General features: G+C 47.3%; 3 protein-coding genes and 1 pseudogene across 9 annotated transcripts; 1 reads left to right on the top strand and 3 right to left on the bottom strand.

Moving 5' to 3' along the window:
• Positions 1 to 2,628: 2,628 nt before the first annotated feature.
• Positions 2,629 to 18,271, bottom strand: HS1BP3 (HCLS1 binding protein 3). The gene is made up of 7 exons (XM_059660463.1): positions 18,138 to 18,271; positions 16,327 to 16,492; positions 14,832 to 15,039; positions 14,362 to 14,566; positions 7,533 to 7,693; positions 6,210 to 6,345; positions 2,629 to 4,649 (listed from the first exon to the last, which is right to left on the bottom strand). The coding sequence occupies exons 1-7, from the start codon at positions 18,167 to 18,169 to the stop codon at positions 4,391 to 4,393; spliced, it is 1,167 nt and encodes a 388-aa protein (XP_059516446.1). The 5' UTR covers positions 18,170 to 18,271; the 3' UTR covers positions 2,629 to 4,390.
• Positions 18,272 to 25,196: 6,925 nt separating this feature from the next.
• Positions 25,197 to 30,269, top strand: GDF7 (growth differentiation factor 7). Its single transcript, XM_059660462.1, has 2 exons — positions 25,197 to 25,665; positions 28,336 to 30,269. The coding sequence occupies exons 1-2, from the start codon at positions 25,275 to 25,277 to the stop codon at positions 29,307 to 29,309; spliced, it is 1,365 nt and encodes a 454-aa protein (XP_059516445.1). The 5' UTR covers positions 25,197 to 25,274; the 3' UTR covers positions 29,310 to 30,269.
• Positions 30,270 to 41,049: 10,780 nt separating this feature from the next.
• Positions 41,050 to 128,899, bottom strand: LDAH (lipid droplet associated hydrolase). 7 transcript variants are annotated; one of them, XM_059660456.1, is made up of 7 exons: positions 128,828 to 128,899; positions 120,532 to 120,687; positions 109,461 to 109,604; positions 103,932 to 104,101; positions 64,924 to 65,158; positions 53,758 to 53,840; positions 41,050 to 44,640 (listed from the first exon to the last, which is right to left on the bottom strand). In XM_059660456.1, the coding sequence occupies exons 2-7, from the start codon at positions 120,683 to 120,685 to the stop codon at positions 44,437 to 44,439; spliced, it is 990 nt and encodes a 329-aa protein (XP_059516439.1). In that variant the 5' UTR covers positions 120,686 to 120,687; positions 128,828 to 128,899; the 3' UTR covers positions 41,050 to 44,436. The 7 variants fall into 7 exon arrangements, with proteins under 7 accessions (XP_059516439.1, XP_059516438.1, XP_059516441.1 ...); XM_059660455.1 differs by lacking the exon at positions 128,828 to 128,899 and adding an exon at positions 123,863 to 123,936; XM_059660458.1 differs by lacking the exons at positions 53,758 to 53,840; positions 128,828 to 128,899 and adding an exon at positions 123,863 to 123,943 and having other exon boundaries at positions 44,437 to 44,640.
• An 11,660-nt stretch (positions 128,900 to 140,559) lies between these two features.
• LOC132213727 (phosphatidylinositol 3-kinase regulatory subunit beta-like) lies at positions 140,560 to 141,951 on the bottom strand (annotated as a pseudogene).
• Between the last annotated feature and the right edge of the window lie 1,849 nt (positions 141,952 to 143,800).

Below are 143,800 nucleotides of genomic sequence, written 5' to 3'. Positions count from 1 at the left end.
CAGATGCGGCCAAGAAAGACAAGCCCCGGCTCATGTCATTCCCAGGAAACACGCACACACACACACACACACACACACACACACACACACACACACGGGCTCCTCAAACCTGGGAGGCCGCCCTCCCAGCAGCCTCTCACCTGCATTTCAACATCAGCTGTAGAAATGGGCTGCCCCCCTCCCTTCACTCACCTCCGGCCTTCCATCCCTCCCCTGCCCCCATTTCCCACCTCCCCCTGCTCCTCATCATCTAGTGACTCTGGGACCCCTTGGCCTGGCAGGGAAGGCCACCTTCCTTGCTGGGCTTGTCCCCATCATGCCCTCTGAACCCCCGGGGAGGGCCCTATCCACGGGTTTGTGACGGCATTCCCTGTGTCTCAGTCATGTGGTCCCCCCTAGGCAGGCGGCCTCTCTCCCCGCTGGCCCTCTCCCTCAGTCCTGAGCATAAGGGGCCGGGACAAACCTCAGACATGCTGAGGTCTTGAAAAGCAACTGGTTTTCAGGAGCCTGTGAGGTCAGGCTCGCCGAGAAGAGCTGTCTGAGCTGTGTGGCCACGAGAAAACCAAATCGCGGTTCTTGCTGGCCTGACGGGCAGGAGCCCAGAGAGACCGACGGCCGTCCAAGACACAGGTGGTGCAGGGCCCCTGCTCCCTGGCGGGTGAGCCTGCTGGCTGGGCACGGAGACCCCTATCCGTGGGCAGGATATTTTTGCCTCCTTCCCTCTTGGCAGGAGGGGGATCCTGTAAGTGCCCACCTTGATGCCCAAGCCTGGGAGGCCATGCACGTCTATGAGGACAGTGACTCGAGCCACAAAAAAGTGGGCTTGGAGCAGAAATCCAGCGACAGGAGCCAGACGAGCCCAGGACTGCGAGCGAATGTGAGGTCGCGCCCTCCTGGGGACCCACGGCACCTCTCTGAGACCAAGCCAGAGACCAGCGGGGACCTGCATCCAGGACCGACACCAGCTGACCGCCGGGAGAACAGCCAACCTTCACCACAGAGGGAGACCTACAGCCTCCCCCGGGGACTCCGAGAAACGTAACCATTTAACAATGACAGATATCCCACCGCCATAATGTGCGTGTAAAAAGATCAGTTAAGCATCTGTAATCTCCGTGGAGAAAGATTTTTACGTGACAGGGAGCAGAAGTCACAGTTCCCATCCTCAGACCCTACGACTAGAAAGAAATGACAAAGGACAACAAGAATAGCAGTGATGAAACCTGGGTAACAGAAGCACAAACACACCAACACTCCTAGGATGCAAAACAGCTGTAAACAGGAAGTCAACGCGACAAATTCAGACCTCGTAAAGATGGACGAAAACGAGGTCAGTGCGTGATAAAATCGGCGGGAGGCGGCCAAAACGGCGAGAGGAAATTCTGGAGCCTTTAATGCTTTGATTAAAATCAACCACAGAGAGGAAAATAAATAAATAATTGGTGTCATTCGACAGGGAAAAAACAAAACACCTTAAAAAAGGAGACATGGATACGAAAATAAAAATAGAAATGAATTCATTGGGGGGGGGGGGAGTGAACTAGAGCTCTAAAACCAAAAACGGGGTCTCTGGAAAGATGAATACATTTCTGACAAATATAACCAATAAAAAACCCAGACAAAACCCCTGAGAGAGGAAGATGAGACTATAATCACAACTACGACGATGATTTACAAAATGGTAAGAGAATATGGATATAATGCCCAGGGTGTAGGTAAGAGGAAACGAGGCACCTTGTGCAAATCTCCTAGCATGCAGTCCTGTAGAGCGTGTCCACTCGCATGTGGCCAAGGGACAAAGCTAAACCTGGCCTCTCTCTGTCGAAAGCCTGCGGCAGGATGAGACTGTCCTGGGACACAGGGGGCCCCACCAGGACCCTGCCCTGCCCTCCAGCGGGGCCTGGGAGCAGTCTGGCTCTGGCCCTTGAAAAGAGCACGTCCTGGAGCCCAGCCAGCTAAGTTCTGTGCACTTTCCAACGCACAGGGAGGGCTTGTGGGAACCTCCAGGGGGTCCAGGGGACCACGACGCACCTCCCAGGATGCTGTTTCTTGAGGCCCATGGTAGCCCAGGCCCCTGGAGCCCGAGGAGGGCTTTGGGCCCACCTGGGTGGATTTTCCTGCCCCCGGGTCCCCTCCTCGTCCTCAGGAGCCAAAACCACAGTTGGAGCTCAGCTGCAAACCCAGAGCCCAGTGGACCTGGCACGGCCTCCCTGGCTCCCGGAAGGGCGGCTCGCCTCGGGGTGCTGGGCATAACGCAGCAGCTCAGAATCCGGGCTCTGGCAGGAGTGTGGCGGCCAGGACAGGGGTGTGCACAGGTGGACAGGCTGTCTGGTGTCCCAGGGCCGCCCAGACTAGTCCCTGCTCTGAGACGCTGGGAGGTGAGGTCTGGAGAAGGAAGAGTCTTGCCCAGCAGGTCCTGGCTGAGCAGTTACTGCCCCGCGGACTCCCACTGGGCCCGGGCCCCCGGGGCTCAGTGTACACAGCGAGATGCTCCCTCTGCCTTCACTCCAAGCAACTGGAGGCCCGGGTCCTGCACGGGCAGCTCCTCTTGTTGAGCTCACTGCCACAGAGACACCCCGCACTGCCCCCCATCGTCCCCGGCGCAGAAAAGAACACCCCGACAAGTGCTGGAAGGAGTCACGACAGGCTTTATTGTAGAACTGGCGTCACTGGCTCACCCGCAGGTCAACAGAGATGCCGGGCGAGCACCAGGGCGCCGAGGAGGCCGGGTTGCAGCCGAGGAACTCACCCCTGAGCGGCAGGTTCTGTCTGTGACCCCCAGAGGGCCAGCCCCGCACGGGTCAGTGGGAGGGGTGTGTGTGGGGGGGGGGCAGACAGGGAGGGGCAGGGCGCTGGTATGGGGTTCAGAGTTGAGAACTGGGCAGGTAGGAGCCCAGGCAGAACTGCCCCCCTCCCCCCCCCCATCACGCCATTCCCCCTGCCTTCAGCAAGGGAGTGGGCAGGGCTGGGCAGGGTGGGAAGGCCTGGCAGTGAACGGGAGTGGCACACAGGCCTGAGGCTGCCCCAAAGCCGCTCAGGGCCAGGAGACGGGGCCCTGGGAGCTGGGTAAGGCAAAGAGGAGGGGGAATCCAGCTCCCAGCCCCCAGCCCTGCCCATTTCCTCTCCCTCTGGCGCAGGTGGAGGGTAGGGACAGCCTGTCCAGGACTGGACAGCTGATGGGCGAGTGCGACGCACAACAGGTCAGACGGAGAGCTCCCACGGCCCTGGGTCCCGGTGCAGGGGCAGGGGACTGGAGGCTCTGATGGCAGCCAGCCCCCGGCTCGGACAGGGGTCCTCCCTCAGGGTTGTCTGCTGGCCCCAAACAGGAAAGGTCTGGGGTCCTGGTCTCACCCCCTCTTCCAAAGCCTCCGCCAGGCCGGACGAGCCAAGGGACAAGAGTGGTTGCATTTCACAAAACACCTGTTTCATGAAAACTGGGTCCGAACGTGAAGACTCGATCACGAAAAGGTATTCTTTGCTCATTAAACATTCATTCACGGGGGGTTCCTGAGCCGCCGTGCGGGGCGAGGGGTCCGGGAGGAGTCTAAGGCACTGGCCCTGCCCTGCACAAGGCTCCTCCCCCCGGGAGGGCAGGGCGGCCGGGCAGCACCTGCCGAAGCCCACTCGGCACAGGAGGCGCACGCCAGGCCCAGGCCGGCCGAGCCCTGCAGGCGCGGGGATCGCAGCTCAGAGCTGCGGGCTGGCCCCGGCTCTATGGCCAGAGGCCCTGGGGGCCAGGGTCTGTCTGGCCAGGTCTCCCCTGGGAAAGGAAGAGAGGAAGACCTGGGCTTGCTGGGCACCCACACCCCAGGAGGGCTGGCCTGATCTCTCTAAACTGGACACAGGAAAGCACCCTGATCAGTACCTGGGAACCAGAGGCGACTCAGGGACGCCCCAGCCAGCCAGGCTTCCCCAGGCACCCCTCAACATCCCTCTCCTGGGGGACCCTCCCGGAGCCACCGGCCCAGGAGCCATGCTGCCCCCAGCCCCACCCAGGGTGGCTGGCCCTCCATCCTGTGCTGAGGAGGCAGAGCCGGTGGGCACAAGGGGACACAGTCTCCTGCCCTGCATGAGCCGCCCTGGGCTCCCCGTCCCAGTCCATCCTGGGGCCAGGCTCCCGTTAGCCAGGATCCCCACCAGCTCCCCCTCCACATGCTGGGGCTGAGGCAACTGGGCTCAATTCCTCTGGGGATCCCTGCTCTGTACCCCGCAGGGGCCCGTGACCCCACCGGCCAGAGAAAAAGGCACAGATAGGACAGGGGTCCTGTGACCCCGGCTTCCACCCTCCCCACCCCCCGGCACTTCTAAGAGGTCCAGGCCTGCAAGGCACCGTCCCCACCTCCGCACAGGGGAGGGGCTGCCGGCCTGGGCCAGCACAGGGCAGGGAGGGTCAGAAGAGGCTGGGGGCGGCCTGGCCGGGCGCGTCCTGGTCCCGGATGTACTGCAGGATGTCCATCTCGTCCATGGCCTGGATCTGTGGCGGCAGCGGTGGCGGCCTGGCCGCGGCCTCGGACGGGCCCGCTCTGGGGGGAGCAGCGGGCTTTCTGGGTGGCGCTGGCTTAGCTGCCACAGGTGGTTTGGGCTTAGGCGGGGGCTGGGGTTTGGTCTCCGCCCCCAGGTTCAGAATCTGGTCCAAGTCCTCTTCAACTCTAGGGAACCAGAGGGAGACGCCCTGAGCACAGCCTCCTGGGGCAGGGGCCAACTGGGGGTGGGGCGCACCCCACCCACGACAGTGAGGCCCCCGCTCCCCGCCTCCTCCAGCTGAACCTGGTCCGGAGGAGAGCTCAGCCCCTGAAGTGAGCGGACCCAGGTGGCCGCTCGGGCCCCCTTTCCGAGCGCCCCACTGCCAGCTGGGCTCTGTGTCCCGGGTGATGGGTCCCACGGACGCGGTGAAATGTTTCCCCCCTCAAGCCATTCGCGTGCTCAGAGGCCTGCTCACCGGGTGCCACCCTGGCCGTCCGGCCACGGGGCCCCTTTGAAGGTAACACCTTTGGAAGGCAGCTATGCTCACCACTATACCACCAACGCCACACTGAAGGTAACACCTTTGGACACCCCCCGAGGCTGTGGTGTAGACCCCAGGCCTGTGAGTGCCGCGTCGCGGATTCAGAATCAACTCCGCCAGGAGCTGAGTTCCAGGCGGCAGAGGCTCCCTGGGTGGGACATACCCCACCGGGCCCTGCTGCCACGGGAGCTGACCCCGTCCTCCGCTTCCCCGAGCCTCAGTTTCTCCCCTAAACACATAACAACAACCCCGGCTCCTCCGCCTGCCAGAACGCAGGGGCGAGGGCACAGAAGCATGAGCAGATGCGGGGCGCGGGGAGATGCAAACGCGAGCAGCATCCCCCCTCTGGTGTGGCTTGGGCGGCGGGGACTGCAATGCCCGCGGCTGCTAACACGGGTGCCAAGAGCCTCCCGGGCCAGCGCCTCCACCTCACGGTGGTTCCTGCAGAGACACAGCTCAGCGTCCCGTGAACCGCCAGGCCCGGCTGCATCCCGGGGCCGGATGATGCGAGGCAGAGACGCCCGGGGCTGAGCACTCTGAGCCCCAGGAAGCTGCCGCCCAGCCTCTCCTCGTCCAGGCGCTGGCGGGTCCTCGAAGGTGTGGGAGGACGGGACACGGGCAGGGGCACCTGGGAGCCAGTGCACTCGGACCTCCCCCCTCCATTTCCTATAAAGCGGCGGTAACGGCCCCCAGCGGAGCAATGGGGGGGGCGGAGGTCAAGGCCATGAGCAGTGCTCTCCATGCGCACACCGTCTGCCCATCCTCCTCCTCAGCAGACTTGCCTCGCTCTCCCCGGTAGCCCTACTGCTGGGCCCTGCTGGCACGGCCGCTGTCTCGGTGAGCTGCAGCTGCCAAGGGTCGGCTTTATGTGCTCCCAGGCCCTTTTATGCCAGTTGTACTTGCCCTTGCACTTAAAACACTGTTATTCTTTACATAAACCATGAAAGTATGAGTGTGGAAGGGAAAGAGAATGACTCAGGCGTCAAGCTACCTTCCGGGAACCCGCCGAGCTGCTGGACCCGCCGGCCCTCACTGGGTCCCATCGCTGCCCCGGGGGCCAGCTGCCACCCACCGGCACCTGCCTTCCCAGGCCAGGACCCTCCCGCAGAGGCCAAGGCTGGCGACACGCTCCCACGGTGGGCCAGGTCTGTGGCTCGGCCCAGGCCCCTCGCAGAGCTGGGAAGCACGCCGGGGACGGGGGTACCTGAACAGCTCCTCGGCGGCCTCTCCGTAGCCCAGGCGAGGCGCGGGCCCTCCACTCGCAGGTGCTGCCGGCAGCAGTAAGGGGTCACCCAGGGAGACGGCCCCACCGAGGTCAGGATCGTCAAACAACTTCAGGGCTGCAGAGAACATAGCAGCAGCGTGATCAGAGGGAGTCCTGCCCATCCTCAGTGGCCGGGGTGGGGGGGAGGGGTGCCCAGCCAGGGACGGGGCAGAGCACAGAACCAGAGGAGTGGGGCCAGGGTACAAGGGCCAGGTGCTCATCGGGACCAGCACACTCCCACCCCCAGTCAGCTGATAGCACCACTCGGTTCAAGTCCAGGTGGACTTCCTGGAGGAAAGAGCCTCCTGCCCCAGCTGGACCTCTTGGCTCAGCCCCCATGGCTGCACCCCAGTTTCCCAAGTGCGTCCTGAGCACCAACCACTGGCTAAGGGCTGCCGCCTGCGGGGATGCAGGGTTGAGCTGACACCATTCTCCCCACAGCCCCTGCCTTCTAGGAGCCGGGGTGCACCCCCTGTCTCTGCTGCTCTCAGGCAGGGACCACAGCCGCTCCACCTGGAAGAGCCCTCCTTCGTCAGCAGGCCGGGAAAATGGCGCTGACCTTTCGGGATCCAGCCTCCTACAGGGGGCCTTCCCTGATGTCGCCACTCAGACCTGTCACAGACTGAGGCTCTCCTCTGACTGTCGGGAGATGACCTGTCTCCTATGGGAGGCCCTGAGAGGCTGGAGTGTGTCGTCCTCAGCATTATGTCCTCGGGCCCAGCCCAGAGCCTGGCCTTCGGGGGGTGGTCACCAAGTGTTGGCTGAATAAATGGGTGACATCGATTTCTGGCCCTGGGAGAGGACCCGGGCAGGGTGAGGAAAGGTCAGGCCCAGGGGCAGGTGTAGAAGTCCTGAGGACGCCCAGCTTCCCTTTTCCGTCTCTGCCCAGAACCCTCCAGTGGGGTCGACATGGGTGACAGAACCTCTTGTCACAATTCCAATCCTGGAACTGCAGAAGGAAGGCCCGGGGCAGTCACATCCACGGTCCACCGTGCCCGTGTCCACCAATCCCAAACCACACTTCTCAGCAACAGAGCAGAGTCCCCTCCCTGCCAAGCGATGAGCAGAGTAAACACACACAAGCCCAGAATGTTCCAGGTTGTGAGAAACGAGGCATGAGCAAGATTTCTCCAGCAGAAAATGAGCCGAGTCTGTGTCAAGTCAAAACCTGTTCACACGGGGCAGGTCCCGAGCCGCTCACAGAGGCGGGTCTGGTCACCCAGGGGCACCAAAGTGACAGGAACACACCGGGGCTCTACTTACGGTCCCTGGGGCGTGCGTCCTCCGCGGAGCCCCCGGCGGAGAGCTTCCTGCTTGGGCTGAAGAGCCCTGCATCGGGGTCCACCTCCTCGTCAAAGAGGGTGAGCCGTGGCGAGGGTCTGGGCTTCGCAGCTACTTTGGGGCATTTTTTTGGCTTCTTGGAGCTAGAGAATCACAGGTAAGAGTCAAGGTTAGGGCATCTGAGGACAGCCCCGCCGGTCGGCCCAGGGGGCCATGTCAGATCCACACAGGTACTGGGTGGGTTTGAACTTGTGTCCTGAAGGACCTTTCCGAGGACCTGACTTTGGAGGTGGGAAGGCCCTGATACCAGAAGGGGCCACGCCCAGTGCCCGGGGAAACACTGTCCGGGTGCACAGGAGGAGAGGGGGGGTGTCTGGGCTACATGGCCGGTGGCCAGAGGACCCGTAGCAGGAACGACCACTCAGGCCTCAGGCTCAACTGCATAGTCACAGGCTGTGGGGGTGGCTGACCTCAGCGCTCCCTGGGGTGACACTCAGTCACTCCACGCCGCTTGGGAACAAAGCCCGAGGCCACAAACCTCAGAACCCAGCCCCAGGAGAGAGAATCAAGAAGCCCTCATAAATGTTCCATTTCCCATTCACATCCTCCCAGCCCTTGAGTGGCGTAACCTCAATCTAGGGTGCTGTACTCAGAGTGTCCACAAGAGGGCATTATTGCAACGCCTTCATTATTGGGTGCTGTTCTCAGAATGCCCACAACAGGCACTATTTCTCCTAGTCCCTTACCAGGGTGCTGTTCTCAGAATGCCAACAAGAGAGCACCATTCACTTCCATCCCACTGAGCAATGCCCACCTTCTTCAGGAAGCCCTTCTGCTACTTAGAGCCCCACTAGGCTCTGTCACCCCTAAGGGGTCCTGCTCTGGGCCAGAAGCTGCTGCGGGAATCCAGGAGGGGGCAGCAGGGAGCTCTGGGCGGTGGGGGTGCTCTCTCCTGGCCGGTGGGGGTGGGGGGTGGGGGGTGGGGGGGCGGTGGTTGCGTTCATAGTGCACATGCACATTCTCGTGGACTGACTGAGCGAATAGTTCTGCTCACATCACTGTAGGTTACGCTGCCGGTGCACAAATAAAGAAACTTGTGTTTAGTTTAACAAGATGATCTAATCCCTACCCCTGATGCCTAAATGAGCCACTTTAAGGTTCCTGAAAACGAGAATAAGCTTTTTACTGGAAACAGGATTTCTGGTTCGACTGCCTGCCCGGAGGGCAGCTCCCCTGGACAGAGGTCACCGTCTGAGCTCCTGTTGGCAACACTACATGGCGAAACTGCCCGTGCAGGCTGGCTCTGCCCCAAACAACGGTAAGACGAACCAGCAGCAGTTAACAGTGGCGGAAGGCAGTGCAGGGGGCGAGGTGCTGGAGGCCACCATTCCCACGGTCTGCATTCTGCGGCCTGGGAGGGTTTCAGGCTCCCAGCTGGGATGGGGAGAGCTACAAAAGCCAGGAGCACCTGTTGGAAGGTCACAGGGCGGAGCGCACCTCCGCACTCAGGGCTGAAGCCCTGAACAGAGGGTCTCTGTCAGGCTCACTGGGCAGATGAAGAAACAGTGGCTCAGAGATGCAAGGGGTCATCTCAAGGCCACACAACAGGCAGGGACACCGACGAGAACGGAGGGTGGCCACGGTCAGTCCTCTCCTCCTGCCCCTCAGAGTGCCCCGGGAGCAAGAATGAGACACAGGACAGGGTGGGACACAGGCTCAATCCTGCTGCTTGGGGAGACAGCGGCCCATTTTGAAGGTAGAGAGGGAGCAGAGACGGGGTGTGGGCTGTGCCAGGAAGCCCAGGCACCCAGTTCCCTGTTCTCTCTCTGTTCTGGGCACAAGCCAGATGGGCTCAGGTCACAGGCCACCAGGACCACGTCTCTGCCTTGGCTCCAGCCCCAGGCCCTACCTGGCTACCGGGAGAGCCGAGAGCCGCCCAGGCCCCTCCTCACAGCCAGGGCTTTCCCGAACCTTCAGCGCCGCCCCGCACACACCTGGGAGGGTCAGGGTGGCTGCTGACTGCGGTGCTTCCCCCTTTTGCCTCACGGATCAGGCAGTTAGTCCATGACCCTCGGCAGTGGGAGCCAAGGACAGGCCGTGCTCTCAGGGCAGGCCAGCTGAGAGGGCCCCTGCCGGCCGAGACCTCCTGAGCCAGAGCCCCGGGGCGAGTCGGGAAGTTGTGTGAGTCCCCGTGGAATCGATGATCAGGCAGGCGTGGCAGCCACCAGACCAGCCTGGGGCCTGCGGGCTCTGCCCACCGCTGTCCCTGCTCCCGGGACAGCGGGAACCGCAGCAGGGAGGGCCCAGGGAGAGCTGGGCCACGGCCCACCGCCAACAGCGGTTCTCAACCTGTGGGTTGCGACCCCTGAAAACACATCCTGCATATCAGATATTTACATTACGATTCATAACCATAGCAAAATTACAGTTATGAAGTAGCAACGAAAATAATTTTATGGTTGGGGGTCACCACAACATGAGGAACTGTATAAAAGGGTCGCGGCATTAGGAAGGTTGAGAACCACTGGCTAGAATCTAGCTCCTGGAGAAACAAGCTCGCGTGCCACCCAGCAAAGGCCCTGCAGCAGCGGCCAAGGCTGCCCGGGCCAGACCTGAGAGGCAGCGTGAGGAAGGAGCCGCTGGAGAACAAAGGGACCAAGAGCGAAATGTGATTATCTCCCGTGAAGCCACAAGGAGGTCCCGCCATCTCCCTTCTCCCACCGCCTTCGGGAGCGAGAGCACAAACGAGGCCTGACTCCCCTCTGCGGAGTTCTGCTCTCAAACCGAACTCCAGGAGTTCCTCCCTGCAGAGGTTTCCATCTTCCGTTATCGGGTTCAGTGAAGTGAACCCCGGCCCATGGGCTGCAGTCGGGCACCCCATGCCACCCCTGCCGCCTGGGCCACGCTCTGCTCTGACTGAGCAGGAAGTAGGGGCCTTGGCTGGCCGAAAGCCCGGGGCCCTGTCACGGTGGGTCCCCAACCTTCAGTCTCTGGGGCTCAGTAGCGTGCCTGGTCCAGAGCAGACACTTGATAAATATTAAAGGAAAAAAAGAGGATGGATGGATGGACAGACAGACAGGTGAATGGATGGCAGAAGAAGGAAGGGGGAAAGGAAGGACAGACAGATAAACAGAGATGGACAGAGAGGTGACAGTACATCCTTCGTCCAGGCTGATTTCTTCCTGCTCCCCCAGGGAGAGGGGAGGGAGTAAAGAGAGGGCTCCCGGCATCGCTCGGAGACACGGACACGCGGCTAGCAAGCCCCTGGCTCCCTGTGCCTCCTCCAAGCCTTGCTCAGTCCCTCCAGCTGGTCTCTCCATGGCCCTCGGCCGTCCTGGGAGCAGTCACCCTGCGCGCAGACCCAGGACTCCCAAGGCACCTTCCCCAGGCGAGAACCTGTGCCGGGCGATGACGGCAGAGATGGGTGAGAACCTGCCCCCGGGCCTCCCAGCTGAGCAGCCAGACACGCACAGCACACCGACGATTACACGTAGGGCAGCGATTCCAGAAGAGGTGACAGAGACGCACCAGCAGCCCGGGGGGCTACGGGGGTAGGGAGGCACAGGAGCCGAGACCCTCATTCCGAGAGGGTCTGGGGGGAGTGACTTGGCATGGCCGGAACCTGTTCCCGTGGAAGCTATGCTCATGGTCCCTGGAGAAATGCTCAGGGCCTGGGGAGCTCGGGGGCCGGGGGGGGGGGGGAGCAGCCACTGTGTGTGTGGGTGGGGGGAGAGGGGAGGGGGGACAAGACCAGAAGGCAAAGTGGTTAAGTCTGGGCTGCTGAGTGGTCAGCGGGCGGGAGAGGCGTGCCCAGGACGATGCCAGGTTTCTGACTTGGGCAAAGGGTCAGGGCTGCAGGTGTGAGGTGAGCCACTCCCTCCCAGCCCAGCTGCTTCCTCACTCCATCATGTGCACATGGATGCCGGCTGCACCCACGGGCGAGAGCCTGGGTCCCACTGTCCCCCCCCACACCCCGTCCCCCGACCCTTCCCCATCACCGTCCACCCAGCTGTCTGCAAGAAGCACCGCCCAGCTCTGCATTCCCAAGACGCATGCCACGAGTGCGGGGAGGCCAGGCCTCTAGGACGGCGTGCGGTGGGAACCAGCCTGTCCCTAGGGCAGGCGAGAGTCCTCAGGGACCTGGGCCTGGGGGGGTCCCCGAGCTGGGGGAGGCGGAGGGGGCCCTGCAGGCAGGGTTCGAAAAGGCAGAGGCTTTCCTGACAGAGTGTGAAGTCCATGCAGAGCCCTCGCTACTGGGAGGGGCACGGACGGCCAAGGCCCTGGCAGGAGCGGGGGCAGGGTCTGGGGGAGAGCTCAAGAGCAAAACTACTCTGTCCGTGAACAAAATCCCTCTCCGCCTGTGACAGCAAAACCTACGGAAAACAGGGCGCGAACAGGAGCCTGGCAGCCCGCTGGCGCGCTGACCTACGGACCAGCGCAGAGAGAATGCAGGAGCCGCTGATCCACCTGCAAAACCGAGCCTAGGAGCTGAAAAGGCAAAGCGAAGTATGGGATGGCGCTGGGACAGATCCCATTTGGCAATCAAACAGGAAGACCCCAAAGCAGACACCTTCCCGGCGAAAGGGCTTCCACCTGCGTGTTCCATTTCGGTATGCTCATCGCATGTCTCCAAGTCCTAATGGAACCTGTTTCTGGCGGCATCGTTCCGGCACAAGGCAGGGCTGTTCCGGCAGAACTCCATCCTTCTCAGAACCGTGAAGCCTCCGAAATAGGAAGTTAAATACAAAAACCACGTACGACATGGAAAGCGACCGTGTGAGGCCACCAAGTGAAAAAACCGCACAGAAAGGCACGCGTGCTAACGCCCGCAGCTGCGTGGATCGCGTGGGTCGCGCTGGGCCAGGGACGCACAAAAACCCCACAGCCAGGGGCGCAGTGTCGGGATGGGCCGGGTGAGGGCCTTTTCTATCTTGAAGCGCTTTCTAATGGCTGCGAACTCGTCTTTTCCCTGATCCAAACCAGGTCTGAAAGACAAAGAAAAGCCAGGCCGGTCCCTGCTCCCGGCTTTGTGCAGGCGGCTCCCAGCCTTCCAGCAGCGGAGCAACAGCGCCCTCCTGTGGCCGCGGCGGCGAACACCGGGCGGGAGCGGTCCGGAAGCGCGCTTGGGGGTGTGGGGGTGTGGGGGCGTGGGGCGGGGCGCAGCACAGCTGGGAAGGCGGGGCTGCAGCTGCCGAGGAACCGAGGGCACAGGGTGGAGAAATACTCATGCAAAGTGTAAGTCACCTGCAAAGAACACCACGTGCCCCACCAAAGGACAGGGTGGCTGCACCGTGCAAGCAAGCCAGCAGGCCACCTCGGTGTCCCGGGAGAGGCCAGGGGACATCGACTTCAAGGTGCTACTGCCACACAAAAGACCCTGGGCAAGTCCCCACTCAACTCTGTCCTCAATTTCCCCCTCTGTGCAAAGGGGATGATGCTAGGGCCCGGCCCAGCTCTGGGACCGCGGAGAGAGTGGAATCGAGGGGCAGTGCAGGGAGGTGGCCCGGAGTCCCTACTCGGCTGCTTGTGGCTGAACCTGGACGCCCAGCTTCAGCGTCCCCAGACACAAACTGAGGCCACGTTGGTAGCGGCCTCCATCCCCCAAACCAGACCCACTGAGGACCTGACAGCTATTGGTGCATCTTAGAAAAATAAGAGAAGAAATAGGATAGGAAACACTTATTCCCGTCAATTCTGATCAGTTCCCAGCATTTCATCATCTCTCAAAAAACGTTAGCTGTTGTCATTCCTGAGGTGTCAGCACTGACTGTTGTCACAGTAGACGAAAGGCCGGCAGGCGGTCTGAAGCCTCGGGGACCCCTTTTGGTGCTAAGCTCGCCTAGGATGCAGAAGCGAGGCCCCGGAGTGCGGAGCTAGGGATGGGGCTGGGGCACACGTGGTCCCGGGACGGTGGACGCATGGCCCGACAACCTGCTACTGATGCCAAGAGGAAAGCCAGGTGGCCATGCCAACCCCAAAGAGCATTTTCCTACATGTCCTTCTGCCAAAGGCTGGCACAAACTACCAAGTCTTTCTCAGCTTGGCACTGTGTGTGGCAACTCAGAGCAGCGGAGAGCGCGAGTTCAAGCAAAGCCCTGGTCCTGTTTTACTGAAATAAAGCCCCAGAGGGCGTGCGGGTCATGTAAGGCTGATAGGAATGTTATGGCAAATTTCTCCAGTCACTCTCACTGCTGCTCTCAGCCAGTGTGTGTGTGTGTGTGTGTGTGTGTGTGTGTGTGTGCACCTGCACATGCTTGCTTGTGTGTACATGTGTGTGCACATACGTATAAAGGGGACACACTCCACTGGCCAGGGCCCCTGGCTCACTGTAACCCCTTGAATCACACACCGTTGGCACCTTACGGATCACCAATTCCCTCCGCACATGTGATTCACGGGGAGCCTTACACCCACCCTGTGGGGAGGCGGGGCCAAGGGAAACAGCCCTGCTACAGCCGTGACAGCCCAGGGCGCTCCAGTCACCTGCCCAAGTCACCGGCTGCCAGGGCTGAGCTGGACAGAGAAGCCAGGCCTCTGGGCTTCAGAGCTGCTGGGGGGCTGGGGGCCGCTCTGCCAGGCCTCTGTGCAGAGCCAAGGAGCAGCGGTGGGGGCCACCTGTGACCAGGGAGGGGCAGGTGACACCTGAGCTCAGCCCCAAAGACACGGGTGATGTGAGGGTGAGCAGCCAGCCCATTCCCCCAGTGCACCAGGCCATCCAGGGTGGTGGCCCAGGGAGATGCAGGGGAGGAGCCATCCCCCAGAGAGCCTGGAACCAGCCAGAAGAGGACGCTCCCCAGATCAGGAGACCTACCGCATGATGCCCAGAGGGTCCAGTGCCTCCTCCTCTTCCGAGGACTTCCCTGCGTCCTCTTCCTGGTGGGGGGTGGGCGGCCGCTCCGCGCCTTCCTGCTGCTGGAAGAAGTCGAAAGCCTCCCCATCGTCCCCGGCCTGGCCGCCTGTGTCCAGGACAGAGACACCTCTGCTGCTGGGGTCTGCCACCCCCGGGGAGCTGGTGCCTGTGGGGGAGCAGAAAGAGGCGTCTGACCCCGACTGCAGGGGACCAGTGCCTCCCCACACCCTAGTGGCAGGACCCGAGGGTGGACGGGGGCAGCCAAGCCTCTGAGGGTTGGCGGCCCTGGCGAAGCCTGGAGTGGAGCGGGTACAGGGGAGCCTGGGAAACCCGGTGCAGGCAGGGGCTCCTGGACCACTGCGGCCCAGGCCCGTCCAGGCCTCGCTCTGGGCCAGGGGAGCCCGCAGGGACCTGGGACAGAACCTCGGTACCTAAGAATTCCAGCAGCTCTGGGCTGGCGGCCAGCTCCGCGTTCTGGGAGACACAGCGCAGGATCTCGTGGAACACGGCTCTCCTTTCCCGGATGTCGGACTCCCCGACGAACAGGACCTTCCTGGGGAGCGGGGGCAGGCTGGCCGCTGGGTAACGGCCGCTCAGCTTCTGGTAGAACTCCTCGATCTCGCTGTACTTCTTGGAGACCTGGAGTGAGAGAAGCACGTGGGTTCCCGAGTGCAGACAGGAGAGAGCTCCTCCCCTGACCCAACCCGAGGCCCTAAGGGGGGCGGGCTGTTCAGAGTCCACCCAGGGGCAGCCGTCCCAGGAAGTGCGCCTTGGCTGTGCCTCCTTCCTGACGCCCCGCCCAGCTGCCTGTCTCAGGCTCCAGGCCTTATCCCTCCTGATCACTCCAGGCTCAGCCATGAAGGTCTTAGGGCCCCAGGAAAGGGCAGTCATGGCGGACCCGGGCCCTGACTGTCACAGGCCCAGGCAGAGACGGTGGATAGGGGGAGCCCAGCTTGCAGGCCACCGCTTCCCTTCTCAGCCGTCAATGCCTGTGTGATGACCTCAGGTCTGGCTGGCTGTCAGGTCATCTTCATGCGACAACACGAGTCCCTTTTCTCATCACGGGTCTCTGATCACTCTCCTGGGAGTTCGCTGCAGCCTTCCAGCAGCTAAGAGCCAGATGCTGCAAAGTCAGTTTCTCTGCCATCAGCCAGGACCCGTCTGCACCCCGGTACCTCGAGGAAGCAGCCAGGGCTCCTGCTGGCCATCGGAAGGCGTCCTGCCCGTTGGAGTCACCCGGGGGCAGCGCGCAGCTTCCCGCAGAGCCGGGGTCTGATGGCGGCCTCCTCTCAGCCTCTCCTCAGAATCCATCCCGCAGCTAGATCTCGCTCTGGCTGCCTGCTTCCTCCCAGCGTGTCTCCGCCCCAAGAGGCTCTGGTCTCACGAGGGGGAGCTGCCACCATCGTGGTCTGTAGGACCCAACTCGGTGCTCAAAGGAGAGTCACCGACTCTGCACCCGACCCCACCCCACCAGCGGCCTCCCCCCCACCTCCCGTCCTGTCCCCACCTTCTCTGTGGGAGCATCGAGTAAGAAGACGCAAAAATTCTCACTTCCACTCCCAGGCCAGGGCTGCACCTGCAGCACCCGCTGAAATGCTGGCATAGCTGGTGGGCTGCAGGCCCCTGGTGCAGAGATCCCGTAACCATGTGTGGGAGCCCACAGCCCTTTCCCGGACCCTCTCCCCAGGGTAGGCTAGGTTCCCCTCTTCTATACTCCCCCAGCCGCCGTGTGCTCCTGTCACCGTCTGCATCTGTCTCTTTACCAGCTCATGCAGTGCCGCACGCTCTGGCCCTCTCAGGCCCTAGGTGACGGCTGGCTACAGAAGTGCCCGCTCCCCGATGCTACCCATGCCCTGGCGGCGGGTGTGCCTGCCCACCTGGACCCCGGGCCCCCTCGGGAACACCCTGGCAGAACCCCCAGCTCACCAAGAACTGGACCACATCCTCGGGCCTGTGCTTGGCCGACTTGAAGGCAGCCAGCCGGGTGACCACCAGGATCTGGTACTCCACGTGGCCGGACATCATCTTGCCCCGCACCTCCTGGTGCTGCGGCACGGCCAGGTCCAGGCCCGTGTGGACATTCTGCACTCGCCTGCCGGAGGGGAAGAAGGCAGAGGAAGCTCAGCCTCAAGTGCGCAGGCTTCCTGAGCGAGACAGGCAGGGCCCGGCGTGACGCAGCGGGCCTGGGTGCCAGGCTGCTACCCTGGCCTGGCTCTGTGGTCACAGCGCCAGGCCCTCAGAAAACCTGGCTTTCCAGGCCGGAGCCCCCGCCTTCGGGTCGTTCAGGGACAAAGGCTGTTCCCAGCAGGAAAACAGGTGAGAGCAGAGAAAGTGGGCTCCTGGAAAATCAGGGACAGCTGAGCGTCCTGCACAGGCACAGAGCGGGCCTCGGCGAAGCTCTGCTGGACGGAGGAAGGTGTGAGTGCTCCTGGTGATGGTGGGGGGAGGCGGGGCCTTCCTGGGCACATCCCCTGCAGGTGGCCCCTCGGGTTTGCTGGTGCCTGCCACCAAGAAGCCAGGGCACCGAGGACCTGACCTTCACCTCCAGCCCCCGGGTCCTCGCAGGGGGCGCTGTGTGGACCCAGCATCAAAGCCACACCCCCACGGGTCTGCCAGCGGCTGAGAAGGGTGCCTGCTGCTGCCCTGAGCCTCCCTGCCAACCTCAAACCCTGTTCTTACAGAAAAGGAAACTGAGGCTCAGCGAGGCGGTGACTTATGTGGCACCGGGGAGAGCTCTCCTGCCAGTGAAGCCGTGACCTGCACCCTCGCTGTATTTTGCAGAGGAGACCAAGCAGGCTCTCCCGTCCGGAATTACCTAAAGGATCCTGTTTTCCAGACCTGGAGTCCCAGGGAAGTTCAGTTACAGCTGGGAAAATAACATTCATTTGTGCAATAAAACTGGCGTCTTTGCCCACGGTTTCATGGAGGGGGAACAAGGGTGGAGTACGTGAAAATACGTGAAGTGAGTCACTTTACAGATGTTGAAAGGCAGGAAGGAGCAGCAGCAGAGTAAAAGCCTGTCCTGGCGGCCTTTCCGGGTCCATCCTGCCCGGGGTCCTCCAGGCCTGGGCCAGGGGGTGGGGGTGCTGGCGGGGGAGGGGGGTGGGGGGTGGCCCAGGCTGCATCCTCCCCTCCGCTGCTGTAACTTGCGCTTCTCCGGAGCTACCTCCTTGAGCAGCTGCCCCTTCTTCCCACCCCTTCCCTGGGTAACGTCCCCCCTTCCTGCAGGGCTGGCCTCCTTCACCCCCTCCCAGAAGCTGGGTTCACCCCTGCCCTGCGTTCCCACGGCAACCTGGACTTCCTCCCCCTCCCAGCACCTGTCCCTGCGGTTCTGCGTGCATCTCCCTGGGTCCCCCTGTCCCCAGTGCGGAGCAGCTGAGCACCCACGGGATGCAGGACGAGATTTTTGCGCCAAACTGAAATGAACGGGGGGGGGGGGGGGGGGCGGGGACGGGGGGGGGGCGTCTTGGGTGAGCGCGCTACCCTCCGGGGCCTTCAGTTTCCCCATCTGTAAAACGGGGACACTGGGTGCCGCCCACTCTTTGCAGGGCGGTGCAGGGGCCGAGCCCAGAGAAGTGGCCAGAGCGCTGGCGAGGCCGGACGGACGGCGGCGGGTCACCCCCGGGGGCCGCCGTCCCCGCCGGCTGCTCCGTCCGGGCGCACGGGGCCGCGGCTCGCGCGTCCCCGGCCTCCACGACGTGCGGGACGCGGCCTCGGGGCGCCCGAGCCTGGCTCACCTGGAAGTGACGAGCACCGGGGGGCGCTGCATGCCGGCGGCTGGGGCGGGGCGCTGTCACGGGACCTGCCGGCGCCGGCGTCGCCGCGCCCCGCCCCGCGCGCACGGCCGACTCCTGCTCTCGCCCGCCCCCTGGTGGCCATCGCGCGGGACCAGAGGCGACGTTCAATTACGGCCCTTTCTGATAATCCGGCCCTGCACCCCCAATGTTTATACAAACAATGGAGCAACAAATCAGTGTTTCTCTCTCCCTCTAAAATCATTTTTTTTAAAGTTATCTTGAGCTCGTCAGAGGCTGGGACCTTGCAGTCCTTAGTCAGATCCAGGCTACTGTCCTCTGCTGTCTCGGGGTTGTTGATTATCCAGGGGAAAGCCTAGGTCCCTGAAGGAGATATATATATGAATGAGAGAGAGAGCGTGCTATGATTTCCAGAGCTGGGATTTAAACTTAAATTTAATCAAGGTCACAAGGACCCTTGGTTTGCTGGTGTCACTTCATAGGAGTTCCCAGAATGTCCTGGTTCAAAGAGAAATTATCTGGTCTCCCTGCCTTGGGGAGAGTGTTGGGGGAACAATGCCACCTGTGCTCATGGCCCTAGAGATGCTCAGAGAGACGCTAGGAGGGTCAAATGGGGGAACATATAACGCAGCAAACAAGATAAACTAGACTCGTGTGTGTGTGTGTGTGTGTGTGTGTGTGTGTGTGTGTGTGTTGAGGGGGGGGGGGCGTGAGGGGTGGGGGGCGGCAGCTAAAGAAACAACAGCCTGACTCCAGAGGCCTTCCAGTGGCTCTTCTGAAAGAGGCTAACAGGGAGTTCCCAACAAAAACTGAAAATAAACAACTGTCTTTCTTCTGCTAAAAAAAAAAAAAAGTTATTTTTCCACGTGTTAAAAAGGTGAGGCAGACTTTATTCAAGACTATTGCAATAGGAGAGAGCTGAGGCTCAACTCTGAACCCCGCAGGGACATGTGGGGGGATTTACAGCCACGGAGCAGGGTGAGGACCAGGGGAGGAAAATTCCTGGAGGGGACAGTGGGGGAGGGGGAGTCTTGCTAAAGGAGCCTGGCAGGCATCTGCTGAAGGCAGGCCAAGGACTCAGATGTCGAGGAACCTGGTCCGAGATCCAGGCTGATCAGATATCCAGGCTGGGGGATTCTTTCTAAAGTTGACTCAGCATCATATTTGCAGAGTGGCCCAGGCAGGACAAAGTGTGTGGGGGGTGGGGGGGTGGGGGTGGAGAGAAGGCGGGAGGTCAAGGTCTAGTGGAGAAGGTGCTCAGAGGAGTCTACACTTTGCCAAGGAGTCCGTCACCCACAGCTTCCCTCTCACAGAGCCGCTCACACTCTCGCCCTCTCTGTGTGCAGTCCCCTCTCCGGGTACCCTCCTGCTCGGGTCCTCCCTTCCTAAGGACACCCCCTCCCAGAGCGGCTCCCCACACTCTGGAAGAGTAGGTAGGGCTTCTGCTTGACTGTATTTCCCCAAAGAACCAGCCTCCCTTCCCCACCCCACCGCCCTGGAACTCAGATCCACAAACTTCCCACTTCTTTGCAACCACCTGTAAAATACTCAGCCCAGGGCCTGGCACAAAGAGACATTTAGTCAGTGTGTTTGTGTTGTTCTAATGTTTAGCAACTAAGGAGACAAGACTCTGCTCTGTTTCTTCTCCTAGTTGGACTCCATCACAAAGCTACTCTTCTCTCTCTCCTCTCTCTCCTCTCTCTCTCTCTCTCTCTCTCTCTCTCTCTCTCTCTCTCTCTCTCTTGGCTTTCTTGGTAGGCTGCCTCTTGCATGCCCCCACTGGGGATGGAGCCCACAACCCAGGCATGTGCCCTTGACTGGAATCAAACCTGGGACCCTTTAGTCCACAGGCGGACGCTCTATCCACTGAGCCAAACCAGCCAGGGCTCTCTCATGGCTCACTCATTCATTCACTCACACATTCAATAATACCTGCCAAGCTAGGCCTCTCTCCAGGCCCCGTGGAGGCTCTGGGCGTCTCAGTGAGAGGACCCTCCTGCCCTGTGCTCTCAGTGTGTCGGTGGACCTGCTGCCTCCAGGTCCCTGTCCTGCTCCTTCTGCCTCCTTCCCTCCGTGGGCTCACTCGCTGTGCCTGGCATGCCTCTGATGGCTGCCTTTGGGGCCACAGCTGGACCAGGGCAAGGGGGTTTAGAGGTAGAGGATGCAGGGTATGACAGACCCTCTCATATGGACTCACCTCACCATGGGATGAGAAGCCGAGACCCTGACTCCTGCCAAAGTGGCTCAGGAATGGAAAAGCTGAGTCTGTAAACCTGGCCGGGGCAACACGCAGACCCTCTGCCCTTCCGGTCTTCCCTCCATGGAAAGCCCCAGAGACGCACAACAGAAGCTGGGGTGTCGTGGTAGCACACATTACCGGTGACCAGCAGATGGCAGTGTCCGCCAGCCCTCTGCATTTGTCCCAAACAGAGGGCTCAGAGAGGTCCCCTGTGGAACTTCTGGGAAAGAACCCACCCTGCTCCCTTCTCTGTCCCCTCCCCTCCCCCATGCAAAGGCCCAGAGCCCAATGGCAGGTCAAGCCAGTGGCAGGTCAAGCCAGTGGCCAGGAGCCTGGCTGCAGCCCACTGGGTGTAGATGCCAGAGCTGTTGCTGGGGGTAACCTGGAGCACGGCAGCCCTGGGAAATTCCTCAGAGCCCAAGGAAACCCAGCTCCAGCACCAGACAGGAAGTCCAGCCAGAGCACTGCTGGAATCTTCCCGCACCTGTGGCCCAGGCAGCCCATCCAGGCCTTTCTGGGGGAGACATTTGCAGCACCTCTTGGCTGAGTGGAGATCAGTACCACCAGGTGTAGTGAGGGCCAGCAGGCAGCTGCCTCTGCAGGTGACATCACCACCTTCCCTCTCCTGCCCTCCCAGCGATACCTTCCTCAGGGCAGAGCTCCAGCCTAACCCTCTCTCCAGCTCTGAGTCACAAAGGCCAGGGGCCATGGTAGGTCCAGACCGAGGGCAGGCTCCTGGCCGGGTGCCTGGCAGCGGCCCCATGCCCACATGCCCTCCACCTCTCACAGGTGAACCCTCGGTGGACATTTGGTTGTCAGCCTCACTGTGCATTTGAGGATCTAAAGCTAGGAAGGGCTGAGGGACTTGCAGCTTGAGGTTAGAGGTAGGATTTGAATTCTGGTCTCTTTAAAAATATCTATTTGTATTGATGTCAGAGAGAAAGGGAGAGGGACAGAGAGATGGAAACATCAATAATGAGAGAGAATCATTGATTGGCTGCCTCCTGCACCCCCCACACTGGGGATCGAGACGGCAACCCAGCCAAATGCCCTGACAGGGAATTGAACCGTGACTTCCTGGTTCATAGGTCAACGCTCAGCCACTGAGTCATGCCAGCTGGGCGAATTCGGGTCTCTTGACTCTCAGGAGCATGAACCAGTCATGGCCAGGGAGCACCTGTTCTGTCTTCTGAAATAATGCTTTTTTGCAGGGACCCCGCACACCTCAAAAGTGGACAAGGCAGAGGCTGAGTCCTCATTACGCCTTGTCTACAGGGTGCCCAGGGCAGAGCTGTGGTGAGACCTTCTGTGCTGCCTGGAGAACAAAGGAACAGGAGCGCAGAGGGGACCCGCCATCCCAGGAGGCTGTGATGCCCAGTAACAGCGTCTGATCACTTGCCCACCTTGGGGACCTGGCTTCCTTATAACCTTGCATGCATCTGTCTCTAAGGGACGTCCTTGTGCTCAGGGCATCAGACATGAGGGACTGGGGTTGGGATGTGGCTTGAAGCTGAGTAGACTGTCCCTGCAGCTGACCCAAGTTCTGGTGCCTGAAGGTCACCACAAGGTGACTAGCCGGCAGAATCCAAGACTAACTTCCTAAGGGGCTTGAACTCATGTTCCAGACTCGTGTTCCCAGGTGGCATGTAAATTCCCGCTGCGAAGTTGCCTGGGAGATGCTGTGGCTCTCCTGGGTCTGCTAAGACAAAACATGGTCACGTTCAGAGCTATTAGAAGGCTGCCTGGGGTTGGGGCACCCTGTCCCCGCAAGCACTGCCTGGGTAGCAGTTTGTTACAATTCAGGCATGGCATGGAGGTTGGCCTAGACCCGTGGTCAGCAAACTCCTTAGTCAACAGAGCCAAATATCAACAGCACAATGATTGAAATTTCTTTTGAGAGCCAAATTTTTTAAACTTAAACTATATAGGTAGGTACATTGTTATTAACCTAATTAGGGTCCTCCTAAGGCTTAGGAAGAGCCACACTCAAGGGGCCAAAGAGCCGCATGTGGCTCTCGAGCCGCAGTTTGCCGACCACGGGGCTAGGCCCTTATCTTCTTGCCTCAACTTGAATATGACTTACAGAGAGGCATTTTCTTGAAAAATTCTAATAAATTACCACTTCCCTCCTCTACCTGTTCTCTGCTGTTCCAATTATAACCCCTGTTACAATTCAGAAACGGAGACATGGTCTGACAAATTCATCATTAGGTGATTTCGTCTTTGTGCAAGGGTCATAGAGTGTACTTACACAAACCTAGATGGTATAACCTGCTGTATACCTAGGCTCATGGTCGGCCAACAGCGGCTCGTGAGCCACATGCGGCTCTCTGGCCCCTTCAGTGCGGCTCTTCCGCAAAATACCACGTGCAGGCGCGCACGTATAGTGCGATTGAAACTTCGTGGCCCATGCGCAGAAGTTGGTATTTTGTGGAAGAGCCACACTCAAGGGGCCAAAGAGCCGCATGTGGCTCGCGAGCCGCAGTTTGCCGACCACTGCAAACTGTGCATTTTGTCTAGGCCCTAGACAACCCCAAAGTTTCTTCCAGATCCTGGGATTCTGTGTCCTGAATCAAAGACCAAATCCTCAGAGAAAGCAAACAGCTTCTGCAGGGGAGGGATGAGCAGCAAAAGTGTTCTCCGAGGTAAGGACCTGGGGTGAGAATGTGGGGACCAGCCCTCCCCACCTCAGTCAAGAAACACCCCCAACCCCACTCCCTATCCCTGTGGCTTTCCTCCTCTTCCCCTGTTGGAGCCAAACTCACCTCCTCTCTCTGAGACAGCAGGAGTCTGGGATTCTGGAGGTTGGGGGTGGTCATTAGAGGGATGCAGGATGAAGTTAGAACTCCGGTGCCAGTTTGCTCCCAGCCTTCTCGAAACTTCTTGAACCTGCCTCTGGGCTCCTCAACAGCTGCCCAGTGACTGCTGGGGCAACACAGAGGCCAGAAGAATTTCCCTTCAAAATGCGCTTAGCAGCAGGTAGAGCACAACGTGCAGGTCTCCCTCCTGCCTGTCCCCCTCCCCCACCACCAAAGGCCCCTGCAGCCCCCAAGAGGAAGCCCCATGCTGAGCCTTGATGAGCCCGACCAGTGGTGTTGACTCTAGCAGGGACACCTGTGGCGATGCTCTCTGACCAGTCTTGGCTATCCCAGTTCCACGCCACCCTAGCTGCCCAGACCTTCCCAACCGCATCTCACGCCTTTCTTCTCCGCCCACCTGATGGGCCTGGGGTCTGCGAGGAGTGACCCTCACCAGGCCTCTCCTGCCCGTCCTGTGCCCATTTCCCAGTGGCCTTGTCTCCACAGTGGCCGGGATGGGCCAGGAGTTCACTTGGGAGGGAGCGGCTGATGCCAGGGAACTGTGTCAGAGTGCAACGCGTCGCTGAGAGTGGCACCTGCACCTCCCGTGGCTTTGGGTCCTGAGACACCGCGTTGACGCTCATCACCCACTCCAAGTGACCGTGATGCCCCGCCCCCGCCTAGATTTCCTGTTCGGGAGCAAATGCAATTTTCAAGGAAAAGGACGCACCTGCCCCGCTTCGGGCGTCCGCTGGGCTCAGCCCCTCGGTCTGCCTAACAGCAGCCCCTCATTCCGCCGGAGGCTCCCGCACTCAGGGGAGTTCCGGCTGCCGGTGGAGCTGAGCCACACCCGCCTACGACCACCCTCCCCTGCTCCTGCCCCTGAGTCTTGGCCTCAGGAACTGCCCCTGCCGGCTACGGACACAAATGCCCTGCGCCCGTGAGAGTGCGCTCCTGGGAGCCACCGCCGCTGGGCGCCCCCTCCAGCAACCCGGCTCCCAGCGAGCGACAACCGTGGGGAGAGGAGAAGTACAGAGGCACCCTCCCCCTGGGGGTCTTCGCGCCCACTGGCTTCTGGCTGCACCCCAATATACCCGGTGGCCCTTTCCCGTTAGCCAGACCCCTAGAGGGCTGGCAGGAGGTCATCACTGTCGACGCACAGAGAACTTGGGGCGCCACTCCCGCGCGGGAGTCTCCTGTCACCCCGACGCTGCCTTCGTCATTCCTGTGCTCTTTGGAGATCTGAGCTCCAGCTTAAGCGCACGTCCCGCGCCCAAACCTTTGCTCGCCGAGCGTCAGTCCGCATCCTTCTGTCTTTCCCGCCTGCCTGTCCAGCTGCTCGCTCTTCCTTACGGGTCCCCTTCCCTGCTCCGGCCGCCTGCTCCGGTCTTCGGGGGCTGTGGCAGGCGCGGGGCACAGCCGAACTGGTTATCAAAAAACGCGCCTTCGCGGTCGCCCCGCGCGACCCCGTGGCCTCTCGGTGCGCCTTGGCCACGGGCTCTTGGCACCGACGGGCGGGGCCGGGCCGTTCGGCCGCCCCAGCCTCTGGCGCCCTGGCGCTCGAGGAATCGAGCCGGGAGGGCGGGCGGCTCTCCGCAGGGGAGTGGGAGGAAGCCAGGCGGGGGTCGGGGGGCGGGTGCCGAGGTTCCCGGAATCCCCAAACCCGGGGGGCGCGTTTGGCTCGGGTGCGGCGCGGGCGGGGGCTGGGGGGGGGGGAGCGGGGTCCCCAGGCCGCGGGGCAGGGAGGCGGGGCCTGGTTTCGTGCGGGAGGCCCTGGCCGGCGTCCCCTGCGGGTCCAGAGTCGGGGCGCCGCGATCCCGTGCGGGGTGGGGACGCGGTGGAGGCTCCTGCCCCGGACTCCGCGTCAGGCGGGAGTGGGGGGCGCGGCGCGGCCACGAGAGCGTTCAGCAGGGGGCGCTGCTCCGGGCGTCGGCGGGGGTGGGGTGGGGTGGGGTGGGGTGGGAGGGGGCGCTGCTCGCCGCGCACACGTCCCCCATTATTAAACACTATGTTCAAAAGGCGCCGGGGGACTTCCCGGAGCCACGGAGCTCGCGCCGCCCGCCCGCCCGGCCCACGGAGCCCATGGACCTGAGCGCGGCCGCCGCGCTGTGCCTCTGGCTGCTGAGCGCCTGCCGCCCCCGCGACGGGCTCGAAGCCGCCGCGGTGCTGCGAGTGGCGGGGGCAGGGCCGGCCGAGAGCCCGGGGGGCGGCGGCGGCGGCGGGCGCACCCTCGTCGCGGCTGCGGGCGCCTCTGCTGCCCCGGCCGCCGCGGCTCCCGGGGCCCGCGCCTCGCGCCGCGCCGCCGGCTCCGGCTTCAGGAACGGCTCGGTGGTGCCGCACCAGTTCATGATGTCGCTTTACCGGAGCCTGGCCGGGAGGGCTCCGGCCGGGGCCGCCGCCGCCTCCTCCGCGGGCTCTGGCCGCCACGGCCGCGCGGACACCATCACCGGCTTCGCGGACCAGGCGACCCAAGGTACTCGCGCCTCTGCTACGCCCGTCCATCCCGTCCCGTCCCGTCTCGCTGGAGACGGCCGCCGGCGCCGTGCCCCTGCGCCATTCCATCCCGGGGCGGCCTGGCCCAGCCTCAGGTGTTAGAAACTTCGCCAGGGCCCATGCTCCCAACCTGCGGAGCCGGGATCGTGGCGAGAGACGCGGCAGGTCCCGGGCCGGCCGCGGAGGGCTGGGTCCATCCCTCTGGGTTGCCCTGGCCCGGTGGCCGGCGGCAGGCTGAGCGGGAGACCCGGAGAACCCGGAGGAGGGGTCTGGCTGAGAGAGACTGCGTAGAGGTAGCGGCGGTGGCCGCTTCTTCGTTAGCAGCAACCTAGGAGCAGCTCCCAGTCTCTGGGGGCTGTACGAATTGGGGGTAACTCAGGGGCATGCGAGAGAGAGGCAGGCATCAGACCAAAGCAAATGGCCCTAGAGAGGCAGGCGGCATCACCAGGTACACAGAGGCCCTTCTCTGCCGCGTCTGGGCGCAAGTGTGTGGCTGTGGGTTCCCGTGCTGGGCCCCTGGGCCCGCTGGTGGTCCCGGACTCCGAAGGGCCCAGCGGTGGGGCAGGAATGCAGGCCTCTCTAGGACCAAGCACCCCACCTCCCTCCCTCCCTCCCAGGCTCTCCAAAGGTAGGACCGGGTGAGGCCGTGGTGATTGCTGTGTCATCTGGATTTTATTAATCTCTATTGATGTCATTAAAGCAGATAGATAGGGGAGATTTAAGTAATTTCAGCCTTAATTCTAAACAGCCAGAGACCCAGCATAAAAGGCAGGAGGGAAGGGAAGGCAAATGGGGCTGGAAAGCAAGTATGGGCCCTGGCTGGGAGCAGTGACCAAGTCACCCACCCTGCCCAACACACACACACACACACACACACACACACACACACACACACACACACACACAGACTGCTTTACTTTGGGTGCAGGGACAGCCTGGGCCCAATTGGCCCTGTAGTCTGGGGAGAACTTTCAAGCATCCTCTCAGGGCCTGGCGGGCCCCCAGGACTGGAGGCTCCGGTCCTCATCGGAAGGCTGGGTCCTGGCGTACAGACCCAGGGAAGCCCCAGCCCCAAGGCTGCTGTGTGGGCTCCCCGTTAGGGGAGAGCTGGGGCGTGCAGGGCCCTAGGCTGGCAGAATCACCAGACCCTCTTTCTTTGGTTGTTGGGCGTGCCCAGCCTCAGCCTCATCCAAATCCTTTCCTGGGCCGCCAGCTTGGCTGTTAAGGCAGGTAAGGCGGCCTGTCCTTCCTCCCTCTGGAGGGAAGGGCTGCAGTGGCAGCACCTTGAAGCAGGGAGAGGCTGTAGGGCAAGGTCAGAGAAAGTGCTCCAGAGCCAGCCCTGGGGAGAAAGCATGCGGGTGTGTGTGTGTGTGGGGGGGGGGGGGTGAGGGGGGTGGGGGGGAGTATTTGCTCATTGACTCTCCTGCCTCCCTCTCCATCCTGAGCTCCAACGTAGAGCTGGGCTTCTTGAGGCCTCTCAGGAGCCACTGGCAGCGCCCACACCTCGGACCTCAAGAGCCCAGGGCCTGGCCACGGTGGTTGGTGAGCAAACATCTCCACTGGTGGGGAGTCTGCACCGGCTCTGTGTTTGGGGCAAAACGAAACCAGACGACCCCCTTCAAAGGGAGCTCCTTATCTGCTGCTTGGTGGAATGTCAACTTTTTTTTTTTTCCTGAGCCCCCAAAGACAAGAGTGAATACGACAAGAAATAAAATTCGGAAGCCCAAGATAAGTCATAGCGGAGAGAAAGAGTAAGCCAGCGAAGGGACGGGGTCCTGGAGGCAGAGAGACCTCATGTAGCCCGCTGCCCTCACTGCAAGGCAGTGGTCCCGCTGCCCACACCCTTCTGATAAGGCCCCTGGTGCCCCTTTGCGGCCTTCCCGCCTCCGTCGGAGGTGGAGGGGACACTGGGAGAAGCTGAGCATGGAAGCTCCGCAACGCGACCCGCAGCGTTGGGGCCGGATCCGGGTCTGTTTTCCGTGGGCGAAGCGAGGAGGCTGGGCGCACTAGAGGGTCTCTGGAGCCCTGCTGACGCGTCCCCTCCGGACGGATCTGCCTGGGAGCCGGCTGGACCGTTCAGACCGGGCTGAGGGAGTGAAGGGGCAGTTTTCTGGGGACAGGAATTATCTGTTTCGTGCAGCCGGGACACCGCGGCTCCTGTAGGTGCTCGGCAGAGCAAAAAGGAGCGGTCCCGTGCCGCTCGGGCTCCCGGGCAGACCGTCTCTGGGCCTTGGGAGGGGCGCACGACTTCAGATGCTTCCACCAGGCCTATGTCCGCCACCAGCAGAGAAAATCTGGCCTCCGACTTAGTCCCCGCGAGCCCGTGGCTCTGGGGCAGGCGGCGGTCCTGCAGTCTTGGTCTAGGCTGGGGGGGTGGGGGTGCGCTCCTGGCCGCGCCGCTCAGCAGTAAGTGGATGCGGGCGGGTTGTCGCGGTGGAGGGCCTTTTGGCTCCATGAAAGTCGGACTTCCTTTCCCCTGGACCCGGCTGGCAGCTGCGGGCTGGGGCCGAGACGTGGGGGCGGGCGCCGGCTCCCGGGGGCCTCACTCCCGTCTCTGGGTCCGGCCCTTTGCAGTTAGGCGGCCCCGCGGCCAGGAGTGCGAACTCCGTTCACAGGCGGCTCTTTCTCTGTCTCTGCCCGTCCCCTGCAGACGAATCGGCAGCCGAGACCGGCCAGAGGTTCCTGTTCGACCTGTCCAGCCTGGCCGACGCGGATGAGGTGGTGGGCGCGGAGCTGCGGGTGCTGCGCCGCGAGCCCCCGGAGCACGGCCGCGGCCCGCCGGTGCCCCCGCCGCTGCTGCAGCTGTCCACGTGCCCCGACGCCGCGCGCGCGCCGAGCCTGCTGCGCTCTCGGGCCGCCGAGCCCCTGAGCGGGGAGCGCTGGGAGGTGTTCGACGTGGCGGACGCTGTCCGGAGCCACCGCCGGGAGCCGCGCGCCCCCCGCACGTTCTGCCTGTGGTTGCGCGCGGCGGCGGGTCCGGCGCGGGGGCCGCTGGCGCTGGGACGGCTGGGCTTCGGCGCTCGCGGCGGCGGCGGCGCGGCGGCGGAGGAGCGCGCGCTGCTGGTGGTCTCCTCCCGCACGCAGAGAAAGGAGAGCCTGTTCCGAGAGATCCGCGCCCAGGCCCGCACGCTCGGGGCCGCGCCGGCCGCCGAACAGCCGCCCGACCCGGGACCCGGCACCGGGGCGCTGACTGCTGTCCTTGGCGGTCGCAGGAGGCGGCGGACCGCGCTGGCTGGGGCCCGGGCTGCGCCGGGCGGCGGCGGCGGCGGCGGCGGGGGCGCGGGCCGCGGCCACGGGCGCCGGGGCCGGACCCGCTGTAGCCGCAAGCCGCTGCACGTGGACTTTAAGGAGCTGGGCTGGGATGACTGGATCATCGCGCCGCTGGACTACCAAGCGTACCACTGCGAGGGCGTCTGCGACTTCCCGCTGCGCTCGCACCTCGAGCCCACCAACCACGCCATCATCCAGACGCTGCTCAACTCCATGGCGCCCGACGCGGCGCCGGCCTCCTGCTGCGTGCCCGCGCGCCTCAGCCCCATCAGCATCCTCTACATCGACGCCGCCAACAACGTGGTCTACAAGCAATACGAGGACATGGTGGTGGAGGCGTGCGGCTGCAGGTAGCTGGCGGGCCGGGCCGGGCGGGGAGGGGGCAGCCGCGCCGCCGAGGACCCCCTGCTGAAGAGCAGCTGAGGGCTGGGCCTGGCGCCGAGGGCGGGTGCCGGTCGGTCGGACTCTGGCCCCGCGCCCGCACGGAGGAGAGAATGCGCAGGTCCACACTCACACCCACAGCTCGTTTACTCACGCACCCATTTACCGTGACTGCACCGGAAAGCCCGGGGTGGAGATGACCGCGCTAGGGATGGCACAGCCACGCGCACTCGGCAAACAGGTTACCGATGCACCCGCTGCCTCCTCTGGGGAGAGGCTGGCGTTTGTGTTAATGTTAAATAACAGACACGAAATCAGGTAGGAACAGGCTAGGGAATTGCCGGCTCCAGAATGGGTGAACTAAAGGGGTACCTGCTTCAGTTTTATCTCACCCCTTTATGTTTCTGGCTGGGTGGCTGGTTCTGGGGGTGTGGGACCCGGAGTCCGCAGGGTCCTTTCTGAAGGGCTGGCGCACGCCGAGGCCAGCCATTCTGGGGAGGAGCAGCTGCAAAGGCCTTGTCTCTCTTCTTTGACTTTTAAGATGGAAGGTGTCCCCTCCGTTTTGACCAGGAGCGTTTGTCAGAGCACATGGTGGACCCTCCTAGATCTCTGCCAAGGCCGGCGCCCTCTCTCTCTTTAAAAACCAGTTCCTGTTGGGAATGATCTAGAAAGCAGAAAAGATATTCTTCTTTGGGAGGGGGAGTGAAATAGGGGAGAGGTTTTAAACGGCAAGTCTGATCTGATCTGAAAGGGGTGAGGTGCATCTGCAGCTCCTGAGCTGGGCAGCCAGGGGTAGTGGCCGTGCCTTGGGGGGCTCCCGGGGGGCGGCTAGTGCAGTGTCTGGGAATGGGGGTGGGAGGAAGCCATGGCTTTTCCTAGAAACCCGCCAGGAGGTTTTCCTAGGGATCTGCGAGGAGGCGCTTAGGACTGAAAGAGGCAGGGCCGCCCTGGGCGGGCTCCTGCAGAGGATTCTGGGGGCAGGCGCAGCCCCTCCACCACGCTTACTCAGAGTGGGGACATGTGCTTGTGCTTAGCTATCGTGCCTGTGCCGGCTTTTACACGCTGTCACTGTGTTGTTGCTGTAGGTTTTGGCAGTGTGATAGTAACGGGAAGTGAAGCCACACAAAGGTGCTTTTGTGAGGATCCAACTCCCCGAAACCCGGTGGTTCAGAGCAGGAGGAAGGTCCCTGCCTTCCTGGCTCTGTCCTGGGGCATTTGCAGGGGGGCTGCTGTGGCCCCTTGGGGAGGTTCGGGCCTTGGCGTGGGGAGCAGAGGCGGACGTCTATCCCCCAGGCCCTGATTTTGCCACAAAGCGTCTTGCAGATGGTAGAAGGCCTGTCCACATAAAAGGGGAGCTCACACCGACAGCCTTCATAGCTTCAGCCCTGCCTGGGAGGCCTCCGTGGCTGTGTAAATGGTGGGCGGAGGGGAGAGAAATAAGTTGGGGTCCATCTGTCTAGGGCTGGGAGGGCTGCTTTGAAACTCCCCACAGCTCCTGAGTGCGCCTGTTTAAGGCCCTGCTGGGTGTTCGTCTTTAGGGTCCCTGAGAGGATTCATTCTGCCCTTCCTGTCTTGGGTGCTGAGGTCCAGGAACAAATGTACACATTTTCATTCTCAGTGATTACATTTTTACGGGGGGGGGGGGGAGAGAGAGAGAGAGAGAGAGAGAGAGAGAGAGAGAGAGAGAGAGAGAGAGATGAAAGATTTAGATACAGCTGATTTATTTAAGGGCCCCACCCGAGTCTTTTTTATCCTGTAAAATTCCCCCAAGGAAAAGAAACACATTTATAATGTGAATTTCTATGCTGTGGCTATGTGGGTAGTTATAAATAACCAGAAAATGCAACAGTTTCTTCAGGTTAAAATCCCCAAACCCCCCAAGTGGCTGCTACACTTCATGTCCCTCCCGTTGCAGTGGCTGGGCCTAGCTGGCCCTGGTACGTGTATGGATTTTTGCCAGAGAAGCCCCACTCCTTTGCAAACTCTGATTTTAATAACGATTGCTCCGATACCTGTCATGTGAAGACTAAGAGCTGTAATGTTAGAGGTTTTAGAAAGGGAGCTAATGAAAAACTATAGCTAAATATTATCCTGAAGCAATTCTAGGGGACTTACTATCTTTGGACAAAAGCAAACATTTGGATATTTCTTCAGGGACTAGAAAAAATGTGGGAGAAGAAATTAGGATTTAGCCTGAGCTTTCTGTGGCAGGAAAAACTCCTCCATTTTCTCTGTTTCCTTCTGACGATTTCCTACCACGACCTACGTGATACAGGGGGAGTGGTCTTCGTGCATCTGGAGTCCAGGTTGCACCTGGGGAGGGGGTGGAGGGTGCTGTCCTTGGCCAGTGACAGTTCCTTCGTGGCCCCGATGCCTTCAGTGTGCTCTTTGCTCACCACACAAAAGGAACGCCTCCTGGGTTTCCCCTGGAGCCGCCTGGGACCACAGGGACCACCCGTGTCCCGCGGCAGCTCTGCTCAGCCCGGTGTCTCTTAGTTAAACGTAGGTGAGCGGAGAGGATGTGCTTCGCTATAGAAATGACAGCAGAAGGACCGCAATGTGTGGAAGCAGCCAGTTGTGGCTGCTGAGATCTGATTAGACCAGCTTTGACAAGGTGTGGAGAAGGGGTTCTGCCAGGACAGGTGGTAGTGCCCTGGACTGCCTGCCCACCTGCCCGCCTGTCTTCTAGGCAGGGGGGAGCGCCACCGGTGGGTGAGCTGGCTGCTGGCAAGCAGGGTAGTGTGTCAGGACTGTGAGTAAAGGCAGCCCCCCTCCCAGTCACCACAGTATTCCTCCTGCAAGTAAATGGAGTTTTCCATGTTGTTGGGGAGAACTGTGCGCTCCTGTTGCGATCATCTGAACCACTCTTCCTGCTAGAGAGGAAGGCTGGGCAGCCCAGCTTGGCCTGAGGGGCTGGTGCATCTGCCAGACACCGATGCGGTCTGGTCACTGCTGCTGGAAACCAGGCTCCAGGAGGAAGGGAGACCCCTACACTGGCAGGCAGCCATGCCCACCGATGCCCAACGCTTCCCTGGCTGAATGCTGGCTTTCCAAGCACTGGGGCTGGGTCCTGTGAGAGCGTGGCGGGCTGTGTCCCCTTGGCTTGGGGACGCCTTCAGCGTGCACACGCCGTCCTTCACCTCACCGTCCTGGCATTTTCTGGCTCATGTGGCATGGGCAAGAGAGCAGGGGTGATTGTGTGACAGTGGAGCCACGCCCACCAAACCCAGGGCAGTGACTTCTCGCACCACAGTCTCGAGGTGTCGGCAGGAATGGGAACCTCGCTCAGTGCCGGAGAGAGTACTGACCACCCTGTGGGTGTAGTCGGAGGAGGATTCAGATCCTACAAATCATGGGTCCTGTTCGCAGTTCCATTCACTCAGGGCATAAAAGAGCTGGGGATTGCAGCCTGACTTTCTCCTTAGAGCAGGGAGAAAAACGGACGCTTGCCCAGAGCAGCTTGTGCCCAGAAAAAGGCAGACTCTTCCCCTGCTTGAATCTGGTCTCCAGGAAATCCCGTGAGGGGGACAGCACCACAGCCGCATCTGGCCACCAAAGTCATGGGGGGCAGGAGGAGCCTTGCTGATTCTCGGGAGCAGCTGTCAGCGGGGATGCAGACCTTCCCCAGGTGGGAAGCAGGGCCCTCTCAGTGGGCTGCGGGCCAGGGGCCTCAAGTGGCTGCCAGGGGGCCTGGCGGATGGACGGAGCTCTGGAAAGCAGTGGTGGGTCCCGGGAGGGCAGGGCCTGCAGTGTCCTCTCAGAAAGCGTCAGGGTTGGGAAGGAAGGAGTCAGCAGACACGTGAACCTAGCAGTTAGAAAAGGTGGGGAGTGAGCGAGAAGTGATGGATCCCTCCGAGGGTGTCTGAGTGGCGCCACAGTCCAGCCTGCTGTGGGCTTCGTGTGCCCCGGGGTGGAATGCTCCCACAGCCACCTGCCCGTTGAGGGCTGCACAAGGCACTTCCTGAGAGGTCTAGACAAGCCGTGGGCAGTCTCCTCCCTGCACTGAGCGTCAGCTCAGTGCCATGGCTCTCGGGAAAAGTCCCCTCCTGACCCCAGCCCTCTCACAGCATCACAGCTCTTGCTGTGTTGACTTCCATCCGGAGGCAAGGCCGGCGCCGGGAGGCCAGGACCTCGGGGGTGGGGCTCAGCTCACCAAAGCCAGGACCTTTCCTGTGTCCCTGCTGAGGGGCACTGCCAACCCAGCCCAAGTTTCCCTGTGCTCACGGAGCAATGGGCAGAGCCACCCTCGGGCTGGGATTGTCCTGGGACCACGTGCTGGGAAGGCTCCACCTGCTGCTGGTGCCTCCCTGGGCAGCAGAGGAAAGAATGGGCTGTGCCTTGTTGGCAGCCCAGACAGGAACCTGGTCTGTCCCAGAGCCCTGGGCCAGGCAAGCCAGCCCGTCGAAGGGTGGACTGCTCCACCAGGTCCCCAGCGGGTCCCCAGCCCATGGCCATGTCTGGGCCAGCTTGCCAGGGAGTGAACCACGGGCAGGTATCAGAGGGCTCCTCCTCCTCTCCTGCCGGATGGCCTGGAAATAGGGGCGGAGTTTAACATGAAGAAACCCTAGGAGGGGGAAGCGAAAAGATGCTGTTTCTAAGTTCTCAGGCAGCTGGGCCTTCTGGCCGGTCAGGCTGGAGCAGGCTCCTCCATTTGTGCCGGACTCTCATCCGTGCCCAGAGCGTGGGGCTGCACAAGCAGGTAACCCCAGGGAGGCTCCAGGTGAGAGAAGCCTGTTCCTCCCAGTGGCCTCCTGGGAGGATGGGGCTGCAGGGAGAGGGTCGGAGGTTGGCCTCCATCATCTGTGGGGGTGATTGAAGGCTTGGCGTCTGCCCTGTGGGCTTCATTCATTCAGGGATGTTTTCCACTCATGTTCGCACAACCAGCTTCACCATAATCACTGGTGCTGGGGCGACAGCGGGCCTGGGACGCAGCCGTAGACTCTCCTGGCCAGGAAAAGTTCCGGTTGGTGCTTCATGGCAGCAGCAGGAATTACAGCAGAGCCACCTGGGACAGTGCAATTGCAGGGCGTGAGGTCATCGAGAATTAGTTTGCATTTCAGGTCAGGTTTATACTTAAAAGTGCATGGTCCGTGGGCGATGGTTGGCTTCCTCCTGCCGTGCACACCTCCCAGAGCAGTCCTTCTGGCCCTCCCTGCATCTGTGCTGGCAGAAGAAAGGGCTGCCTTTTCCCACATGCACCCCGTCCAACGGCAAGAGGGCCACGGAGTTCAGGCCTCTCCTCGCCAGGTGCTGCTGCAGGCGGGTGAGTGTTGGCAAAATGGCCCGGCGGGCTGGTGTCTGAAGCACAGTTTGCACTCTTTGTTTTGTTTTTTTTTGCCTGACAAATTTCCTTCTGCGGAAACTTTTTATCCTTTTTTCCTAACGGGACATGAAGTAAGTTGTCTAGAAAAGCAAGGAAAAGCTTCTGACAGTGGAATCCCAGCGCTGTTAGGCCTGCCGGTGCGGACCTTCCAGGAGGTGGCCAGCTGCTCGCTTTGGCATTTCTGTGCTCATCCACCTTTTGGGCGCTGGCACACAGGCGTGTGGCGAGGCAGGGGCTGGAGCTTTGGCCAGGCTGGCGGTGGGCCAGGGGCTCTTTTCTTCGCAGGATGATCTGCACTGTTCTACTGACCTGCGGTGGCAACCACCACACCCAGGCAGTTGCTCCATCGTGAAACGGTGAGGTGCCTGTTCTGGGCCGAGACCCTACTCAGACATCTGTCGGCCAGCATCTAGGGCCCCTGCAGAACCTTCCAGGGCTGAGGTGTGCTCGTGGCTGACAAACACCAGGCTCCCTGTGAGGCTTATTTATAGGAGTCCTGCTGATTAGAGGTAAACACGCCGATCCAAGTGTGCGGGCTGCACATCCCTCGAGGACGCTCCCAGGGCTACTGGCTGGGAAGGGCAGCACCCAGGCCAGCGAGGTGGTGGTTTGGGGAAATTGCACACAATTTGTACCTGTTGTACATACTGTCCTACCATCGAGCCTGGCTTTGCTCAGACCTCACACATGTGGGCAGTCCTCACCTGCATTTGTCAGCGGGTCAGTGAGTCTGAAAAGCAGGGACAAGGTGTTTTGAAGGGCTTTTCCTTGTCTGCATGCTTGTCTCTGAGTGACAGAAGGCTGCCAAGGGCAGAGAAAGATACCCGTGTCCGTGTCTGAGTTTCTCCCGTGGCTCGGGCAGCAGCTTGGCTTGAGGTGAGCAGGCGGCTTGAGGAAGGGGTGCGCCCACGAGCAGGGCTTATTTCTTGGCAACTTATATTTCTGGGTCAGGACCTGTCAGAGTCAGAGCAAAGGCAGCCACTCAGCATTCTGTTTAGAAAATGATGATCCAGGCAGCAAGCAAGCTGGGGAGAAAGCGTGTCTGGCCGGGCAGTACTCCAGGGTCCCGGGCCAGGCGCAGAGACGCTGGACAGGGCACTTCTCTGGCATTCTCCACCTCAAACACGTCAGAGAGCGAACACCAGCACCCTTAGTCTTCTTCCTCTGCACTTTATACTGTGGTGCAAACAGCTCTTACATTTTCTGTGACAAAGAATCATATTTGCATCGCTTTAGGTCTTTTAGCTCGAAGTATTTCACCTCAAATGAAAAGTTAGTGCATTTTTTACAAGGATTAAGTTGCTGGCCCTGGGGCCAGTGTTGCTCAGTTGGTTGGGCACCATCCTATGCACCGAAAGGTTGCCGGTTCCATTCCCGGTCAGGGCACATGCCTGGGTTGCAGGCTCCATCCCTGGTAGGGGGCCTGCAGGAGGCAGCTGATTGATGGTTCGCTCTTACATCGATGTTTTTCTCTCTCCCTTTCCCTTCCTCTCTCTCTAAAAATCAATTATATATATATATACATACCTACACATACACACACACATATTGACTGCAACTTGCCCTTTAGCAGATGACAACAGGGGATTCTGAAGCTTTTTTTTCTAAAATATATATATAATGAAGCAGCTGTTTTTTCCATAATGGTTTCTGCAGAGCTCCTGCACCAGTGTACCAGGTGGTACGGTGTCCACGGGTCCTGGGTGGGCAGCAGCACCTGACACAATGGGCACCCCCCCCCTTACTGAGCACATGCACATCAGTGACTGACGCCAACACTGTGATTTTAAGGAAATGGGCAAAACGCGAAGGGACAGCAGCGCCATCACAGCTCAGTAACATGCCATTCCCTCAGCCGCTATAGACAGAATTAATCATTTGGGGGTGGTTAGAAATCCCTTGTATTTGGCATTGACACTCGCTGTTTCCCTGCTTGGTTCTGGAGTAAGAAGGGGAATGGGTGTGGTTTTTAAACCCTCATTGAACTCCAGCCGAAATCACCTTTGTGGGCAATCTTCCAGAACTGGTTTGGCCAGAGCAGGACTCCAAGGCTGGAGATGGGTTGTCTCCTGGCCCCCCAGCCTGGCCCTTGGGGCGGCAGGAGCTGACGTTGTGAATGCCGCCCGTGCCCAGGCCAGCCAGCAGGGCAATCTTCAAGGGCAGGCACAAACCCACTGTGTATATGTATTCTCGAGTTTAAATAGATTGTACATATCGGAATGTAAATGAACTGTAAAACAGCAATCTCTATTTTTCTTGACAATGACATAGCAGTATATATTTGTTACACACGCTTGTATACTCTTCAGTAGCCATTTTGATATTTTGTACAGATAAGTTGATTAAATATTTTATGGATAAAACTGCTCCTGACTGGTCTTTGGAGAACGACCTTTTTGGGGCTTGTTATTCTGTGTCAGATGCTCGGCCCGGAGGACAGTGTCAACCACACAGGCGCCGGACGACTGCATGAAAGCCGGGCCACCGGGAGCTCTGGGTCCACCTGTCCTCACACTGGTCACTCCCCCTCCAAGCAGCTCAGGCTGCGGCTGCTGCTCCCTGGGTCCTGTGACTTGTGTGATGCCAGATAGGACCCGACACGGCCCCATGCTCTACGTGCCACTGCAGGGTTCAGGGGGGAGGGGCCGACACGCAGTGAAGGTTTTCTCTTTGGAAAGTGAAGCGGTCATCTGGAAGGAGTAGGTGCTGCCACTGCCAGCAGCTGGTGTGTGTGTGTGTGTGTGTGTGTGTGTGTGTGTGTGTGCATGTGTGCGGTGCAGAGCTGCTCCGAGTGCACACAGCCTGCTGCCCTGGGACCTGTCTCAGTTCAGAGCGGGAGCGCCCTCCGCAGGCTGAACAGTTGTGCCTCTGAGATCCGAAGCCTGAGGCCCAGCCGTGGCCACCTCCTCTGCAAGGCCGACGGTCAGCTTAGGGACACCAGCAGGCCCTGCAGCTTCGGCAGGGTCCTTTCGCTCAGCACTCTTCCAGACAAGTACAAGGATCCTCGCCCGGGGACACGGCCTGGATCCTGCGGCATCGCTCCCAGACCGGGCGGCAGGGGACCCTCCGCACAGCTTGCCGCCGCCATCGGCCCACAGTGACTTTTCCTCCAGGTGACAGGAGAGCCTTCATCTGTTCCGTACGTATTTCTGGGAGAGGGTTAGTGATGGAGCAGCGGTTGTGGGAAGGTGACAGTTCCTGCCCTCACCTCACAAGGACCTGCTACCAGGATGGCCCTGCGGGATGTGGGTGGGGCCTGTGTGACCCAGCACTTGGCAGAGTGATGGCAGCATGTGCCCGTCCTGTGTGCTCCAGTGTCCCCGAGGGCTAATGCCAGTCCCTGCGGCCACGTGTCTTTCTCTGGAGAAAAGCTCAACAGATCTGCTCCCTTTTTGTTCATTTCATTACTACTAATTAAAGGAGTCTCTTTGGGATAAAAAGTATGTTCCTCTTTAACCAGCTCATAGGTAGGAACGATAATTGTATAAGCTTTATGACCCTGCCATCAAAAAGTATAGTCTTGCCCGGCAGACGTGGCTCAGTGTTTGAGCGTCAACCTATGAACCAGGAGGTCAGAGTTAAATTCCCGGTCAGGGCACATGCCCTGGTTGTGAGCTTGAATCCCAGTGTGGGGCGTGCAGGAGGCAGCAGATCACTGATTCTCTCTTATCAGTGATGTTTCTATCTCTCTCGCCCTCTTCCTTCCTCTCTGAAATCAATAAAAATATATTTTAAGAAAAGTGTAGTCTTGTCATGCTTTGCTTATAACAACCCTCGGTCAGCTCTTCGTTTTCTTATTTTCCAGTCTCTGCTTGACCCAGCTGGCATTCTGTGGTTAGAGGGAGAAAGGAAAGTTGGGTGGGGGGCATTTACATTACCCTACTTCCCAAACACGGATGGAGCGCGTCTGAAAGGCCCTGCGATGCCTGATGTGGAGACTGGCTTCTCACCCCCTCCCACTCCCCTTTCGCCTGAGGCCTGATCACTTCCAAGGAGGTGGGGGCACAGATGAGCACCGCTGAGGACAGGGTTGCCTGCCCAGGTCACGGATGCGCCTGCCCCTGTGTCCGGGAATGCCACCTACTCTCTGCTCGGGAGGCACGGCGATGGGGAGAAACCCGTCCATTGCGACGTGTCACCAGCGCGGAGCCACCGGGAGCCTGTGGGTGTCTGCTGAGCCCTAATCGCATGCAGGTGCGTGGCCGTCAGCGGTGGCCACAGAGGAGGCCCAGATGTTCCCGGCCAGCGGGGAGATTTGCAGAGGCGGATCCCAGTCCCTCCATGAGGGAGGGAGCCCTGCAGGTGCACCCGCACCCCTGGCTGCAAGGGACGCCCAGTCACAGGGTCACATTCCCCTTCCCGGGAAGAGGAATTTTCCCAGGGACTTACCCAGCAAGGAAGGCTGTCCGGGCGTGGGGAGGTCAGCGCAGGCCCCTCGGCCACAATGTCTGAGGAATGCACCAGAAAATGAAAACACAGGGTGTCCCAGAGCACAGTCTCCTGTATTGTGGATGTAATTCACACTTGGGGGGCTGCCTGGGGTTAGTGCTCAACAAACAATAACCACATATTTGGTAGTTGCTAATCCCCAGACGCCACAGGTTTCCTAATCTTCCATGGGAGAATGGAAGCAACAGTTGCAGCCCAAGGGGAACCAGAATGGGCCATGAGGTATAGTGGCCTTGCTTTCCTGTCCCCCCCCCCCAACCTGTGACTGACCCTTGCGTCCTCTGTCCGCAGGCACACTTTCTCTGACTGCACTGTCCGAGGCATTTCCCTCCCCCTGAAAACAGACCTCTCACACCTTCCCTTCTTTTAAAACTACTCACTTATATCCCGCCACCTACTCTTCACTTCCCTGCTGACCTGTCTCTCTTTTGCCCCTCCTCTGACTCCCTTCCTAACCCTCCATGCCTGCCAGGCTGCCCACGGTTGCCTCCAGGAGGCAGCATGAGGCCGTGGAAAGAAGGGGGTGAAGGCCGGCTCTGGAGTGGAGGCCCGCGTTGCATCCCAGCTGTCAATCTTGAGCAAGTCACTTACCTTTGCACCTGTGTGGTCACCTGTGAAGTGAGTATAACCATAACCTCGAAGGGCTGTGAGGCCTAAAGGGGACACCCTGAAAGCGGGGTCCTCGCTCTTCCTTCCCCACACCCAGCCAGGTTCGCCCTGTCCTTCTGGCACTGGGAGCAGCCTGCCCCCATCCCTCAGGAGCTGCTCTGAGAACCATGGCAGGCAACCCAGAGCCTCTGTGACCTCACCCGCCGTGCTCTGGACGCCTCGCGTCTGTGGAGGAGGACAGACCCAAGTCCCGCATCGGCCCCCCTCACCGGGACCCATGAGATCACTCACCGACATCTCCGTGGGGCGCAGGCAGGAACCTGTCCCCTTGGAAGTAGACAGCTTCTGGCCTCCGACTCCTGCAGGAGGGCCTTGGCCTTAAGGCTTCAGAGACGGATTTGCTCACAGAGCACAGTTTTCACATGTGGGTAGTTCCAGCCACGGATGGCTCCTGAAACCCCGCCCCCAAGGGAAGGAGGAGCCAAGTACAAGAGGCCAGGAGCAAAGGTGGTGCCTATTGTTACTTAAGAAATGCTTGGCTTCCCGCACCTCTTCTAAGTGGACTGTAAGCCCCGTGAGGTGATGGTGGAGCATCCTGGGCTGTGTGTGCTGGAGGCCTGCATGGCCGGGGGGCCAGAAGGCTGAGCCAGGTGAGCAAGCATCTCCCCTCACCCCGCACAATGAACCAGAGATGCAAAGACTGCAAGAACGAAGCTTCAGGCTGCGTGAAACTGCAGAAACTGAGCTATGACGGGGTCCTCCACTGCACCAAAGAGAAGAGAGAGTGAAAGGGAAACAAATTTCCTTTAGGTACCATTTTATAGAGCATCGACCGTAAGTCAGACAGGATGCTCGATGCCATAGGCACAACCTCCTCTGCCCACATTTAAAACAAACGAAACCCTCCCCAAATCCAAAATCCAAAAACTGAAGCAAGTTCTTTCATAGACGAAGAGACGGGTGGGGTGGGGGTGGGGACTGGGGGAAACTCGGGGAGCGGTTCAGGGAGGCTAAGCCTCTGGGACATCACAAACCTATGAAAGGGCAGAAGCAGGATTTGAAGTCCGGTCTCCATTTACTGCTTAGAACAGGGGTCCTCAAACTACGGCCCGCAGGCCACATGCGGCCCGCCAGAAACATTATCCGGCCCGCCGGGTGTTTTTGCCGCCGCTGCCTGTTGCTTAGCAGCTGACTAGTTTTTTTTAAACGATAGTCCGGCCCTCCAATGGTCTGAGGGACAGTGAGCTGGCCCCCGGTTTAAAAAGTTTGAGGACCCCTGGCTTAGAAGAAGAAATTAACTTTCTGGAAAAGAAGCAATGAGAGACAGACACAAAAGGAGAGAGCCTGCTTTTATTCAAATAATTACTTTTACAAATTCCAAAATCATCTGGAATTTACACAAAGGTTGCTAGTAAAATGCAGGGATATTCCCTCGGAGCCATCTGAGTGAGCGGACCAGTGCATCTCAGCGCATACAGGGCCTTCTGCTTCCCCACGTCCCAACCCCTGCACACCCCTTCCTCCCAGCTGAGCTTTAGACCCCATTCGAGTCGAGCAAATCGTCCCAACAATGGTTTTGTAATAAAAACTTCGGATCCAGAATCAGGTGTTGCTGTATATTGTCATGTCTCCTTAGTGTCCTTTAATCTGGAATTAATTTTTTTGATTTTAGTTAATCCTCACCAGAGGGTATTTTTTTCCATTGCTTTTCAGAGAGTGGAAGGGAGGAAGGGGGAAGGGGGCAGTGAGAGACAGAAACATCAATGTGAGAAGGACACATCGACAGGCTGCCTCTCACAACCACCTTGACCAGGGGGCAGGAAGCAAACCCACAACCCAGGTATGTGCCCTTGACCGGGAATTGAACCGGTGACCTTTCAGTGCGTGGGCCGACACTCTAACCACTGAGCACACCAGCCAGGGCTGGAAATTAATTTTGATACAATGTAGGATAAAGAAGAATCAAGTCTTTTCCAGGGGTTGAGTGGGGGAGCAGACGGCGAGGGTCCTGGCCACCTTGGACGTCAGACCACGAGAGCCACAGGGGCTGGCTGCCTTTGGAGAGCCCCTCCCACGGCCCAGAGCAGACTGAGAACCAAGGGCACTAGGTAACCTGAATGAAGTTAAATCTTTGACAAGGACCACCCATGTGGCTGACTGGGACATACACGCAGAAATGCTTCTGGAAAAATAGACTTTATCCATCACATCAATATTAGTCTTTTATTTTTACTATCATGACAATATTTATTATCATTATTATTATTATTGCCAATCTTGATCTAGATACTCTTGGTCAGGGATTGTGCTAAATGCTTTAATGTTGTCATCTTCTTTAATTCTTCCAACAATCGGAAGCAGGCATTGTTATTAATCCTATCTTACAAATGAGGACAGCGAGGCACGGAGAAACCAGATGAAGTTGCCTAAAAATCACACTGAAGGCCAGGCCTCAGAGTTCACCTACCTTATCCCCTCCTACCTATGCATGGAAACATGCAGTCTTTTGTTTAATTCCTAATGAAATAAAATGAACTTCAATCTCCTGAAATCTGATCCTTCCTTCTCTAAGACAAATACTGAGAAGAGAGGCTTTTCAGCTTCACAGGGAGACTTTGACCCAAGTCTACCTCAGAGAACTGTGCAGCTGGTACCCCCCCCCCCCCCCCCCCCCCAGCGCACGGCCACCGGGCCAAGCAAGCTCATGAGCGCTGGTAAAGCATTTATTTCAAAAAGTTATTTGGTGCTTAGATGATAAACAGGAAATAAGAGCCAGTAATACTTTATCATTTCACTTTTAACCAGTTTTTAAGTTCTGAAGAACAAAATGAGATACAATTTCATCCACGTGGGCTTTTGGAACACAGAGGCATGTGGAATAGTGACACTGAGAGAAGCTGGGATGCTAGGCTGCGTTTCCGTGGGTACGATTCTCCCAGGACTTGCTTAAGGGCTCAAGTTCATACCACTGAGCGTCTCCTGTCTGCCAGGCACGTTGGAGCCACAAGTCCCAGCTGCTAACACCAGAATCTAGAACAAGCATGTCAAACTCAAAGGCTAACACAGGCCAAATAAACGAGGCATGTGGCCCACGGACCGTGAGTTTGACATGCTTGGTCTAGAAGGCCTCCCCACGCAGATGCCCTGAGGAGGCAGTGTGCAGCCTGAGCCAGTGGCCTGTGTGTGCCCGGCTCCTCTTTGGAGCCAAGAGCACTCCTTGCCTGGAACTTGGGACGCTTCTTGTCCACAAAGCCATCTGCTCTGACGCAGAGGCCCTGGCCGCTAGCAGCTTGTCCAACACTCACCACGGGGTTGGCAGCACATCAGGGCTGCCTCTGCCATCGGGGCTTCAGGTTTTGAGGGCAAGGCCAACGCCACATTGTCCAAAGCCCGAGGGATTCCCCCGGAGAAAACCTAATGCTTCTGATGCAAGACTCAGTGCGAGGTGTTGGCTCCTGGCCCAGGGTGAGCTGCTTTGGGGGAAGGCAGCAATGCTGTTGGCCGCCCTGGGCCAGAGAACAAGCTGCTTCTCTCCTGGACCTCAAGGTGTCCGGAGAAGGCAAATTTACATAATTGAATGGCTAATTTTGGTTCATTAGTAAAACAGTTTCTTCCCAACTAATGTGCTAATGCGGAAACGGAACAATCATTTATGGTTATGCTCTACTGAGCAATTTAAGGATGCCCTTTTGGAGGTTGTCAGAAGAATCGTAATATAGCTAAGACTCCCCTCAATGCCTAGCACAGTACCCGGCTCACTGCTTGGTCCTCAGTGGAGTTCCATTGAAGAAATTCACAGAAGGGATAACTGATGGTAGGTCCGGGCTGATGAGAGGCAGTCGGGCCTCCCCAACCTTGCTCTGGAGGAGAGGAGCCGGCAAAGGAGCTCCTCACCCAGCAGGCCCAGGCTCGGCACGGAGCTGGCTGGCTGTCGTGTGGCTGGAGGCATAGCCAGGATCCTTCCAGCTTAGCCGGTTAGTTGAGCAGAGGGATGCCTGGCAAACTTTATTCTGGCTGATGCACATGGACCAGGAATCACACTCCTCAGGGAAGCTTCCCAGAGACGGACGGACACAGGCAGTGCCTGCCCCGATGCTGGCTCTGCGTGGGGCTGTGCCCTGGTGGCCAGACCAAAGGCTGACGTGGCGATGTGTGACGTAGGTCTGCAGGCTGTCCTGGTACCCAGCCTGATAGTGATGGTCTCGGCAAGACCCCGGCAAGGTTAGTTTGGGCTGCTCTTCGGCTTCTGTCCTGAGGGAGACTCAGGTCCCCTGGCAAGATGCACTGCACACCGGACGCTCCCTGACCTCTTACGTCTCCTAGTAGGCATTTCCTAACCTCCCCTAGCAGAGCCTCCTCTACGATGTACGTCAATTACAATCACTGCATTTAGCCTTCCTCTGGTCTGCAAGGGCCCTGCCCACCAAGACAAGCCGCATGGCGCCCCTGGGCAAACATCGGAGACCTGTTTAGGCCACTGTGTTCCTGAGCCTCGGAAAACATGTAGTTGAACCTATGGAGTATTTCGTTACCTGTGTTTACTGCAGCCAGTAGCGTGGGACGTTGGGAGTGGGTAGTTTTTAAGCCAAGAGGGTTTCACTTTTTTCTCTTTTCCATAATCAAACACCGAAATTAAGCATTGACCTACGGAGTCTACTAGTTACTACCGAGAGTCAGTACACCATGGCCCCTATGCACCAGCTGTCAGTCTTTGCTTCCTTATGTCGCGATGTCCACTTTGGACAGGTCGTCCTTCAGCCAGTCCGCGACCATGTCAGCCATTTCCTGGTATGAATGGAGGATGAAAGCATGAGCTATTTTTTTCTCACAGAGCCGAATATCTCCTTCTGGGAAATCTTTCTTTATGTCTTCATAGTACTTTGTTGGACACCAAGCATCTATAGTTCCATAGTAAAACGTAAGCTAAAAGACAAGACAAAAACATGGATTAGAAAACACTTTCCCCTCCCAGCACAGATATGACACCAGCAACTGGCAAGCAACCTGCTTTACCAGCCCCCGAGCCTGGCCCTGGGAGCCGGTCCCAAGGCTCCCTCCAGAGAGTAGCTCTCTCAAGGCTGTGAGCCTTCACGGCTGTGGGAGTGAATTAAAAGGCATCTGATGGGAAGAAACCCACGTAGGGAGAGCCTTGTGTGACAGACCACCCACGAGTCACGGAAAGGACTCGCCAGCAAAGTTGTGTATGTGGAGGCTGGGCTGGCCACTGGAGAGATGGCAGAGAGAGCGGGAAGAGTTATCGAGACAAAATCACTGCCGAGTGACTAGTGACCATACATCACACACTTAATAGTTTCCATACAGCCACATGGTAGGCACATGGGACATGTTTGTTGGATGCATGCAAAGATGAATCAGACAGACTCAGGCTTCTCCATGAGGCAGGTGAAATGTGACCAGAACCCCAAGCGTGTCTGTGACATTTCCACAAATAGGCTCGTATGGCAGGAGTGTATGCTGATTCGGTGGGGAGGTGTTATAATCATACTTTGGTGACAGCGAGCAGGCTGGATGGAGACAGAACCTCCTGTGAGGCATTACTAAGATTGATCTATACCTGCCCACGACACACATACACACGTATACGTTTGTACACACATACAAACGTGTATATATGTACACATGCATGTGTACATGTGTATGGGTTCGTGCACACATATATGTGTATATATATGTACATATATAAACATGTATATTTATGCACACATACACTTATAATAAATACATACATATGTGTCTAGCTTTAGGCTGTTCTTCACTAAAAACTATGTTCTAGTTCTGCATTTCTAAAACAAAAAGGCAACAAAAGTGATATCTTATTCAGAATGGCACATAGTGGACATCTATACCAAAAAAGAACTAAGTTTTAAGGACCCTATGCATCTGTTGTCATCGAAAAACAAACAAAACACCAGTTATGCCTGGCTCCAGCCCTTAAGTGGCCAGTCAACACCTACTTGTAGTTTCCATAATATATCAAATTCCCTCACTCAAACCCTTATTCATTAATCTGTTCAGCAAATACTTAATGAGCATCCGCACTGTATTAGGAACCTGGGAAACAGATAATAAGACGCAGTTTCTGGTGGGGGAAGCCTAGAGGCACCACGTACATAGGCAATCTCAGAGCCCGGATGAGGGATGCTGGCAGGAAGCAGTGGCCAGGAAAAGGTTCCCCAGAGAGTTGATGCCCGAGTTGAGTCTTCAAGTTGGGGGAGCACACTGTGGGGAGCAGGCAAGCAAAGTAAAGAGTCTGAAGGAGCATGGCATGCTTGAGAATTGGAAGTTATTACATATGGCTGGAATGTAGGATGGTGGAGATAAGACCAGCAAGGCAGAGACAGGGTCATGAACTTCTGTATTGTGCTAAGGAATTTATTGGAGTGACATTGGTTAATAAAATTATATAGGCTTCAGGGGTACAATTCTATAATACATCATCTGTATATTGTATTATGTGCTTACCATCCCGTCAAGTCTCCTTCCATCACCATTTATCCCCACTTACCCTCTCCTACCTCCCTCCACTGAAAGGGCCCTCTGGTAATCACCATATTGTTGTCTGCCTATGAGGTTTCCCCCTTAATCCCTTCACGTATTTCACCCTGCCCCAGATACCCACTCCCCTCTGAGAGTGGTCAGTGTGTTCTCTGTATCTTTTTCTATTGTTTGTTTGTTTATTTTGTTCATTAGAGTCCACATATGAGTAAAATCACATGGCACTTGTCTTTCTCTGATGGCCTAACTACTACTTGAAACATCTCCAATGGGAGGTCCAGTTTGGTAAGCCTCAGCATTGGGAGATGCTACACCTTCCCCGTGTGTGAAGGAGTCAGCCAGGTGAGCACGAGTAATACATGGATTACTGTGTGGGATACCTTCGGGATCAAGAGACCAGTCATGTCCAAGTTGTTATGGGGTGCACACGGCCCACAGCAGGCACAAGAAACTTGATGCCCAAGTTGGTGGAGGAGTCTAGATTCCCAAGTGTGCCTCTGATTTTCTCTCTCGATCCTCCTTGACCAGTAACCACTGAGAGTGTATTTGGTTAAATCTCTAAGTCCGGTGGGGTAATGTCTTTGTTTTTCAAATTCTTCTTCAGGCCACAGTGACTGAAGGGCTCGCTATGAAAATCTTGGCTTCCAAGTAACAACACATGGTTACTTCTAATGTCTTTACATACACTGGCTCAAGATACTTCCTGTTCCCTATAGACTATTAGTCACAGGCAATTGATCTGAACAGTGGACTCTGCATCTGTAATCCTAAACAGGAAACTAAAAAAGCATGGGGTGTATGGAGGTAGTAGGGGAAGGGAGGACAGGTGAAGGAGAAAGAGAACTGGACACCAAGGCACGGTGGTTAAAAGCGTACACTATTAGGATGTCAACATGTAAAAACGCGTCACAACAGATAAGGATGAACTGATGGAAACTGAGAGCAATGTGCCAGGCTCTGTGCTCAGCTCTGTACACACTGAGTCCTAATTATAATATTATTATAATATTTGGGGAAGGTATTTTACGTACAAGGAAACTGAGGCTCAGAGAGACCACCTTGTTTACACTGAAACAGTGAGTTGTAAAGCTGGGCTACATAAATCCAGAGACAGCATCCCCGATCAGCACCTTTCACTACTGCTTACAATCAACAACGCACTGATCAATGTCATTAAAACACAAAACCTGAAGCCCAGGAGGTCTGACACCAGATGTGAAAACCGACCATCGACGGTGGCACAAACGCGACTGCCTTTACTTCACGTCTCCGTAGGTCTGTGTAGTTCTGGGTGCTGCCTGCCACGGGGCGAAGAACGCTGTGAAATACTGGAAATGTTAACCAAGAATCTCAGGCTATCAACAGAATGTCTACATTCAGAGGCTGGTAAGAAAAGTGATTTCCCGCAGGTTACTTCTCCCTGGCACTTGCTTTGATATGCATGGGAACTGATAAAAGTCACACATTACTGAGATGGAAATTACTGTGCTCCCAAAGTGCTGTCATATTAAGTAATCCATTTCTCTATTAAACACACAGTTTAATTTTCCCAGTCCGAGACTGGGATTCCCGGGAGGTGGTTTGCTTTCTTCGTGCGCTTTCGGCAAGAGGTGGGATTCGGGCTACCCTGGTCTCGGTGCTCACCCTGTGATCTATCTTCCTTTCACTCCCCAGGCTGCCCCTGAGGGGACAGGGCCCTGCTAAACGGCCCCTGCAGACTGCGGCCGCTGCCGCCACACAGAACCCGCACCTGCCGTTCCTCCTGTTCTATTTTCTTTTCCCTTTTTGCTCCTGAAACTGACAGAGTCACCAACGACTATAGACTTATCTCCATCTGGTGGTGGCTAAGTGGTTGAAATTCAGAAGTCAGACATAATCATCTCCTACTGAATGCTTAGTACATGCCACATGCTCTGGCACCATATGTATATGAGTGATGGCATGATATTTTTGGAACAGCTGCATGGTTTAATGAAATTAAACCATTTCACTGTTGACAAAAGGAGGCACAGTAACTTACCCAAGGTCATCTAAGTAGCAAGTGGCAGAGATGGAGCCTAAAGCTCAGGCTGTGGCTCTCAGGACTCTGTTCCCCAGTATACAGCAGGCCCCAGCAGGCCCCCCCACCCCGCCCTGCCCCCCCACCCCGCCCCAATCACGCTCCACCAGAGAACTCTTGGGTAGGCTAACATAAGTGCCACGACGAAGCTCTCAAGGTCAAAGTGACTCAGATATTTCCAGGATGATTCTGACATTTGGAACAGGCTTCACATTAAACAGGCAGAACTAACACAATCGGTTTCAGAGCGAGGCCTGGCGGCAAGGCAGTCCTGGTGAGCTGGTCCTGGGCGCGCTCCTTACGCTCCACTGAGCAGGACCTGCGCATGTCTGAAGGATTTGCATGCTCAGATCTGCAAACACTGCAGAGGTTTGTTCCCAAGACAACATGCACCTCTGGGCTCAGGTGGGCTGAGCAGCATCGGGAGAGAGCCACGCAGAAGCATTCCTGTTCCTGGGGACACCCTGCCCCTTCCCCACACCATGCCGTCACCCTGGCCTGGCCCTCTGGGGGCCGGGGCAGCACCACTCTGCAGGCAACCCTGCCAGCGCTGCCCACCTTCAGCAGAAAGCTGTGTCCCATGTCTTGGCTGGGAGCAGCTCCAGGGCCCTGTGGACCGACCGCGACGCTCAGGTTCAGTCTGGCGGTAGCGCACACAGCTGTTTCCATAGGCCTAGGCCAAACGTGGTCATGCAGTGTAGAATTTCCCTCCTAAGTGAGTTTTAAATGAAAACTTCAAGTTTCTAAATCAAACACAAATTCACTTCCCTAGGAATGAGACACACATCCCTTACAGCTCAGAACAATGACAGAGCCCGGGAACGCTGACCTCCCACTTGCCTCAGACACGCCAGGTGCCTCATAAAGCGGAGCATACCCCAGAGGCTCCCAGGAGAATTGGGGCCGGGTGGCGAAAATGTACAGGTGACTCTCTTACTCTGGTTTATTCCATCCTGGTTCTCATTCCTGTCCCTCCCCCACCACTTCCGTCTTATTCAAGAGCTCTTCTCCCTCCTCCCAACCTTCAAGCTCTGTTCCCCCAGAGCAGGCTTTAGACTATTCTCTCCCTGTACCACCGACTTCCTTAGGTCACCATGGCCCATGCTCAGGCTTCCGATATATCCTCATCACTCCCAAGTCAAACCCAGCCCAGGCCACTCTTCCAAGCTACCCACATGTCCAGCTACCTGCCAGAATGTCCACATGACAACAGAAGTGCCCAAATGACCACTTTATCAACCATCTCCCACAACTTGCTTCTCCCCCATATTCCCTATCTTGTCACCAGATCTAATACAGAGAAATAACCATCGACTCCTCTGTTGCCATTCTCATACCCCATTAATACTAAGTGCCTTTGATTCTACAGGTCTTTAGGTCCATGCCGGTCAATGGCTAGAAGTGGTGGCGAAGTGTGTGTGTGTGTGTGTGTGTGTGTGTGTGTGTGTGTGTGTGTGTTTGTGCGGGCACATGCAATGTAAACTTGGATGGAAAAAAGATTACATCTTTATTTTTGCTAACTTATAACTATAATTTAGTATTTCCTTCAATTATGAATATAGGCAACAAACCACAGTAGTATTAGTAATACCTATATTTTGTCACCTATAAAATTTTCAAATGACAATAAACTCATTATAGATAACAGAAAGTAACTTATACTCATCAGTACAAATTTACCATAGTAATTTTGACTTCTATGGTATCTCATTATGTAATGTGTTAATAAAGATGTACATATGATATATCTATCACATATTCATTTTAAGCTATTTTGATAACTATAATATAATTTCTTTGTAATCTCATACACTTATTTTATGCACGCAATAATATTATTCAAAGAAGGGGACCATACACAAGAGCCAAAGAGACGCATGGCACAGTAAAGGCTTGGAAGCTAAGCTCTCGTGGCTTCCCCGTCCACCCACTAGGGTACATGTATTGACTGCTCACCAGGTATCACCCACTGTGCCAGGCCCTAGGGGTACTGAGATGAGTAAACACAGCTCCTTCCCTCAAGGTGGGCGAGAGGGGAAGGCAGACCACTTAAATACTGTGTGATGAATGCAACACCAGAACTCGACAGAGGGAGGGAGCCATGGGGACCAAGGGAGGGACATCTAACCAAAACCAGAGCCCGGGGAAGGCCTCTTGGAGAAGACAATGGAGCCAAGTCTTAAAGGACAGGTCGGGCTTAGTCAGGTGAAGAAAGAACACAACCACCATGTCACAGGCCACAAGTAACTCTCCTGGAAACAATGTGGGTCTGAAATACTTGCTCCAGGAAAGGGAAGTAACTTCATGGAATGCTGAAGCGCTGCACGTAGGAGGTTTGATGCTGTATATCAAGTCTCCAGACCCAGACAGGAAGGAAGGAAGGAAGGAAGGAAGGAAGGAAGGAAGGAAGGAAGGAAGGAAGGAAGGAAGGAAGGAAGATAGGGAGAGAGGGAAGGAGTGAAGGAAGACAGGAAGGGAGAGAGGGAGGGAGAAAGAAGACAACCATCCCAGTAGAGTTAAAAGGCCAATTTTTCTCAAGACGACAAAAAGTTCTCTTCGTGTGGACAATGAAAGCCCAGAGGCAGAAATCTGAACTTGGAACCAAAGCCTACTAATGGTCTGATAGTTTTGTGGTGGGGCTGCAGGGACTCAAAAGCCAGCCACACGATGCAGTAGAGAGACTATTTTTAGGCGAACTTTCCTGGGACTTGCTGACGGAATGGCACAAGGATGTTGAACACAGAATAACTGAGATATAGTGAATGATTTTTGCAACAAAATGGGTGGCTCCAAGCCTTCCCGCTGGGCAGTCCCAGGCAGGTGTGAGGTTTCCGAACAGTCACGTTTGGGCTGCGGTGGGACAGAGCATCCTGAGTGGAACACCTAGACTAGGGACCTGTCTAGTCCTGGGAAGTGGTTCTCAGTGTGACTCACTGTCAAGGTGGTTGGGAAGGCGGAGTCAATGCCCATTATCTTCCTAGAGCTATCCGCCCTTTTGCATTTCCTTGTTTTCTCAAGCAGATGGGGACGTGAGCCGACTCCACTTCCCCAGTATTCAGTTACAGCATGCTTCCTCTCTTTTTCATTACAGAAACAAAAAGTTCCGTTTCTGTACCTTGTTTCACTTAGGAATTGGACCTTCTCTGTTACAAAGGCTAATCAATGAATTGCGAGGCAGTTTTGCCCCATTAAACAAACCAATGCCCTGCTTCCCCCAATTCCACCAGTACATTTAACGCTATCTTAAAACCAAAACAAAGCCAGTCCCGTAGCTGGGAAAGTTTATTTCATGACTGACTGTTAATGTTGACCTTGAAACGCCTGCCATCTAGCATTCTATCCCCATGTTTCTCCCATGAAAAGTTTCAGTAAACTTACAGTCCTGACACGCAGTTACCACGAGCAGGCCTCTATCTGGGAATGATTACGCCTGCATATGGATTTAACTTAGGGCAGGAATAAGTTAGCACCTGCCTTTGACCTCTTTCTGAGCACAGCATACAAAGGGAATCCAGGAACGATGAGTATTTTACAGCAGCTGGCTCCCACAGGTGGCAGGATGGGCTTGGACTCACGAGGGTCGAGTCAGTCAGCAAGTGTGAGATTTGGAAGCGAGCATCTGCCAGTCTTATTATTAACTGGGAGTTGAGTTGTTTTTATGAACTTCCAGCCTTGAGAACTTAAATGCATTTCTGAAACAAATTCATTTATAATTTAATGGCAAAACAAAATCCTGTTTTTCTTGTAGTTTCACATCCTTCAACGGCTGAAAACAAGTTGAAAGCCCTGGAGACAGGTCCTTCTGAGGCCCCAACCTCCCTGTTCAGCTTGTGGGCGTTTCCTTCTGGATCCAAAATTTCAATCTCTATGCAACTGCTATTCGAGAAATATGATGACCCCCATGGCCAAAGACAAACACAAACTGGCATTTCAAAAGTCCTCTCTGGGTGATGCTATCACAGATCAATATTGTGAAAAATAATATTTTTAAGTGTTTTTATTGATTTCAGAGAGGAAGGCAGAGGGAGAGAGAGAAACATCAATGATGAGAGAGAATCATTGATTGGCTGCCTCTTGCACACCCCCTACTGGGGGAATCAAGCTTGTAATGTGGGCATGTGCCCTGACCAGGAATTGAACCCTGACCTCCTGGTTCAACCACTGAGGCACACTGGCTGGGAGTGAAACTGTTTTTTTAAGTCAAATGTCTCAAAGTTTATGAAGGGACTATACACCCATATAAACCCAGTAGGTTTCCCTTGCAGACAGTAGGCTCCTGGGCCTGTAAGATGGCTCTGTACCAGCTCAGCACTAACCCCCAACCTCCAAGTTAGAGAGTCCAACACAACGATAAAGCATATGCAGAACTTAGACATTTATAGTAGCTACATTAAAAATAAAGTATAAAGGAATGGGTAAAATTATTTTCAGTAATATGTTTTACTTAACCCAACAGATCATAATATATCATTGCAACATGTAATCAATATAAAAATATTGATGAAATATTTTACTTTTTTGGGTACTAAGTTTCTGAAATCCAAGGTGAATTTCACAGGCTCAGTGCATCTCAATTCAGACTAGCCACAATAACCATGCATGGATGGACAGTGCAGCTCTACCCTACCAGGATGGACAGACAGACAAAATGATGCCATGCGAGTACCAGAGCCACCTACAGGCTAGGGTGCTTAGACCTCACAGATTCAGAGGTTGGTGCTTCCAAATGTCTGTGTGAGCTTCTAGTATTTGCTGTGGAAACTCACAAAGGCTCGATGTTTCCATCTTTGCCTTTCTGCACCTGCTTGTATAGGAAACTGGTCTTGGTGTCAGCAGGACACTCCTACTCTAATGCATTGGAGAGTAAGAAAGACAGGCTCACTGAGTCATTGGGTTGTAGTAATGTTAGTTGTCTCCCAATGTTTTACTGACATTTTAACATAACTCATTTACTCTATAAGTATTACTGAGAATCTGCTCAGGACAAGGCCCTAGGGAGGAGTATGGATTCTAAAAATAAACCCAACAAAAATAGTGTCAAAATATATTTAATTGTGCAATCAGCTTCACTTACTTTCTATGCAACATTCAAGGAGAAAATTTTTTTAAATATATTTTATTGATTTTTTACAGAGAGGAAGGGAGAGGGATAGGGAGTTAGAAACATCGATGAGAGAGAAACATTGATCAGCTGCCTCCCACACATGTCCCACTGGGGATGTGCCCGCAACCAAGGTACATTGCCCCTGACCGAAATCAAACCTGGGACCCTTCAGTCCGCAGGCTGACGCTCTATCCACTGAGCCAAACTGGTGCTGGCGAGAACATTAATTTTAACTAGACATAGAACTCTATCTGGATCTAACCCTTGAGGCATTACAGAGATCTGAACCAATTTCAATCTCTCATCTTCAGTAAGTATTTCTGCCCATTGACTTACTTCATTACAGTACTAAAGTGATTACCTTAGGTAAGTGCTCCTTTATGGTTTCGTTGTCTCTCTTCACCACCTCCATCATTTCCTGGCCCCCAAGGTAGGCAACATTAGCTACATTAAAAAAAAAAAAAAAAAGTCAAACACTTAAAACAGACTGGACAAAACAACTGTCAAATTAATTTCAGTAAATTCCCATCCCCCCTCTTCTTTTAGCAAGTGCTCCCTGATGGGACAAGGGAGGCTCAGACAGGCATGTGAGGCAGGCAAGGTGCATGTCTCTGGAAACAAGAGCACATCTTACAAAAGCACCTGTGCTCACTTCACCTGGCTCTCTCATTAGCCAGTGTTAGCAGGATGATGGCCCAATGTCAGGCACCATAGCAGGTAACGTGTGCAATTGTACCCGATGGATGTTTTTATGATGTAAGGATTACAAGCACAATTTTTTACAGATAAATCATTGGAAGCACACATCTTTACAGATCTTTGACAAAGGTAGCATTTCAGAAGAGCAAAAGATGGGTGGTCTGTGGTAGGCAGAATTCTATGACAGAAATATTCCTTGCCCTTCTGTAATCCCCTCCCTTTTGAGTGTGGGTAGAACCTGTGAATATGATGACACTAGAGGCCCGGTGCACAAAAATTTGTGAACTGGGGAGGGGGAGGGGTCCCTTAGCCTGGCCTGAGCCCTCTCACAGTCTGGGACCCCTTGGGGGATGTCCACATGCTGGCTTAGGCCCGCTCCCTGGGGGATTGGGCCTAAGCTGGCAGTCAGAAATCCATCTGGCAGCCCGGGAGCCCTCGGGGGATGTCCACTTGCCAGCGGGGAGCAGGCCTAAGCTGCAGCCGGACATCCTTAGTGCTGCTGAGGAGGTGGGAGAGGCTCCCGCCACCACCGCTGTGCTGGCAGCCGTCAGCCTGGCTTGTGGCTGAGCAGAGCTCCCCCTGTGGGAGCGCACTGACCACCAGGGGGCAGCTCCTGCATTGAGCGTCTGCCCCCTGATGGTGTGTGTCATAGTGACCAGTCATTCCCAGTCGTTCTGCTGTTAGGAGGGTCAATTTTCATATTACCCTTTTATTATATAGGATAGAGGCCTGGTGCACGGTGGGGGCCGGCTGATTTGCCCTGAAGGGTGTCCCAGATCAGGGTGGGGGTCCTCACTGGGATGCCTGGCCAGCCTGGGTGAGGGGCTGATGGCTGTTTGCAGGCTGGTCAAGCCCCCCAGCGGGGACCCTCACCCCATGGGGATGCAGCCAGCCTGGGTGAGGGGCTGATGGCTATTTTCAGGCTGGCCACGCCCCCCGGCGACCCAAGCTCCCAACCTCTCCATTTTTTCTTTTCTTTTTTTTTTCCAGCACCTCCTTGAGCGGAGGCCAGGGCAGGCTAGAAGCAGGTATCTGGGATTTATTTATCTTCTATAATTGAAACTTTGTAGCCTTGAGCAGAGCCCAGGGCCGGCCAGGGCAGGCGGGAAGCTTGGCTTCCTCCATCGCTGGAGGCAACCCAAGCCTCCTGCTCACTCCAGCTCCGTGGCCAACGCCATCTTAGTTGGGTTAGCCTGCATACTTGCTGATTGGCTGGTGGGTGTGGCTTGTGGGTATAGCGGAGTGGCAGAGTGATGGTTAATTTGCATCTTTCTCTTTTATTGGTGTAGATTACTCTCAGACCAAATTACGTTTTATAGTGCAGATGACTTTAAGGAACATTATCCTGGGAGGCCTAACCTAATCACACGAGGCCTCCAACATCCGAGTTTCCTCTGGCTGGTGCAGGAGGGAAGCCAGAGATTCACGGCACCAAACGGGTAAGTGCACCACTGCTGGTTTGAAGATGAAGCTCGTGTAGGAAGGGCCTGACAGTGACCTCTGGGAGCTGAGAGGGACCCCTGACTGACAGCCAGCAAGAAAAGGGGACCTCAGTCATAAAGCCATGACCTGGATTTTGCCCACAACCTGACTGAGCTCAGAAGTGGATTTTTGGACACGCAGGGACTAAAGGGAGGCTTCTGAGAGCCAGGCAATGGTGATTCCTGAGCTGGGTGAGAGTTACATGGGAGGCTTGCTTTATGCTCATTCATGGAGGTAAATATTTACATTTTAAGCACTTTTCTATAGTATCATTGTTGAATCAGAAAAAGTTAAAAAATTCAAATAACTTGTAAGAAATCACATTTTTAAGAGTAAAATTTTCATCAAGGAATGTATCTCACCCCACCTTTATTCCTACTCTTTTTCCCCCCCTGATAATTTCTCACCTAAGCATACTTTTTAAAAAGACAGTAGAATACCAGTTGGCCTTTCCAGTGATTGCCTCAAAGAAGTCATCTTTTTCATTCCTCAGAAATGCTCACAACACAACACAGTGATCAGAAACAATACCAAATAGAAGTGTAATTTCCTAAGGGGAAAACACATTTCTCTTGGCAAAGACTCTCAACAGCATTCCTGGAAACCAGCAGAATTCAGAGTCTCAAGCACCACAGTGAAGGAAATATCTAGAAGCAAGAGTAATGGAAACAAAAACACGAGAGACAGAGAATGATTTAGGAGAATCTTAATGGTTTACTTCTGTTTCATTACAAATCTAACTACAGGTGCTAAAAAAACTCACCGAAGAGTCTAATATTCTTTTGTATTCTCTACTATCCTCTGCAGTATGTGTAATGGCTGAATATTACTGTAGGACTTCAACTCATGGTAGAGTGGCTCACAGTTTAAAATAGCTGAGTGAGGGCAGAAGGTGGAGATCAACAGGACTCTCTTCTCACAGGTCAAATGCCATCACTGAGTTCTCCAATCACACATAATCCACAAAAGACGGCTGCCTTCTGCTTAGCCCAATTGCCCATCTTATGCCATTTTGTCTGAAAAAAACCCCACTCATCTTTCAGTCCAATTTCATTTATCTTCTCCTCCCTTACTTATCTCAGTAGAACTAATAATCTCTGCTTTCTTGGTACCACTCATGCCCTGTATCTGTGTTCATGACAGCCTTTACTGTCACACAGTAAAATTCTCCACCCTTCTCGCCCTACTCTGCGGGAAGTAACTTAAGGGCAGGGCTATCTTTCATGTAGTCTTCCCTATAGTGCTCCTCTAGGTGCTGCGTCCATGGCAGGTATTAGTAAAGGTTGTTAAATGGGAAGGGACTGAGGAGGAGGTAGCTGGGCTGGTTGCTGTTTTTTTTTGGGGGGTGGTGGTGAGGGGAGGGCAGAGAGGTCTGGAGAAAAAGCCCGCTGCCTTCTTTGAACGGATCACAATGGAGGCCAGAACTGGAGGCCGAAGCACCTGACTTTGGTAACCAACCTGGCAGGGACGGGTGTAAAACAGGGACAAATCATCGCAGGCAAGAGGGAGAGCCTAGGAGCTGCTGGTAAGACTAACCAACCACGAGGCACATACCCCACTGGTCAGTGCAGCAGAGGAAATGCAGAGGGAAGCAAAGCCACATGAATGATAAAATAAGGGGTTTGGGAGAGTATGAATACTTTCTGAATAGAATTTTGGGCAGGAAACCAGGTTTCCTGCAGTTTGGTGGTATGTAGATTCCCTAGTAGAATGCCCCAATTTGTTTGGTTTTGCCATTATATCGCAGAGACAGGGCTATTGGTGCTGCCAAGGGAATTACTGAAGATGGGCAGTTTCACGGGTAAAGTCTGAAGGCAGGAAATCGGCCACAGGTGGCCACACATGAAGTCTAGAGGGGCAGAAGTCATCATGTGAACCTGAGATGACAACATGGAAATAAAGGTCTATGTGCAAGAGACAAAAGAGTGAAAATCTAGAAAGAACCCACATCCCCGATGGCCCATTCAGATGTTAGTTACCTCTAGACTACCTACCTCTAGATTTCCTGGTGCCTGAGAAAGATAAGTTCCTGTTTAGGCCACTGTGATATAGCTTTCTGTTATCCATAGCTAAAATCAATCCCGGGTCGTTCTGGTCATAGCACAGGGGTTGCTGCTGTTCTTAACCTCCTGTGAGATCCTGGTACTTGACCGGGGGAGAAGGGTGGCATCATGCCTTGTCTACACTCGGACTTCCCTGTGAGGAGGCAGAGGGAGGATCTGACTGAAAACGAGCCTTTCCAGGGGCGGCCCCTCCCAGCACATCTGACTGGTCACGAGGCTGGCAGATGTTGCTGAGTGCAGGGGAGTGAGGGAGCTGCAAGCCAAGCAGGGCCGCATGGTAGCAGAGGGATTGAGGACAGACTGTGGAACGGGACAGCCCTGAGACACGAGTGTCCCTCCCTCCAGCAGAGCTGCATCCAGACAGATGCTCAGGCAGAGTGGCTGGCCCTCCGAGGGCACACACCGGAGAGCTGGGCCAAAGGTTAAGCAGGACCCAAGATGCCCAGAAACGCTGGGCAAGTCTTCTTCCAAGGGGAGCTCTTTGGTGCTCTTTATTTTTTTTCCAGATTGTTTTCCAAATGTGGCTTTTAGCAATGTGAGAACCAGACTTAAAAATGTAATTCTCCCATTCCAAATTTCTGCAGAACTTAGAGGAATGTTTGTTATCCACACAGTGTATTATATGTTTCTCCATAATCCAAGAATTTGGTTATTATAACCATCCATTTAGTCTGTAAACAGATAATCTTATCTATGTGACAGTGTATGATTTTTTAAAAAATAATATAATTCTTTTTAGAGTGGCAGATAATTTAAATATATAAAATTTTCTTTAGAAAAAAATTAGTAAAACCTCAAGTCATTTAATTCTAAAACAGGTGATATTCTAGTACCATAACTAATCACCTTTTGCTCTTAATCCTAATACAGACCATATACACACACACAAATCTTTCCTTCATTGCTGAATTGTAGGCTAAACTTCCATGAAGCATTAAAGTTGCAGTTGGCTTTCATAAATGGATTCTCCTAACCTACACACATCATGAGAGAAGAGAAAACATGGGAGTCTAGTTTTGTTTTATTAAAAACATTATTCTGGCCCTAGCCTGTTTGGCTCAGTGGATACAGCGTCAGCCTGGGGACTGAAAAGTCCTGCGTTCAATTCTGGTCAAGGGCACATGCCTGGGTTGCGGGCTCAATCAGCAGGGGGTGTGCAGGAGACAGCCAATCAATGATTCTCTCTCACCATTGGTGTTTCTCTCCCCCTCTCCCTTCCTCTCTCTGAAATCAATAAAAATATATTACAAAAAACCCACATTATTCTGGGATTGAGTTAGATGTATTCTGAGGACTTTGTGATTCTTCAGTGCAGCTTATGTGTCAGCTCACTGAATGGTTCAGTTCCTTCCATATCACTGTACGTGCTTTCAGAAGTTATTTCCATATTGACTAAGGAAAGGAAAGTTTCTTTTACAAGAATGTCTACAGGAGAGTAATGTAACCTGCCAGGAATACCTCTGTCTCTGCACTGTTTTTCTAGTTAGGTAACTGAAAGGAATTAAAACACCAATTTGGCCTAACTAAGGGAAAGACCCTAGAATATTTTTTAAAGTTAATTATCTTGACCTGTGATACTGCTAAGTTAAAATGTATTTGCTTTTAGCTTTGATCAGAAAATCCAATTTAGCTGTCTCAGTGAAAAGTCTATTTCTCATGAAACAGAACATCCATTCTAAGGAAAACATGTAGTAGCAAACATTCCAGCATGAAAATTAAAGAAAACCCCCACATATTTTCTTTAAAAAGAACACTGGAAACAATCTAGTGACACAAGTGAACGGATCGGACCCTGGTAAAGTTTCCAATAATATGCTAACCGAATGCGGCTGCTCTGCTCTGAAGGCTGGGTGGGAAATGAGGCTTCAGGACTCAGCTGGTGAAGAAGGTCAAGGCCCATAATCTCAGTTTGGAGAAAGGGACATGCCATCTTTGCCAAAAGGCAACAGTATTTGAAATGTTGGTTCCTTGAAATTTTCAGACCTTACAACAACAACAACAACAACAACAACAACAAAATGTGTGCATAAACTGAAGGCTACAGAAAATCTGTTTCCATCTTGACAGGCAGGATTTATTATCCACTACTTGGACGGGCAAACTTCCTCCGTTTGTTTCCGTAAGATTTCTCCCGAAGCACAGACATTACATAATGTGCAAACACCGCAAGGCCTAAAAGTCAAGCTGGCATGTTGAAGGTCATTGCCTGGATGTAGGCCACAGAGAAGCAGGTCTGCAGGGGGGCTGTCCAGAGGGCACAGTGAGAATGGCCCCTGAAAAGGGTCTTGGGCCTGGTCTTCCTTTCTCTTGATAACCCCTCTCTTTGTTTAACCTGAAAACCAGGCTGCCAACTCAAGTGGCAGATCACCTTCACCATTCATGGGATACAAGCTTGGGAAGAGTCCATGAATCACCGCAAGGGCCAGTGTCATGTAAGTATCGTTTCCTCTCAGCTGGGACCTTCTTCTATTTGTAACAAGCAAGGTAACAGGAATCACTTAAGGGATGGCCAGGGCAAGCCTGGGCAAAGGTGGCTTCTGTTGTAATTGTTGCAAGAGGAGGCGAGGGTGACATGGGACTCAAAGGGGATGCTGGGAACAGCTGGCTAGGATTGAGATGCTTGGTTAAGGAGCATCTGAGAGTCACTACTAGGAGACTGAACCAAGCACCCTAAGAAGAAAGAAGACAGGTATCCTTGCCCCTTTATCTTTACCCAAGGTTACACAGACTGAGTGGCCAATGGGGAAAAAATACCCAGAGATCACTGAAGTACCGGTTATCTGAACTTCAGAAGGCCAGGTTTAGAATGAAGAGGGGAAAAAAAATCAGAGGAAGAAAGGTTGTCAAAAATAGGAGGACTGTGCTCCACATATTTGTTTGCAGGTTGGTTGTTTGGATCAGAGATGAAGCAATGTGGCTGAGCGTTCGGTTTGATTTACACTTACAGGGTCTGCTTTGCATATAGTATATCTACTATGGACGTGTGGGAAAGGAATCCCAGGCTTCTCCAAGCAACAATGCATATAGCTTGGAAGACTCTAGCTGCTGAGTCACGGAGAGGAATGTGTCCTAGTCTCCAAACTGTCTCACTCCTTGATGCCTGCACGTGGGGCTGCTGGAAGATGCATAGTACTATGAAGACTACTTCTCTCAAGCTGCACTTTCACAATACATTGCTAACCTGTTTTTACTAACCAGAAGAAATTCAGAGGATTTTCACATAAAAACAAAACAAAAAACATTACACACTAATGTTGGTCTTTCGTAAAAGTGAGGTGGCATAACGCCCACTTTTGGAAAGTCTGAAGTCTACTGTCTGATACAGGTCTCCCCTGCTCTCTGGAAGTACAGCATTCCTTTCTCTCAAGGGCAGCTTATGCAGACTACTTCTTTACGAGGGTGTTTATAGTTCTGCTATAGAAAAACTGGAAAACACCTTTAACAATTACCTGTTTTAATTAAAAACATGAAACACCTGATTATTTGTTATAGGTAACATACTACAATCAGCCCTCTGTATCCATGGGCCACACCTCTGCGAATTCAATCAGTCTCAGGTAGAAAATATATTTTTTAAAAGCACAGAAAGTTCCAAAAAGCAAAACTTGGATTTGCTATGTGCTGAACAGTATGCTAAGTCCACTCAAATGAACTGAGGTGTAGGCATACCCTGTGGTAACCTACATGTAGATACAGGTTACATGCAAATATTATATTATTTTATACAAGGGACTTGAGCATCTTGAATTTTGGTATCTACGGTGGGTCTTGGAACCAAACCCCTATGGATACTTCAGGACAACTGTATATAGGTCATTAAATACACATAGAGAAACAAGTAAAACTTTCTTATATCCTATGTCCTGATTTTGGTTTAGAAAATGTTTTTAAGGAGACATAAGGAAAGTACAGGTTGTTGCCAATCTAATGCCTATAAAAAATCCTGATGTTTTGGGTGGAGTGTTCTATAAATGTCTATTAAACCCTGTTGGTGGATACTATTATTATTTTTTTAATATATTTTATTGATGTTTTACAGAGAGGAAGGGAGAGGGATAGAGAGTTAGAAACATCGATGAGAGGAAACATCGATCAGCTGCCTCCTGCACACTCCCCACTGGGGATGTGCCCACAACCAAGGTACATGCCCCTGACCGGAATCAAACCTGGGACCCTTAAGTCTGCAGGCCAACGCTCTATCCGCTGAGCCAAACCGGTTAGGGCGGTGGATACTATTATTGAATTATCCTATATCCTTGTGAATTTCCTGCCTTGTTCTATTAATTGTTGAGAGAAGGGTGCTTCAGTATCCATCTATGTTTATAGATTTGTCTATTACTCCTTTCGGTTATGTCAGCTTTTGCTTCTTATATTTTGTAGTAATCTTATTTGGTGCATACACATTTAGGACTGCGGTATGTTCTAGACAGATTGGCCCCTTTGTTACTATTATGTAATGTCCCTCTTTGTCTCTGATAATTTTCTTTGCTCTGAAGTCTGATACAGGTCTCCCCTGCTTTCCAAAAGTAGAGCATTCCTATGAAAACTTTCCTAAGCCAAATGGCACAAAGTGAAGAGTATCTCCGGCTTTCTAAAGTTCCTGTTGTGCCATTTCACTTTTACAAAAGTCCAACATTAGTATGGTAATTTTTTTGTTTTGTTTTTAAGTGAAAATCCTCTGAATTTCTTCTTGTTAGTGAAAACAGGTTAACAATGTAAGTATTTTGTGAAAGTGGTGCAATTTGAAATTTGGAAGTGGGGGCTACCTGTATTAACACAGTCAGTCATTCCTGGTTCCTTTTGACCAACATTTGCATGATGTGTATCTTCTCATTCTTTTACTTTCAATCTACATAAATAATTTTATTTGAACTGAGTTTTCTGAAGACAGTATATAGTTATTTTATTTCACGCTGCTCATCTTTGTCTTTTAATTGATGTATTTAGGCCATTTACATTTAATGTAATTATTGATATGTTAGATGTTGTGTCATTTTATTATTTGTTTTCTATTTTTTAGTTTCTCTATGTTCTTTATTTTGTCTTTCTATGTATTACTGAATTTCTTTCTATTTTGTTTTGTTAATCCTCAAATATATTTTTTTCCATTGATTTTTAGAGAGAGTGGAAGGAAGGGGAGAGACAGCGAGAGAGAAACATCCATGTGAGAGAGACACATCGACTGGGTGCCTCGTGCATGCACCCTGACTGGGCCAGGGATCGAGCCTGCAACTTAGGTATGTGCCCTTGACTGGAATCAAACCTGAGACTCTTCAGTCCATGGACTGATACTCTAACACTGAGCAAAACCAGCTAGGGCTACTGAATATGTTTTAGAATTCCAGTTCTATTTACTTGTGGTGTTTTACAGTATCTCTTTGTATAGACTTTAAAGTGGTTACTCTAGGTATTGTAGAATATATATATATATATATATATATATATATATATATATATATACATACACACACACTAATAAAAGAGAAAGATGCAAATTGACCATACTACACACACACTAATAAAAGAGAAAGATGCAAATTGACCATACCTTTGCAATACCCACCAGCCAATCAAAAGTATGCAAATTAAACCAACAAAGATGGTGGGTTAATTTGCATACGCAGGTGCCAAGCGGCCAGGGGAGGGATGCTTGCGTTGTTGCCATGGCAATGACACAGGCGTTCTGCACCGCCCCAGCTGCTCCGGGCCTCTGGGCAGAGTGGGAAGGCAGAAAGGCATCTCTGGCCAGAGCCAAGGCGGTGCTGGCAGCCAGGGTAAGGAAGGCCCATTCTTCCACGAATCTTCGTGCATCGGGCCTCTAGTATACATATATATATATATATATATATATATATATATATATATATACACACACACACACACACACACACACACACACATATATATATATACACACACACACACACACATATATATATATATACACACACACACACACACACATATATATATATATATATAGTCTATTGGTATTGATGTCTTACCAGTTCAAGTGAAATGGAGAAACCTTACTTCCTTTTTTGTTCCTTTACCCTCCCCTACTTATAATATAATTGTCTTAAATAATTCGTCTGTATACATTTAGAACCATATCAGTGTTACAATTTTTGCTTCAACTGTTAAAAATAATTTAGAAATTTCAAGAGAAGAAAAATATAATTCCTCACTTTTTCTTCTGTTTTTTTCCTTTCTTAATGTTTCAAGATTCCTTCTCTTATCACTTCATATTTAGAGAACTTCTAACAGAGATTCTTTTATGCTACATCTTATAGTTACACATTCCTTTGGTTTTCCTTCATTGGAAAATATCTTAATTTCCTCTTTTTCCCCCTGAAGGATATTTTCACTGAATATATAATTCTGTATTGATGGTTCTTTTCTTTTTGCACTTGAAATATGTGTCATATGTGATGAGAAACCAGCTGTCATTCAAATAGATTTTCCTCTATAATTGATATATCATTTCTCTCTTGGTGCTTTCAAGACATTTTCTTTGTTTCAGCTTTTAAAAGTTTGGTTATGATGTATTGTGTGTGGTTTTCTTAGGGTTATTCCGTTTAGAATTCATCTAGCTTCTTGAATCTGTAGGTTTATGTCTTTTGCCAAATTTGGGAAATTTCTATTTATACTCTTCTATCCTCGTGTCTACCAATTCTTTCTTCTGTCCCTTCCACTTTCCTGGTGAGCTTTTCCATTTTCAATTTTTAAAATTAGTTATATTTTAATCTTACTGTATTTTTCAGTTCTAAAATTTCCATTCAGTTTTTCTTTAAATCTCTTTCCTGACGCTCTCTATTTTTTTCATTAGTTTCAAACATGTTCACTAATTGCTCATTGAAGCATTTTATGATGGCTGCATTAAAATCTTTGCCAAATAATTATCTGTCATTTTGGTGTTGGCATCTATTGTCTTTTTTGATTCAAGTTGAAATTTTCTGGGTTTGATTCCCAGTCAGGGCATATACCTAGGTTGCCGGTTTTATCCTCAAGTATATTTTGTACAGAAAAATTCTTTCTCACCTTTCTGCAGCTAGAGTGGAGAAATAGCAGGATAAGGTTTAAACTTAAAATTTGAAGAGTCTTTTCTATTTATCAAACAGAACTCCCCTCACTCTATTCTCATTTTATTTCTAGTTTTAAACTTTTGGAAGAAAAAAAAATCCAACATAGAATTCCTTGGTTGATATTCATCCATTGTCTGAGATTATTCTCTTAATGCTTTCTGATACAAGAATAAACCCATACATTTTAAATGTACTTACCAAGGCAGAATGGCTCCAACACACTAAGGACCGAAAATTCACTCTGCACGTTCATCCTTTGAAGGGCCATTCTCATCAGCCAGGACTTGATTGTCTCCGGACATGGTTTAAGTAATAAGTAGCTAGAAACATAGAGAGCATATCGAAGCCAGCACAGAAACGGAGTGGCAATCCTGCCGTTGGGTGACTCGGACATTCGCTCAATTGTTGGAAAGAGCAGAAAGGAGCGAATTATCTACAAGAGAAAGCATATGTTAATGAAAAGTTTCTTAAGGAATAAATAACCTAATGATTTATTGTTCCTTCTATGTAGCATCGACAAATGACTGGGTTTTGGAATATGACTAAAGATTTGTTCAGACTAAGAATCACCACCCACTGCCATCTTAGCCCACAACCAATCTGGGTAGGATATTAGAATGTCCCTTGAATTGTTGGGGTTAATTTTCAGGGTGAGGAGGAAATCAGATTCCTAGGTAACTTCTTGACTGTGACAGCAATTCAGAATCCCTTTGAAAGGTTGATGCAAGTAGATATATACTATTTTAGTAATTATAACAACTCAGAAGAAAGTAGAGCCACATAAAAACTCTATATAGTCAGCATTTCTTTTATTGATTATATTTGGGGACAGTCCACTTTTGAAAACCTCCTCTAGTTCTTAATCTTACCAGCCAAAGATAATATTTAATAAGACCAAATATATTTCTAACAACTGATTCAACCTTAATAAAGTGCAGGCCAGGGACAAGTGAAGCTGGAAATCTCTATCTACATGGGAAAATGTTTAAGGACAAAAATATCATTTCAACTGAATTCCTTATAAGGAAATATATTTTAAAAATCTCCCAGAAGAAAAAAGAGCACCACTGAACATCTTAAATTTACCATTATTAATATTTAAAAATTAATGTATAAAAATATTTTTTATGAGGAATCAGAGGTCAAAACAGTAAAGCTCAATACCCTATCAAAAATAAACAAAATGGAATAGAGCATCAATGTTACCAGATTGTACAACAGGAAATGAGAATGAACACAATGGTTTTGCTTTTTTTAAAAAACAACCACCTCTTAAATTGTTAAGTATAACACATACTGAAAAGTACACAAAATTTAAATGTGACATTTAACCAATAATTTATAAGATGAATGGTTATATGGGTCAAGAAACAAAACATGGCCACCATGGCATTTTCTAATCACAACTCCTTTTTCTGCTCATACCTTAGATAACCTCTATCCTGACTTCCTGACTATGCTTTATATGAATAATCATCATGCCTTAATATTATAATCACTTCCTTGTTTTGCTTTTCATTATTACGTTTCATCCTGCCACAGAATGAACTGTTTTGCCCCAAATGTATATGTTGAAGCCCTAACTTCCAATGTGACTGTATCTAGATAGGTAATTAAAGTTAATGAGGTCATAGGGTGGGGCTGATAGGATTACTTATCCTTATAAGGAGAGACCCCAGACAGCTGCTCTCTTCCTCACCACACACAAAGAGGAGGTCTGGTGGCCTGGTGAACACACACAGGGGGAAGGTGGCCATCTACAACCCAGGAAGAAGTCCTACCAGAAACCATGCTGGCATGTGGCTCTTGGACTTCCAGCCTCCAGAGAAAATAAATGTCAGTTGTTTAAGCCACACAGTCTATGGTATTTTGTTATGGCAGTTCCAGCATACTAATACACATCCCTTAATACTATAGTTAATTTCTGTCTGTTAATGAACTTTCCATAAAATGCAATCATACACTACATTTTCATGTTTTACTTCCTTGACTCAATATTGCCTATAAGATTCACCTATGTTGATATATGTAGCAATAGATTATCTTTGCTATATAGTTTTCCGTTGTATGAACATACCTCAACTTATTTAGTTTACTGATAGATATTTGGGTTGATTTCAATCCAGAGGAACTATAAATATGCTGCCATGAATTATATATTTTTATACATGTCTCTTGGTGCATGTGTGCATGTATTTCTGTTGACTGTATCAGCTCGAAGTAGAAAGAGTGGGTCATATGGTATCCATATGTTCAGCTTTAGTAGATAGTTCCAAATAGATAATTTCTATTTAGTAGATAATTTCCAAGGTAGTTGTACCAATTTACTCCCCTAACAACAGACATGAGAGTTCACACTGTTTCCTATCTTCACCATTATTTGGTACTGGCAAACTTTGTAGTTTTTACCAACCTGATATAGCGGTATCTCATTGTGGTTTTGATTTGTGTTTCTGATGAATAATAAGGTTGGATAGCTTTTAAATGTTTATTGGACATTTTCTATATCATCTAAAGTACTTATTCAAGTCTCTTGCATATTTTTCTATTAGGCTTCCTGTCTTTTTTCATATTGATTTGTAGGAGCTGTTTTTTATTCCACATACCAGCCCTTTTTCCTGTGTCAGTCCTTGGCTTGCCTGCTCAACTCGTATTATTCTTATTTTTTTTTTTCATAATGGAGATAAGTCCTTCAGTTTGATGCAGTTGAGTTTAACAGTTTTTCTTTTATAGTTATTGTTCTTTGTGCCTGGTTCAAGAAATTCTTCTCTAACCTCAAATCATGAAGATATATTTTCATTCGAAATGTTTTAGGAATTAGATAATGCTACCTCTTATCTGTTCTACAGTGTGGGTTTAAGCCTTCGTTGTGTTTAGCTTCAGTGTGAGTCTGTTCCTGTGATTTCAGGTATCAGTCACTTGCCATTTCCCTTACGTATTACATTCCTCCCTCTGGATGGGCCGAGTGCACTTTTCCCGTCAGAATCTTAGAGAGAAGGTGGGTTTTGGTGGACTTGGTCTCTTGTCGTTTTTCATAGTAACCTGTTTGAGGGCATTGCCCAAACATTAAAGTTGATCAGGTAGCACCTGTAATTCTGCCTTCATGTCTCTCTTATTAATAGAGAAAAGGGATCTGAGGGTGAAAGCTGTGGAGGACTCTTTTCTTTCTAGCCATATCCTCTTATTTTCCCTTGGTCGTATCTGTCAGCTAACTGCTCAGCCATTTCCTGTAGACTTTTCCTTTGCTCTCAACAATGACAGATCATTTTTGGTCACAACAACTCGACCTCTACTAGATTTCCTCCTCTGTTACGTAAGTAAGAATGTACTGTTCCCTGAACACCAACATGGCCTTGACGGAGAACAAAAGACGTTCTTTGGGAGCAGGGAATCACAGCCTTTTCAGGTGATTTTTAAAATTCTGGCTTGGCAACAACAGATTGCAAAATACTCGAAACACACTTTTCAAATGGATTCAGGGTTTCAGCCAGAATACAGGAGTTTCTGCCACCTTGGCATCTTCTCAAGCACCAAGCAGAGATGCTGGATGGACTGTTCTTAATAAAGGCCTTCTGAGGCATCCACGGGAATTATGATGATATCACTGTCCACTCCAGAATGTCAGGGATGATCCAGAATCCTCCCATCAGAGCCGGCTGCCGGAAGTGCAATGGGTTTATACAAAGGTCATATACAGTTGACCCTTGAACAATGCGGGGTTCTGGAGTGCCCACCCCCGTTCAGTAAAAAATCTGCATGCAACCATCGACTCCCCCCAGATTCAGTCATCTCTTGATATCCAGGGAGGACTGGTTTCAGAAAACCTGTGGATACCAAAATCTGCAGATGTTCAAGTCCCCATACAAAATGTGGAACATGTATACACTCAGCTCTTGGCTTCCAAGGATTCCCAACCGTGGACTGAAAATACTGTTCTGATTTCGGGTAAGCGGAGTATGTAGCACAGGCATTATAATGACAACTACCTTCAGCGGTGGGAGCACAAGTAAAGAACCGAACAGCTTTCACACGTCCCCGGTTCTCTCCACTCCTGTATAAAGTGGCCATGCCACCGCTTCATCTCTGCATTTTAGTCCCAAGACATTCTTCAGGACTTCTCCTAATGCCTCAAAGGCAAGTGTGGCTGCCGTCTCAGATGTGTGCAATGTGCCCTTCAGAGTGGCAAATGGTAAGAAATCTAACAATAAAAGTAATAAAGACGTGGGACCAAAGGACCTCTTACACACGGCAGGGACTGTGAGACTCCGCTCTTGTGTTTCTGAAAGGACAGTCACTGCAGTGGGTGTCTGGAGCTCACACAGAAAGTGACTTTTCATCACACTGTCTGTTAGCAGTTCAGTCCAGGGAGCTGGCATCCCACTTGGACACCAAGCAGCATGCTTTACAAATGTGAGAGGCAGAAATGATGGCAAGTTTGCCAGCATCTGGAGTGCTGCCACAATTAAGCATGGATGCCACCCCTTCACCTTCAGAATTCTTCTACCATCTTTTGGGTAGTTCTAATAAATGAGTCATTTTATTCCTGGAAGTGATATTGGACTTAACAAAACTTGAGAGATTTAAACAGGGGTGGATTCATAAAAAGCAATCTGTGGTGTTAAGAGAGGTAGCATTTCCCATTACCCTGCCAGGCCTCCCAGCTGAGGGGTTGAGAGAAGCCACCTTCCCTATCCTGGGAAGAATTCTCCATCAAGGATGAGAGTAGGCTTTTTGATAGCAGCTGCAGTGGCAGCAAAGGAGATGGTGAAGAAACGGACTTCTCAGCCTCGGCCAAGCGCAGTCCCACCTGGATCTATAAGCGATGGTAAAGAAGCCAGGTCGGTCAAGTTCAGTCACTGCAGGCTCCTTGGCAGCCAGCATTCTTCAATAATACCTCTAAAAGCTCTATGGTCTAGTCTTTCACATTTAGGTTTATAATCGACCTGACAGGAGTTTTTGTGTTTGGTATGAAATATGGGTCTAATTTAATTCTTTTCCATATGGAAACCCAATTGCCCCAGCACTAAGTGCAAAGTCTGCCCTCCCCTGCTTTTCTGCAGTACCACTTCTGTCGTAAATCCCGTGTATATGCAAACAGGTCCCTTTTAGGGCTCTCCAATCTGTTCTAGCAGCCTGCTTGTCCAACTCAGTGACACGGGCACAATGCCTTATTTACTAAAGCTTATAATACACTTTGATATTGGGTAGAGTAGGTTAAACCCCATCTTGCTCTGCAAAAATGTCTTGGGTAGTTTTGGCTCTCTGCATGTCCATATACATTTTGGAATTGGCTATTCAAGTTCCACAAACATCTTTTTGAGATTCTGATTGGGACTGTACTAAATTTATAAATTAATTTGAGGAGAAGTAATATCTTTACAATATTGAGTTTCCCAACCCATGAACATGCGTAGTTCTCCTTTTATTATAAATCTTTAGTGACTCTAAAACGTTTTATACATTTTACAGGTAGCTGTCATGTTTAACTGTTGTCACATAATTAGGTATTTATTATTTTTATGCTTTTGTAAATAGGATATTTTAAAAATATCATTTTCTGAGGGCTGTTGCTTATGTAACATAGAAGATATTTGCTTGTTGATCCTGTGTCCAGCAACTTATTAAAGTTCCTTATTAGTTCTAATAACTTGTCTGTAGATTCTTTTGGATTTTCTAAGTACAAACTCATATCATCCACAAATAAACAGTGCTGTTTCTTCATTTCAAATCGCTATCTCTTTTATTTATTTTTCTTACTTTATTAAGTTAGCCAAAATCTTATTATAATACTCACTAGAAATAATTCTTGCTCCAACCTAAAAAATATCTTCAATATAATCACCATAAAGCATGATGTTTGCTGAAGGTTTTCTAGAGAGAGACTTTGTCACACTGAAAAAATTTCATCCATTTGTAGTTTGCTAACTGCATTTGAAAATCATAAATGGTTGCTGAATTTACCAAATATCTTTTCTGTACCCATTGAGGTGATTGTGTGATTTTTCTCCTTTTATTTATTAATCTGGTAGACAACTGGTTTTCTAACGTGGTTGGGATTGCAGATAAAGTGAGTTAGCAAGCTTCAAATGAGACATCCTAAACCATGGGGCTCTTATATTCTTTGGGCTTTTTAATTTTGAAAGAACAAAGGTAATTTTGCTTATGTTCAGGTTTTTCAACTAAATCCTACAAATGATACCTGGAAAATTAGGTGTCACTGAATAATGCAATCTCCCCTAACTGGAATTTAATCAACTCTCAATCTCATTTTCTTCTCCAGGTTGATTTTAGTAAATAACCAACCAACTACTCTCAGGGATCTGGTTAAAAATAATTCCAAGGAATAATGTGAGGTCAGTACATTTAATCCCAATCCCTTTAAATAATCTACGTTTGTAACAGCACTGCAGATGATAAGAGAAATTATTCAGACTAGGACTCTCAGGCGCTACAAATTCTTCATTGGGAAAATAAACTAAATTATTGTACTCTGTTTATGAAAGCAGAAAAAGATGCTAAAACACAGTACAAATATTTTAAATGGGAGAGTTAGAAATAAATGTTTTTGTGTTCCCCGATCCCTGAACAATCAACCAAGGAAAAAGATCTGTTTCCCCAAAAGCCTGGTAATTTAGTCTTTTATGATAACTCATTGCTCAATTTAGTTTCCAGTTTATTCACTTCAAAATAAGGCTTCCTTGTGTTTATTGCAACATCTTCAAAGACTTAGAGAACATAAATGGTTAATACAGTTACTGTCACACTAATAAATGCACCATACGGATTCCATACGAGTTCTGTAACCCACAGTACATAAGGAACTTCAGACTGATCCAATCAGCTGGCAGAAAGAGGAAGCAATCCATTACTTCAGATAAATGATCCATTACTGTGACCCATGTTAAACAAAACTGCATGCAAGGGAAACTCTAAAAATACATGAGCAACTACAGGGTTGCATTTGGTTGATCCATATCAATAACAAATTGAGAATTAAAGTGTACTCTGAAATCATGGGAATGCACCGAAGCAATGAGGAAGTTCTAATATGTGCTCTGAATGCATCATTGCCTCTCAAAAACATAAGAAGACCAAATACTGTTCATCACAACTAATATTTAGTTGGTGAGACTGGGTTTTCCTCTTTTGTCTTTGGAGAACAACAGTTATTACCTGTTGGGTGAAACTTATACTTTTCCTAGATATCATAATAATAATTTCAGTGAAATTTATAGTCCACATTTGATAGGATAAGTCATAGTAATAAAAACTTCTTTTATTCATATAGCAACCTATTGGCCAAAAAATCACCGAGGTCAAGGAAGTATACCCAATTTTATAAAACAGCTGTGCAGAGAAGGTTTCCAAATCTGTGTACATGACAAAACATTTTCTTATGTTACTGTCTCATTAAAGAAAGAACTAGACTGGCCAATTCATTCTACTCGAAGGAAACATTTTCTTATATTTCACATTCTCATCTAAAATCTACCAGAGTCAACTTTTGATAATGAAGCACAGCCATGCTCTCTTGAATAGCACAGGAAAGTAAATACACACACTGGGGCTTTCTATAGAGGGCACTTTCCTGGGGACTTGAGATAGTACTTTGATGTTAATTTTTTCCTGAATTTATTATTATTAATCAATTTTCAGAAAGGAAGCTAGGAAACAACTTAAAGGTAAATAGTGTGATGTTCACATGTGGTTTGTGTGCACTCCGTTTCATTAATAGAGGCATTTAAAAAAAAGTAAAATCTAAAAAAATCAATAAACCTTACTATTCAGATAATTTATTACATATGCATCCATTTTCTTCCTGGGGTAAAGCAATGATGCCCATGTTATGAAGCCATGATAAATACTACTTCCACATCTTCAAAAGAACAGCATTATTGCTACTTTCCCTATCTGCTGATTAGCTCAGTCCACCTGCTGCAGTAATGGCTAGGTGCTTCCCCTCTGCACAAGTTGGAAACAAGAAAACAAAGCACACAGTTTTTCCTTTTATATGATTCCTTTTATGCATTGGTAAGACCCATTAGAGAACATGCAATATAAACCAGAGAGCCCTCAAAGATATCGTTGCTAGTAGTCAAAGCATAGACCTACAAGTAATCTCAGTTTAGTTGATCTCTTCTCCCCATAAGGCAACGTTTTCCTCTTGTTAGGATAAGACTACTCACCTTATTTAATCATCTGTATGCAGTTTATAAACTGCAAATACAGTTCTATTTGAATGGTCAAGAGCTTGCTTTTTGAGATGTTATACTGTCTTAACAATTTCACCCATCAATAAGACAGGAAAATGTCCCACTGTAGGGAAGTGCTTAGAATAATAACAGTAGTGATAGCTCACTATCTTCTAGGTTCTACACCAATACACTTTATATATATTATCTCATTCAACACACACAACCATACCAAGTAAGTGTCTTTATTCCACAGATGAAAAAACCAAGGTTTAGCTGCAAAATAACTAAGATGAGGTATTTTAGAGCCCATTCCATTAACCATTATAAACACTACATACTTGCATACAAAAGAATTTCTGAGTAATAATTATCATTTGGTGACATAATTCTCAAGGGTTAAGCCAATCACTACCATTATTGTTAGAGATAGGCCAATAAGGCCAATACTTACAAGGGTTTCAAAACATTCAGCTTCAGAAACAATTAACTCCATACCCTATGAAGTAAAGCATGAGATGCTTCAACTATTGATTACTGTTAAAAAATTATGCCACTCAGGACTGCCTGACCTGGCGCCTGCCCAGCCCCAAGGACAGCACATTTGGTGCTGGCCAGGGACACCTGGCTCGGTGCCCGCCAAGCCCCAAGGACAGCGCTGATGATGCCGGCCAGGGACACTCGGCCCGGCACCTGCTGAGACCCAAGGACAGTACCAATGGTGCTGGCCAGGGACCCCCACTTGGCGTTCTGTGGAGCCCCCAGGACCAGGCTGGTGGGGCAAAGAGGAAGAAACTAGGGCACACCATGTTCTGGACACTGGGGCCCTTCAGTGAATTGGGCTCTGCGGCTTCACAGGGCGTTGCACATCAGAGGATCTGAGCATCTGTCCCCAGCTGACCCTGAGCACCGGCAGCAGACAACTGAGGGACCAGAACCATGGAGGAAGGGAATACAACTCAGAGCAGAGACACTAAAGACGTGAGACTCAAGGCAGCCCCAGCCTCTGGGCTAAAGAGTCCTGGACCACTGGACGACTAAGGGCTCCAACTTCTCGGACCTCAAGCAGGTCGTCCAGGTACTGAAATTGTCAACAACACACATTACATAAAACAAATACAAAGGGACAGCCAAAGTGGGGGGACAAAGAAACAATCCCTAGAGGAAAGGAAAGGAGGAATTGCCAGAAAGGGTAATAAGTGAAATGGAGGCAAGCAATATGTCAGAGAAAGAATTCAGAGTAATGGTAATACGGATGCTAAACTGTTTGAATGAGAAATTTACCAACATCTGTAAGAATCAAGAGGAAATAAAGAATGACATAGCTGCAATAAAAAACACAATGGAAGGTTTTATCAGTAGACTAGAAGAAGTGGAGGACTGAATCAGCGAGTTAGAAGACAGAGTAGCAAAACACCCAATCTGAACAGCAACTAGAAAAAAATATTAAAAAGTAGGAGGAGGATTTAAGGGAACTTAGGGACAATATGAAACAAAGCAACATCTACATAATAGGGGTGCCAGAAATACTTGAAGCTGAGCAAGGAATAGAAAACCTATTTAAAGAAATAACGACATATTTAGGTGCTCCATAAATAAATACCCTTTCCAAATTAAAAAAAAAAAAAGAATGACAGAAAACTTCCCTGATTTGGGAGGGAAAAAAAGTTCCACAAGTACAGAGAGTCCCAAACAAGAGGAACCCAAAAGACCCACTCCAAGACATGTAATTACAATGGCAAACGTTAAGGACAAAGAAAGAATATTAAGAACTGCAAGAGAGAGACAGAAACTTACCTATAGGGATATCCCATTAGTCTATCAAATGGTTTCTCAACAGAAACACATCAGAAGGGAATGGAATGAAATATACAAAGTAATGAAAAGCAAGGGACTGAACCCAAGAATACACTATCCAGCAAGGCTATCATTCAAAATTAAAGGGAAAATCAGGAGCTTAACAGACAAAAAAAAAAAAAAAAAAAAAGGCTAAGGGAGTTTATTACCACCAATGCAAGAAATGTTAAAGGGACTGCTGTAAAAAGAATAGAAAGGGAAGAAGGAACACAGGAATAAAGAATAAAAATGACAACAAACAAGTACCTATCAATAACAACTTTAACCATAAATGGATTAAATGCTCCAATCAAAAGACACAGGGTAACTGAATGGATAAGAAAACATGATTCGTATATATGCTGTCTACAAGAGACCCACCTCAGAACAAAGAACTCACACAGACTGAAAGTGAAGGGATGGAAAAAAATTTTCAGGTAAATTGAAATAAAAAAAAACCTGGGGTAGCAATTCTTATATCTGACAAAATTGACCTAAAAGTGAAGGCCATAACAAGAGACAAGGAAGTCCACTTCATAATACTACAGGGATTGATACAAGAGAATATAACTCTGGTAAACATATATGTACCCAATGCAGGAGCACCAAATACAAAAGAAAACTTCTGGAAGATATCAAGGGAGAGATAGATAGCAATGCAATATATCTAAAAATCATATCAAGCATCTTCTCAGATTACAGTGGTATAAAATTATAAACCAACTATAATAAAAACAATCAAACACTTGGAGGCTAAATAGCATGCTATTAAACAATGACTGGATTACAACAGAGATCAAAAGAGAAGTAAAAAACATCCTGGAAACAAATGACAATGAAAACACAACAATGCAAAATCTAAGGGACACAGTGAAAGCAATCTTGAGAGGGAAGTTCATAACATTACAGGCGTACCTCAAAAACAAGAAAAAGTGGCAATAAGTTATCTAAACCTACAACTTAAAGAATTAGAAAGAGAGCAACAAGAAAAGCCCAGAGTAAGAAGAAGGAAGGAAATAAAGATCAAAGTGGAAATAAATGACATAAAGACCCACCCCCCAAATAAAAAAACACACACAATAAAACAAAAAATCAATAGAAACAAGATTGTTGAACCTCTAGCCAGGCTCACCAAAAAGCAAAGAGAAAGGACTCAAATAAAATCAGAAATGAAAGAGGTGTGGTGACAATGAACCCCACAGAAATACAAATGATTGTAAAATACTATGAACAATTTTATTCCAACAAAACTGGATAACCTAGACAAAATGGACATATTCCTAGAAAAATACAATCTTCCAAAACTCAATCATGAAGAATAAAAAAAACCTGAATAGGCTGATAACAACTGATGAAATCAAAGCAGTAATCAAAAAACTTCCAGTAAACAAAAGCCTTAGTCCAGACAGCTTCATAGGGGAGTTTTACCAAACATTAAAAGACAAACTAAAACCTACCCTCATCAGACTATTCCAAAAATTTCCAAAGGAAGGAACACTTCCAAGCTCTTTCTATGAAACCAACATTACCCAAATCCCAAAACCAGATAAAGACATTACTAAGAAAGAGAATTACAGGCCAATATTCCTGATGAACATAGATGTCAAAATCCTCAACAAAATATTAGCAAATAGTATCCAGCAATACATTAAAAAGATCATACACCATGACCAAGTGGGATTTATTCTGGGGATGCAAGGCTGGCATAATATACACAAATCCATAAACGTGATACATCACATAAATAAATTGAAAGACAAAAATCACATCATATCTATTGATGCAGAAAAAGCATACGACAAAATACAACACCCTTTTTTGATAAAAACTCTCAGCAAAGTGCAAATAGAGGGATCAGATCTCAAAATAATAAATACCTTATATGACAACCTATAGCCACCATCATACTCAATGAGAAAATACTAAAACCATTTCCCCCAATAATAGGAACAAGACAGGGATGCCCATTTTCACCACTCCTGTTCGACATAGTATTGGAAGGGCTGGCCATAGCGATTAGATTAGAAGACATAAAAGGCATCCAAACTGTAAAAGAAGAAGTAAAACTTTTATTATCTGCAGATGACATGATATTGTACATAGAAAAGCCTAAAGACTCCATCTAAAGACTACTAGATTTAATAAAGGAATTCAGCAACATAGCAGGATACAAAATTAACACCCAGAAATCTATGGCAATTTTATACACCAATAATGAACTCACAGAAAGAGAAACTAAAAAAATAATCCCATTTACCATTGCAACAAAAAAATTAAGATACCTAGGAATAAACTTAACTAAAGTAAAAGACCTGTACTCAGAAAACTACAGGCCATTGAAAAAAGCAATAGAGGAAGACATAACGAAGTAGAATATACCATGTTCATGGATTGATAGAATCAACATCATTAAAATGTCCATACTATCCAAAATAATCTATAGATTCAATGCAATCCCCATTAAAATACCAATGGCATACTTCACAGACCTAGAACAAATTCCAAAAATTAATATGGAATAAAAAAGACCCCATATAGCCGCAGCTATTCTGAGAAAGAAGAACAAAGTTGGAGGAATCAAAATACCAGGTATCAAGTTATATTAAAAAGCCACTGTTCTCAAAACAGCCTGGTACTGGCACAAGAACAGACATATAAACCAATGGAATAGAACAGAGAACCCGGAAATTGATCCAAGCCATTAAGCTCAATATTTGACAAAGGAGGCAAGAACATACAATGGAGTCAAGACAGTCTCTTCAATAAATGGTGTTGGGAAAATTGGACAGATACATGCAAAAAAATGAAACTAGACCACCAACTTACACCATACACAAAAATAAAGTCAAAACAGATAAAAGACTTAAATGTGAGACAGGAAACCATAAAAATCTTGGAAGAATCCATAGGCAGCAAAATATAGACATATCCTGGAGCAATATGTTTACTGATATATCTCCTAGGATAGTGGAAACTAAGGAGAAAATAAACAAATGGGACTACACCAAAATAAAAGCTTCTGCACCGCAAAAGAAACCATCAACAAAACAATAAGAGAGTCTACTGCATGGGAGAACATATTTGCCAATGTTACATCCGATAAGGATTTAATTTCCATAATTTATAGGGTACTTATACAACTTAACAAAAGAAAGATAAACAACCCAATCAAAAATGGGCAAAGGACCTAAATAGACACTTTTCAAAAGAGGACATACAGATGGCTAAGAGACACATGAAAACATGCTCAAAGTCACTAATCATCTGAGAGATGCAAATCAAAACAACAATGAGGTACCACCTAACACCTGTCAGAATGGCTGTCATCAACAAATCAACAAATGACAAGTGTTGGAGAGGATGTGGAGAAAAAGGAACACTCGTGCACTGCTGGTGGAACTGCAGACTGGTGCAGCCATTGTGGAAAACAGTATGGAGTTTCCTCAAAAATTTAAAAATGGAACTCCCATTTGACCCAGTGATCCCACTTCTAGGAATATATCCCAAGAAAACAGAAACACCAATCAGAAAGGTTATATGCACCCCTATGTTCATAGCAGCACAACTTACAATAGCCAAGATTTGGAAACAGCCTAAATGCCCATCAGCAGATGAGTGGATTAGAAAACTATGATACATATATACAATGGAACACTACGCTGCTATAAAAAAAAAAAAAAGGAATTCTTACCATTTGCAGCAGCATGGATGGAACTGGAGAGCATTATGCTAAGTGAAATAAGCCAGGCAGTGAAAGAAAAATACCCCATGATCTCACTCATTTATGGATAATAAAGAACATTATAACCTAATGAACAAAAAGATAGATACAGAGGCAGAGAAGCATCGAACAAGACTGTCAAATTACAGTGGGAAGGCTGGGGAGTGTTGGGGGGGGGGTAAGAGATCAATCGAACAACTTATATGCATGCATATAAGCATAACCAATGGACACAAGACACTGGGCGGGGGGGGGGGGGGAATAAGGGCATGTGTGGGGTTTGAGGAGGCCAGGGGAAGGTCAATGGGGGAAAAAAAAGGAGACATATGTACTACTATTTGTGATACTTTAAACAAGAAAAGAAAAAAGAAAAAAGAAAAAAAAATCTCATATCCAATAAAAAAAATTATGCCATTTCAATAAGCTTTGCTTAAGATAAATGGCATTCATGAAACTGACCATTTTTACCACTTTCCATTCATGTGAATTACTCTCAGACCTCTTGGGGCAGAGATTTTCCTATACTTTAATTACCTTAATATAAAAAAAGCCATTTCATGCATTTAATCTACATGTCAGGGTTGCTAATTACATAGAATGCTTGCATATTTACAGAGATATTTATATAACTTATGATTACACTTAATGGAAACATAGCTTCAAAATTTTCCTACGGACTATTCTTCTTAAGCTTTTGCCATTTCTTTTACTTTTAATGCAAAATGCTCTTCTGCTCAGCTTACAATTTCCTGAAATGCACTCTGAGTCCTTCAGGTTCAGAATCTCTAAGAACTCAAACAGAAAGAAGAGTGTCCACAGGCCCGCTGCAGATCACTCTTCACAGCTGCTCTGTGGTCCCACAAGCTACTACAGGGCATCTGTCATTTCAAAATGAAACGTGTTCCCCAGACAGCCTCAGAATTCAGTGATTGGAGACAATACCAAATGCACCCTCATGCCTACAGCTACAAAACTCCCACATGATACTAGCGTCTTGGGCAATATCAGCTTTTTCTTGGTTTCCAAAGGCAAAGCTACACAGAATTTGAAAGGATGACTTTGCTAACTGAAAAACTACTCTTTGGCAATTCCTTAAACTTGGAGCTGGAGTACTCTAAGTGGTCCAGAAGCAAAACACTGCATTGTTTGACAACGGGTCCCTGATTTATCAATTAAAAAATGCTCCATTGTATCTGAAAATGCTGTATGAGGGAAATGGGAATCGGGTACTCTGTTACCAGTTCAAATATTAGTGAGCAACTACAAAGTCCATTCATCTCAAAAGGGGTAAGGACCCTGATATATTATATTCAACTTACACTCAAATGGTTCAGAAAGAAACACACACACACTTTTGTCCCTTGGTATCCGCGTGGGGAATTGGTTCCAGGAACCTCCAGATTCAAAAATTCACAGATGCTTAAGTCACTTATATAAAACTAGAGGCCCAGTGCACAAAAATTTGTGCACTGGGGGGGGGGTGGTCCCTCAGCCCGGCCTGTGCCCTCTCACAGTCTGGGACTCCTTGGGGGATGACCACCTGCTGGCTTAGGCCTGCTCCCCAGGGCATTGGGCCTAAGCTGGCAATCAGATATCCCTCTGGCAGACAGGCAGCCCTCAGGAGATGTCCACTTGCCAGCAGGGAGCAGACCTAAGCTGCAGTCGGACATCCTTATCACTGCTGAGGAGGCAGGAGGGGCTCCCATCACCACCGCTGTACTGGCAGCCATCAGCCTGGCTTGTGGCTGAGCAGAGCTCCCCCATGTGGGAGCGCACTCACCACCGGGGGGCAGCTCCTGCATTGAGTGTCTGCCCCCTGGTGGTCAGTGTGTGTCATAGTGACCAGTCATTCCCAGTCTTTCTGCTGTTAGGGTCAGTTTGCATATTACTCTTTTACTATATAGGATAGAGGCCTGGTGCACGGGTGGGGGCCATCTGGTTTGCCCTGAAGGGTATCCCGGATCAGGGTGGGAGTCCTGCTTGGTGCCTGGCCAGCCTGGGTGAGGGGCTGATGGCTGTTTGCAGCTAGTCACACCCCCTTCAGGGTGGGGGTCCCCGCTGGGGTGCCTGGCCAATCTGGGTGAGGGGCTGAGAGCCGTTTTCAGTCTGGCCTGTGACTGAAGCTCCCAGCCTCTCCTTTTTTTTCTTTCTTTTTTTTTTTTATTCTGGGATTTATTTACCTTCTATAATTGGAACTCTGTTGCCTTCACTGGCGCTCCCAGGTCTGAGGCCGCCGCTGGCTGAAAGCAGGTATCTGGGGTTTGTCTGGCTTCTATAATTGAAACTTTGTTGCTTTCGGAGCTCAGAGCCGGGCCGCGGCAGGCAGGGAACCTTGGCTTCCTCCATCACTGGAGCAAGCAAACCTCCTGCTCGCTTCAGCTGCGTGGCTGCCGGCGTCATCTTTGTTGGCAGTTAATTTGCATATCTTGCCGATTAGCCAATGGGAAGCATAGCGGAGGTACGGTTAATTACCCTTTTTGTCTTTTATTAGATAGGATAGGGTTGTTGCATATAACCTATGTACATGCTCCCATATACATTAAATTATCTCTAGATTACTTATACCTAATACAATGTAAATGCCATGTAAATAGTTGCAATACAGCAGTGATGGTGAGCCTATGACAAGCGTGTCAGAGGTGACATGCCAACTCATTTTTTTATTATTTTTTTTATTGCTTAAAGTATTACAAAGAGCACTACATAGGTCTCCTTTTTTTTTCTCCCCTTGACATTCCCCCGGGCTCCCCTACCCCCCAGTGCCTTATGTCCATTGGTTATGCTTATATGCATGCATACAAGTCCTTCAATTGATTTCTTACCCCCCCTTCCCGCCTCCCAATCCTCCCCAGCCTTCCCACTGTAGTTTGACAGTCTGTTTGATGCTGCTCTGCCTCTGTATCTATTTTTGCTCATCAGTTTATAATGGTCTTTATTATCCATAAATGAGTGAGATCATGTGGTATTTTTCTTTCATTTGACTGGCTTATTTCACTTAGCATAATGCTCTCCAGTTCCATCCATGCTGTTGCAAATGGTAAAAATTCCTTCTTTTTTTACAGCAGCATAGTATTCCATCGTGTAGATGTATCACAGTTTTCTAATCCATTCATCTACTGATGGGCACTTAGGCTGTTTCCAGATCTTAGCTATGGTAAATTGTGCTGCTATGAACATAGGGGTGCATATATCCTTTCTGATTGGTGTTTCTGGCTTCTTGGGATATATTCCTAGAAGTGGGATCACTGGGTCAAATGGGAGTTCCATTTTTAGTTTTTTGAGGAAACTCCATACTGTTCTCCACAGTGGCTGCACCAGTCTGCATTCCCACCAGCAGTGAACGAGGATTCCTTTTTCTCCACATCCTCTCCAACACTAGTCATTTGTTGATTTGTTGATGATAGCCATTCTGACAGGTGTGAGATGGTACCTCATTGTTGTTTTGATTTGCATCTCTCAGATGATTAGTGACTTTGAGCATGTTTTCATATGTCTCTTGGCTTTCTGAATGTCCTCTTTTGAAAGTGTCTATTAAGGTCCTTTGCCCATTTTTGATTGGGTTGTTTATCTTCCTTTTGTTAAGTTGTATGAGTTCCCTATAAATGTTGGAGATTAAACCCTTATTGGTGATTACATTGGCAAATATGTTCTCCCATGCAGTGGGCTTTCTTGTTGTTTTGTTGATGGTTTCTTTTGCAGTGCAGAAACTTTTTATTTTGATGTAGTACCATTTGTTTACTTTCTCTTTAGTTTCCAATGCCCTAGGAGATGTATCGGTGAAGAAATTGCTTCGGCATATGTCTGAGATTTTGTTGCCTTTGGATTCCTCTAGTATTTTTATGGTTTCCCGTCTTACATTTAAGTCCTTTATCCATTTTGAGTTTATTTTTGTGTTTGGTGTAAGTTGGTGGTCTAGTTTCATTTTTTTGCATGTATCTATCCAATTTTCCCAACACCATTTATTGAAGAGACTGTCTTGACTCCATTGTATGTTCTTGTCTCCTTTGTCAAATATTGACATTTTTTTGGTTGATTTTTCTTTGTTAAATGGCATTTAAATATATAAAATAAATATCAAAAATATAAATCTCTGTTTTACTATGGTTGCAAATATCAAAAAATTTCTATATGTGACACGGCACCAGAGTTAAGTTAGGGTTTTTCAAAATGCTGACACGCCGAGCTCAAAAGGTTCGCCATCACTGCTATACAGTACTGTTTCAGGATCAACTCTCTGGAATTCTTTCATTTTGAATATTTTTGATCTGCTATTGGTTGAATCCACAGATGCAGAACCCGCAGATGAGGACCAACTGCAGATACACTTGCTCTCTCTCTTCCCCCATCGTGTGTGTGTGTGTGTGTGTGTGGGTGTGGGTGTGTGTGTGTGTATGAGGGAGAAAGAGAGAGAGAGACAGATGGAGACAAACGGGGAGGGGGAGAGGCAAAGCAAATGAGGTTAAATATTAACAGTAATAAACCTGGGTTAAATGTATATGGTGTTCTATGTACTATTCTTTTTTTTTTTTTTTAAATATATTTTATTGATTTTTTACAGAGAGGAAGGGAGAGAGATAGAGAGTTAGAAACATCGATGAGCGAGAAACATCGATCAGCTGCCTCCTGCACATCTCCCACTGGGGATGTGCCCGCAACCCAGGTACATGCCCTTGACCGGAATCGAACCTGGGACCTCTCAGTCCGCAGGCCGACGCTCTATCCACCGAGCCAAACCAGTTTCGGTCTATGTACTATTCTTATTCTTGTAACTTTTCTGTGAGTTTGAAGTTATTTCCAAATAAATTGTCAAAAAATAAAGTACAGTCCACCACTGCCCTCTATCCTGCAGCCATGGCACTTCCAATCCCCTTTATCTTGCATCTACTCTTCTTATCAAGGGAGTGTCACCTTCGGACACACTGATTCATGCATACCTGTATGTTGATTACCATCTCCCCCTTAGCAGACTGAACTCTGGGGGGACTGAGCTTCCTTCGTGCTCTAAGTCTGGAGCGGGTGCAGCAGCAGTGCATGACACATGGCAGCGTGAATGGGTTTGGTGAGGGGCACTGGGTCCCGCAAGATGACTGCCTCGTCCTGAACCTCCAAGCAAGTCCTCCTCCCCATGCCAGCTCAGGCCTAGAGGGTTCTGTATAAAATTGAAAGAGAGAGCTTCTTTACCTGGGTACACTGGGCATAGAGACAGGGGGCGGAAAAGGCCACCATGAAAAGGATTAAATGAAAGTCCAAACACTAAGTGCTGACACTCCCACCTAAAAACCCAGACTCCTGTGCTGTTTTGCTTTGATGATGCTGCCCTCAGGCAGGAGATCTGAACTTTTTTTTGTCTTTTGAGAAACTGAATGGCTCCAGAGAAAAACATACAGATCACAACATTGGGGAACGGCGCCCAACATGTCAGGACACCTGTCCAACACCCTGCAGTGATGCTGACTAGCTGACCAGACTCACTTCCACCCAAAACCTCCCAGGATTTTCACTGCTTCTTTCTTAAATAGAAGCAGATAACGAAGGAATGTCAGGATTTCAGGAAAGCTTCAATTACAGTAGTCAGATTAACACAAACAAAACATGAGCAAAGGGATTCAGATGAACAGAGACAATGCAAGAGTACAGCAAAACTCCAAATATTTGTCGTCCTCAGAGAGTGTGAGTGAGCCATGAAATAATAGAAAGGATAACACAAAACGGGAACAAAAAATAAGAAATTATCTCAGAACATATTTGCATGAAGGCTGAAATCCAAAGTTCAATGAGATAAATTCCAAGATATAATTGGGAAAATAACCCACATTTCTCATTGTATACAACCAAAAATTAAAAAACACACCAAAAAAACAGAGATGGACAATGGAAACCAAAATAAATCCAGAGAATCATTTATGGAGAAAACAAAGAGAAAAAAAAAATACTAGAGAAGTTTTCAGTATGTTAGCATGCCAATTTCCAGATGAAAAAGGATAAACAATCCACAAAATATCATCGTAAAACATAATCATGGGGATAAAGATTCTAAAACTGTCCAGAGGAAAAACAGGTCCCCAAAAGAATACAAAACTCGAACTGGCATACTTCTCAGTGGCAAAGCCTGAAGAACTTGAAGCTAGGCAACAACAGCTGGTAACAGTGGATGCGGGGGTGGGGGTGGCAGACCAGCTACTGCAGAGCAATCTTCCTGCCAAGAACATTAGGAAAGCTGGAAAAAGTATTTATTTAAAGTGCTTTTGAAAGCATCAAAGGCAGAGGTGATCCGAAAGGCCAAAATTCTAGAGAACAATGGAACTCAGAGAGGTGTGCTGAAATCGCTCGTCTTCATTATTGACCGATTTGCCAGCAACAGCTAAAAGAGCAAGAAGCTAAACGGGGTTTCTAGAAGTTTTCTTTGGCTCAAGTGTCAAAATGTGGGTGCTGGGTGCCCAGTGAAAAGAAAGCACCCTGGGCTCTCAGTGGGACCCAGTAAGGGGCCACCCCCAGGCACAGTGATGAACGGGAAGCAGACCCGTCCTCACGGAGGGAGCTTGGTTTCGCCCAGTCCCGAAGGCAGTAAAGTCACTGGTCCTTACTAAAACTGCTGGTCAACAGCAAAAGCAAACCCGCCCTGGAGGAAAACAGGAGCCTCCTATTGTCAATACAACTTTTCATACATAATGATAGGTATTCAATTAAAAAAACAACCACCTCACCAAGCCATGATGGTTAATTTTCTGTGTCAATTTGACAGGCCAAGAGTGGCCAGATATGTGGTCAAACACTATTCTGAGTGTGTCTGTGAGGGTGTTTTGGATGAGACTAACATCCGAGCTGCGAGGCCAAGCAGAGCAGATTGCCCTCCCAATGCTGGTGGGCCGCATCCAATCAGTGGGAGGCCCAAATAAGCAGAAAAACCATGAGAGAGAAGTCCCTCTACAGCTGCCCCTGACCTGGAAACTGCCTTTTCTTCTGCCTTTGGACTCAAAGGGAAACATCTGCTCTTCCTGGACCTTGGGCTTGACAGCTTTCGCAGTGATGGCGAACCTATGACACGCGTGTCAGAGGTGACACGCGAACTCATTTTTTTGGTTGATTTTTCTTTGTTAAATGGCATTTAAATATATAAAATAAATATCAAAAATATAAGTCTTTGTTTTACTATGGTTGCAAAGATCAAAAAATTTCTATATGTGACACGGCACCAGAGTTAAGTTAGGGTTTTTCAAAATGCTGACACGCCGAGCTCAAAAGGTTCGCCATCACTGGACTAGAGCATACATCACCACCTCTCCTGGGTCTCCAGGTTACTGACTACAGATCCTGGCACTTGTCAGTTTCCGTAATGGTGTTAGCCACTTCCCTCTAGTCGAATTCTTTCTGTAGATACACACACGTCCCATTGGTTCAGTTTCTCTGGAGAACCCCAACTAGTACAAAACTGCACGAGACTTAGATACTAGAACGATCAGACACAATCTTTATTTTTATTTCAAATATGTCATCTCTGAGTTTTTATATTTTAAGAATAAAAATTGTACTTTTAAAATTATTGACAGTACAAAGGAGAATAAAGTCAGACATAAACTTTAAAATAACTGTAATTAATGTAATCAAATTAAGTAACAAGATGTAGAATTTCAGGAACTGGTAATTATAAAAATAACGAAGTGGAAATTCTATAAGCAAAAAAATGAATAACTGAAATTGAGAATGCCATAGATGGGTTTAAAAGCAGTTCATACATAGTTAAAGTGAGGATAAGAATATGTTTAAATTGAAGTAGGGAGAGAAAAAAGTTATTGTGTGTAAGTTATACCTCAATTTAAAAAAGAAAGCCTCAAAAATTTAATAGGAAAAATCAAATAAATATGCAATGCCTATCATACAAGGTAGAATATATAAGAATTATGAGAAAAAGGGTTACAAAGGAAGGATGGTAGAAATAATGGGAAGAATTGGGAAAAGAGTTCGCGTAGGAGTTTGCATTTGAGATGACTGATTTTAAAAGATGGACAGAGGCACCAGTTAGGTGGTGGTAGAACAAAGCAGAAAGGAAGTAGACAACAAGAAATAATAATAGTTAGGAGGCAGCACTAGGCATGTCTAGGGCAGAGAGAGGGACTGTGACGGAAGGAGACACCATGAGGCCACCTTCCTCAGAGGACCTTGAGAAGAAGTCCCCTGGCACCCAGATAATTGGGATCTGTCCCTAAGTTTTTATGAAATAATCATTCATATGACATTGCTGAAGGCCTCAGAGCCTGTCTCCTCTGCACCAGGGCACCAGGAGTCCCGGCATGTTTCTGAGGGTGGTAGGTTATGGAAGAGGAAAGGCTGGGTCTCTAACACTTGGTTTGGCTTACTGCAGAGGCTCCCATAACTCACTGGTGAGGAGATAAATTAAAATTGTTGAGATGGAGCTTCTGAACTTGTTGACAGACTTCATTGATGTGTACTCCCTGTGGATCTGTAGGGCTGACACTGGGAAATGATTTACTGTCTGGTTTCCTAGGGACAAGTTGCCAGAAATGATGCTGGTTTCAGTCCCTATCCATTCATCAATATACCTCTCTGAGACCTGATAATCTGGCATTTCCCCAACCAAACCCAATCAGCCTGACCTGGCCTAGAATGCAAGGTCTTAAAGCAGCCACGTTTTATTCTTGTGAAGCATCTTTCACACGGTGCCTGCTAGGCTTTTTCCACTTCAGGGAATTTTTGTGTGGCCTACGATGCATATTGTTCACAGATTTTCCACCCGAGCAAGAAGGGAGGGTGAAACAGCCTCATGCACACTGGGTAACCATATTAGACAGCTCTTCCCTTCCTGAAAGATCACATTCATAGTTTTCATCTCTACAAACTGATAGATCTAAAAAGAATCTTCTTGCTGGCATAAACAATAGCCACCCAAAAAATTTCACAGAATTTTGCTCATCTGTTTGCACTCGTTTCCATGTTTACCTCTTCTCTGTTATGCTCTGTCCACTGAGACTCTATGAATTTGCTCTTCTGTGAACACCCACTTAATTAGCATAACAATGTCTAAATGTAGCAAGGTGCCAGCTATGTTTTCCAGACCTGTATCCATCCAACTGCAAGGGTATTCAAAAATACAACACCTGCCCTAGATGGTTTGGCTCAGTGGATAGAGCGTCAGCCTATGGACTGAAAGGGCACATGCCCGGGTTGTGGGCTCAATCCCTGGGAGGGATTTAATTTAATTCTCTCTCATCATTGATGTTTCTATCTCTCTCTCCCTCTCCCTTCTGCTCTGAAATATCCTATATAATAAAAGAGAAACATGCAAATTAACCATCCCTTTGCTACGCTCAAGCCACGCCCACCAGCCAATGAGGAGTATGCAAATTAACCCGACAAAGATGGTGGGTATTTTGCATACACAGAGCAGAGTGGGAGAGCCAGCAGCTTGGGGGGGGGCGTGGCTCTCTCTCGGTCGCTTCCTTGGGGGGACGTGGCTCCCTCCGTCACTGGACGGAGAGCAGAGCAGGAGAGCCGGTGGCAGCCCCAGGACCAGAAGCAGAAGCCCAGAGCGCAGGGAGCACCAGGAATGCTGGGAATCATAGTTCTGGTGGCAGACGGATCTAGACACTAGAGCAAAGTGAGCCTGGAGCAAGTTACTATTGCAGTTGGGGATGGAGGGAAAGCAAAGGTGAGAGACATAAGTAAAATCAGAGTGCCTAGGAAAAATTAAAGGGAAGATATCCTAAAACTTTCAGGAAATCTCCACCAATGAAGCAAAGAAAAAAAATGCCTCTATTAATCTGTGAGCAACAAACCAAACTGAATTGGGGGAGTCTCAGACAATTCACTCATATGATTGCAAAGACAGACAGAAATTCCCAGATTGGAGAGAGTGCAGGTTGGGCTGAGGCACCCCCCCTCGACCCCCTCCTGCCCAGTGCATGAATCTTCATGCACTGGGCCCCTAGTATATTTATGAAAGACAACACCTCTGTCTTAGCATGAGCCACCTATTCATATCCCAGAGCCTTTAAAGTCTTTATCTCTATGAACCTCATGATCTGATGAAATGTGAACATGCCTGTATTTAAAAATGTTTTTATTTATTCTAGAGAGAGAGAAAGATCAATGAGAGAGACACATCGATTGGCTGCTTCCCACAAGCCCCCCAGCAGGGATGAACCTGCAACCTGGGCATGGGTCCCAAATGGGAATCAAACCGACAAATCTCAGTACATGGGACAAAGCTCTACCAACTGAGCCACACCAGCTAGGGCTGTGTTTTGAATACGGTCTGCTTCTGTCTAGTGGTAGGATGAATGATGATGCCAATCCCAACCTCCAATTCTGTTATCACATTCAAGTAACAATCATGAGGCAGGCCATCAAAAGGCATGCCTGTCCTACAAATTGAGTAGAACAGGAAGATTAGGTAAGACAGGGGAAGAGGCTAGGATGGCTGCTACTGGCAAAAATGCTGCTCCTGACTTAGTGCCACTCCTGGTCTTAACAGTGGGTTTTACTGCAGAGATACCATGAAGTTCACCTGAGCAATTAATTTCCCTTGTATTTGTTATCTATCGTGGTGTAACAGATGATCAAAACTTTCTCCTGAACCAGCTTTCTGCTATGAAGTCATACATCAAAAATTTTTTTTAAATAAAAAAAATGCATAATCATTAAATAACTATAATAATGAAGAAATATCTATAATAATAAAAGTGTAACATGCTAATTACACCGGGCAGCCAAACAACCTTCCAGATGAAACCACAGGGGTGGGTGGGGGGGCGAGGCAGAGGTGGTTAGGGACAATCAGGCAGGCAGGCGAGCAGTTAGGGGCATCAGGTGGCAGTCGAGTGGTTAGGAGCAATCAGGCAGGCAGACAGGCGAGCGGTTAGGAGCCAGTGGTCCCGGATTGCGAGAGGGATGTCCGACTGCCAATTTAGGCCCGAACCGGCAGGGATCGAGGGATGTCCAACTGCCAGTTTAGGCAGTGGTGTAACAGATGATCAGACATCCCCCAAGGAGTCCCAGATTGCGAGAGGGTTCAGGCTGGGCTGATGGACCCCCCTCCCCCCCACCCCGTGCACGAATTTCGTGCACTGGGCTTCTGATATATATATATATATATATATATATATATATATATATATATATATATATATATATGTAAAATAGAGAATTAAAGGAAATTTAAAAATTAAATAGAAAAAAAATCACCCCAAAACTCACACCCCAAATATAGCTACTATATTCATTTTGGTAATTTTATTTTCAAACTTTTTAATGTATGTTTTCTTTTGATATATATTCTCTATGTAGCTTCACATCTATTCTATAATTAACTTTTATGTATTACAGGGCCTTTTGAAGATATTCTATATAATAAAGAGCTAATATGCTAGTTAGCAGCAGAACGACCTTTGGACGAAGCCAGGGCTGCGAGGGCTGGCCAGGGCTGCGAGGGCCAAGCCCCTTGCATGAATCTCGTGCATTGGGCCTCTAGTAATGTTAATAATTCACATTCCATACTCTACTTAACCTTCCCTTTCAAGTCAGACTTTAGGATGTTTTCAATTTTTTTGTTACAACAAATAATATTTTTGTACCCGAGTGTTTTCTATCATTAAGATTTTCTTAATATAGATTCCAAAGAAAATAATTAGTAGGTTCAAGGGTTATGAACACATTTTATAGGAGTTATTTTTTTCTGATACCACATGATCATTGTATAAAGAAGAACCAATGTAGAGTCTCCACCTCCAATACACCCTTACCTCTAACTCCAGAGATCACCATTATATGCTCCCTGGTGTTTACCTGTTCAGACTTTCTACAGAAGTATACACACACAACACTGAACTTTTCTTTTAAATACTGCAATAGTAGCAGCTCATTTTGATAACTGTCGAGAGACACTCATTAAACATTAGGAAGTACTACTATACTTAATAAGTAGACATTAAGTCCTACCATATGTTAATTTATTAAGTACTATGTGACACATGGTGCTACCTACAGAGTATTTGATAGATTTTTATTAGCTATTTCTTCAGTGAGTTATCTGTTCATGTTCTTTGTACCTTTATCAAAGAAGCTGTTATAATAAGTTAATGTTTTAGCCTAGTGGCCAGGAACATGGACTCTGGAGTCAAACACACCGGTTCAAATCTTAGCAGATGCTTACTTAGCTGTTTAACCTCGAGCAAGTTACTTTTGCCCTTCCTAAGTCAGTTTCCTAATGTACACTATGGGAATAGTTATAGCCCTCCCAGAGTGGTTAAAAGGATTAAATAAGATCCATAAATTATAACTGTAGTAATATAGTAATAACCATAGTAAATCAGCTAATAATTCAATCTTTACTTTAAATATCTACAAGAGAATTCAGTATCTTAAATAAATATTTACATCTTGATAAATATAAATAACAGTGCAAAACCAGCAAGTTATCCTTTTTTTCTTATCTTTATTATCTTCTCTGATCTAAGCACAGACACTCAGGGACAGGTTTTAAAGTGACCCATATAAAATCACAAACTCTTACACCAAATTTTTCTATAACAAATACCTTACTTTAAACCATTTCACATTCTGCTTTAAGAAGCTAGTTATTGAGTTATAAAGGCAATCTGTGGTAGAGTTAGTATGTTAAGTACTCTCGATACTACAGTAATCTTCAAAGGCACATTTACTTTTACTTACTTTCCCACTTTCCTGAAATTTACAAATACATTAACTTTTATAACTGGAAAGAAAAACCTTTAATTTAAAGAAAGATCCTGCAAACAGACTGTAAAAAGACATTTAAGGACAAAGAAAATCTGATCTGGGCTGTATCAGCTGATATCAAAGCACTGCCATTAACTTTATCAGGTGTGATAATGACATGACAGTTATATAAGAAAAGTTCCTTTTAAAAGATGCATACTGAATTACTTAAGGGTGAAATATTTTGAGGGCTATATTTATTTATGTATTTGTTAATCATCACTGGAGGATGCATTTCCATTGATCTTTTAGAGAGAGTGGAAAAGAGAGGGAAAGAGAGAAACACTGATGTGAGAGAAACACAAACCCCGACCAGGGCCCGAACCAGGGAGGAGCCTGCAACCAAGGTACGTGTCCTTAACCACAATCGAACCCAGGACCCTTTGGTCAGGAGGCCAATGCTCTACCAACGGAGCCAAACCGGCTAGGGCTTTGAGGGATATAATTTACCAGAAAGTATTCAAGAAAAAAAATGAGGCAAAAGTAATAAAATATTAGTAGCTCTATTAATCTGGATAATGGATATCTGAAGATTCATTACACACTTATTTTTATTTTTCAGCTTGAAATTTTTCATAATAAAAAATTTAAATGATCCATTAAAAAAGGAGTCTCTTTCCTTTCCATCTAGAGTAGCTTAGATAGCTCTATTTATGCTTCAGTAAGATGGGCTACAACTGAATAAACCTTTAAACTCTTTACACACCTTTCCTTGACCAGGCCTGAGTTCCCTATCCTTACAACACACTGGGGCACCAGTGATTAGCTAAAGGCCCTCATACAACAGACTAGTTACTTCCATCATGAGAAGAATATTCTGAAAATCTGTTACACTGCCACGTATTCAGCTACCTCAGTGCCAAAAGACAATAACATAGACACCAGAGCTTGCTGGAATGCAGGAGGCCACTGCAAAACACAAGATTGAGAACTTGTGCACAAAAGCTCAGGGCTTGAATCAACTTCTGCTGACATACCTCTGCTACCTTTGCTGTTTAAATATAAGCATAACCAATGGACGCAAGACACTGTCGGGGGCCGGTGAGGGCATGTGCGGGGGTGGGGGGGGCGTAGGGGAGGCAAGGGGAAGGTCAATGGGGGGGGAAAAGAGAGAGATGTACTACTATTCGTAATACTTTAAATAAAATAAAAAATTTTTAAAAAAAGACTTCAAAGAAATGAAAATGAAACCTATAGTCCCACCCAGGTTTGACCGTGGTAACTCAAAGGAATGAGAAAATACGTCTTGGTAGTGCCGTTTCCCTGAACAAGCGGACGTCAGCACCTTCATTCCAGGGGTCGCTGCGCTTGGAGAGAAGGTCATGGGTGGAAAGAGCCAGAATACATGAACTATGGAAAAACCCTCCTTTAAAGGACTTGATTGGCATCCTCCTCCTTCCAAGGGATGATCTAAGGCAGAACTGACATGTTCTGGAAGGATTAGGACAGACTTAACTGTCCACTGATCTCAAGACATCCCATGTTCCAAGCCTTTGGAAAGCCCAGGCTTGGTGGTCCTCAAACTTGAGCATCCAACGGAATCACCGGCAGCATTAGTCAAGAACACTGATTGGCGTTCCCAGCCCTACGGTTTTGGATGCAACAGGTCAGGGTGGGGCCCAATAATCTGCATTTCTAACAAGTTCCTGAGTGACACTGATGCCACTTTGAGAACCTCTGGCTTAGCCAGCTGCACGAGTGCCTAGTGTCCTCCATTACAGCCCATTCACAGCTACTCACAGCTACTCCTGGGCCAGGAAGAGGTGGTGACAGCATGTGTTCAGGCAGTAAACGCAAGGTTTCTCTGGCTAGCAGCCACTGCACTTCATTCGCCCTACCTATCCCTTTAAACGCACTCACGAACTCCCAGTGTCCTGGGCCTGTGAGAGGATGAGGGGGATTTTCCACATCTGACAGGATCACGGATACACAAATACTCAAGTGGTTCAATATTTAAATCTGAAGAGTGTTCAGAAATTCTCAGATGAAATGCATTAGATAAAGCACTAAGTATTAACATGCATGAAGAATGTTCTATTATAAACCCCTGTTTTCACTTTCTTGCAGCTTTCCAAAAAATTAGCCCTTTGTGGTGAAATTTTCCATGCTTGGTTTCAGCCCAAAGGTGATTTTTTTTCTCTCAAACTTTGAGAAAAATATATTAAATCGTTCTCGGAGTTATGAAAAGATGAAAAAAGCCCACACAATTTTTCCACTTTGAAAGCAATTTCAGGATTTTAAAAAACACGCAGATAACTAAAAATGGCTGAAGTTGAAAAGTTGAAACTTTCCATGTGTCTAGTTTTCAGCAAGGCAGTCTCCTGGGTGGTTCAGAAAAGATAATGTGTGTGCACACTCATAAACATAACTATATCTTGAAATAAATCCATAAGTGATTGAATAGCATTCTATCATACTCAATACAAACTTTCCTCAGCATAGGGGATTTATTATTTTCTGAAATTGAGAGCCTTTCGCAAACCAGAGTGCGTAGTTGTTGATTACCCAATCCCTGTGGTTTCCACACGCCAGGGGTCACTAATGAATGGGCCACATGGACACAACTGTGGAACTACTATGCACTGTTCTGCAGAATACTCCAGTTCCCGTCACACTCTATCTCCCCTCTGCCCCCAGCTCAATTCTAGGATTCTGAGCACTGTCTTCTGAGTTCAATCTCTGCCCTTGGCCCATGCCTCGACACCAACTCCCTTTATCTTCTCTGCTCCAGATCGCTCTCACATGTTCACATTTCTCCCTGAAAGCATCCCCTACTTCCCACTGAATTCCTTCTCCACCCCCACCCCTTGTATTTGAAGAACTCAAATATTAAAGAACAACAGTAGAAACCTTATGGTTAGGTCAAATAGATTTTGGTCGTTTGTCAGGGTAACTTATTGTAGCCATCTATAACCATAACCCTCCTACCTAACACTCCACCTAAAAGCAGAGAATGGAGGGTTAGGAAACAGAATGCAGAGTCTCAGGTCTGCCATTTACTAGCTGACTGACACGTGGGTAGACACATAACTCCATGGAGCTTCAGTCTCCTTATCTGTGAAGTGGGAAAATTAGGTTATTAAACGACCTTGTTACATGTGAACATGTTTTGCAAATTTCAAATGAATGTTGGTTATAATTGTTAGTAATGGCATTGCATCAAATTTAAAAACTGTTTTAGATTTCTAGATTCAAATGAAGAACCAAGTATAAGGTGAAAAAACACTTTTGCAAGGATGCAGTCAAAGATTAAGAAAAATTCAATTTTCCTAGTTTTCAAGTGTGCTTAAAAGACAAACAAAGGAAATCCACTCCAACAAACGTTCCAACATCTCTCTCTGCATTGGCGACTTGCCTCGGCATATGTTAAATTACCTCCCAGTTAAGGACAAACATATTCTTTTGACCAGCTTCTTCCTTGTCATTTTGTCTTCTCTTCATTACTGGCAATTCCTGGATAACTACCCATTTATCACCTGCGACTTCCTCTCCTTATTTCACTAAAAATGCTCTCTTTGAGGTCATCATCAGTGACCTTCCAATGACTAATACTGCCGGGGTCCAGCCCCAGCAGGTCCAGGGGTCCCCAAAGGTGTGGACGGAGTCGGCGAAGAAGGAATGTCACGGAGACAGCGTTCAGTTGATCAGCAGCCTAGCCAGGATCTCCAGCCCGGATCTCCAGAGAGGTTCTGCTTCGGATTTCCAGCGAGGTTCTGTAGCCATGTTATCTCCCTAGGTTCTCCAGCCAGGTTCTGTCCAGGCTCTCCAGTCAGGTTCAGTGTCCAGGTTCCAGTCAGGTTCTCCTGCCAATCTCTGTAGTCAGGTTCAGTCCAGGATCCCTTGCCATGTTCTCCCGCTAGGCTCTGTCTCTAGGCTCCGAGGCCAGTCCCTCTCCAGGATCCTCCGGCATGCTCTCTCCAGCGAAGTTCTTCTGTCTCTAGGCTCCGTGTAGGTTCTGTCTTCTTGATTCTGTTCTGAGTTCTGAGTGTTTCTGTCTTGTTACAACTGTATTTATACCAGTTGATTCAATCCTATCAATCTCTATTACAAAGGTTAGGGCGTTTCTTATCTCCATTCCAGGGAGTAAAGATTATGTAGCTTAAGCATGATTGTTTGTAGTTAAATTGATTAACTACCCGCCTGGCACTTAGTTAAGGAGTTTCATCCCCTCCCTAACTTCAGGGGAAAATCCCTACCTGGGGATTCAACCTTTCTTGGAGAGGTGACCTTGGTTAAAACACAGCGCCAAGAAGGTGAGCAAACATATTAAGAACCGTATGCTATATATGCCAGGTCCCTTGAAACAGCAAGCATGGACCGGCTCCCGGCATAATACCAGAGGCCTCAAGGTCCCTTTCTCTTTACCTTTGTTACACTCAACTCTGCAACCTATTGCTACGTAACATGCCATCCCCCAACTTATGGTTTAAAACCACTGATGATTATTCTTTCTGATTTTGTGGGGTCCAGAATTCAAACAGGGTTCAGCTGGACTTCGGCCCCACATGGCTCACTCCCATGGCTGTACCAGTAGCAGATGGATAGGCTGGAAGGTCCAAGGTTTCACTCACGGGAGTGCCCCCTGATCTGCTGGACTTCTTACGTGGCAGCTGGCTTCCAAGAGGGAGGAAGCAGAAGCTCCCCGTGCCCGAGGCTTGGAAGTACCAGAGCAGCACTTGCACTGCATCCCATTGGTGAAGCCAGTCACATGTCCAGCCCAAGTTCAAAGGGGAAGGAAAAGAGACTTCACCTCTGGAGAGAGGAATGGCAAAGAGTCCGTGGCCACCTTTAATCTACCACATAGCCACAACCCTCTCGACATGTTCTTTCTCTTCTCTTAGCTTTTGTGGTATATTCTAATCTATTCCTTGTTTTTCCTTTTTTTTTACAATGACCCGCAGAAAGATATATATTCTACATTTGTAATCTAGGACATCAACACACTCCTAAGAAGTGAAACAAAAGTTTCACAATACCTACCTTTATTATAACCCCACACACTCTAATGTTTTCTATTCTTAGTTACTCTGTGTGTGTATGTATGTATGTATGTATGTATGTATATATATATATGTGTGTGTGTGTGTGTGTGTGTGTGTGTGTGTGTGTATAATTTTTTTTTCAAATGCTGTTTTGTTTGCAAACATATGCTTCTCTCCTCTGAAGAGGAAAAGACTTCGCAGCCCATTGGTGGCAGACTTGGTCATGTAAGTTGCTCCATCCAATGCAGTGTGAGGAGTGACAAAGTCACTTCCAAGCAGAAGTTTTAAAACACAGTGTGTGGTTCACTGTTTCCTTTTTTATCCTCTGCCATGAGACTGGAATATTCCAGAGAGAAGTTACTCCATCAGTGTGGATTCTGGAAAAGAGTGCATGGAGAGAACTACCTGGGGGCAGCCTACCCTCAAAAGACTTGTATCATGAGCAATAAATGAATCTTTATTGTTAAAAGCCACTGTGTAACTGCAGTGTAGTCCTCCCTGTCTTGATTGATCGCTGGTTGCAACCCACTGAGGTGATTTCAGGAGCCACCAATGGACTGCAGCCAATAGTCTGGAAAATTATGATACCTTTTGCCTTTTCCTCTTCTTCAGACTCCTTGCCACCAAATAGTCATTCCCCTACTATGCATCTACGACCTGTTTCTTTTGTCTCTTAACAACTTCCCTTGGCAAATCCCTTATGCTGTCTTATTTCTCATCTGGATTAGTGAACTCGCCTATCACTTGGTTGTTCACTTTTTTTAAAAAAATATTTTATTGATTTTTTACAGAGAGGAAGGGAGAGAGATAGAGAGCTAGAAACATCGATGAGAGAGAAACATCGATTAGCTGCCTCCTGCACATCCCCCACTGGGGATGTGCCCGCAACCCAGGTACATGCCCTTGACCGGAATCGAACCTGGGACCTTTCAGTCCGCAGGCCGACGCTCTATCCACTGAGCCAAACCGGTTTCGGCGGTTGTTCACTTTTTATTCTACACTCTCTTCCCATTTCATTCTTCTTTTTCAGTAGCGATTACTTTACCTGATGTGGGACTATCATCATCACTGAAGAGTCGCTCCTTGCTGTTCAGAAAGTAGAGTCCAAAGCCTGTAGCCCAAACTCTCTGGTCCTTGCACTTCTATGGGCCTAGGTTCGCACCGCCCCCCACACCCATTGTGTACACTATGCTGCATCCCAATCAGACCATTCACTGCTCTCTTCATGTGCCCAGTGATAACCATTTCTCCTTTTTCATACTGCTTCCACTTCTTACAATGCATAGCAACTCCCTATCACCAAAATATCAAATTCTCTCCTTCTACTCTGACCTGTCCTTCTCCAGTTCAAGCACCTTTGTCATCACACTTTGTCTGATATTCCCAATTGGCAGCCACCTCTCTCTTTAAAACACTCAGAGCCTATGGTACTTCCTCATTTACTGTATCTATATCTATATCTATATCTATATCTATATCTATATCTATATCTATATACTTTTTTATTGATATTTAGAGAGAGGAAAGGAGAGGGATAGAGAGAAACATTGATGAGAGAAACATTGATTGGCTGCCTACTGCACACCCCCTTCTGGGGATCCAGCCCACAACCCGGGCATGTGCCCTGACTGGGAATGGAACCAGTGACCTCCTGGTTCATGGGTCGATGCTCAACCACTGAGCCACACTAGCCAGGCTGCCTTCCATTTCTTATCACTTAATATAAGGACAGGACTCTGACAACAGTATTTTGACAAGTGAATTACTTCTTACTCTCCACTCTCTCTCCAGAACACAGCTTAGTAAAGCTATCTGAATGTTCTCAGGAGCATCTCTAGCTTTGTAGACGTGAAGGTCCACCGGAACAGTGAAGCACACATTCTCAATAATCTCATTATTTGCAGAATATCTGAACTTACAATTTTCCCCTTATGTAGATGGTATGTACTCTTGAATCAGCACCTATGTGCTATCCTAACCCTTTCAGTACAGTTTTCCAAGCTTCTCGGCTGTGCTTGCTGTGTACTTTGAGTCTCTAAACTTGTGAGTACCTAAGAACACGAGTGGGGGTTCCCCAAAGAAACAAAAGACAAAAAAGTTCTGAACAATGACAAATCCATGTACTAATTTTGTCAATTTTACACATATATCTTCATTTAAGACCTGTTCATTCTTATTTGAGACAAAATTCTGTTATCTATTTCCTTTACCCACAGCAAACTAGTAGCAACAAATTCTAAGTAGGAAACAGAAGTGGCACCTAACACTAAGGGAGGAGACAGAAAAACTGTAAAATAAACAGACATGAGAAATATATATTTTTAAAAAGCACTTTCAGAGAAGAAATTTCAGGACATAGGAAAAATCCCTGAAGTTGTATTTTACTGTGTAGTATAATCACACAATCAAAATGATGTCCTTGAATCACGAATTCCTCCATAATTAATATGCTTGTTGAAGAAGGCAGATCAGTAAGTAATATATTTTAGACAAATTTTTATCTAATTTGATAAAACAGTATAGTGGTTAAAGGAGTGGGTTTAAGTAATATGGAAATTTCATTTAGAGAGCAGATATTTTTGTCAACAAAGGAAGCTCTATGTTATTGTGCTTCCTTCCCCCCAAAGGAAAGCCAAATAATATTAAAAAATTAAGTTTTGAAGGATCTGATACCTCTGGAAGGAGAGGACGTAGTATCATTAAATATTATATAAGTTCTTAGAGGAAAATAAAAGTGAAATTATTGAAGTTCACTTCATGACTCAGTGCCGAGCCCAGCTCAGAATCAAGGGCTTTTAACTCCCAACCTTGAAATTTATAAAAACAATTTATTGGCAAAATCAGATGGTCCATTTTAAACATATGAAGGATTGATCTTGAGAGACAGAAGATTCTAGGTAGAGGAATAGGACTCCTACTTCTTTGTTTCTATGTTACCTCCTAGCCCCGCCCCAACTGCTAGAGCAATCTTCATGGGGTCTCTCATTCCTGGAGCCGAAACGTGATGAGTCACATGAGCACACTCCGGGAACAGCTGTAGGCTCTGCTAGTACCCCAAGGTTGAAAGAGCTATCAAACGGCTTCCTAGACTCTCTGTACCCACAGCTAATATAACAGGCCCCACCCTGGAGTCAGACAGAGCCAAGGCTGAGTCCTGGCAAGGCACTTTCCTCACAGTTCCCATCCATAAAATGAAAGATGGGACTAGACCGTCTCTAAAGCCCATCTCAGTGCTAAGGTCCTATGAGTCTAAAATCGTGTTTATTATTGTAAGTCATGACAGCTACTATTTAACAGCTCTCTAATTACCTAGTTTCTCACGCTCTTTTAAAATCCTTCCTTCTGAACTTTACTGTCAAAGCACATGAAGAATTTCTATAATTCTATGTATCAAATTTGCTTAAAGAAAAAGATACTTTAATGCCAGATTTTTAAAAGAGCTATTTTTTTTTAGTATTTTAAAATATAGGTCAGACTATGTTAAAAATGTGCAATAATTCTCTAATAATGATTTTAAGACCAAAGTTTCCTATAATTAGTTACAAAAATATGGTAAAGAACTGAACCAAAATAAAACCAAGCAAACCAGCTACTAAACTACACATATGTCCTTAAAATCTTATGGGAGTCAAATATTCCAGTAAAAATAACAGAAGAGATGGAAACACAAGTTTCTTATTATCACACTTCATATGTTATAAAACATAACAGTTAACTTATTTTTGGCAAAATGATTAGGGATTGCAACACTGGCTTACACAAACTTATTTGATTGTCAAATGCATCTTAAATGGAGCGTGTCATGCTAACTTCAGGCATGCAGGCACCGTGCCGTCGTAGAGTAGCCTAGAGACACTGAAATTTCAACACTTCGGCAGGGATCATACCACCAAAATTAACTGGGCCAGGTGTCTAAAGAGGGTTGGGGGGACTTCAACAATGTAGCTAATTGAAACCAGATAAAGCTTTTGAATAACAAAAAAAAAATCATACAGATGGTCACCCTTCACCCCGAGTGACCTTTATGGACAATTTATTGCACGAGTTATTTTCTAAAATACACCCTTCTTAAGAAAACACAGTTTCACATGTCTCTCTGAAAACTCTATAATCACAGCGTGAGTTATGTGTCCACAAACAGACTAGGTTAAGCTCGTGTTTTCTCTTCCTTTCCCCTTTTCCCTACGATTCCTACAAAAGCAAGAGCACCTGAAGGTGGAGCAAGAATCACAAAGTCCTAAAGCTGAAGAAGTCCTAGGAAGAAGCTACACTGACCTTCAGGTGCCTTGTACTTCTTCCCCGACAGACATTGTGAACGAGAGTCAAAAAGGGAGGTGGGTTCCGAACAAATGTGTAGAACAACTCTTCTCACAGGTGCATGAGAGAGATGATGCACTACATGCAGAACGGGTGTGGAGCGAACAGACAAAACCCCCAAGAACAGATCTGTGATTAAGTCAATAAACTGAAGGACACAGGAGGGAATATTATCTTCTCGGTGTTTATACAATAGTGTACTACTCATCAAGGCTCTCCAGAGAAACGGAAGCAATAGAAGATACGTGGAGATGTATTATATATATGGAGACTCAGTGGCGGGCCTGGCTCATGCAATTAGTCAATCTGCCCTCTGCAAGCTGAGAAGCAGGAAAGCCAGTGGTGTAATCAGGCTTCAGAACTGGGGGTGCCACCGGTGTGAGCCCTGGAGTCTGAAGGCTTGAGAACCCGTAGACCCAATGACCTAGGGCAGGATAAAGTGGATGTCCCAGCTCAAGAAGTGAGAGAAAGAATTCACCCTTCCTCAGAGTTTTTGTTCTCTTTTGTCCCTCAAAGGATTGCACGATGCTAGACCACAGGGAGAGGATCGGTCTTCTGTTCTCAGTCTACTGGTGCAAACAATAACCTCTCCTGGAAACGTCCTCACAGACAAATTCACAAGTATGTTCACCAGCTATCTGGGTGTCCTTATCCCAGTCAGTTAACACATAAAATTAGCCATCACAAACAGTAATGCTATTATTATTTCAAATGTGCAAGTGCTCTTTTAAAAGTGTTTTTAAAGCTTTAAAAACACCCAGAACAACTAATAACGAAAATTTTATTTCGTATCAGTTTGCTACATTTCACTTGACAGGACCAAGTCACTTCCTAGACTGGGAAATAAATTATGTGTGTGTTTCTACATGCTTGATGGTACACCACACCAGTGAACTCCTAACTGTAGGAGTGGTGGGACACGGCCCCCAGGGAGCCTTTCCTTAAATGTTCATGCTCTCGTGTAATCCGCTCCTCTTCGGTGGGGGCTGGACCTAGTGGTTTGCTTCTAACAAACAGAATACCGTAAAGGTAATGGGACTACCATTTCTGTAATTAGGTTACAGTTGTGACTTCCATCTTGCCAGCAGACTCCTTCTCTGGCTCTTCTCCCACACTTGTTCTTCCCAAGCGTTAAGGAACTGACGGTGGCATCCAGCCACTATCAGGGATGAACCAAGACCCTCAGTGTAACAACCTTCGAGGAACTGAGTCCTGCCAACAACCATGCAAATGAGCTTGTAAGCAACTCCCTCTCAACTTGATTTTTCAGATGAGACCTTTTGATTAAAGACTTATGAAAGGCCCTCGAGCAGAGGACCCAGATAAATCATGGTCAGGTCCTAGACGCACAGAAACTGTGAGAAAATAAACATATATTGTTTTACATTGTTAAGTTTTTGGAGCAGTTTGTTACACAGCAGTAGATAACTAACATAGCAGTTAACCTAGTGACGGAGGTAATGATCCACAGTCATTTCCTTAATAGTCACTAACACCTACAGCAAACTTTTAACTTCTAGGCACCCTTTCTAATTCGTTATATCACTCCTCAAAAAATCCTTTGAAGGACATATTACCCCCACTTTATAGATGAAGAACAGAGATACAGAGAGACTCAATAAATTGTCCAAAGTCACCCTGACAAAAGATGACAAAGCAAGTATTTGTGGATATATCTGAACTTCGGTGTTGTGCCAGGGCTCACAGCAATTGTGCAAACAGGACCCCTAAGTGACAGGGCTTGTAAAGATGGTAACCCCTTTTTTTCTTTTTCTTTTTTTAAAAATATTTTTATTGATTTTTTTTACAGAGAGGAAGGGAGAGGGATATAGAGTTAGACACATCGATGAGAGAGAAACATGAAAGAGAAACATCGATCAGCTGCCTCCTGCACAGCCCCCACCGGGGATGGGCCCGCAACCAAGGCACATGCCCTTGACTGGAATCAAACCTGGGACCCTTCAGTCCGCAGGCCGACGCTCTATCCACTGAGCCAAACCAGTCACGGCAAAGATGGTAACCTCTTGCCCTAGCCGGCTTGGCTTAGTGGATAAAGCATCAACCTGAGGACTGAAGGGTCCCAGGTTCGATTCCGGCCAAGGGCACATGCCTGGGTTGCGGGCTCGACCCCCAGTACAGGAGGCAGCCGATCAATGATTCTCTCTCATCATTGATATTTCTCTCTCTCTCTCCTTTTCCCTTCCTCTCTGAAATCAATAAAGAAATATATATTAATAAAAAAAAAAAGATGGCAACCTCCTGACATAGAGGAGAGTCAGGAGGCACAGAAGAGAGCAGAAGCCATGCAAAAGGAAGGAATCACTTCCTACCTTGCCTCCTGATGACCAGGTTCAATGGCACTCATGCTCCCATACACCCTGCAGCTACTTAATAGTTACCACACCCATGGCTTAGTCTGTCTCCTCCTTCAGACTTCAGACTGTCTTACCTCAAAGACTGCCTCATTCATTGGGAAGTTCTCAAACCACAGCACGAGGTCTGACATATGGCAAAGCAAGTATTTAATACTAGAGGCCCGATGCACGAAATTCATGCAAGAGTAGGCCTTCCTTCCCCCTGCTGCCAGCACCCAGGCTTCCCTCACAGCCCCTGCTTTGTCCGGAAGGTTGTCCAGTCTAATTAGCATATTACTCTTTTATTATTATAGATGTTTTTTGAATGAAAAAATAATTTATGTTGTGAATTGCATCCATTCAATGGGTTATTTCAATGGTATGTGTTACTGAAAGTATGAAGTTTTGTTTTGAAGTCTCTTGTAGTTTCACTCTCTCCTGAGCACTTTCAATAGGTCATTATGTCTCCAGTGTCTCTGGCACATAGTGGCACCTAATTAGTGTTTATGAATGAATGAATCAATGGATGAATGAATCAGTAAGTGTCTCAAAAAGGCTGCCAAGCTATAAAACTGATAATAATTCATACTTGGGCCTAAATAAATTAAGATTTTGTGTTTCATAAAGACAGCTGTTTTCCTATCAATGATGATGATACATTTTCTTCCTTTTATAAAGAGGCATGAACATTTGCAATCTCTCCCACATAAAGATAGATTCTTTTCTAAGTCTTACCTAGTGACCACTCTTAAATATTCCTTCATAAAAGACAACAAGTTACATGCAACTAATTCCAGATAACCCTAGATTAAAAGGCATTCAGTTGGAAAATTCCTACCTCCTTCAGCATTATTTTTTCAAACATGGAAATAGCATGACCATACACTTGCACAGGCCCACAGTAATATGGGGAAAAGGATAAAGGCAGCTACCAACTATCCTCTCTCTGTTCCATTTGTCAATTAAACAAGAGACACAAGGACAAAGGAAAGCCGAGGGGATCAGTGCAAGTGCACAGCCGGGCGCCCACAGCCGCCTCCTGGGGCACACTTACTGGGAGCTCAGGCGCGTGCTTCAAAATCTGAAGGGCAAAATAGCTGCCTATTGAATGGCCGATGACCACCAGCTTGGTTTCCTTTGGCACATGAGTTCTCAGGAAAGCGACCTTGTGTTCTACTTGACCACGGAGTCCATAGATGTCCTTAATTTCTTGAGCATTTGGATCTAAAACCAAAAATATAAGCATGTTTTTTACTCAATAAGTAAAAGTAATAAATTCACTGGGGAAAATATTTTTAAAATAACAGTAATAGTAACAGTAATTACCAATTATGTGACGCCAGCAGTGTGCTAGCTAGCATGTTAGGCACTACTTAGATTACCTCAACAACAACCCCGGACAGGAAGTGTCAGTATGTTCATTTTACAGAAGCTCACAGACATCAGGTGATAGAATGACAGACACATACTAAGTAAGAGGGGGAGACTCAAACCAGGTCTCTCTCTCCTCACAGTCCACGAATTTTCAAATATTCCGAGACTATTCAAATATTCCATGGCTATTTCATAAATATTCAAATATCCCTAAATTACTGTTCGTTCAGGCCAATGGATCTCAGAACCCTCTGCAGGGATTGTTATAACATTGACCACTGGGCCCCACCACAGAGTCCCTGATCCAACAGGTCTGGGCTGGAGCCTGGGAATCTGCATTTATGAGTTTCCAGGAGATGCTGAAGTTGCTGGTCCTAGGGTCACATGTTGAGAACCACTGTTTAGGCTAATTTATATTCTCCATAAACAACTAAGAAACCCCATGACATGCTTCATTTTTTTAATATAATCTTTGTTTGCCTGAAGAACTCAGACTGTGGAAATGCTGTAAGCTGTTTCTTTTAACCAGCACAGTCCTGACCTGAAATCGCCTCTCTTCCTCTCAACAAATGAACTGTCCTCTAGATTCCTCAAGACTAATTAAAACTTTATCTAGAGCTAATCTTCAAGAAAAAGAAATGAGCCTTCCTTTGCGTTTAACCAGTACTCTGCTCTGACTATAGCCCTTTGCACAACTGTATGGGTGCCTGTTTATTTCCTTTCTTAGGCTGTGAGCTCCGTGAAGGCAAGGTCCATCTCTTCATCTCTGCGTCCTCTGTGACTAGCACAGGGTAAGTATTACTTATTTAATGAACAAAAATATGTAATTAGGGCAGTGTTAACTATCTAAAGAGTAGTGAATAACAGAATCTTAGACTGTTATATAATTGTCCTTCTCTATAGTTTAAAAAAAAACTTTCTCAAAATAAAAGTTTTAAATTAAGAATGCTGTTCCTAGCTATCCCACATTAATTTTATAGGGAAACCAGCAGTCACTTCTTCATTACTCCCAATGGAATACAAAAGCACCTAAGGACTTTTCTAGGTTCGTGCTAAACACGGGAGGCAGAGGACGAGCACTGTCTCCAGTCCTTTGCGCTTACTTAAGTCACCGGTGCAAAGGTCTTCCTTTCACGACTGTGCCTGGAGTTTTCTAAGCTGATGAGAAAGTACACTTTCACCTTTAGGCCTCGACTGTCCCCGGCTCCCCAAGTATTCTGTAACCTCCCTGTACCTGAACATTGGTGGGAGTCTGTTAGCCTTCAAGGCATGCCCCACAGAGAGGGGATGATAGGCAGGCGCTATACTTAAAACCACCACCTTACTTAAAAAACAAACAAAAAACTCTGTAAACTCCAAACATGTCTTATAGAATAGTTTTTAATTATTATTCTCCAAACAGATGGTGAAATACAGGGTAATCAAATTATGCTTTCCACTTGACTAAAACCAATGGTCTGGAATTTCAGTGGGGGGAAATGATGGGGCTGGGAAGAGAGAGAAAGATAGTGAGAGATGGACTGATTCAGCGAGGAGAAGATAATTTTATAGACTTAGCAAATAATAAAAGCAAAAGGCATAAAAGTGCGAGGTGTAATTTTGGACACAGCTATGATGTCCATGGCTGTCTGTGGTTATGGGAAGAGGCGGAACAAATAAGGTTAGAAAGGAAGGCAGAGACTGGATCCAAGAGGACGCTGAACATCACCAAGGAGTGTGGACCCCACAGAGTGAGCAGTGAGAACATACCTAAGGACTGTGACTGGAGGGGCAGCGATCTGGCCAGTGTCACATGACCTTACAGGCATTGCTCCTCCCTAGTCCTGCTGTGCTTCCTCCTTTTGTCTTCCCTGAGGCTCTAACAATTTGCTTGTTAACTCCTCCTACCTACTTAGAGACCTCCTTGTTTATTTCTAGAGGCTTGATTGTCTGATGTTCTCTGCCTTGGGCTCAGCTAGTCATTCCACTTTACGTCCAAGTCCTTCTGCTAATCACAGTCCTGGCAAGAGAGAAAGCTCTACTGGGTTTTCTCTCTCTTTCAGGTTTGAGGGCTGGAACTGGAGTGGTTTAGTGTTTCTTTGGATAAGCACGACCCGGGTTCATCATTAGTTGAAAGACTGTGTAACTTTTTTAGATGTTTTATCAGCTGAAACTAAACCACCATGATTTCCAGCTTTTATGTTATACTTTTTGAACAAATGACTTCAAATAGTTGATAATGAATCTGCCATCCAGGAAGCTGACTCTACAGTAAATCAAAGCCAGAAAGAGCTTATACTTCTAATTCCTCAAATTTTCTTTTCACACTCCTTTTCTGAGTCACCCCCTTCTGACACTGGTGAACATCTGTTCTCCCAATTATACTCAATTTATGAGCGTGATAATGTGGTGCAGTGAGAATATTATTTCCAACTGTTCATAATTCTAACATGTGCTAATATGAAGCAAAACATACTTTTAACACTTGATGTGTGGTTATAGCTTATGTCCTTTCTCTCAGTGATTACATACATTTCACACCATAGTTTGCACGTCAGAAAACCTGTACTTTAGAATAATAATCTTGGATGATGAATAATATATCTGTCCTGACTATCCAAAGCAATGTCCTCTAGCATGCATTTGCCAGCATAACCTCCAACATGTAAAACAGATGAAAGGGGAACTGTTCTGGGTGAATGGGGTACTAGGGAGGCCTGGAGCTCCACCTGCCCTTCCCAGAACTTTTGGGCCAGTCAAAGCACAGACGGACCGTCACTAACTTGAAAGGCGGCATTTCTACTCCTGTGTAGACCTCTGCAGCTCCACACATAATAACCTAGTAGGCTGTCCATAAACCCTTGATGTGATGAGTTGCCCTTTCACCCCCTCTAGAAACCACAGCTTCCTTGGCCCTGTGGTGGCCCTTTGGGCTAATGCCTCTAGATGGCACTGTTCTCATGAGGTAGCAAAGGACCCACGCTTTAATTACTAAGTTATTACCTCAATAGTACATAGTACACGGGCAGCCTAAGCAATAAGCATACTCAAACTAAAGTTATACATAACGAGATGTCAATTCAAACACGAATTAAAGGCACTTCCCAGAAATTCAGGCACGTACCAGGCACCTTCCCCTGGTTTTCCGCACCAGCATTGACTGGTGACGGTCTATGGCAGAGACTCTGAAAATGTGGTCCCAGGGCCAGCAGCATCCACATCTCCTGGGAACTTGTTAGAAATGCAAATTCTCAGGTCCTACCCCCACACCAACTGAAAGGACCCCTCAGGGGGTAGCACCCTGTAATCTGTTTTAATAAACCACCTTCTGGGATTCTGACCCATGCCCAAGTCTGAGAGCCCCGGATCTAGGTTGCCCTTCAAGAATCCATTTTCAGCTTTCCAAGTTGCTATTCATGTTCTGCTTGAATGATTGCTTTATTGAACCTAAAACTGCCTTTGGGCATATATCAAAAAGTAACTTAAGACAATAAAAATGCATCTTTTACAATATTTCATAGCAGAGCAAGTATTTGCTGTACATTTTATTCACTTTCAGTCACATTTCAATATGATGGGTTGTTGAAATAGATGTTTTTAATCAAGGCAATAACTGAAATATTCAGTGAACTTAGAATCACTCACTGCTAGGTAATCAATGTCTACCTACGTTTCAAAGTATATACCCTAGTCTTTAAGCAAAGTGTAAACATCTCTTAAGTAGGCTGTATTCCCAGGGGGATACATACATACCCGGGCACATACATGTAAACAGAGAGAAAAAGACACTCTGAAAAAGGCACACAGAAGAGTGTTTATGCAAGCACTTGCAATGAGTTCCTTGTTTCATCTACACTCCATTTATCCTGTCCCCTTTACAAGTCACAGCAGGAAAAGGGTCACAGAGAGGGTATAACTTGCGACCATGGAAGGTCTAATCTAGAAATCAGCTCAGAGCACTAAGCCTGACAACTCAGCCTCAGTAGTACCCAGCACGGCCAACTGAGATGACCCACCAGCAGCACACGCTGAACTGAATACTGAAGTGCTGGCTTCCTGCTGAGGTCCTGTGACTCACTAGCAGCCCATTTAGCTCTGCTGGGTCTTTCCGTCCTTGAAAAATAAGGGTTCCAGGTGGGATTTGATGGAGACACTTGTAGGTCTAAGATTCTATAATCCTTCTTTATTTCTTGAAAACTATTTTTTTTTTCAACAGTGGAAACTTTCCAACATACACAAAAGTACAAAGAGTAGTATAATAAGCCCCCATGTACCCCGTGTCCACTTACTACAACTATTTTTTTCTCTTTTTCCAGCTTTCCTGAAGTATGATTGAAAAATACAAATCATACATATTTAGGTTGTACATGTGACTGTTTTTAACCCTTTTCGGTCCAACGTGGAGGCTGACTTGACAGACCAGGCGCTAGGAGCAGGTCCAATGTCGAGGCTGAGGTCGACACTGCAAACCGGTTTAATATTCAATCCCGTCAATTAATTTGGACCAGACTGTTTGAATTCCAAAAATAAAACTGGACCGCAAAGGGTTAAAGGTGCACAGTGTGATGACTTAATATATACATTGAGAAATGATTACCTCAATCCAGTTGATACATCCATCACCTCACATAGAGCAGGTGAGAGGCTGGCATTGAGGCTTTGATTAAGGAGGCTTCCATTTCCAAAGACACTCATCTTGAATAAACACACAGCCAGCTGTATGTCACAGCGACTAGCAAAGAGCAGATAAAGAACTAGGCCACCCCACCCATGAGGTCCCTAACTCCACCTAGTCTTTTGAAACCCACACATGGTCTCTCCTTTGTTTATGCCCTAAGTCCCCAGGCGATCAGCAGGCCTGCTTATCACTTATTCTAAGTGCCAGTAAGAGCTTCTTTAAAGTAAGGACCCTGGCTAAAGAGCATGGTTTACAATAATTTTTCTCCATCACTCCTCCGTAGTACCACCCTGGAAATGCAGTGCATGCTCAGTCAATATACGGCTGATTACTGGTTGGTAAATAGAGGAGTCCTAGACAAATTGTTTAATCTGCCCAGATTTTTACAGAAAATTACCTGTAGAATTGACTCTAAAAACCCTAAAATTACTAAAATGTGGCATTTTGGGCCCAATGCCACAGGCACTGGTGTAACTCTTAATCTTAGCGGGCTCTCTGGAAACACGAACACTCCCTCGCTGTAAAGGAAAGCACGTGCTGATAAAGACATACCGTCCGAAGCGGCAAGAATCTTCTTGTCTTTGGGGGCCAGAACATGGCCAGCATGACTGATAATCCAAACTGGGAAGCGCCTGTTTACTGCAGAGTATAAAGCCTTTGCAAATGGCACATAAAAGGCAGAAAATCCTGGGTTACCTGAGAAAAGAAGCACAGGCCTTAGATTAACCAAAGCAATAAAACTCACATAAGATGATGTGCAGAATGGAAAAGGATTTTTTTCTCAACAAATCCGGTAACATTTACACATACACGTCAGTTTTAATATCCTTTATACTTTAAGTCTGGGAATGATCACTTAGACAATATCTACCCCTGCTTTGTTCTCCAACTGTTTCACATCAATTCTTCCTCCCCATGCCTCAAGTTAATAAATGAAACCACCAATCATAACCCAAATACTCAAGTCCTAACACCAGGAGTCATTCTTGGTTTCTCCTTGTTTTTCACATCCAGTTCGCCAGTAAGTCCTGTCCACGTGGCTTCCAAAATACATTTCAACCTTGTCCACTTCTCTCCTTATTATCACTTTCAGTTGGGTTTTCTGAACAGCCTTCTAAATGGGTCTTCCATCTTGTCCCCTTGAAGTCCACTCTTCAGAGCACCCAGACAGATATCGTCAAACCATGGCAGTTCTCTACTTAACCACCTTTCTGTGGCTTCCCACTGCCATCTGCATGGTCTAAATCATTAACGCTGCCTGTGAGCCCCTTCAAGATTTTACTTTGCACAGTTGCCAAGCTGCATGAAAACAAGTTAGTGTTGAGAATCTTTCACAAAGAGAACTTTAAGGAGGCTACTAAATGTTTCCTTGTCATTTATCACAAGTATTTACATTGTAAACAGATGTATAGTTTGATCTTTTGGGGAAAAGACCATCAAGTAATACAAGTGGGTTTTTCTTGTGTATGTTCAGAGGTATTTTGGACGTGGGTATGCTACAGAGAAAGAACAAATTAATGGTCTGTTAAAAAGAGTCAATCTGATACATCTTTAGGGAGAAAAGACAGTTAAAATGGGGTTTTCATCTTGGGATCATCATCCTTATGTCTTGATAGATACTAGTCGATTTCCATCAATATCTATTTCTCCAATCAATTTATCTGTTCTTTCTCCTGTTAGGTTTTCTCCTCTTTGCACTCACATGACATGGTTTTGCTGCACTGATTTCTTCTTCATTGTCTGTATCTCTTAGTTTCCTAGATAGGTAATGTAGCCAAGTGGATTAGGGCACAGACTCCTGGGCTGGAATCCTGGCTTTGTCACTGACTAAGTGTTTGACCTTTGGCAAGTTATTAAACCTCCGTGGGCCTTGGTTTCCTTGTCCATAAAATGAGGATAATACTCATACTAGCTCATGTGAGAACTAAGTGAATTAATGTAGGTAAAGCACTTATACACTGCTCAATGCATAAGTGCTGGACAAATGTTAGCTATTCATACTTTTCATCACAGTCTAGCCATGATGGTAATGTATGATGGCCTTATCATCCATACTGCTCTTTTGTTTCTGTCACATTCTAGTTCCAAATTCCTTTTTGTGATGGTGCTGGTACCATCTTTGCTAAATAGGTGAAAACCTCCTCAGGTGCAATAATATGCTCTTTGCTCAGCGGACTGGCCACCGTGCAGCTAGAGAGAAAGAAGGGAGGAGGGGTGTATCAGGATGGGGGCTCTTCCAGTATGGTGGATGTGGATGAGTCTGTTTCATGTTTTATTATTATTTTTAAATATATTTTTATTTATTTCAGAGAGAGAGGGAGGAGGAGAGTGAGAGACAGAAACATCAATGATGAGAGAGAATCATTGATCGGCTGCCTCCTGCACGCCCCCTACTGGGGACCGAGCCCACAGCCCAGGCATGTGCCCTTGACAGGAATCAAACCAGGACCCTCCAGTCCATTGGCTGATGCTTTTTATCCCCTGAGCCAAATCAGCTAGGGCCATGTTTTATATTTAAATCTTCAGTGAGTGTGGGATATTTTTTTAGTGTAAAGTACAAAGTAGCAATCCAACTTCTTTCCAAGTGATTAGCCAAGTGTCCCAAGTCCATTTATTATATAATCCATTCTTTCTGCATTGATTTGAAATGTCTTCTGATCCAATTCTGAATTCTTACACTAGCTTGCTAATTCTGATTCCAAATAAATTCCACTTATTTTTTTCCTTTTCTCCTCTGCCAGCACCAGACTGTCTCAATTACTGCATTGTGTTTTGAAGGTACAGCAAATCCCTTCTCTTTATTTTTTTTCCTAAATTTTCTAGGCTGGTCTCCTAACCTTGGAAATTATTTTCATGAGTTTCAATTTTAAAATAGCTCTTTGGAATTCAGATTGAAATTTCATCTCATTTATACATGAATTTAGAAAGATGTGATTTTTTTTTTACATTACTGATTATAACTTCAGAATGTGTTATGTTTCATATTCAAATGTCTTATGTTTCTCAGCAAAGTCTCTTAGTTTTCTTCATACAGCCATAAAATATTTAACATTTTTAAATGCTATAACTTTTTTTTTAAATATATTTTTATTGATTTTTTACAGAGAGGAAGGGAGAGAGATAGTCAGAAACATCGATGAGAGAGAAACATCGATCAGCCGCCTCCTGCATATCCCCCACTGGGGATGTGCCCGCAACCCAGGTACATGCCCTTGACCGGAATCGAACCTGGGACCTTTCAGTCCGCAGGCCAACGCTCTATCCACTGAACCAAACCGGTTTCGGCTAAATGCTATAACTTATTACACAACAGGCAGTACTTAAGTGCTTTACATATATTATTAACTCATTGTTCTCACATGAGGTACTACTATTATTTCCATTTTACGGATAAAGAAACTGAAGTCCATAGAGGTTAAGTAACTTGCCTAAGGTCACACAGATGATATGTGGTCAATAAATATTTGATGACTGAAAGAAGATGCAAAACAAAATATTAATACTGAATTTAAAAAAGAATATAAATTACCTGCTCTAGGATCTTTTACATACCCTGTTTTAGTTAATCTTACAGTAGCTCTATAAAGTAGTTGGCATTATCATTAGGAATAATAAATGGACAGCCACTTGAACAATACCAGGCACATAGTAGTTGCTAAATAAATGGTAGCTACTATTACTGTAATTATTATACTTAAAAAAACTTTTTATTGAATAAATTAAACATGTAACATTCTGTAAGTTTAAGCTGTTAGCATGTTAAAACTGGTCTAACATTAAGGAGAATCCAAAGATAACAACTACATAATTTAGATGCAATAGTTACCATGACAGGACATATAAAACCATAAGTACCAAATAATGGAGCTGCTATAAAACAATATTCTTTTAGTTACCAATGATTTATTGACCACTTACTATCTGGAAGTCACAAGATAGAGAAGGGCCTCTTTGTAATTCACACTTTCTTAGGAGAATATATACACATAACTAAATAAGTAAGTAAGATAATTCAAGAGTGTGATGACTCTATGAAAGAAATAGGATTGTCCTGCTGGTGTGGCTCAGTGGTTGGGCATCAACGTATGAACCAGGAGGTCATGATACATTCCCAGTCAGGGCACATGTCCAGTTGCAGGCTCCATCCTCAGTGGGTAGCTGATCAATGATTCTCTCTCATCATTGATGTTTATATCTCTCTTCTCTCCGTTCCTCTTTGAAATCAATAAAAAATGTATTTAAGGAAAGGAAATAGGATCATGTGATAGAGAAGGAAAGAGATTAGGGTGGCCTGAGAAAAATGTCCGAGAAAGTGGCATTTAGCTAAGACCCAAAAGATGAGAGGAAATCGATCCTGTAAGGATTTGAGAGAAAAGCATACTAGGACGGGAGAAGAACAGGTGCAAAGGCCCTGAACAAATAAAGAACTTGGCTCTTAAAGAAACAGAGAGTCCACAATGCCGGTAACATGACAATCCAACTTGTAACAGAGGTGGACAATGTAAGGCAAACATAAATGCCATTGCATACTTTATCACTTAAACGTTATGGCTTATGTTACACTTTATGAACCATGAACTAAACTTCCTGGGTAGGAAACCACAAAGCAAATTAAAAGGGTCTTGTTTATACAACCAAAATCATCAGATATATGTCTGTATATATATAAAACTCCAGGTGTAGCGATGTTTGAAAACATTCCAATACAGTAATACAAGTAAAACATTTTATCAAAGGATATCAAAATGTGTTATAAACACATGCGTGAACACACACACGGTCAAATGCAAGCCTGCTCTGAGCAATGTCTAGCAGAGCTGTGGCGACCATCGTAGTAAACTCCTAAGTGCTCAACATGGCATGTACTAGTACACTTAATGCCTTCCAGTTACTCCTGAAGGGGACTAGCTTCCATATATCAAAGCAATGTGGCATAGCACCTCTATGGAAGGTTGTCACATGGACAGAGCCTTCTGCTCCATCTCTAATCAGTGTACTCACAACACAAGACATGTCCCATGGTTCCATTATACCCATCTGAGATTTACAATGATCCAATATATTCTACAGTGGGTTCTCAAATTGCCTTCCTTTGCTCATTTTACTTCTTAAAGAAAGTCCAAGGATAGTACCACTTAATAGAAATTCTGCAACAAGGGTTCACTGGAAAAGATGAAACTAAATGAAAAGTTCTTCAATATGTGGATTCACTCCTCATTAACGTTGCTAATTTAAAAGTGATGAATTAATTTTGCTAGCTGCAAAAGCCAAGTAATTTAAAATGAAACGTTATGTCAGTCTATTCAGAGATGGATTAAACATGATGTCTGTAGTGGTTTAACAAACCTTGAAATACTATCATCCGAAATTTCCCCAAAGTATAAAGAGACTAGCCTCCCAAACTGCCCCCGCCCCAAACAATTCTAAATCCCACCAATAATTGAGCAGTACCAGCCTATAGCTCCCACGAACACCAAGGGAAAGGGCCAGGGGCAGCAAGGAGAATAGAAGGGCAGACATAAAAGAACACCAGGACACTAACTGTGACCTGAAAATGCCAAAGCACTATAAAATAACGAGACTACAAAACAACAAACGTTTTCAGCTTCCCTTTCTCCAGATCCTCACCCTGGCTCTTCCCTATGCGGAACTCTATTCCTTCAATATTCTCTAACACCTCCTAAACCTCACTGAGAGAGCAAAGACTTTTGCAACACAGTATTCCTAGCACCTCGTACAACTGAGTGAGTGACGAATACCTCTGAGTGGGAAGGAGAGTGAGCTGTCTGCTCCACTTACCAGTTCACCTTATAACAGCCTCGCCTCCTCTAAGACAGGAGTCATCGATCAACTCTTCAGTCATTCCCACACATTCCCTGAAAGACTTGACCCTTCACTGACAGTTTCACTTGCCAGTCCATGACCAAGATGATTTCACAATCTGGGTGGACTGGCCAACACCTTTGTCCCATAATTGAAATAATTCCGAAAGTCACATCAGTCCCCTGCTGGGCTGGTTAAACACAGCTTGCCCTACCCCGCGTTTCTGGTTCAGAAGGTCTGGGATGGGAGCAAGAACTTGCATTTCTAACAGGCTTACAGATGATACCGCTGGTCTTGACACCAAGTTTAAGAAGCACAGGCCTAGAACTTCTCATTACCCAGAAGTGGTTAGCAACCAAAGCATGCTACCTTACCAGCTGTTCAGCTTCATCTTCTTCCCTTTTAGACCTCACTCCTAACACACATGCTATTTGGTCACAACGCTGCTCAAATTTTTTCTACTTGTTTTTTTCGTCGATAATTCCTTTCATCCTGCATATCTGCTATTTTCAACGCTGACCACTTTTCTCAAAGCCCCAACCCACCCTATGCCATCCTTATTATCAACAGATCACCTCAACTCTTATTTTAGACAGAGAGAGGGAGAGAGAGAAGCCTCAATGCCGGAAGCTAATTCCAGCATGTCATAAATGCAGGAAGTTTCATCAAAAGGTTGATGGAACTTGGGGATTCAGCAGGGCTGAATACATATTACCTGCTTCTGGAATAAGGGCATTTCCCCACACCTAAAGATCTGTATATATTATTGCCTGTTACCAGACAGCTGAGGGCATTTTAATCTACATGTTATTGCCTCCTGCTGGCCAAACATCTGAACAGCCAAAGGCAGTTCCCCCAAAACAGACAATGCCTACTGTATACTAAACCTTAACCTTTGATACCCTATATAATAAAAGAGAAACATGTAAATTGACCGTCCCTCCACAACACTCACCAATTAATCAGGAGTGAGTATGCAAAATAACCCAACAAAGATGGCGGGTTAATTTGCATGCACAGGCGCCAGGCGGAGAGCAGAGCAGGAGAGCTGGCAGAGAGTGGAGCGGCTTGGGGAAATTGGCTCCCCAAGCCACCAGATGGAGAGCAGAGAGGGAGAGCTGGCGGCTTGGAGGACTTGGCAGAGTGGGAAGCCATGGTATGGAGACAGAGCAGGAAGGGAAAACCAAGATCGCGGGGAGCACCAGGAATTCTGGGAAGAGTAGTTTTGGTGGCAGCCCCAGGACCGGAAGCGGAAGCCCAGAGAGCAGGGAGCACCAGGAATGCTGGGAATCATAGTTCTGGTGGCAGATGGATCTCCTAGACCAGCCGTGGGCAAACTACGGCCCGTGGGCTGGATCCGGCCCGTTTGAAATGAATAAAACTAAAAAAAAAAAAAAAAAAAGACCGTACCCTTTTACATAATGATGTTTACTTTGAATTTATATTAGTTCACTCAAACACTCCATCCATGCTTTGGTTCCGGCCCTCCGGTCCAGTTTAAGAACCCATTGTGGCCCTCGAGTCAAAAAGTTTGCCCACCCCTGCTGTAGACACTAGAGCAAAGTGAGCCTGGAGCAAGTTACTGTTGCGGTGGGGTATAGAGGGAAAGCAAAGGTGAGAAACATAAGTAAAATCAGAGTGCCTAGGAAAAATTAAAGGGAAGATATTCTAAAACTTTCAGGAAATCTCCACCAATGAAGCAAAGAAAAAAAAACCTCTACTATTCTGTGAGCAACAAACCAAACTGAGTTGGGGTCTTAGACAATTCGCTCATATGATTGCAAAGACAGACAGAAACTACTGGATTAGAGAGAGCTCCCCTGAGAGCTCCCAGGTTGGAGAGGGTGCAGGTAGGGCTGAGGGACCCCCACACCCCGCAGTGCATGAATGTCATGCACCGGGCCTCTAGTGTATATGTACTTTGCCTTGGGGCAATTTGTGTTAATAAAGAGCAAGGGGTCCAGAGATTCAGAGAACTTGGTTCCTTCAGCTAAGCTCCTCTGGCTCCCCCATGGATTACAAATTTATATTACATTTCTAGTCTCTTTATTAATTTATGCTACAGCACGTTCTCCAGATTCCTGAATCCTTCCAGATGCAGAGAAACACTCACTGCACCTCAACTTGTTGTTCTACACATTTAGGCATTCATTGGTTGATCCTTGTACGTGCTCTGTCTGGGATCGAACCCACAGCCTTGGCATATTGGGACAATGCTCTAACCAACTGTGCTACTGGGCCAGGGTCTCAACTCTTAATTAACAGAAAAAACAGAGGTCAGGGAGCAGGAACTACTTCGAAGACTTCCTTCCCCCTGCTCCATGGCAGTAACCAACTTCACCTCCTTTATTCTAGCCTCAGGAGGAGACCCCTCCCCCAATCCAGGATATTGTTCCTGCTTATTTTCTCAATCCTATATTGGGCCGTGGCCTCCAAATCTCTGCTCCATCAAATAGCACTTGTCAAGCCTCTAATTTCAAGCTCTCCCTCACCACTGGCAGAGCATATGCATTTTTAATGTCAGTAGATACCAGCAGACTGCTCTCCAAAAGGACTGTTACATCGTGGCAGATGACTGGATGCATGTTTCCAGGAGAGGTTAACCTGAGGAGAGAGTTGGGGTCAGGACCCTTGTCCAGCTGAGAACAGAAGCGCCCGAACTGTGAAGACATTAGATTACATGCTAATAAACACAGACTTTCAACCTCCTTTGCTCTCAGCACGTCAGCAGACAGGCTTCGCCCGCTCCTCACACGGGATGCTGGGAGATTTCTTCCTGGGAGCACGGAGCAATCCTAGAAACGGCTGCAGATACTGAAAGTTGGACACTCTCCAATGAAATGCTACTCGGTCCCTACTCATCACCCCAAGCTGAGGATGACCTAGGGCAGGGACGGCGAACCTATGACACGCGTGTCAGAGGTGACACGCGAACTCATTTTTTTGGTTGATTTTTCTTTGTTAAGTGACATCTAAATATATAAAATAAATATCAAAAATATAAGTCTTTGTTTTACTATGGTTGCAAATATAAAAAAATTTCTATATGTGACACGGCACCAGAGTTAAGTTAGGGTTTTTCAAAATGCTGACACGCCGAGCTCAAAAGGTTCGCCATCACTGACCTAGGGTGACCGACCACCCTGTTCTGCCCAGGACTATTGCGGTTTTAGTAGCAAAAGTCCCATGTCCTGGAAAACCCCTCAGACCAGGATGGCAGATCACCCTAGGCACACCTGCTGATAAGTCCCACCCCTAAACACAGAGCTTCTAATCATTTTTGTGTCTTCCTTTTAGAGATGAGAGGGCAGTCAAGGATTACCAAAACATTTGAAGGAAAGCAAATAATAATGCAAATAAACAGATTGAGCAACACAGAAAAAACTAACAAATGCAAGAAGCCAAAGACAATGAGAATACACTCACAACCCAGGAGACTATAAAAAAGAAGAGACCAGAACTCTTCAGATTGAAGTATATGATTGTTTAAAGGAGTCCAATAAAACCCAAATGTAATGTAAGGGAAAACAATCATACCAAGGTCTTGCACTGAAAAGTTTCAGAATCTGAGAACAAAGATCTAAAAAAAATTTTTGGTGGGGACTTCAAATACAAAAGATCAAAAATCAGAATGATATCAAGGCAGCTCTGAATTCTGGGAAACAATAAAAATGCCCTCCGAATTTTAAGGAAACACTATCTCCACCCTAGATGTCTAAGTTATTTTCTGACATGCTAGATCTTTTAAAGGATGACTACTTCCCACACATCTCTCCTCAGACAACTACTGGAAGATGTGCCCCACCAGAAATAAGGAATAAAGCAAGACAGAAGAAAATATGGGATCCAGGAAACAGGGAATTAAACTCAGAGAGAAAGACAGAATCCTCAAGTGGTTTGTGCAGCAGTCAGTGGCCTGGGGAGCAATCAATCCAGATTGGGGCCAAAGAACAAAGTCCTAGGAGGGAGATCACCCAGAAAAAAACCAAACTGACTGATTCCTCAAATGCACTGAGGAGATTTTTTTCACTTGTAGAGAATAATTTTAGGATAAATGAAGAGATTAAAACATAAAAAACTAAGCAAATGAAAGAGACAATCATTAACTCAGAGAAAACAAAAATTTACAAGAATGTAATCATAATACCCTAAAGACTTAGCTATATAATATGATTGATACAATATAATAAGCTATAACATATTTAGTTTCATTTTTAACCTTTAAGGATGAGATAGACATATCGATATATATCTATATCTATATCTATCTATCTGTCTAAAAGGCTAGTATGCTAAGTGTCCCTCTGACTGTCTGACCAGTCACTATGATGCACACTGACTACCAGGGGGCAAAAGCTCAATGCAGGAGCCGCTGTGACATGCACTGGCCATTTACAAAGAAACAGCACCGCAGACTGGCACCCACAAAGCAATACTTGGCTTCCTCCAAGTGAGACAGAGGCCCCACCACCACCCCAGAGCGACACCCCACCAAATCGCACCCAACGCTGCCAAGACCCCATGGTGCAAAATGCAGCCCATAGCCCAGCCGAGCCCGAAAATGGTGGCTGCGAGCACCGGGTAATGATGTTACATAGCAACTCCCAGCTTCCTCTCCCTAGCAGCTAGCCTGCTTGGAATTTCTTCAACCCAGCAACATGGCTTGCTTTATAGCCAGGTGCAAACATTTCACACTTTAACCAAATGTCTGTGAAGCATTTTCCCATGCCTCATCTCATTTGATCCTCACAGAAGTTCTGGAGTAGGTAGATAGGAGACTCAGTAGAATCCCATTTTCTTTTCATTAGCCGGAAAACAGAGATTTAGAAAGTTTAGAAACTTGACCCGACTGAAAAGAGGTAAGAAATGGTGGAACTTGAAAATGACTTCAGGTTTTCTCACTGTGCAGAATATAGTCAAACACTGCTACAGTTAAGTATTTCACCCTTTGTTCTCCCTGCGTGATCTATAATAATAATCTGTTTTGTGTTGATATTTACTGCTGTGTTGCTGACAATTACCTGAAAGAGAAGTTGGGGTGCTTCACTGGGCTGGAAAAAGTTTAGCTAAATCAGAAAGCAGGTCTAATTAAGCAAGTTTATCTATATATATAAAGCTCTCGTTGGCGCCAATTGCACACATGTGTTTCCATCTGTCATTGTTGATCATGAATTTGGTTGATGCTTCTATTATAAAGAAAGGGCAAAAAGTGATAGTAAAATATTTATTCTAATTAATTTCCTTTCAACGTGCATGAATTCGTGCACCGGGCCTCTAATATATATAATGTATATGTTTGTTTATTTATTTTTCAATTCACTTACAATTCAAAAAGTGCCTTGAATACCTACAATCAAGTATCCACCCCATACATTCTATTGACAGTGATCCAGTAAAAGTCACAAATGACACAGTTGCCAAATCCCAGAATAAGTAAACATTCTACACTAAACTCATAATCATCTTGAAACAAGACAAAAAAGTTAGTACGAAAACTTTGAAAAAATGTTTGCCAAAGTTCTAATTATTCTAAAAATTGTAAAATGTGAAAACATTCCAAAATTAGGTGTATGTATACTTACAATTGTGATATCTATATAATGAACAACATAAATTATATAAAAAAATGCATACAAGGAAAAAAAAGCTCAGCCACCCAACTACTAACGGTGGTTGTTATCAATGATTTGAGTGATTTTATTTCCTTCCATAAGCCTTTTCATATGTACCAAATTCTCTTTGAGATCAGAAGTAGTTATAAGTATCTATACAGTCTCCTCATCCAGATCTTTAAACTTACCAGGAATAATGAAAATGAGCAGTTTAGGCCTGTTGGCACTTTGATCATTAAAGAGGTTAGTCCAGGGCCCACATTTTAGAACCTGGGTTTCAACTCCACAACATAAAGTGAATTCCTCATGCACAGGAATTTCTTCCTTGATTTCTGAGTTCATTTCTAAATAAGGAAAGAAAAACAATAGCAAGTGTCATTAAAATGTAAAACCTGAAGCCAAAGACAATATTCAAGAATAAAAATGGCAAATTTCAACATACCTAGAAGGAATGCCACAAGGAGATATGGGAGATAGATGACTACTCAGCTACTATGGATTATAGGATTGCATAAATATATGAATGAAGTAAACACCACAATTCCAAAAAGAAGCAGGGAGACAAGTCCTTGATGAAATAAGACTACTGAGGAGTGTGGATCAAAATCCACACTTTCGTACAATTCTCCTCTCCAGTCTAAACCAGCGGTTGCCAACCTTTCAGACCTCATGGACCATCAGTGGTCTTCGGAGACCACCAGTTGGCAACTGCTGGTCTAAACCGACAATAACCGTGGACAGCTGCCACTTTCCCTCTGCTGACATTCTTTTTCTTTCTTTTTTTTTTAAAATAATATATTTTAATGATTTTTTACAGAGAAGAAGGGAGAGGGATAGAGAGTTAGAAACATCGATGAGAGAGAAACATCGATCAGCTGTCTCCTGCACACTCCCTACTGGGTATGTGCCCACAACCAAGGTACATGCCCTTGACCAGAATTGAACCTGGGACCCTTGAGTCCGCAGGCCAACGCTCTATCCACTGAGCCAAACCGGTTAGGGCATTCTCTTAGAGCTCGGAGCTTTGCCAGTAAGACAACCCTGCCTTCACCTGGTGAGAAACCACAGGAGTTGTGGCTTGCCCTTTTACCCTCCCAGGGAGAATTGTGACCTTGATGATCTGTTTTCCTCTATTAATCCTCTCACCCTGAACTGTGTAAGCATATTTGTATGCATTTGTCAAGCACCATGTTATCTACACTAATAAAAGAGAAACATGCAAATTGGTGTCACTCTGCTACACCTACCAGCCAATCAGGATGAGTATGTAAATTAACCCAACAAAGATGACAGTTAATTTGCATATGCAGGCACGGAGCAAAGACTGAAGACTGAAGACACTGAAGACTGAAGACGACTGAAGACTAAAGAGGCTTGGCTTCTCTGCTGTGGTCGAAGATGAGAAGCCTTCAGGCTTGGCTTCTCCGCTGCAGCCAGGGGAAGGAAGGCCTATCGCATGAATCTCTTCGTGCAATGGGCCTCTAGTTAAATTATAAAACGGGTAGGTGGAAAACAACAGGATGAGACAACACCATGGACGATTTCCTGAATCCTCCAGGTATGTGGGAAAGTGCAGTCCCAGTGATTTACAACACTCCTCCACCTCTGCTCTGCCTTCCCTGTGTCCATCAACAGGACCACGTCTCAGGTGTTCAGTGGTCTTTCTATCCTCCTCCTCAGCTATCCTCCATTCATTCCAAGTTCTCCAGAGTCCAGATTCCCAGCCCCTGAGGGCTTTTTCTCCTCTGACCCCTTTTCACCGATCTTGCACTCTAGTTTGTCCTCATGCTTTTCTGCTCCTATAACTTTGCTAATCTTCTGTTGCTCTGCTACTTCTGGAATGCTTTCCCTGCTTGCACCAGTTATGAATATATTGCCTCAGCTCCAAATTCACTCTTCAATGCCTTCTCTGGAAAAATGGATGTGGGCCTTTTAGATATGTCTCCTCTGCCAGCTGACATCATGTTAAGCTTCGTCAGAAGAGACACGGCAGTGGAAGGGCTTTTCTGGTCTCAACGTATCTCCGGGCAGGTTTATGGAGTGCTTGCTTCCCTCTTTCCCCTTCTGCTTCTCTGGCTGTGAAGTCTCGCTAGTGCAGTGGTTTCCAATTGGAGACTACTGTGCCCCCAGAAGACATATGGCATTATCTGGAAATAGTTTTCATTGTCATAAGTAGGGGAGGGGGTACTACTGGTGTCTAGTGGGTAGAGGCCAGGGATGCTGCTAAACATCCTACAATGTATAAGACAGCCTGCGTCCCCCCACAACAAAGAATTATCTAGCCCCAAAGTTCAAGAGTACCAAGGTTAAGAAAACCTGCTCTAGTGGAACCTACAGAGTACAGCTTTCTCCAGCTTTTGGCCGCCTGCTACATTCTTTCTCTCTCCAGCTCTCTACTCAGGCAGCAGCAAAGTAGCACAAGTCCAAGGTGTAGGCTTGTGCCCCAGATCAGGTGGCTGCTCCCCATATCCTCGCCTCAGCCCAGAGTCACATGCTGGAGACACTGCCCAGCCGGCCTTCTAAGAGCCACCTGACCTTTGTCCCCCACAGCAGCCTGGACCTTGCCCAGCAGTGCTCTAGGTGGCTGCAGAGGACTGGCCACTGTGGCAGTCTCCACAGCAGTGCCCCGAAGTTCTCTGCACCCACCTCCTGCCTCCCTCACCTGCGTCCAAGGTTTACGACTGTGGCCCTTCCATCAGAGACAAATTATTGGTTCTAATTTACCCATCTGCTTTCTAACATTTCTAACAGCTCACTTTTCTAGTCTGATGTTATGTTGCCTCTTCTATTTTCTTCATTTATGCCTTTATTACTTTTACTATCATTTTAGTGGACTTAGGAATCCACTGATGTTTCAACCTCCAAGTGTAACCAAAAGTTCAAAATTGGTTTTCTTAAGTAAAACTACTTAGAAAATAAAAAATTCTCACTTAGAAAGTGCGGACTCCTCTCCATTCAAAAATATAGTGACTGGCTAAATAAAAGCATCAACTCACCCTTTCTTATGGATTGATTTTTACTTCACTTAATAAATGCCACTGTAGCCCAAAACTCCAAAATTATCACAAAACACAGTATAATTATGAAGGTCCTATGACATTTATAAAGTTAGAATCAGTATAGATTTAGCTGTTATACACAGTATTAAATTAGAAAATTGACAGAAAAGGCACTGACCAAACTTAATACTTGCACCTGGAGAGAATCAAAGTTATTAACCTATTCAACTCACAAACACTTAACTTCAAGCCCAAGGCATCCCAGGAGTTTGATTAGCCACAAGATTAATGAGAAATCAAGTCGATATGAAATTTAAACACAGTCTATAAAAATTAGGAAACAAACTAAAAGCAACTAGACTCTAAAACACCTTGATTACATATGTAACTGAGAAACATGGAGTTAATGTATTTATTTGTCAAGTATCTTATTCTACTTCACTCTTATGCTTCTGAATGCCACACAGCCAAATAAAAAAGCGAAGGAAAACAGGGTATGAGAATTCAGATTATTCCTTACCGAAGAATCCAAGGTAACTCAGTCCTGCAAACAAGTGTCAGATGAACCAAGGACAGTGCTCTAATTACATACTAATAAAGGCTGATGGCCCCACCTTCAGCCAGTTTTGATAAGCAGCAAGACTCAGGCTGGATAAAAACCAAGTGTGGATACAATCTGTACAACTTACGCAAGCCTGACATACCTAGATATCCGAGTTCATGTGCTTATATTAATGGGTTTCTAATGTTATTTAGTAAAATAATTTTTTCTAGTTATATCTTATACAAACCTAGGCAACATATAAAACTGAAAAACAGACTTTGATCAGTATACATTTTAGAGATTCAAATTTATAATATCTATTTATTATAAAACCAGCCAAGGAGAACAATGAGGCTGTACAAAGGAACAAAAGCATTTGAAAGTGAAGTTATTTCACTTCAGCATGCAGTATTGTCTGCATTTTACTTTGGCTACTTGCCTTTACCCATTCACGTAAGAACTACAAATGAGAAAAGCTTTTTAAAACGTGTTTCAATGTTCAGTAGTTTTCAATTAAACTACATTACACTTGAAAGAGGGGCAGTGAGCTATTTATCATATATATAAGGCAAATAAAAAGTTCCTGAAACTTCTTCTAATGATAAAAACTTTACACGTAATATTATGAAGTGTAGTGTGGCTGTGCTACTGATCCATTCTTACACAGAGCAGAGCATACACCTGGCATGTGTCTGAGCTTGACGAAATTAATTTTTGTGCTATTCCCGGGCACTAGTATTAAACCTACTTGTAAAATATTTAGTGACTGGACAAGTGAAGATTAAAATTTTAAAGGCCCAGGGAAGAGACACAAAATGTGTAATTGCTATCAAAACACAATAAAAGAAGTACAAATATATACAAAAAATGGCAGTGGAAGCTTTATTTCAAGTTCCATTTTTTAAAAATTTAACCTGTAGCAAACATAAAGATGCTAGTGATCTCTACATATTGAATGTTTGTTATATAACAAAGGTGAATCTGGGAGTTGTTTTAATTAGAGGGGTTTGTGTTGTTTAAAATGTGCATACATTAAAACTAAGTTTAATCTTGCTTTCACAAGCAAAGTCTAGCTTGTTTTGAAACAACCTTCCATTGAGAACAATCTGAAAAGCCAGAGAATTTATTGGGGGGAAAAATTTGTTCAGAAAACAGTAACCACTAAAAGAATTGTACCAGAATATGTAATAACAAGTTGATAAAACGGGAAATAGAAAACATAATATAAAAATGAGAAGAAAGCAGAAAATACTGACAGGTATAACAAATAAAGAAAGAACAAATATCAGCAATAAGTTAAATGTAAATAGACTATGCTTATTACATAAAATTGTAAAGATGGTTAGGTTAGATAAAAATAAAACAAGTAACTATATGCTTATAAAGTAACTTATAAAAGATACACATTAAGAATAAGGACAGCCCTAGCCAGTTTGGCTGAGTGGATGGAGCATTGGCCTGTGGACCAAAGGGTCCAGGGTTCACTTCCAGTCAAGGGCATGTACCTTGGTTGCAGGCTCTTCCCCAGCCTCTGTCTTTCCCTCTCTTTTCCACTTTCTCTAAAAATCAATGGAAAAATATCCTCAGGTGAGGTTAAAAAAAATGACACACAAGGAAATAAAGGGAAAAGATCTACACTAATAAAAGAGAAAGATGCAAATTGACCATACCTTCATGACACCCACCAGACAATCAGGAGTGCGTATGCAAATTAATCCAACAAAGATGGCAGGTTAATTTGCATATGCAGGCACCCAGCGGCGCTTGCCTTGTCGCCATGGCGATGAAGCAGGCGTCTGCACTGCCCCAGCCATTCTGGGCCAGGACGAAGGCAGAAAGGCAGCTCCAGGCGGGAGCAAAGGTGGTGCTGGCAGCCTTCTTGTCATGCATCGGGCCTCTAGTATAGAATAATATACCATACAAATACTCACCAAAAGAAAGATGGTGTAGCTATACTGAAATCAGACTTAAAACATAATCTTTAAAATAAGAAGTATACGAGAGATAAACAGACACTTCACAATGACAGAAAGCCAATCCATCAGAAGACCATAACAATTATAGATGAACATGCACCTAATACCTTAGCCTCCAAAGGCACAAATTAAAAACTGACAGAAGTAAAAGGAGAAATAAATGAAACCATAATGTATAGTGGAAGATTTAACAAGATTCTTAGTTCCTGACAAGATAAGCAAAGAAAAAATATCAGCAAAAATAAAGAAGATTTGAATAATGAAATCAAAATCATCTTGTTTCAAAAATCGACCCTACCAACCCTACAGCCTGACTTCCCTGTTTCCATACAGAGCAACATTATTCCTCCAGTCACCTAACTTAAAAGCTTTGTGAACAGCTCCTCCTGTATTCTGGAGGAATACCCATACACAAGAAAAGCAGAAGCCAGCAAAAGGATGAAAAGGAACAATTAGAAATGGGCATGAACTAAGATATATAAAGCCAAGTAAGCCAGAAGGGAATGTTTCAAGAAAGGGAGGGGCTGGTAATGAAAAGTTAAAAAAATATAAATGTCAAAAAGAGCAAGAGAACTGAGGCAAGAGTAAGAACTCACATTTTAAGAGTACTTTTTATCATACAGGCACTGTGCTAAACACATTATAAATATTGTTGTCATTTAACCCTGACAACAGTCCTATGAGATGGGTACTATTATCTGTATCCCAATAAAACATGTGAGGAAAAACCTGAAAGACACTGCTTAAGGCACACACTAGTAAATTGGAATGTGGTAGAACCAGAATTTGAACCCAGGTGTCTGAATGAGCTCATGTTCTTTGAGGGAGGTTAGTTGAATTATACAAGGGGACCTCCTTGTAGATTTTTTTCTTTTTGCATTGTCCTGTGCATCATAATAATTTCAAACATTTTTAAAACCCCAATAACACATTTATTGCAATTTGCATAAGTAGAATGAAAAAGTGGGAATTTGACCACATAGCCCTACATGCCTCAATACAGCTGGGGTCAACACATAAAACAGATGCAGAAACAGAACATCTCTCCCATCTTTCTCCAGAAGAATATGTCAGAGGAAGTAACCACTTGCTGTAGCCTGACGTGATGATAATCTCACTGCCTGCAACAAAACCACCTTCTTTTTCTGTAGTTTTTCCATTTGGGAAGTACATTCTCATCCTTCTCATCTTCGTCATCCTCATACAGCAGGAGCTTTTCCAAGCAGGCAGTACAATCATTGGAGTAAGACATTGAAAGTTAAAAATTGTATATTATTTGTCTGTGGTTATAGGGCTTTAAAATGGCCCAATCAATTCAACCATCTTCTGACTCCTCTAGGAATTCCCAGTCACATACTCCTCTGAAATTTTATGCAATACTGCAGAATCTGACAAGGAAACAGCGTAATATTGTAGAGTGGGGATGGGTAGGATGCGCTTCACATCAAGATGCTATGGAACAGTCTCTTGCTCCTGCTTAATAGGTGGTCGTGAGACTAGTAATTCCACAACTTTTACATTTTGTCTAACTTTGCCAGTTTAATGACAACATACTAACCTCCAGTAAAATTCTTCTCAAACTTGTGCAACCGGGTCAGAAGCACAAGCTTATACAATGAATATAAAATTCATTACCACTGCTGAGGAAATATCAAAACTAAACCACATACTACACTCACAATGAACTTTCTGAATTAGCTTTACCTGAAAAAGGGGAAAACATTTTTTCCCCCATAACTCCTTTGCTTCTTCTAAGCCTGTGACTCAAGGAATAAAGTGTCCCAATCTGCATCCTGTCTTTTAAAAAATATATATTTTTTTAAATGATTTTTTTTGAGAGAGAGAAACATTGATGAGAGAACAAAACATGGATTGGCAGCCCCCTTCATACCCCTGCCCCCTAGCAGGGATCAACCCACAACTCAGCACCTGCCCTGTCTGGGAATCAAACCATCAACCTTTCAGTGCACAGGAGGGAGTCCTCTTCAACCAACTGAGCCACATCGGCCATGGCTGCTTCCTGTCTTTTATAGAAAAATAAAAACCCAAGGGTGAGAGTTTACAGTTAAAGTATTAAGGATAAATGAAAAGCAGTGTGAGCACTAAACGCCTGCTGCAGAAAACAGAGCTGTGAAGTGTGTATGTGTGTGTGTGTGTGGGGGGGGGGGGGCGGGCTCATTCTTTGAATGCTTATTAAACCACTGTTCCAAATGCTAGATGAATTACCTGTTGATAAAACCTTATCCAGTGGGTACGAATGTACCCCCCCCCCCCCAATTCACAGATGAGAAAAACGGAGGCACAGACTGCTCCAGTAAAACACCAAGATGCACCATAAGGGGTACAGGCAACAGAAAGCCCCAATGTTTCCCCCAAATCGCTGCGCTCTGAGTCGCAGGGAGCAAGCTCCGTTTGGACTTGGGCGCCCTAGAGCGTTATTGCAGCAACTACTGCTGCACCGCACACCTGTGGAGAGGGCGCGGCAAGTTCAGAGACTGGCCCGGGGGAACCCGGTGCAACAAGTGCAGGAGCGACGAGGGGGAGGGGACGGCTCCTCCCGAGCACCCCGAGATTAGACCAGCCGCTCAAGGACTCGGCTGATGGGCACGTGCGGAAAGGGAGCCCCTGAGCAAGAGTGGCCGCCACAGGGCTAGTCAAGAGGCTGCCCTGGGAAAAGGGCTCAGCTCTTGGCCACGTCTTCCCGGGCAGGTGCCCTGCGTCCTGCCCCTGCTCCCCCGCGGGCCCGCAAGAAGACCCCCACATGCATGTCGGTGCTGGGTCAGGACGGAGCACAGAGGAGCGACTGCTGGGCCAGCAGCCAAAGGGGGTCCCGGCCAAGGTGGCCGCGGACCTCGGGAGGTCGCACGCTGGCGGCAGGGGCTCTGCGAGGAGCCAGCGAAGGAAGGGCACGCCCGGCCGGCCTTCCCCTGGCAAAGTCACCCCGGCGCGGCAGGCCCAACCTCACCTGTGCGCCTGCAAGGCCGCGGGCTCCGCCGTGACGGTCCGGGAAGGCGTCACAGGCGGAAGTCCTGCGCCCTCTGACGTCACAGCGCCGCGGCGCGCGCAGCTCCCGGGGGCGGAGCCTTCAGGTGGCGCTCGCGCGCGCCGGGCTGGGTCGGGGGTGGGAGGTGGGGGTAGTGTGGTCCCGCTGCAGGGAGACCGCTGGGAGGGTGCCGCTGTGTTGGAACTTACTTTTCATCTTTTCTTTTTTTAATGGTTGTTCTTTCTTTTTTTTCAAGATTACTCTTCCCTTTCATTTGCATTGCACCCCCCCCCCCTTCTCTCAGTCACCCATAATATACTTCTGGCTTCCCTTCCCGTTTCGCCCATGTCTCCCTCGGCGTTTCCTCTGCCCATTGTCCTTTTCCTCCTTTGCTGGTGGAAGTGGATTCTCAGTTGACTTTATTAGCGTGACTGTAGCCAGCCCATGGTACCCAGACTCCACGAAGACAAAGGTCTTACTCGTCTTGTGAACTGTTGCATCCTCAGCATCTGGCACATAGCAAGTGATCGGTATATATCGGCCAGAAAGTGCAGTAGTGGGTATGATGTAGTGTTATGGGGGGCGGGGTGGGGGGGGGCAGTGACAGGTAGACCAGCCAATCATCAAAGACTCTCACTTGCAGGTAGAAAGGAAGCCTTGTTCCCTTTGCATTCAGCATCCCAGTGATAGGAAGCACCATCCAACTGGTTGTTGGAAGTAGACTGGTCCTTTTCTTCATCACCTCTCTCCTTTTTCAGTTTGACTTTCTAAATATAATACATAACACCATGGATTTAGAAAAAGCCACTCACCATGCTAAGAGCTTTTCATGAATCAACTCGGTTTTAGTCCTCATAGCAACCCCTTGAGGTCAGAATTAAAATGTGATCACAGAGTAGGAAACATAGACAAATACACAAAATAAACGAGTGATTACATTACATGAGATGTTTGAGGTGTGGTCCCTCCTTACTAATGCACAGTTCAGTGTGTGTGTGCAAAAATTCCAGTGAATGTGGTTCACAAAGGCAGCATCTCTTTCAATCCTTGCATATGCATCTGTGGTGTGGCGCCTCAAGTGATTTATGCCTCTGATTCCATTACATAAGCCTCTGCTAGAAAAATTAACCAAGGGGATGCAATGTTAGGGAGTCCAGCCTAACTGGGAGGATCTAGCTCATAGTCTTTCTTGATTGCAGCCAAGATGGTTGGTCAGGGCTGTAGACATCAACAGAGTTCCACTGGGACTGAAGAATCTACTGCTAAGCTCAATCATGTAATTGTTGCCCAGACATTGTTTCACACTGGGAGTTGGCTAGAGGCTGACCTATTTCAGGGGCATCTGGGGACTCATGATAAAAGCACTCCATGGTTGACTCTGCATTTCATTGATCTAGCATTGTCCACAGAAAGATGCAATGTGGGTTTTCTGATTATTTAATTTCATGGCTGGGTAGCAAAGAATAATGTATGGAAAGAAAGCTTCAAAATATAAGTTGAGCCTGGCCAGCATGGCTCAGTGGTTGAGCATCGACTGATGAACCAGGAGGTCATGGTTCGATTCCCAGTCAGGGCACATGCCCAGGTTGTAGGCTTGATCCTCAGTATGGGGCATGCAAGAGGCAGCTGACCAATGATTCTCTCTTATCATTGATGTTTCTGTCTCTCTCTACCTCTCCTTCCCTCTCTGAAGTCAATAAAAATATATTTTATAAATACATATATATATATACATATCTATAATAATAAAAGCGTAATATGCTAATTAGACTGGGGCTACTCAAGGGAAGCCTGGGTAGGGGGGAGCCGGTGCCACAGCCAGGGGAAGGAAGGCTTACTCTTTTTTTAAAAAATATATTTTATTGATTTTTTACAAAGAGGAAGGTAGAGGAATAGAGAGTTAGAAACATTGATGAGAGAGAAACACCAATTAGCTGCCTCATGCACACCCCCTACTGGGGATGTGCCCACAACCAAGGTACATGCCCTTGACTGGAATTGAACCTGGGACCCTTTAGTCCACAGGTGGACACTCTATCCACTGAGCCAAACTGGTTAGGGAGGAAGGCTTACTCTTGCACGTTTGTGCACTTGGGGGGTCCCTCAGCCTGGCCTGCGCCCTCTCGCAGTCCGGGAGCCCTCGGGGAGCAGCCCTAAGCCTGCGGTCAGACATCATTAGGTCTGCGTTCACCAGCTGTGAGCCTGGCTCAGGGCTTCTGGCTGAGTGGCGCTCCCCCCTGTGGGAGCACACTGACCACCAGGGGTCAGCTCCTGCATTGAGCGTCTGCCCCCTGGTGGTTGGTGTGCATCATAGTGACCGGTTGATCCACTGTTTGGTCAATGTGCATATTAACCTTTTATTATATAGGATATGTTGAAGCTTATGTAGAATAGGCTAATTATGGAATGCTAAGGAATGTAAATGACCAGAGGAGAAATTTTTGTCAAATAATAGTAACAGGTAATCTTTATCAAACACTGTGTGCCAAGTTTTGTACTAACTGTTTTACGTAGGCCCAGAAGGGGAAGAGGCGCTTGAGGACAGAGTTCAGAATGATAGTCTCAGGTACATGGTCCCCCTTTTGCCCAATCCACAGAGACTCATGTCTGCGTCCTAGGGAAGAAAGGATTATAGTAGGAAACGGAGAGAAATCATTTTTCCCATTCAACCTGAGTGATTTTGGGATGCCAATGCAGTACTCCTTAGGAACCACTATGAGAATATAGGACCAAGGAAATCTGCTTCTTGTTCATCAGAGAAACCGCATGCAGAGTGCCATGGATGTGAAATGATTGCAGGGGACTGTCCACCCCATGCAGCACACATAGGGAGGAAGCTGCAGTGGAGGTAGTGTCAGAGCCTCTGCCACTGCATGGGCAGCACCACTGTAGAGGAAGAGGGGGAGAAGGTTGCATTTCTGATATGGCCTGGATAACTCTGCAGGGGCTCTTGAAAACAATTCCTAGAAACAGCCACAATTGTCGGGGACCATTTAATGGAGGTAAGAGAGTAGTTGGGGTCACTTTGCAGGAGAGATGGAAGGACCACAATAGCAATGAGAGTGAGACAGAGAAATGGGTAATGCTTAGATCTTTATGATAGGAAAGAATATTTCTGGTGGATGTTGTGAGTGTTAAAAGGACCTGCACTTATTAATAAAATGTGTTCCTATCTTCCTTACTATTCCATTATATAGGAAGTTCAAATTATTGTTTTAGACACCCTTTGAACTAGGATATATAGATTGAAGATTATTTAAAAGGGAACAAGAGGGAAAAAAGAAAAAAAAAGAACAAAGACATAAGAAAAAAGAATAATTTAAAAAAAAGACTTTCAAGGTCATTCACCATATATTATGTAATTGCAATTCCAAATGTTTCGTTTTAATCTATCAATATGATCCACTAGGCCCTCCCCCCTGCAATAAAACCACACCATAAAAGAAGCTTTTAGTGGCAGGGCAGGGTACAGGTAAGAAAAATATGGGCGATGTCATTCAACTATCTCTATAAATTAAAGACATGCAATGGGAGCATGAAATAAATCTTTGTTGCTGTTAACTGTTGAGATTTATTATTGCAACATGACATAATCAAAACTGCATGTATTGAATAAATATATGTGTATATATCCTATTTTCCTATATATATATTTATATGCTATATTACATACACATATTATAGAAAATATGTTATATACACACATCTTATATAAAGTACATTACATATGCATGTTATATATAAAATATATGATATATCATGTATACCTAAATATGATAAAATTATATCTTTTGAACAAATAATGTATAAGTACATGTTTTGGAACTCGAGATATAATGTATGCTAATTAAATTATTATAAAATGTGCAATTGTGTGCTAACATGCTTTGGTTTATGACCCATTTATGGTGACAGCCAAGATTTGTTTGATGCCAACTCTTTGGTCCAAAACATTTCTCCATTACAATTTATTTCTTTGAGAAAATCCTAGTGCTCTATACTCATCTGCTTTGGAACATGGTTCTAGAAATTTACTTGGATGTTTGCAGTTTTTTAATTCTGGGATTTTGTTACTTCATAAAACGGTGGAAATGACTTGTAATTAGTGTCATAATATGTCTTTATAAATGTTGTCTCTTACAGAAGAAAAAATATAGTTTCCTGTAACCATCAGTCATACAAACTGTAAGAGATATAAAGATAGTTTAAAAAATTTTTTAAATAGGGAAAAGAAAATATTCTAATATTTTTCTTTAAAGCATTATCAAGCAGTCAGGAGGTATTCAGACTCCAGAACATGCATCTTATTTTACACCATAGATTAAGAGTTGTGCCTTGGATTTAGCAAGTGCTCGTATAGTTTTGCAATTATTTTAATATTGTCTTATGGAACACTACTTATTGATAGATATAAGCAAAAACATAAGATGCCAACAGTAGCCAAAATAGGGTTTTTTTATTTTACACCCTCTGCCTCCCATTATCATTATTTTACGTGGCAAAGCTGGCATAAGCGAAAGTTTGGTTAATTGTCTAATTTTGTTCTTATAAACCCCAATTCTCTGCATGTTAGAACAAATCTGAGTTTTAGTATGCTAATCTCTGAGTAATCAAATATGCCTTGGAAAAAATAATCTGCAGGGAAACTCCATCTATGGACCATCTGATTTGCATTATTAGTATTTTCCATGTAATAATTCTACACATTGTTATCATTAGCAACACTATTTCAATCACAAATATCACCAAGTTCAGAAGAAATCATTTCTGAATTGACTCTATTAGACCATGATCAAGAGGAAAAAATACAAGACTGAGTTTTCCTTTAGTGTTGTATCTGACATTTTTAAATAGACTCATTTTCTGTGGTTTCATGTAACCTATTACATTTGTCACTGGATGGCAAGGAGGCCTGTCTCTCATTAGCACTTCCGCTAGTACTTGAGAAAAATATCCTGGAAGAAAAAAGATTCAATTTTCCTCCCCAGATTTGGAAGCATTTGATTTTTTTTTTTTTGGAGAATTTCAGTGAATATCATCTCTAATTTTAGTTGAATACCCCTCACCATATGATGTTACAAGATATAACTAACATACTATCCGCCTAGAAATATGTTTCTCTTTGATCCTAAAAATGGCTTTTGATTAAAAAATTGGCTCTCCATTATGTTAAGAGTGAGATAGCATTTAAGTGGTGCTGGAGGAGACTGATCTATAAAAGACAGAACAAAAGAATAGGTCAGAATTAAATCCGTTACTTTTTTTTAATCCATCTCTTAATATTTTCCCTCCTTTATGTGTATCTGAGCCCCAAATTTCCACAAATTTGGAATGTGTTTGTACTGGGTTAGGTGTGTGTGCGTGCGTGTGTGTGTGTGTGTGTGTGTGTGTGTGTGTGTAAAGTGTTTTTAGCCCAGCTATTTGCCTTTCCCTTCCTTCCTACTTCTCCCATCACCAGAGATGTTCTTAGCATCTGTTGGTGACTCTCTATGGGGATGAACCAGTTAGGATTAGACAGTATTTCCCTGCACCAGTCACTGATGAACATTTTCTAGTGTAAGTGTTTTCAGGTGTGAAAATCAGATGTGTCACTCCAATGCCTAAAATTGTTCATTGGCTCCCTCTTAAAATCCACACTCCCCTGTCCTGCATACAAGGTCTTCATAATGGTGCCCTAATCTTCCATTTTGTCCTTATACTCCCTCTCCAGAACTCTGAACTACCTAGAGATCCTCTACAAGCTATATTCCAATCCCTCTGTCTTTACACATCCCATTTGTGGGGCCTGGGAGGGTAATTGATTCCTTTTGTTCTGTTTCTTTATATCAAATGTTAAACCTTTTCAGCGAAGCCTTGCTTGCCTGCCTCAGAGATTGACGCTGTGAGGCTACCTTAACAGCTGTGGACTATGTACCTCTGAACTTCTTTTACCTGAGAAATATAGGGTTATTTATTGTGTCTAACCTGCCCTTACATGCACGAACTCTAAGCTTGACTAATACATCTGCAATATAGCAAAATGTACAATACTAGTCTCTATCTCTATCTCTATCTCTATCTCTACCTCTACATCTGTATATCTATATCTATATCATCTATATCTATATCTATATCTATATCTATATCTGTATATATATCCATATCTATCTATCTTTCCCACTGTATCATTTCCCAGTAGGAGAGCTAGGGTTACTTGTGTCCTAATCTAATATAAGTATCATACTGAGTCCTGCCAGGGCATGACTCTTTTTTTTTTTTTTAAATATATTTTATTGATTTTGTACAGAGAGGAAGGGAGAGGGATAGAGAGTTAGGAACATCAATGAGAGAGAAACATCGATCAGCTGCCTCCTGCACACCCCTCACTGGGGATGTGCCCGCAACCAAGGTACATGCCCTTGACTGGAATCAAACCTGGGACCCTTCAGTCCGCAGGCCGACGCTCTATCCACTGAGCCAAACCGGCCAGGGCCAGGGCATGACTCTTGAATTGAGAGTGGGGGTGAGGGTAAGAGTGTGCTCTTCCCAAAAGGTTATTCTTGGTGTCTCTCATAATAGATAAGAGGCAAACATAGGACAGAACAACTGAGAGAGGGAACTCAGTTGATAAAAGAAATAACTGGGTCTTTCTCACCTTCAATGAGCCTGAACTGAGGAGGCTGTGCTTCCATAAGGACACTTTCAGGTAAGGCATGTTCAAGGTTTCCTTTTTACCCCTGGATGCATATAGGGAGGAGCTAAACTGAGTGGGGCATAGTGGATTACAAAGTAAGAATGAGCAAGTCATAGCTTATAAGTCAATTTATTGCTCACTCTGTGTATTTTAAGTGTTTAGCTGTGCCCAAGCATTATTCAGAAGAGCGGAGGCAAGAACCTGCGTCTATCTTGGGCCTGTGGGTATGCAGAGTCCTTCTGAAGTCAGCGTGTTGGTAACTACAAGAATCAACCATGGACCACAGAGTAAGGGAGAACTCAGGAGGAAAGAGTGAGTGAAGGAGCCAGCCACCCCTTGCACCAAGATTGCCTGCTTCCAAGGCAAGATTCTCCAATAAGGAATATTGAATTTTCTACAATTATGAACATGTATAGTGTTAGTTTTAGAAAGCTACACAGAGGGCATTTAGTCCAACCCTCTCAGTGTACAGATGGGGAACTGAGATCCATAGTGGTTGCATGAACTCACCTATGTCAGTGGAGAGCCAATTCAAAGTTCTTTCCACCATGCAAGATCAATACCAGGTTATGGAACAAATAAATTTTCAACAAAATAAAATATGTTCTAAAAAATCGTGTGTTTGTGCAGTAGAAATGTTTGAGAAGTAGAAATCCTCAGTTTTTAAAATCAAATTTTCAAGGGCATCAAGAACAATGGCATTAATAGTAAAATGTTAGGAGGATGGCAGTTTTCATGACAACTTTACCTGTTTTTCCAAGTTCCGATGAATGAGAATCCATTCAGTAAGTCTTTCGCACCTACCAACTCTAACTGCCCACTGGTTTTCTCCTGAAAAAAAGTAGGTTTTATTCTCACTGAAAACATCTTCTTTTGATATGTCACCTTACTTGTACTTAAGGCTTTGATGAAAAATACCTTTACTACATACAGTGCGTGTTCAATTCAGAAGCATATGAATTTTTCTGTATCTGATCCCACCTGTCCAGAGATGAAAGTGGGTTTTTATCAGTGATTGCATTGAAGGCACCAGTACTTTTCAGGCAGTTCTGACATATATTTGTTCTTTATAGTGTGTGCTCAGTTCAAAGTGACACTTTGAACTTGGAAACTCTCTCATTCACTGTTTCTTTGAAGAGATAAACAAGGTTGACAAACCTTTGTGCAGACTCATCAAAAAACAAGAGGACTCAAATAAATAAAATCAGAAATAAAAGAGAAGCAATGCTAACTCCACAGAAATACAAAGGATTGTAAGAAAATATTACAAACAATTATATGCCAACAAATTGGACGATCTAGACAAAATGGATAAATTCCTAGAAACATATAATCTTCCAAAACGGAATCGGGAAGAATCAGAAAATCTGAATAGATAGATTACAACTGATGAAATTGAAGTAGTAATTTAAAAAAACTCCCAGCAAACAAAAGTCCTACACTGGATAGCTTCATAGATGAAATTTACCAAATATTCAAAGAAGAGCTGACATCTATTCTTCTCAAACTTTTGCAAAAAATTCAAGAGGAGAGAAAACTACCAAGGTAATTTTACAAGGCCAGGATTATCCTAATTCCAAAACCAGATAAAGATACTGCAAAGAAAGAAAATTATAGGCCAATATCCCTGAATAACACAGCTTCTAAAATCCTCAACAAAATATTAGCAAACTGGATCCAGTACTACATTAAAAAGATCATACACCATGATCAAGTGGCATTTATTCTGGGAATGCAAGGTTGATACAATATATGCAAATCAATAAACATGATACACCACATAAACAAAATGAAGGCTAAAAAACCCCCCACATGATTATATCAATAGATGCAAAAAAAAAATTTTGATAAAATCCAGCACCATTTTATGGTAAAAACTCTCAGCAAACAGGGAGTAAAAGGAAGATACTCAACAAAATAAAAGCCACATATAACAAACTCAGAGCCATACTCAATGGGCATAAAATGTTTTCCTTGAGACAGGGATGTCCACTTTTACCACTCTTATTTAACATAGTACTGGAAATTCTAGCCACAGCAATCAGACAAGAAGAAGAATAAAAGGCATCCAAATCGGAAAGGAAGAAGTAAAACTGTCACTATTTGCAGATAACATGATACTGGAAACAGCCCAAATGCCTATCAGTAGATGAATGGATAAAACAAAACAAAACAAAACAAAATACCTGTGGTACATTTACACAGCATACATGGACCTGGGAAGTATTGTGCTAAATGGAATAGGCCAGTCAGAGAAAGACAAATGCCATATGATTTTACTTAAATGTGGAATCTACTGTACAAAATAAACAAAATAGAAGCAGTCTCATAGATACAGAAAACAGACTGACAGATGTCTGAGGGGAGGGGATTGGAGGACTAGGTGGAAAAGGTGAAGGGATTCAACAGGAAAAGAAAAACTAACCTTAGACACAGACCAAGGTATGGTGATTACAGGAGGAAAAGGGGATGGGGAAGGTAGAACAGGGTAAAGGGGAATAAATGGTGACAGAAAGAAACAACTTTGGATGGTGAACACACAATATCATATACAGGTGATGTGTTATAGAATTGTACACTTAAAACCTATGTTATTTTAGTAACCAATGTCACCCCAATAAAATCGATAAGAAATAAAAATAATAAAAATATAAATATTTGTTTAATAGAGAAGTAAAACCCAAATGATTTTATTAATAAGTTAGAGGTAATTAAATTGTCCTTATCAATGTACAGTGTATTCACTAGGTCATTAACTTTTAGAAGGCATCTATACTGCTTGTGCTGTGATATATAATTAACAAGAGATAGTAACCTATATTCACCTTATATTTACTGTATACATGGCTGTTTTATAGCAAAAACAATGCCATATTTCACATAGTAGCATTTCCATTTATTAGCAATATTGTAGAAGAAAACAAAACTCAGATTTTCAGAAAATCCCTCTTTCTAGTCTTGATATATGTTCCTGGACCCCGTCTAGTGCAATCATTGTTCCTGAATCAACTCCACAGATGTTGCTCTGAGCAGTTCTACACACAAGTGCAAAAGATTTTACACAGGCTCCATCCAAGAAAAGCTTAATTTCCTTTCAGCTGATTTTGAGTCTCCTCCCCTCCAAACTTCATTGTATGTTCTCTTATGTTCTGGATCAGCTAAAAGGTTTTAGATGAGCTGTTGGTTAAGAAAGAAAGCTGCTAGGATTTCTACCAGACCAGACATAATCTCCTTTGCCAAAGACTCATTTTGAAAACCATCATAATTTTTAATGATGAAGTGTGGAACTCTGAAAAGAAGCTTTGCTTAAAAAAAAAAAAAAGGAAAAAATTTCCCACAACATCCTCCAAAAATTCACAATCGATGAAGTATGCTCCTCCTTAATTTACTCCTCACTCACTTCCTAGTTCCCAGAGGCTGCATGGTCTCTGTAGCTGGTATTCTGTGGTGTTTGCTACATGAGCATAGGTGAACTGAAATAGTAATCCAATGGTAATTGACAGGACACTGATGGTCTGATTCTATATAGCTTCAATCAATGTTCATATGGAATAACAGCCAGGAAAATCTTTTGTTCCCAGATGAGAAAGCTGTCTTCGCAGTTGGCTCTAAGTACTGCAGGAAGCACATGTAGCAGTGAGATTATTATGAAGTTAATTCTAAGAATGTGAACTATTTGAGGGCCAAAGCTATGAATAATATCAAAGGAAACTGAGTACATCGAAACGATATGATGTTTGATGTGAAATATCTATGGAAAATTTGAAGCATCCTTTCCTTGCTCTGGCTCATGGTGGGTTTTCAATTGATTTCACAGACATGGTTCCTGTCTGAAGCTCACAGCAGTCTCATGGGGCAAGTGGCTCAGAATGTGTGCCCTCTGAGGGGAGAGGAAGGGTTAACTGACCTCTATGTTTTCCAACATTATTGGCAGGGTCCAGGCTGAAAGACAGTCCTCTGGACTTTTCACCTGGTGCTCTTTCCTGTGACAACCTCAGGAGAAGATAAAACTTAAAGCACAGGAGGAAAGAAACAGGGAAACAAGTCTAATTTCATTACAAATGATAGTTTTATATTAAAAATATTTTCAAATGTAATAAATTTAGTGAACATTGGATAAGACTTCCTGGGGAGAAAATGTCAATTTCTATAAAAAAAAATTAAGAGGCCCAGTGCACGAAATTTGTGCATGGTGTTGGTGTTGGTGGGGGTCCCTCAGTCTGGCCTGCATCACAATCTGAGATGTTTCGGGGGATGTCCGACTGCCGGTTTAGGCCTGATCCTGCAAATTGGGCCTAAACTGACAGTAGGACATCCCTCTCTCAATCTGGGACTGCTGGCTCCTAACTGCTTTGCTTACCTGCCTGAACACCTCTAACTGCTTGCCTGGCTGCTTGATTTCACCCCTAAAACTCAAGCTTTTTCTTTTTAATATTTATATTTCTTCTTTATTTTTTATTTTAAAAGTCAAGCTTCTTGAGAACATGAGGCGTTTAACATTATTCCATATTCCTTACAGAGAGCTAAGCATGGTAAACACAGCAAACCCTTAATCCTTATGGGCTTCTATACGGACACTTTGCAGCCAGGAGTGTTTTAATAGGCAGTCTCCAAAAACGTGAACTGGAAAACCTAAAAGTAGAGTGCTCAGATTTCAGGCATCAGGTGCTATGAAGAGGATTTCTATCCCAATTAAACTCTAATTCTGAGCTCTCAACAATCTGGACAAATTGCCCTTCATTGTCTCCAAAGTTTCTTATCCATCACTATCCCATTTTCCTTTTTTTGTTTTTTTGAGTTCAATGTTTTATATCCACATCAGTATCAACGTACAACACAAAACCCACCTGCCAGCAGGAGGTATAGTCCTCTAACAGAGACTTAGAGGTACATAGACTAAGAGAGAGAGAGAGAGGACAGAGATGGGGATAGAAAGAGTGACAGGAAGAGACAGACTCAGAGAAAGCAAGAGAGATTGAGACAGAGAAAGATTCACAAAGAAGAGAGAGAGACAGAAAGATGGAGTCCTGCGCTGTATGAGTCAGCGGGCTGCGGGGGCGGGGGGATGTGCCAGTGTGACGGTAAGTGCACCTTGTGTTGCACGAGCGAGATGTGCTGGTCATGCAGCACCAGCTCCTTCAGAGACCCGTACAGGTTGTAGGGCTCTGCAGAACCCAAGCCAGTGGCCCAGTGGTAGGTGACACAGTGCTGGGTATCTCCGTCCACCACCACCAAGCAGGCACCGCAGCCCTGCTGGCTGCTCTCACGGATGAGGAAGGTACCATCCCGCTTGCTGTTCAGCATTTCCTCAGCCTGCGAGCGGTTGATCTTGCCCACATACCAGGTTCGTTCCTCATGGCGGGGGAGGTCATCCTCATCTTCCATCAGTGCATACTGGTCGTCAGGCTCATTTTTGATTCCCAACCACTCGTTGATTTTCTTCTGCCGGGCGTCTTTCTGGCTGAGCCATACCAGGTCCTGGTCTCGGATTTTGCGCAGTTGCATGAGGTCTGGCTTCAGGCTGTTCATTCGCTGATGGATCTCCCAGTTGTCTAAGGCCTGTGTCCGCAGCTCCTGTTCCAGCTTCCTGTGGCTCTCGTGGATCTCGGCGATGCGAGACTTGCGCCGTTCTGAGCTCAGCAGGATCCTCTGCATCTCGTTTTCATGGCCCTCACGCCGGAAGCGCTCCAGATACTCCCTCCTGCACTTCTCTGGAGTCTGGCCCTGCTCTTCGAAGATCGTGATGGTTTCATTGGAGGCTTTGATTGCGGTGCTTCACCTGCAGCTCCTGGGAGGTGCGTGTGTGCGCCTCGTAGAGCTGGTCCTACTCGCGGCTCTTGTCCTCCACTTCAAACCAAGGTAGCAATTTCCTGCCATAAGTCACGTCCAAATACTCCGAGACTGAGGACTATAGGGCTGACTACGTGCAGTAACAGGCGCCCAGGCGTCCCCCACAATCCCACCATCCCCTGGGCGCCCAGGCGTCCCCCACAATCCCACCATCCCCTGGGCGCCCAGGCGTCCCCCACAATCCCACCATCCCCTGGGCGCCCAGGCGTCCCCCACAATCCCACCAGCCCCTGCGCGCCCAGGCGTCCCCCACAATCCCACCATCCCCTGGGCGCCCAGGCGTCCCCCACAATCCCACCATCCCCTGGGCGCCCAGGCGTCCCCCACAATCCCACCAGCCCCTGCGCGCCCAGGCGTCCTCCACAATCCCACCATCCTCTGCGCGCCCAGGCGTCCTCCACAATCTCACCATCCGCTGGTCGCACACTTCCCGTTTCTCTAGCTTCCCCTTAAGTGGTGTTTCCTTCAGTCGTGTTGGTCCAGGGCCTCTAGTTGGAGACGATTTTTCTGTTCTTTGGCGTTGATAGCTGTTTGCTATTTGGAACCAGTGAAGTTTCGGGAGCACTGCCGCTGCCGTGAACATGTCGGTCCCAAGCGCACGCCTGAAACAACCGGCCATTCAGTCCACGGCCTGCGCCGTCCTGGTCGCAATGAGAAAGGTACTGTGCTGAGCCGTTTTCCAGTCGGATCTTCCCCTTCCTTCCCCAGCACCCTCCACACCTACGCCGGGCGACCACGCCACCCCGCAGACCCTTAAGACCTTCCCTCATGGAACCCGCACCCTCTATCCTGTTTCCCAGGGGCGTCCCTAACCGCTCCCCCGGGGGCGGGCCGGCCTGGGCGAGAGGCCTGGTGTTTCTCTGGTTGTTCTGGTCGTTGCGGCGTTATGGTAGCAGGCTTTAAATATGTATATTCAGATATAAGGTGAAAATAAGCTTTGTGGACTAAGAAAGCCCTAGGGGGAGGAAATGGTAACATTGGCTCTACTGGCTAGGTGAGTCTGTTTTAGAAGCTCCCACCCTTTCTGACTTGGCTGGGAGTTTGCCTAGTGGCTTGGTGGCCGTGCTCTGGGTCACCAAGGTGGGTTTGTGCTTACCAGGAAGCCTGAGAAACCTCCTGGGGCTTTCCTTGTAGGCAGACCAGGGAGAGGAGATGCTGAACAGAAGGCAAGGCTTTGCGAGGACTCGGGAGGCACACACCTGGCTCTCATCATTGTTTGAAAATCTCCCGATGCAGATCCGAACCTAACACCATTGTCCACTGTGGCACAGAAGTCACTTTCCAAGGTCCAGGCTGCGTCTGCATTTTTTATCCTCGGAGAGAAAATGAACAGGTAGAAGAGGTTCCCCAGTGTGGCAGATGGGAAACAGATTTGTGTGGCTGTGCTTCTGTCTGTTTCCAGACATGCTAGGGCTTGTGCCTCTTGAACTGTAGAATAAAATCCCCATTCTTACTTCTTGGCTTTTAAGAAATCACTCTAGAAATTCATTCTCTAGTTCATCTGGTTACATGTGGTCAAAATGCTTCAAGAACATGTGTGAAAGGCAGTGAAATACAACAGCAATTAAATCAGCACTCTAAGAAATGGTTTTGGGTAGTTAAATCTCTTGAATCTTGATGAAGTGATTAAACCATATTCCAAGATAAAACTTAGGGACTGTATGAGACCATAGAGTCTTTTACTAATCCCACATGAATTTCATAGCATGGTGGCCTGTGTTAACAGAGTTGTTACAATGCAAGTTACTAAGAAGAGCAAAGCCCGGGAGAGGAGCTATGCCAAATTGAGGCACTGTTCCTTTGGGTCCCTCAGAGTTAAGAGAGCTTTGCATTTCCCCTGTATCTGGGGCTGCAGCATGAGCCAGGGCCTGTGGTGACACATAAAGCAAACTCTTTTAGAACACAGAAGGGGCTTTAGGAAGTTAAGTGTAAATGTAATAATGATGAAAAGGAATCTCATTTATGATAAATCAGCACTTGTGAGTACAAATTAGACCAAATCACTGAGCTACTTCCTTGAACAGCATTATTTTTATTCGCTCTGAAGTAGGGTTGGAAGAGTCCATCTCCTTTCCCAAGCTCCAGATTGGTAAGTCCAATGCCACTTAGACATCTCTACCTGCATGTCTCCAAAACACCTCAAATACATGTCCATGATCTTCCCGCCAGTGCCAGTTTTCTTTTCCTGATTCTGGCAGATGTCATCACCAGCCACTTACACTCCAAATCCTGGAACCCTCAACTTCAATGAGTATTTGTTGACTGCCTCCCTTGGATCTCGCACTGGGAGAATATTTTGATATGCATTGTCTAATCTTTGACTTTTCTTCTTCTTCTTCTTCATACCAGCCCTTTACTCCTACTTTCCCATATCCAACCTGACTTCAGTTTGATCAGCTTGATTGCCACAACATTTCTTTCTTCCTGCTCCT

Source organism: Myotis daubentonii, chromosome 12, assembly GCF_963259705.1.
Source record: "Myotis daubentonii chromosome 12, mMyoDau2.1, whole genome shotgun sequence".
Taxonomy (NCBI): domain Eukaryota; kingdom Metazoa; phylum Chordata; class Mammalia; order Chiroptera; family Vespertilionidae; genus Myotis; species Myotis daubentonii.
This window is presented reverse-complemented; position numbering and strand designations above follow the sequence as displayed.

Bases quoted from the DNA above. Each gene is read 5' to 3' on its own strand.
- HS1BP3 (XM_059660463.1), bottom strand. From the start codon at position 18,169: ATGCAGCGCCCCCCGGTGCTCGTCACTTCCAG. The intron at 14,567-14,831 runs GTACCGAGGTTC...GCTCCCCCACAG, and splicing joins AGAGCTGCTGGAATTCTTAG to GCACCAGCTCCCCGGGGGTG. The intron at 6,346-7,532 runs GTAAGTAGAGCC...TGTTCTCTGCAG, and splicing joins GGACGCACGCCCCAGGGACC to CCCTGAAGTTGTTTGACGAT.
- GDF7 (XM_059660462.1), top strand. From the start codon at position 25,275: ATGGACCTGAGCGCGGCCGCCGCGCTGTGCCTCTGGCTGCTGAGCGCC. The intron at 25,666-28,335 runs GTACTCGCGCCT...CGTCCCCTGCAG, and splicing joins CGCGGACCAGGCGACCCAAG to ACGAATCGGCAGCCGAGACC.
- LDAH (XM_059660456.1), bottom strand. From the start codon at position 120,685: ATGAACTCAGAAATCAAGGAAGAAATTCCTGTGCATGAGGAATTCACT. The intron at 109,605-120,531 runs GTAAGTTTAAAG...TTCTTTTCTCAG, and splicing joins GCTCATTTTCATTATTCCTG to GTAACCCAGGATTTTCTGCC. The intron at 104,102-109,460 runs GTATGTCTTTAT...TTTTGGTTTTAG, and splicing joins GATTCTTGCCGCTTCGGACG to ATCCAAATGCTCAAGAAATT.